Consider the following 144,179-nt stretch of genomic DNA (forward strand, 5'->3'; position numbering starts at 1 on the left):
AACTTTTCCTTTCATTGATGTAGCCAGTACTTATATACAAAAATATTTAGAAGTTTACTCACCTGCAGTACCAATGCTGGAATATGAAATCTGCCGCTGTAATAAAGCTTTATTTGACACTAAAAAAAGCAGACGTGGTAATTGACAATTTGTATAGTCGCGTTAAAAAAATACATAGTCGGTTTAAAAACACCATACGACGATGTTCTTTCTACATAAATTATGTTGATATGAACAATATGTATAGTGCTTTCAAACTTGACAATCTCTATCCAACTATATGTTTATTCATGGCAACATTATTATATGCTGAAGAAGAACTTTCTCACATGGTAGTCATAACTATATCACTTCTCAACTTTATGGTGACCGAAAGCTCAATTTCATCTTACTTGTAATTGTCATTGGGACTTTTTCGTTCTTATTTTAATGATTGTCAGAATCACCACGCCAGAAAAGTAATAAAGACAAATAGTATAGTTACTATACGGATGGTGAATAATCTGATATCATGGTCTTTACTATTATTTGAGTGCATAGTTCAAATGACCATGAGGAACAGTTTGCGGTTACTGTAATATTTTTCTGAGTGTAGTGAACGTGTTCCAAAGAGTGTATCGATTACACAAAATCAGCCATCTGATCAGCGTTGTTAGGTCATTTTTCCAAAAATCTGTATTTGGCGCAAAAATCTATCGGTACCATATCGGTATCAAAATCTCTTTTACATAAGTACCAGGAAAATGTCACCAAGGCTCATTCAAGTGAGCAAAAACAAAAAGGGCCCTCGAGACAACCTTTTTTCATGTCTATCATCCAAAATCGGTATTTATCTGTATGATCCGTGAATTATTGGTATTTTCGAGTACATATCTGTATTGCGGTATAGAGGACAAAAATCTGTATAAATAAGAATAAGAAATCGCTATACCCGGTATACCTATACGTTGCACCTGACACCGGTATGTTATTGTGGTTTTAAGCGAGGCATAGAATGCGACGGACTCGGCGCAGAATAGCGAAATAACCCACATTATCAGATGCGAATGAATTCCGAATCAGCGAGAAATTTTCATTCGGAATTCCATGTGGAAATCATAATGAATTCCGAATAAATTCCAACTCCAGTGCAACAACCGATTCCGAATGAATTTCGCCTACAACCGGTTGACTCGAAAATCTGTCGGAATTGAGTGAGAAGATGCGGACAGAATTGTCAATTCGTTTTCTTCGTATTCTTTCCCGATTTTGCACGTTTTCATGATCATTTTCAGTATATATTTAAATAAAAAAATTAAGTTGAATCTTCATTTTTTTTCGGATATAGATAATTAGTAAATAACCAGTTCTTCTTAGAATTCCAGTATAAACTGTTGAAATTCGCTGGAAATTACCGAAAAGTCCTACCCTAGTCTGCATCATCCATTCCTTTGGCTGTAGTGTAGTGGAATCAAATACAAATAATAATACCCCTAAGTCCCATACAAACGAACCGCCAATGTTTGGTTCACAGCCTGAACAAGTAAGCCTAGCAAATTACTCCCTTTCATTGCGATAGTTTGAAAATGTGGAAGGAGATTGTTTCTGGCAACGCTTTATGGTAGTTGCAACGGTGCAAAACAAACTTGTTTGTTTATGTTTATCGTTGCTGTATTAAACTGCAACAATCAGTCTAAATATCACCGGCACTAGCACAAAAGTTGAAAAATGAACACAAACACCCACGAATCTACAAATATCAATACAGCTAGTAGTATATTCATGGTGGCTTAACCATTCTAGATTATTGTTTAACTTAAATTTCGCTTGTGATCTTGATTATCAGATAAAAACTGTTTGTTTATTTATTTTTCACTATAATAAACAGTAACTACGGTGAACTAGCTCTTACCCTTCAGTGTTGCTAGTTTTATAGAAAACTCGTTAAAGTACATTGTCACTCTGACAGTGTATCATGACAGTGTACCGCACGATGCAAAATGTGTCCTTGAAAATTTGTCGAAGTATTCCGTATTATAATTTGTATTTGGTGGAATCGCTTAAGTTGCCTTACCTTTACACTATCACATTCATGAAATGAGCGAATATCCAATGACATTTATAATGTCACTGTGAATACGACTTATTTTACTATCGGGCGCCTTTTCACAATTCATCCTGTACAAGAATGGACAGAACTTTTTCGCGAATATCTCTTGATGTACTTAACCCAATAACATATTTTTTTCTACAAGCTATCGGAACTATGATAAGGAATTTGTGATAAAACTTTCAACAATGTGAGATAACCATAAATATTTGAAAAATAACGTTTTCTAAAACTTTTGGAAATATTGAGGAAAATTCATCACGCTTGCTTGCCTTTTTCGAACCCGGACGACGGTTTTGAGGTAGTCACGCACTAATCAATTCCGATTATCTACTGGACGTGTATAAAAGGTAAATTTTGATTGAAAATCGTTCATTTCTTCTATTTTGCTTCAGACGGAACTGTGTTCGTAACGAATTAAAACTCCCGAGCTTCGACGCGAAGCGAAAGAATTGATGAACACACACTGCAGTACCACTTTTGATTACCATCTCCTTCGTAGACAAAAGCCGTTTGAAATGGTCCGCAGAAAAAATTGGATTTAGATTTCTTACGTAGGACTACGTATTTCTTTACTATGCTCACCTGGGTGCATTTTCAAAATTTCATAACACGGAAGTGTAACAAAATTACTCCAGATTTGTTTTCCCAATAACTTTTTCCCTGTTTGAGTATTTTTTCTAATTCTTTCACGAAACGAATGGAAAAAGATGTAAGAATGTTGTTAATAATACGTTTATAACGAAAACATTATTTAAATAGTGAAAAATAGGTCCAAACCTGAAACATCAAAATTAATCGAATCTATAAATAGACTCTGTTGTACGTTTGCTATTTCAATCCATGAACGGAGACACATCGAGTGCACAGGTCTCCATCTACGTCAAGATAATGGAGCTCGACCCTACATTATTTAACTGGTGCTTCAGTGACGAATATGAGATTCCGTTCCTCAAGCCTAAACACAGAAAAACAATAACTAGTTCTTCTATGAGCTTAGCTGCTGTTGGACATTCGCAGTGTGAGTTTCGCTACGAACAAAAGTGATTGCATCATCCAGCTTCTGATCGTTTGCATTAGAAGGAAAGGAAACGAAAAGTAAACAAAAATAGAGAACATTATACAAAAACTGCCGTTCTAATCGCTTTAAATGTTACCTAAAGAACTATTAAAGTTTTTTTCTTTGGAAATCAAAGATAAAAATCATCAGTTTAGTGCAAATCTAGAATAATTTGATAGGTTGTGTACTTTTCGCTGTGCGAAACTAATGCAAACAAAACCAGCATACGGTTTATCAATATCGTAGAAAATATCACCTTCTGAAAGCCTGAAATGAATTCCGCGATAACAACATTCAGCTGCTGGTCGTTTGCGTGCGAGTAACAGAAAAAATACGTTTAATCGGCCCGAAAAATGATAATCTGAAATGAAGTAGTGAACCTTTTAAATTCTAACAGGTGGCAACTAAAATTTTGGAATTCCTTTCTGAAGTTGTCAAAAAAAGACAAACATACTTGGAGAAGATCTGATTTATTGAAATTAAAGATACATTGTTCATTGTTGAAAAAAAAATTGTGAATATTTGAAAACGGTCCGTATTCGGATGTTCGGCGAAGCTTCCGTTTGATGTCGGAACAGGAGCGTTGTACGGCCTTCATGTCAACTTTGTAAATGCATCTCTTGATTCTACCAATCAACTGTTAGCAGATCGTGGCTCTCCAGTTATTTTTGTACACCAAGGAACTCAAAACCCCGAAGAAATTTTCGATTAGGCGACACTGAGGTAGATTTATCGGGTTGTGGTTTTTGGGTAAAAATGGGATCGAATGGGTATTCAGGAACGATTGTTTTTTTTGGCGCAATGCGATGACGCTTTATCCGGCCAAAACACGTATTGTCCATCAGCATGATGTTTTTGAAAAAACGGGATCAAAACTTTCTACAAACATTCGTTCTGGTACACATCTTGATTGATTGCCAACCCAGATGGCTTGAACCACGGCTTAGAAATGCCTTTCTCGGAAATGACAATGTACAGCATCACTTTCTGTTCAAACTTATGTTTAAACTAATATTTTATGTTCGGATGTACAGTAAAACTATCCGTTGAATAGTATCGATCGTTTGCGGGAATCTGCGTCGTCGAAAGAGGGAAGTAGCTTTCGTCGTCCAAAACAAAACTTTTTCCGGAAAAATTTTTAATCAACCAGCGGCATTGGGTTGAGGATTCAGCGTTGAGATCTGTGCGTCAGTATATCCCGGGGCTCGTGTCTTCTTTCGGTACTTTATTCCGAGTCTTTTCAATGTTTTGCAGATGTACTGGTGAGAACAGTTGAACAGTTGCGGCATCCCTTTGACTCAGTGAATCCTTGTTGTTGAAGGTACGAGAAAGAGAATGAAGTCAAGTCTGCTCGTAATCAAGTCTGCTCGTAAGGAAGGTAGTGGAAGACCAGCCAAAATTATGGACGCAATAATTTTGGCTGGTCTTCCACTACCTTCCTTACGAGCAGTTGTTGGGCATCTTAGGATATTGTAAACTGTCGAAGCCGCAGCATTTTTGCTTTAAAAAACTTTTTACCGTAATTTGCGAGATTTCTGTGCAGTTCGTAAAACTGCGCTTGCGAAATACTTCTTGTTTCGACGGCATTTTGAGCAAAACTGAGCAAGCATGAACAGAACAGAAAATACTAGCAGAAAGAGGAAAAAGAGAGCTAACACATACACACTCTTAGATCTTTCTGAGCTCGTTTGTTGTTGAGCATACAGGCCTCGAAAAAATTCCAAAATTTTAGTTGGCACCCGTTCATTTATTGTTCGTTCCATTCGCAGTAAGGCTTTCGCTTCAAACAAGTGCGGAAAATTCAGCAAAGTATGAACACAATGGAGAGAATACATATACAAATCGACAGGACCATAAAGGATAATGTAAAAAATCGCAATTACGGTCAAATCATTTAGTTCAAAACGATTTTCATTGTCTCTACATAGAATCAAGCAAAGAGTTATTTGGGTTTTCTCATATACATGAATTTGATTTTATAAAATGGATTTTCAATCAGAATAAGTGTCGTCACTACGACGTCCAATTTCATGGGTGCCACGACTCGGTGCGGAATGTTAGCGCTGTAGGGAAGGGCACACAAGCATGTGGTAGATTTACTTTACGCGCCGTTTGCCAAACGAGAGGCAACCGATTTGTTCGGAATTTTGCTCGTGAAAATAATTGACAACTGTGCTGAAAGTTGAAGAAATGGTAACCTTCGGTTCTTTTCAGAATCCAGAGCATTTTAAAAAGATCTAATGAGATTTTACTTGAAATGGATAATTTATTAGTAGAACAATGTATCAAAATCAATGTTCATTTTTAAAGTAAAGCCCCTTGTCGACAGCAGTTCTACTTCAATCTCGCGGTTATGTCCCCAACATTACCTACTACAAGTTTTTAGGTATGCAACAGCATTGGACTGAGTCTAATAAAAAAAAATAATTCAGTGTGTTGAAAAACTTTTGTTTCAACATACACTCACCTGAAAATCTCTTCATTCAACAACGATTTCCGAACTTTTCAAAAATAAACGGTGATTTCCATAGGTGCGCTACCAGCTCTCTGCTATGACGTCATGTAACTGTGGCCAGCATCATTCTGCAAAAACCAAAACAATGAAGAAGAATGGCTAACAAAAAAAATGGATATTACAAATTACTTGTTTATTCAGTACCCTTTACCGCACTTCCCCATTGCACTAATTATCGATCAGAATATCATCGCTACAATAAGGAAAATAAGATTCTACTCGATTTGAAATGCTCGAATGTTTGTTTACCATACTCTGAGCGCTCTGATTGCCCACCAAATACCCCAGATGTTGGCTACCATTGCACTTGCTTGAGCGCCCTATCCTTGCCGTGCGCTACTCGCAAACCCATTTCACGGCATTCAAAATGTTCATCGTTTGGCATCAAAACAATAGCGGCCCTTACACGAGTCATTAAAAATGTCATTACTAAAAAATAATATCATTTTAATGAACGTGTATGGTGCAGTAATAACGAGTTTTCTATCAAATACAAATACATCATTACTAAGTCATCAATAAAAATTACAAAAATAATTCTCGTGTAAGGGCCGCTCAACCCATACACAACCGGACAGCAGAGATGGCATTTCACCAGAGTGATAAACGCTAGAGTCAGATTTCTGCCACACCGAGGATGAAAAAAACGAAGCACCGCACAAAGAGGAAAGCGCACTTCTTCTCAGTGTCGAATAGACAGCATTTGAGTGTGTGCTTGTGGTTAAAGCAGCTGGCGCGAGTGAAACACATTCTCTTCGCATGAATCGCTCACACGCGCTCTCGTCTAAATAGACCCAAGTGACCACTGGCGCGTGATTGTGAGCGAACACTCTGTGAACTTCAATTAATAGAGAGTAGATCTGGCCTTGCTATGAAAAATTTGCAAGGAAAACCGAAAATTTTACGATAAATTGTTTTATTTTGCTGATTTTGCGTGTCCACGCTTCATCTACGAAAACCATACAGCAGAGTGCTCACCGGCGTGTACACCTCTGTGAAAGTATCTGCATCCACCTCAGAGAACTTATTAGCTAATGCTCTAGCACTTTGGTGCGATTCAGTGGAAGAGGTAAAAGGAAATAAACAAACGCACTCATGATGCGTGCACACTTACACAACAGTGGTGTATAAATGTGAAAGAGAAGAGCTCTCGTTGAAGTTGTCAGTGCGAGGGGAGAAATTTTGCTTGCTCTTCGTCACACAGAGGAGATAGACATCTCTGCCTGACAGAAATGAGCATGTTTCATATGTGCTCCACTGAATTCAGTACGGCGCTAGTGTACCTAAACAATACGAGTGCAATGAATTACGAAACAAAAACATTACAAGAGAAACCAGTACTTCATTGCGTTATTTACGGTCACTGTGTATGCGTCCAGCAATATATTTAAAAGGAACGTAATTTTCATATTGTGACTCAAGCAAAAACTCCTGAATGAAATGAAAATATAGAGATTTTTTCTAACAGCGCTGCATAGCAATAAACTCATCAATAACACACGTCAAATATCTCCAAATATGCAAATTTTGTAATCTTTCTTACTTTTAATTAACTTTGACCAACGTCTTCTCTTTGTTAGGAAAAGATAACTATTTATAGTAATTGATAGAGTTAGAAATGAAGTGTTTTTTGAAATGTGGTGTGTGACTAAAGAGTACCTAACGTATTTAGTCGTATCAATGAAAACGCAAGGAATTATTAGCCATTGGTAGGAGTATCTGTTATCATTGGATGATCTTCTAACGACTCGGATAAAGATAAGGGAACGGTAGATTTAATCTGTGTTTGCAAATTACTAGTATTGCTCTTCAAGATTCATTGTTCATTGAAATGTGATGAACACCTAAACCATAGTAACTTATCATCATAATTATTTTATTATTGTCAAGAAATGATAGCAAAACTTATTTTCCTTATTTAAATATAAAAATTTAAGCCGCAGATTGTATAAAAACAGATACGTTATTTTCAAATGTTATTCCATTTACGACGCCATTGTGGAACCAGAGAACCAAGACTTTTAAGTAGCCCTTACACGTGACAATATTATTGTCAATCCAAAGTATTGTCAATACCGTCAATCCAATTGGCTTGGTTACTTGAATCCGCGTTTTTCGAAAAAATCAAGCGTTTGGAGCTTCAAATATTGCAACTAAACATTGAAACATTGAGAGAAAAGGTCATTGTACATATTTAACTGTTTTCTCTCTGGAGAGAAAGTATTGTAGGATTGATGAGCAGTTTCCAATGAAGTTTCCACTACACGATCAAAAGTATTGTCAATACCCCTTGTATTGACAATAATATTGTCTCGTGTAAGGACAGCTTTACTTAAATTCTCGATGTATACCCGCTAGCGAGGAATTCTGGCAACCGTCAGAAAGCTGGCTGCATTCCGGCTGCTGTCAAAATTCTCCAGGCGAAATTGCGTCATTATCTCGCCGTACGTGTTTTGTTTATTTCCCTCCTCTTTTTTTTCTTTTTTTTATTCGACTTCATTTGATATTCGTCAATTTAGCATGTACGTACAAAAAACGAATCTTGAGACGAGGTAAATGAGATTGAAATATGGGTATGTTTGGTAGTTAGAAAGCAATGTTATTGGCGATAACATTTTCCATGATTAGTATATATGAAGGGCAATAGCTTATTGCCTTTCATATGTATCTTTTATTGAAAAAATAGAACCAAAACGCTTAAAATGTAGAACCGATTAAAAACGGTTCTGCCAATCTTGTATGGCAAGCATCCGACAGAAACAAAACCGTTATTAACGGCTAGGCGAAATTCTCTGTCGGAAACGGTTGTTGCAATATTGCCAGACTTTTGCCGGAATTCTGCCAGAATGGCTGGCAGACATAGCCAGCTGTCTGAGGGGAGATCTGTCCGCCGCGTACAAGTGGGTTAAAGAGCCAAACGAACCGTCAAATTCTCATGCTCCAACATAGGAGCTTGACGGTTCGTCTGGCTACCAAAGAAGTATTCGCCGGTCTGTTACTATCAGAGTCTGTACCTGGCAACGGTGGGGTAGCCGGAAACCAGAATGGCAGCCAGCCACCATTAGACAGCCGTTTACTCGGATGTCTGTTCTCTGTGACATTAGTTTCTCGCGTTTTATTAACTTAACAGTAAACGGACAGGTGGCGAGATTTTTGTATGTGTGAGTGCGGATGTCATTTTTTTTAAACACGAAGATATGGGGAAGAAAAGTGTAAACATCGAGCATTTCAGGATCATCCATTGAATCACGTCCTGTTGCTACAATCGAGAAAATAGTTTTATTTCAAATTTACCGAGACGAGAATTTTTTTTCTTTCTAGAGAAGGGAAAAGCCCACTGCAATACTTGATAACTTGGAGAAACTAAGATCCATACCCGGAGAAACTAATCTCCATACACCACATATTAGCACTTAAATAGAATTTGTTTTGTTCCGATGTTTGCTTGCGTGGATCTATTTATTTATTTATTGGCTTTATTTATTTAATTTCGTGAGAAAATTATAAACATATCTCGCCCAATCTCGCCTCCAGTGTTAATTCTCCGTCGTTACCCTCTCAGCAGGTCGTTCTATTTTGTTGAATTTTGAGCGCTTGTTGAACAACATATTGCACGAAATATTCATTCAATTTGCTGGAACGGTTTGTTGTTGTTTTTTCTCTTGCAAAAATAGTGTGAAAATTAAGTTACCTTTACATAGAAAGAAAATTTGTTGTTATTCTACGAGAAGTAGAAGTATTGTGCTGTGATAGTTTAAAAAAATAAATGGAAAAAACTTCAGAAATTCTGCAGTAAAACTAGTTCAACGGGGTTCCAACTCCTCATGTAAAAAATGGCTCAACAATGGACCTCTGTCTGCCGGGTTTGTTGAACGAAAAACATTGCATTCGGTTCAACGGTCTGTTTCAAAATCGGCAAACGAAGGTCCCGTGTTGGCCTCCCGTTGAACGATTAGCGGCCCTTACACGAGCATTAAAAGTGTCATTACTAAAAAGTAATGTCATTTTTAATGAACGTGTAAGGGCAATAATGATAAATTCTCCATACAAATTTGAAATATTACTTTAGTATTTAATAAAAATGACATTAATAATTCTCGTGTAAGGGCCGCTATTGATTGGACTTTCATTGGACCAATGATCCAACGTATTGGACCAATGAAGGACAACCGTTGAACTTTTTTTCTAAGAGGGAATGTATTGTTGTTAAAATCAACTAAACGGTGCAACGTTGAAAGGTGTCGCGGATAGTTCCCCGTGGAGCTTTTCATTGTACCTTTTTGCAATGTCAGTTAACGCTTTCAACTGTTTCTTCTTTTCCTTTTCCAACTCAATTGAATCCAGAGTTGCCATGTTTTTTTTTTCAATTATCTGTCTCTGATTCAAAAATTTATCTGGATTTGTCTGGGTCTACTATATACAAGAAAATTTTCACCAGAGGCCAAAAAAAGGTCGTATAGCCATAATCCGTAAAGATCTCGTTAGATTTAACAAAATTTGTGAAATCTGGTAAAATTTGTAAAATCTGGCTATAGATCTGCTTTATCAGTGGCCCTTACATGAGCATTAAAAATGTCATTTTAAATGATGACTAAGTAATGATGTATTTCAAATTTGTTAGAAATCTCGTCATTAGTGCACCATTACACGTTCATTAAAATTATATTATTTTTAAGTAATGACATTTTTAATGACTCGTGTAAGGGCCGCTATCTGGTTAGTTAGAGTGTCTGGCGAAGCGAGAAAGATCTGGCATTTGCCAGATAAATCTGGCAACCTGGCAATGCTGATTGCATCTGTCATTCGTAAGCTTATTTTCAACGGTGATGGACGTATAGTTTTTTCGCAGTTCGGTTTGCATGGAGGAAGAATAATATACTGTTCGCAATTATTTTTTTTTGTTTTACCCTCCGCGTCGTCACTATTTCTCCGTCAGAAAGCATTCCTTGTTACGTGAAAATGGTTGCGTGAAAATGCGATGCTCTTCGGAGGTGAAATTTGATGGTATCGAAAAGTAAAAATGTTCCTGTGCATAGTTGACAAACTGTGATCAATAAATTGTCTGCCCTTGTCGCAGATTTTTACGCGATACTCACTTGAGTAGTGTTTTTTTTTATTGTATGCCGTTCGTGACAAATCGATGTTGAAGTTTTTGTATGTTTACCTGGAGCGATGATCAGTTTTCCTTTGATCAATCAGTAGCTACATAATGCATCTTTGAAAATAGCTGTGGATGGTCACCGAATTGTTATACCTGTCGCATAAGGAGAGTGTGAAGCCTATATAAAGAAGAGAGTGTAGTGTAGTTTTGTTCAAGAATTTAACCCAATGGATACCTCATCGAAAGATGCGGAAATGAACGAAAATCAAGATTTGGATCCGAGAATCCAGGTAAGCTTTTGTTTAAATTTGTGCTGTGAATTTCAAATACTCGTTGAAAGTTCAAATATGCTGAATGCTAAATTGCGGAGAATAAGCAATTAGTGCGTCAATTCGATTAGTATTTCGAGTAATGAGCACAATTTCTGAGTTTCTGCTTTTCTTTATGAATTATATTAGTTTTGTAGATCTCGTTTTGCAGTGTTCATCTACATCGACGATAACCTATCACGAAGTTTTGACGCTACACTGTGAATTGCGATGATCAGCAAAATTGAAACAATTCGACGTGAACATTTTAAAAGGGCACGCAGAGAAATGGAGCATGTTTAAAACAACAAAACAGTTAGTAGTGTTTTTAAAATGATTTATGTTCATTTCAAGCTAGAATATGGCTGTTTTGAACCAATTTCTCCCTTGAATATTAAAAAAAACTCACTGCTTGATTTGAATCTAAACTTTGGTTCACCTAAACGAAAAATTTATTTGCTCCCGATGATTTTTTTTTGTTGAAATAAACTAACTATTTATTACATGTGAACCAAAGTTGAATTGACGTTATCGAAATATATTTGTTGACTTAATCCTGCTGTATCTTTATTTCAAGAAAGAAATAGGTTCAATTTATCTATGATCTTATGTGTGTACTGGTATAACCAAGTTTACTGTTCCAATGAACCAAAACAGTTTATTTCTAATAAACAAGAGCATTTTTTCTCGCGAGAATACTCCAGGGCATTTTTTTTTATCTCCCGCGGATAAAGTTTCACACGTCCCGGGTTGGCGGTTCAATGCATAGGGCGCTGGTCTTACAAACCAGTTGTCGTATGTTCGAGCCCCGACCTGGAAGGATTCGTAGTGTCAGTAGAATCGTAGCACTAGCCATGCACACTCTGAATCGGCTGCGAAGTCTGTTGAAACAGAAGGTCAAATTTAACTACAGGAATGTAATACCAAGGCTTTGCTTGGATAAAGTTTCATAAGTAACGTTTACATAATTGAATTGAATTTGAAAACAAATAAAAATAGTATCAAATATTACTTTGTAAATTAGTTTGAAAGAAATCATTTTATTCCTAAAATAAAAAAAATGTATATTTTCAACAATCAAAAGCGTTAGTTGAAATAACTAATTTCCTTGAAATTTATTTCAACTAAAAGGTTCTGTGAACTTAAAGCGTTACAATTATTGACTTTAACTAGAGTTCGTTTCAATTAAAACTATTTTTTAAATTGAATTAACTGTGAAATTGTTTGTCAAGAGATTGACAGGAACGCACTAGTAAACTATTTGTTATTCTTATCATACTATTGATTGAAACAAACTAATCCACCGAAAAATATAAACGATCATGTTTTGTAGTTTCAAGTAGCAATATCAAACCAGATTTTCTTTTGTCACTATTTCAACAAAAATATTCGTTTGGTGAAACCCAAATTTGGTTATTTTTACAATTTTTTTCTCTGCGTGGGTCTTAAAACAATTGACAGATTCTCTTTGTTTACTTTCTCTTTCGATTATATCTGCGTTATTACGCAATTGTTCGTTACATGTATGATACTATTACAAAGCTGGAAATATTTCCTTTCATTCTATATACAAATTTTGTAAGTGAACGTCAAAATTTAGGTGTTAATAACAGAAGAGAAAGTAAACAAAGAGAATCTCTCATTGGTTTATGTACCCTTATGAAATGTTCACGTCGAATTATGCTGTGATTTTATTACGTGCAAAAAACAGGTATACTGTTTTGAAATAAGTATAACGTAGAATTAAAGCCAGCAATGTGCGCGGATGTATTTTTTTATTCTTATGGTGTCATCTGCTTGGAATGGCTCTAATCGTTCACAAATTTACAAATCGTTTGTTGGGATATCATCATCCAGTACGACTTAATCTTAAATGTCTAGTCTGGTGTTCGTTTTTTAGATCGACTATTTGTTATTGAATCAACCAGAATTAGCTTATTGCACACATTCCTGCTAAATAACATTTGATGGAACAGCAATTTAGATTAGCTGTTGTATCTTCTCGTTCTGAACCGTTATGCCTCGTAACACCCCCTTGAACCCCTTCCGGCCGAATGGATCAACTAAAGCATAAAAAGATACACAGGCGGCTCGTCAACATCGTACTATTCTATAACATTGTTATTTTTCATTAAGTTTATCCATCATCGTTTCATTCTGCTGGAATGTGTTGTACCGAAACATCGAAACCGGTTTCAACAGCACATAAAAAAAAAGATTCACCCTAACATGGCTTAGTTCGAGAATGTGTACGACCATAGGATGTTTGCTTATTTATGTTGTTTCACGCAGCACAAATTATCTGTCGGATAGGAATATTACAGTATCTAGGGCAGATTAACTGTTGGCTCGTAAACTATCGTGGAACTATCTTTACATTATAATACAGGAATACATAAAAGACAATACAGGAAAGCAAGGTCCAAACCGATGCGGATACAATTCGAAACTGAAAACACAGAAGCAGTTGGTAGGATGACAAGATATCGATGCAATACAGATGGTCGACCCAATGATTGACTGGTTACCGAGTGAAGCACATGTTCTGTCCAATTGACGAATTCTCTGGCGTAACTTGCAATATTGGTTCCGTAAAAGAATCTGTCGCTTTGGGTTACATGCTGGAAGGCTTCCTCCTTCGTTACTAGTGTTCATGATTTATGTGTTTGTCGTTTGATTGATTGATTCGTATTGTGAGTTCTTTTTCGATGTATTCTTTGAAAGCTCAATTTTCACACGCACGGAAAGATTTCTTGTTCTAGTAGTTTTATTACAAAGCATTTTTTCTATTATTTCTTCCTGTGACACAGTTCTTAAACTGTTAATCATTAAATCGACATTTTCATGGATTTTACATATACATACATTGTGTATTCCTGTACGATCAAGCAGAGTGCAATGTTTTGGTCGCAACTGTGTAACTACAGTGAAACTAATATTAATAGTTTTGTACCTATCTACATAAATCATATACGCCTCTTTGAGCGACAACATTACAAGGCGTTTTTGAACTTGTTCGTTGCTGCCTCGGAGACAAAATCATTTGTAGGTCATAGGTCGGTTGATATCATTATCATCTTAGAATTCCCTAATCGATTGTTTTATACTGTCGTCGATATCACGCCCCCTTTTTTGTTGGTGCTGCAAAGGATACACCTGTCTCACCATGTACATTGGTGCGTTGAGTTCTACGATTTTATTCACTGACCAACACTTAGAGAGTACCGATAATATTTTTTATCTTTTCACTTATGTCAGCTGTAGGAGAATTGTACTTTTCCTTCAACTGCATAATTATTTCATCATATGCCGCCTTTTTGCGAATGTCCGTTGAATCTATTCCAAATATATTTTTTCGTGCTGTTTGCGTAATTTGCAATGATTTTTTATGCGATAAGCTATGCTTCTCGTGTTTCCTGATGAGATTGGTGATACGTTCAATATTTTAGCAATACTATTAAATTTTCGACGTTATGCAGGACCAATGGCTTGTTGAAGGAATTGACTCCAATGATGGAATTGATGGAACCCTATCCGTGAGACAAGAAAAAGTTAAATGTGAGAAAAAATGCTATAAAATAAATGTGATATGGAAGTAGTTGCAGTGGGAGGTTGAAAATAACATTAGAATAACTATTCTTACCTAGCTCACGGATTGATGACAACTCGTTGATGGTTCTGGATCATCATGATGCGGTCGTCCACTTATTGATGGTTGCATTGTATCGTCGTTTCTATCCGATCGGCGTTTTTTCATTTGCGGTCTTCTGTTGTGAGATTCTACACCACAGCATGATGCACAAATACATTTTTTGTAAAATTTGTTTGTCATTTTTAGGCTATAGCCATTTAAAAAAAAAGGTGAAAAAAGTTTGACCCTTTTCCAAAGACAGTCTAGATGATTTTTGGAAAAACAAAGTATGCAAAAAGGTTTTTTGTTGCAAAATCTTCATGTACAGAAAGTTTTATGAAAATCTGAGAGGGTGCTGCCAACTCTGAATATAATTCTTAGGCGAAATTCATCTAATAATATCCGTAGATCTCTATCGAATCCTAGCTCATTCTTTCATTTATCTTTGTCAATGGAGAGTAACTGAAATTCTATTCAAAGTTCAAGACCAGTATGTCGTAAACATTTTTACGTTCGGGATTTCATCTGTAAAGACACTGTGTTTCTGTACAAGCTAAAGTGTAGAGATAACTTTACATCTGCTTGGCGGTCTATGTTGAATTATTGAGTTGTGTTGTAATTTAACATGAACTGCTTTGCACTTATGAGTCGAAGACGAAACTTAAAATCAATTACAAACAGTAATGTGAGCTTAGTGCAAATCAGTTACTTGTAACCAAAACTTGGAGCAGGTAATGTCAGAGACAAAACCGCGAGTTTGACGTAGGACTGCATTCGAAATTTGTATAGATATTAACTGATTCGATACCATTTGAACGTTTAAGATTTTGTAGTCCTGAAAAGGACCATTCGGGTTCGAAAGATTGCGTTTGTCTTCTAGGAATTAAAACGGTAGTTTTCGATGTTGAACTAGCCGTATAGAAATTGAGAAAAAACATCCATGCAGTGAAGAACTGATTGTGCGTGATAATACCGTCACAAGCGGAAAATGACAATTTCTGGCAGCTTTTCTTGTGCCGTTTCGGACAGTAAATGGTAAAAGACCTTCATCATTACTTTCCGACATATCATAGACTCAGGTGACTCGCATTGATCAGATGCCTATGCCGACTCCTCTGGTAGAAGGTAAAAGTTAAGTTACTATAAGATTTCTGCTTGCCTAATTGACCATATGTCACGTCTTTCCTTTCCGTTCTAGATATTACTTGCTCTCCCTTGAGTACTATCATTCTCTAATTTTCATTTGTTTATTCTATAATTTTCATTTGCTTATTCAAAATGGTCTCTGGTTAGGTGAATATCGCAATAAGTAAAAAGAAATATTGACTACTACACTTATGTTGTTTTCGCTTGAGAAAACTGAAACTGACTCAGGGTAGTTTCAACAAACAAACACTTTTCACGAAACTGTGTTGGGTTCGCACTTTGCAACGGGGGTTTGAGCAAACCTGATATAAAAACCAGGTTCAAAACTTCAGTTCAACGACGTTGAAACTAGGTTTGAAACTAGCTTCAAACCAACGATTTTACAGCAGTGTGTGGTGGGGGGTTAGGTTAGTTTTGGCATCAAGCGAAAACGACATTAGTCATTAAAAAGACAGAAAAGAAGTTTTTCAATAAGTTCTTGACGTTACTTTTGATATCCTAAAAAGGACCGTTAGTGGCTTTGGAGTGCTGGAAAGGACTATTTTGTTACGGATGATCACGTTCGTATTCCTGGAAGAAGGGCGCCAGTCAAAGTCATTTGTAAGTTTGAGCCTTGACCTAGAAGAAATCATTACATAAATATAATCGTAACACAAGTCGTACCATCGATTATATATGTATTTCAATATTTCATACATCTACATTCCATCAAAATGTTGTACAGGATTAATTTCCGACTTTCAGAAGTCGTTCGCACCGCACGCGAATAGCTCTTGGCTCCTGGAATTTTTTTCTGGCTACCTAAAGTTTCATTGATTCAAGGCTTCACTCTTTTTCAAGGCTACCTGAATCACTAACTGTCTTTTTGAAGACTAACAAGTAGTCAGCCTTCCTTTCTCAAGGCTATACAAAGAGTGATATTCTAATATAATCAGTCTTTTTCAATAGTAAGAAATTGATCAGCCTTTTTTAAAGGCTAACCATTTAAAGAATTACTCTTCGAACTAATCAGTCTTTATCAAAACTTATCCAAACTAGGAGTCTAATCGAAGACTAATTTAGCCTAGTTAATTTATATTTTTCAAATATGCCTGCATCCTACCGGAAAGGTAACAAGCCTAAGGCAAAAAATAATTCAATGCGGAAGAAATCTCAATCCGTTATTCTAAATTTTTCTAATAACATTGACGATCTTATAGAATCTGAATGTAAAAATAAAAGACAACGGACGGACTTCCCTTCCGTTGATCCTATGCCTTCTAACAATATTTACTATACTCTTCCTGAATCTGATTGTAGCGACATAGAAGAAAATTCTTCGAAAATTCCCAAAATTGACGCTTGTCGTTCTGGGAAGAAACAACAATCTATATGCCCTCAGTGACGGTGATGATCTCCGACTTCAAAGCATTCCGTACTGAGCTTTCTACTTCTCTCCCGGAAGTAAAAGTCTCATTTCAAATCGGACGAAGAGGAAAATGTCGAGTCTTGGTTGGTGGATTGGAAGATTACAAACGTCTTATCCGATATTTGTCCGAGAAACTTCATGAATTTTATTCATATGATATAAAATCAGACAAACCCTGGCTGTCTTGTAAAGTAATTCTTCTAAGGCACTTATTTCTTCGAAAGTAGAACAAAAAACAGGTACGTCTTCTAACGAAAACAACTTATTGGCAGGTAGATCGACCACGTCATCATCTTCTTCTAATTACAATTACGCTTTGGTAACAGGTAAACAACTACTACTTAATTCTTCTAATGTAAACAAACAAAAAACAGGAACGCCTTCTAGTTCGTTTTCTAACGAAAACAATTTATTAATAGATACATCGGCCATGTCATCTTTTCTAGTAGCAGTTACACTAGCGTAACAGGTAGACATCTACCTACCAATATTCCTTCAAAGCCATTCGCTTCTTTAAACGAAAAAAAGTCGAGTTAGGCGATATAACTGAAAATAAATCATTTTATTTTCTACCTACAAGATCAACTTTTTCAAATGATCATCCGAATAAATTCGACTTTTTCAAGCATTTCATTTTCAAGGCAATTAGCAAATAATATTATAATGAATTTAAAATTTAACAGTGATGTTAAATAATTATTTGAATATTTTAAATTTGAATGCTCGATCTTTAAAATCGAGTGAAGATAATTTCATAATTTTCTCAAAGTTCACAAAATTCAGATTGCCATTGTGACAGAAACATTTCTTAAACCGAATGGTTTGGAATACAGATTGGAATGGAATACAGATTGGTTGGTTGATGGTTGGAATACAGATCTCACATTGAAAATCATGTGAATCATGAAAATATTTTAGAAAATTCTGCAGACATCGACACAACAATAGATAATTTGAATTATTACACTATTGAAGCAAGAAATTTTTCAGTTCCCAAAGTTCAAACTAAATTAAATTCTCCTATCATCGATGACAATCTTCAACTGCTCATTCGGTTAAAGAATGTTCGTCGACGACAATATCAATGTTCTTGTTTCAAAAAGAAATTAAACATAGATTTACTCTAAAGAAGTTGAACAAATTAAACCATATTTTAAACCTTTCTGGAAGCTTTTAAGGTTCTTAAGAAATCAAATACTTCTTATAAATGGCGAAATAGCTCAAAAACTTGCTCAGCAGTTCGAGAGTGTCCACAATTTTAATTTGAACGTTTGGGATTCCTATTGAAATTGAAGTTTCACTGAAATATGATCATATTTCAACTCAAGTGTTATTACCAAATGACATTATTGAGACGAATTTTGATGAAATTAAGTCTATTATAAGGAAACTTAAAAACATGAAGGCTGATGGAATTTTTAATATTCCTATTAAAAATCTTTACGATGTTGCCTTGAGACTCTTGGTTAAAATTTTCAACAAGTGTTTTTCATTAGCTTACTTCACAAAAAGATGGAAAAACGCCAAAGTAATTCCACCAGGAAGAAAATGCTTCGAAGGATTTAAAATAATATTCTGAAAATGATTTTGGAGTGTCCTCCCTTGTTTAGTACAAATGAGTTACACAGACTCACAAATATAGAACCATTGGATGTAATGTCACATAATATTATAAGCAAATTCCGACAAAAATCTATGCAATCTTTAATTGAATCGATTCGTTCTCTGTGTAAGTTAGTAAGTTAGTATATAAGTTCCTTTTCACCATTACACAATACAAGTAGGTTTACAATTTTCCCTACACAAAAATCACAGAATTGCGGAAGCAAATGATGTCTTCATGGTAATAACCAAATCATGTATATAATAGGGCTGAAAAGTCATAACTTTTGGCTGAACACACAATTTAAATCTTAATAATTTAATTTTAACTCTTTATCCAATAAATAGTTTAAAAAAATACACAAGATCCTAGATATGTTGAACAAATTTCATCATTAAATCAACATAAACATTGCCGATGACATCAGCTCAACTTTTGTTGACGTGTAATAAATAGTTAGTTTACTTCCACAATAAGGTCAGCCGAAACATTTTTTTCATTTGACATGACCAAAATTTTGATTCAAATTAAACAGAGAAAATTGTTGATGTTGAAGGATGAAATTATTTCAAAGCAATCATCTACTATAGTACGGGTAAAGCGTGATGGGTTAGTCGATGCCTTCCACGCAGCCCACCTGGGTTTGATCCCCAACCCCGCACATAGGGTCAGAAGGCGTTTCTGGATTGAAGAGGCGAATAACTTAAGGTCAAAGCTTCTGTAATTAATAAAAAATATCATATTCTAGCTAGAAATCAACAAAAATCAAATTTAAAAAACTACTAACAGTTTTGTTATTTTATTACATGCTCCATTTCTCGGTGTGTAGGAATGTCACGAAACATATTGCAAATGTAAAACATGGTAAACATGTAAAATATTCTGAATTTTATTGAGTTAATGGAACTGTTCAACGAATACCCCTCCAAAGTCAAAAATTATTTCTCTGTTATCGGTTAAATTTGACAGTCATGCATAATCTGGTCGAATGTTCATCAATAAGTTGTATATTTGTATATGTTCGATGAGATTCCCACTTGCACTGGAACATTTTGTAAGCGTTAATTTAGCTAATCCACAATAAATCATAGCTTAGTAGATAAACCAATCTTCCTCACGTATGAAAACGTTATACATTCTCTTTGAAAGCAACCGTTTTATAGGGCATAGCCCAACTGGATTCGATTACGTATAAATGTTATTATCCCTATTGTTTTTCGGTTATGGGAGTTTAATCATTTAACAATCTTTTTATGAAACCAATAATAAATTTAATGAAAAAATCACCTAAATGAATTACAAATCGATAAAGTTAGCGTATCTAGTTCTAAATCGGTTAATAGACGCCATGCTTTTCGGTTCAGAAGCCATGTTTTTCGGTATTTAGAAAACCATGAGAAATTGTGAAATGGAAACAACATTAATATCATAAAAAATCATCTTTCGACTAGAGTATTGAACTCATGAATGAAGTGTACCGCTAATTTCGTAAAGCGATAGTGCTCAAAAGTTCAAGCATCTCAAAAATAGTCCCTATGCCGCTCTACGAAATTGGGGATGTCCCCGAAATATTGGCACCCTAATGAACATGTTCTCCAGAATAGTACAGAGACGGTTTGTCGAGATACAGGTCGTCGGTCTGAACCACATGGAAAGTTCCCATGCTCAGCGGACGCACCTTCAAGCTTGAGCCAAATGTCTTGAAGGATCATCGGGGCTCGTTTGGCTCCGGAAATGAAAAGAAATAGTGGATCGTTCTGTAGTGAATGAGATTGAATCGAATGCTGAACGCGGTGACCTACGAATTATGAATTCCGACCACAGTGCACGATGAAAGTTTTAGAATGCAGTGGTGGAAATATCACGGTATGGGAATACTTTTCGTAGTACGGCCTATAGATATGCAATTTGCTCATCATCTAAATGGTCTCTTATTTGCGTATTCTCATTACGAACGGATACGAATTCTATCGTTGTTTTTAATAAACACACAAATAATTCCCTAGAGCAGGTTGACGATTTATCTTATCAATGTTTTTTTTCCGTGACAAGCTTGAGTCCAAGCTAAATCGTTGAATGTAGAGTTATGACTCACATGCAGGTATCACCACGGTGGCCCCTATTTCCAACAAACAACTTTAGCTGCTCAGTGATAATAGATTTTACGCTGTCCCACCATATCACACAGTTTGAGCTGGGAGACAGGCTGATACCCTACAATTTCGCTGGTGTTGTGTGCTGTTGACGTTCGTTGGCGTTTCGAGGAAGTACAAAGAAGCTTTGTTTGCTCGCAGTCCCCGTTACATCTGGAAAAGTGTAAAACAAAACTATATTCTGTCAGTTTAGTAATGGTATCATCAACAATGTCGTCATCGGTAGAGATTCGATTGATTAGACAATTCAGTTCAGTTTGTCAGCAGTGGTATACATTGAATTCGGGCTCTGTAAAAGTTTGGAATAATGCGTTTCCTCGCGCTCCTTATATAAACTATAGAATGTTGCTGTTGACATGGAAGAAAGATTGTCTATTGGAAAAATATCGCACGATAGGAGGAAACTCACACCTGGTTAGTACGAGTGCCGCCCATTCTGATTCTAAATTGCGTGACAGGAAGGATTAATTTCCTTATAATTGTATTGCGTTCAAGGTTCAGCGGTGAAAGTTACGATTGTGTCGGCGATGTATTGCATTGGATATTAAATCTTCAAGATTACATCAGAACTGACGGTTAATGCATTTTTGAGACATCTGGCATCAACAAAAAATGTTCGAATTCGGAAATTACTCGTACTCTCGACTTTAGTGATTGTTCGTGATTGAAATGCTTCAAAATTTGTCCGCAAAGTGGCAGCCCCTAGCCACATCCCAGTTAGCTCCAATTTTTCATACGGACATTTTTAGGGATGTTCAATCCTTTAGTAACTATCGCTATACTTTCGATGGCCACACAATTCCCATACAACTCATTGGTAATATTTATTCGCGATAAAATCATTAGGGTCTGTGCAAACTTCTCTGCAGCTCATTGAACCAAATATCAGGATTAAATCATCATCAACCGATGACATCAACTCAACTTTGGTTGACGTGTAATAAATAGTTAGTTTACTTCCACAATAAGGTCAGCCGAAACATTTTTTTTTCGTTTGACATGACCAAAATTTTGATTCAAATTAAACAGAGAAAATGGTTGATGTTGAAGGTAGAAATTAGTTAAAAGCATTCATATTCTACTATAGTACGGGTATGGCGCGATGGGTTAGTCGATGCCTTCCACGCAGCCCACCTGGGTTTTATCACCAACCCCGCACATAGGGTCAGAAGGCGTTTCTGGCTTGAAGAGGCGAATTACTTAAGGTTAAAGCTTTTGTAATTAATAAAAACTATCATATTCTAGCTAGAAATCAACAAAAATCAGATTTAAAAAAATACTAACAGTTTGGTTATTTTATTACATGCTCCATTTCTCGGTGTGTAGAAATGTCACGAAACATATTGAGAATGTAAAACATGGTAAACATGTAAAACATTTTGAAATGTATTGAGTTAATGGAACTGTTCAACGAACACCCCTCCAAAGTCAAAAACTATTACTCTGTTATCTGTTAAATTTGACAGTCATGCATCATCTGGTCGAATGTTCATCAATTAGTTGTATATTTGTATATGTTCGATGAGATTCCCACTTGAACTGGAACATTTTGACAGCGTTAATTTAGCTAATCCACAATAAATCATAGTTTAGTAGATAAACCAATCTTTCTCACGTATGAAAACGTTATACATTCTCTTTGAAAGCAACCGTTTCATACGGGCATAGCCCAACTGGATTCGATTACGTATAAATATTATCCCTATTGTCTTTCGGTTATGGGAGTTTAATCATTTATCAATGTTTTTATGAAACCAATAATAAAATTTAAGGTAGCGCTTCGCCGTGGTCACGGGAGTTCGCTGCCTATCCCGGGGTTTCACGCACTTTACCCAAAATTGTTAGAAAACGGGCAAGAAAACGGAAATTCCAAGAACATACGATTCTAGATAATTAATTTTTCTATCGATTCGTATATAAATTGTGCCTGATAAACATTTTTATCGAAAGATTTCGTGCGAGTTATAAAAATAAATGAGTTTTTCCTTATTCTTTCGCACGCACACAATGTCAACACATGCATTGGGGTGTGCAAAATGGTACATGCGGTAGACGCTAACAATATTTCTTTTGTTTTCGTTGTCCGTTCTCTCTGCGTAAACGTTTAATATAGATGAGTAGAAAACGTAAGTAAGTGTTACTACTTTGTAAAATAATTTCTATTCATGTTTCAGTAGAACCAGAAATCAGTAATGATTTTCATCGCTACTAGCTTTGACGCTTTGTTGAAAACGTAGCACATCCCTACAAACAAACCGATAAAATCTAATAAATAGTTCTAAATCGGTTAATAGACGCCATGCTTTTCGGTTCAGAAGCCATGTTTTATTTAGAAAACCATGAGAAATTGTGAAATGGAAACAATTTTAAACCAGCTTCCAAATTTGGGTGTTAAAAATCCTAACTTCCATATTGTTGATGACGCAAGAAATAGGGAGGAAATCATCAATATCGATATCAACATTATTCCGATTTGTTAGTCTAGTTAGTTGGTGATCAAAGTAATTTACGTATTGATAAGTATGATAAGCCTAAAAATGCCCAGATGGGTCAAGCTGATATTTTCTAAATTTTCTTCAGGGGCACTGCGTGTCCTCGCGTGCTTCCACAAAAAGCCCTGTATGTATGTATGTATGTGTGGATGTATCTCTCTATGGATATGTGTATGTATGTATGTATATATGTAGGTATGTACAATATACATATTAAAAAAAAAAACAAACAAATACATGATGATGACGAAAACTGCAACTAAATTCATAAGACACAAACATGAACACACTTATCAACAATTTTATAAAATCTGTTTGAATCAGCACAAGAAAAACAGTGACCAAGTGGGCACCATAGCCTAAGAATGGCTGTGTGTTGATTTAAAATAGAAGCTCATAAAGACTGTCCCAGAAAGTATGGACGTAACCAAAAACCGCTGCCATTTCGCAAGGTTCAGAATCTGTCAATTTTTATGGCTGCGTCCTGTTGTTTACACTCTTCTCTAACCACTTGTGCAGTTGTTTATTTGTTTTCATTAGTTTGTTTCGAAATGCGTGGACCTTCAGCAGGACAACGTCGAAAAATTGTGTACAAATGGTGCACAGAACGCGGACTTTCACTGAGAAAGATAGCAAAAATGGAAGGAGTAAGTGAAAAAGCCGTGCGAAATGCAATCAGGAAGTTCGGTGAGGATAACACCTTTGAGGATAAACCGAAAACGGTTCGAAAAAAAGGTCCTGCTAACCCTCAGTTAGATAAACGTATAATGAAGGCGTTCGAGCAAAAGAAGGAGGTTTCAGTTGGGGATGTGGCAAAAAAGTGGGCATTTCGAAGTCAAAAGTTCTTCGTGCTAAAGAACGTTTGAATCTTCGAACCTATAAGAAGCAGAAACAACCAAAACGTAGTCCGAAACAAGAAGTATCGATCAGGCCGAGGGTTCGAAAGCTGTACAATACGATTCTTGCTGGAAATTTGAACTGTTTAATCATGGACGACGAAACCTACGTGAAACTCGATTAAAAATCCTTGCCTGGACCACAATATTATACGGTGCGAGAAGGGCAAGTGTTAAACCAGTCCGAGACATCGATTGAAGTCGAAAAAATTTGGTAAGAAAGCTAGGGTCTGGCAAGCAATTTGTAGCTGCGGTAAGATTTCGAAACCCTTCATCACCACTGCTTCAATGAACAGCGAAATATACATCAAGCAAAACGATTTCTACCATTGATTCGAAGCCACAAGCATCCTGTTGTCTTCTGGCCAGATCTTGCTTCTTGTCACTACTCGAAATCAACGATAGAATGGTATACTACCAAAAAGGTCACTTTCGTCCCAAAAGACATGAATCCACCAAATTGCCCACAACTTCGACCAATTGAGGAATTTTGGGCATTAACGAAGGCACATCTTAGGACACATGTCTCGGCAGCCGAAACCATTCAACAGTTCGAAAAAGATTGGAAAAAAGTGTCAAAACTTGACGCCAAGAAGTCTGTACGGAATTTAATGAGGAACGTTCGCAAGAAGGTGCGCCAGCTAGTCTACAATGGCTAAGTAGCAAATGTTGAGAATAATATTCTGTTGTAGTCTAATATTATCAGTATATCGAATAAAATTCAAATATCTAATACTTGTGAATTATTTACAGCGAAATCAAAGTGCGTCCATACTTTCTGGTACAGTCTTTAGAAGCAAATCTTATCAAGGGTCCAGTGTAGAACTGAACCAAGGGACTGCTGCCACTGTGACTACTTACAAAAAAAGTAATAATACCGCTCGCTAGGTTGCAGCTTCGGGCTGTTAACATATGTGGATTTCATTCGTTTTATACCATTCCAAAATATTTTTGGCGTAGTGACAAGATGCCAAAAAGACCAGAATAACGAGATAGCATCATGGTAGCGTAGGAATAGTACAATCGCTTCTTTAGGCATTTTTCACGAATTGAAAGCTGGATAATGAAAATTGGTGTTGATTAATGTTAGAACCTGCGTTAAATTAGGGCGGTGATTTTTTAATTTACAATGTATTACTTTAAACTATCAAATAAAATTTATCAGATTCGCGTATCTTTTCTCTATAGTCAATGATATTGCTGTTCTGAGCCAGTTAATTTTTGACATTTCGATGGGTATTATAACTGTAATCAGCTTACGTTAACAATAATAATCTTCAATTCGTTGAACCGCTGTTTCAGTTGTGCTATCTTGGAGGTGTGACGGCCCACACGGAACTGATATTTTTTAATACTGAATGTCTACGGTACTATGAATAATATATCATGAATGATATATCGAAAATATCCGCAGACCACTAATGAATAATTTGGTCAATTAATGTATGTAGGTTTTAAAAGCTCGATTACGTTACAACAACTGTGCACAGTGTACATGTCCAGTACTTGAATAAATCGTTTTATAAATCTTTTGTTATCTATTTAACATTTGACAAAAGTTAATGATATCAACTGAAAATTACGATTAACTTTTCCGTCGTGTGATACATTGCTTCCTACGCAGCCATGACGCTTCCTCGCTGTTCTGGGCTGATTTGGTATCTTTTCACTACGCCAAAAATGTTTTGGAATGATATGAAGCGAATGGAGTCCATGTTGTATCGTAAGAAGTGAACTCACCTAACTTCCCGGAGTTGAGACTTATCGAGCGGTATTGGGTTCCATGGAGAGATAACTCTCTCAATATAAACAACAAGCTACAACTATAGAAACATTTTGAAATCTTGGATAAAAGCAACTGAATCGATTGCAAAGAAATCTACACAGACCTAATTGGCCAGAGTAAACCCAAATTTTCGTAGTTTCTTCATGCAACCTAATTAAGACTGTAATGAATTTTAAGATGACTAATAATGCACAATTGAATTAATGAACAATGCATCTTGGATTGAGCTACCAATAAAATTTTCGATCTCGCGAAATCAAAATTTGATCGATTGTAACATAATTGATATGCTGAAGCTAAACATTGAAACTAACTGAAAATGATATTAAGGAAGATGCGTTGAAGTTGTTTCATTTAAGAGGAGTTGCGACGAAATCGATAAAGTGTTACAATAGTTCTAAACACTGTTGGCTTTTCTCAAAAACGAAAGGTGAAAACTACGAAAACCGGCTTTCGAACCGAAGTCCGGAGGCCGAGTATTATACACCATTCGAATCAGTTCGTTGAACACACAGGTCTTGTAGTCCCATTCAAAATTTCTAAATATTTTTGAATATGACTCCCGGTTCCGGATATACAGATTGATAGGGGAAAAATGTTCACTAACGTTTCTCGGAGACGGCCGAGCCGATTTTCACAAATTAACATTCAAATGAAAAGTCTTAAGACACCATAGGAATTTTATGTGGATCCGACAGCCGGTTCCCGGCGGAGTGTCGCTCACTGCACTTTTATTTATAATACGTTTATGAATAATCAGTCGTACGTTGTAACTGAGTTTAAACAACATTTCTAATAAATGGAGGGGCTTCTCCACGACCTGTAATGGATTCGTCGTGACATAATAACGACAATTTTACTTGTTTACCGCGCCGTCCAGCTGGAAGTTGGCTTCGTCGCTGCTAGTCACTATGTCGCTTAGAGGAATGTCATCACTGTCTAGCATCTGAAGCATCTTGTTCGCGAACGATAAACGAGCTTCATTCTCTGCCGGTTTCAACTGCTGGGTGATGACGATATTACCTGGATGAAACGACAAAATTTCCTTGTCCGTTCGATGGAAGGAACGACGAGAAATTTGAAGAGCAGCTTAGATTCTTCAAAAACGAGTTATAAATAAAAACGCGGTGAGCGACACTCTAGTGTTCCATGATAGAAAACTACTAGACGAGAATAAATCTTCATTCTTCTAATTTGTTTTACGTTTCGTCTTTGACTCATCTGTGCGTAGCAGTTCATGTTGGACAGCTAGCGCGACCTGGCGGCTCAACATGAACCGCTAGGCAGACGTAAAGTTAATGCTATTTGCAAAACACTTTTTGCTTTTACACCGAAGTGTAATGTCTAACCTGACGTCTCGGACGAAACGCATTAATTTAGGGGTGAAAAGTGAGCTTTTTCCCCTTAGAAATGTTCGTTCTTCTACTTTCCGATGCCGTGTTCGGTTTTTATCTCCCTTGTTTGGTTCCAGTGTAACCGAAGAACATAATGTGTCAGGTTTCTTTGCGCATCCTTGTACCTGCAATAGTGAAACTTACTGGCCTGATCTGAGAACTGGTTTATTTTGCTAAATTATAATTCCAATCCTACCAACTATAATAGTTAGAGTAATTAATCAAAAGTTTTTTTTTGTTATTTACAGGTTGAACTGGAAAATCTCAACACGGCTACAGATGAAATCAACAAACTGGAAATAGAACTAGAGGTAATTAGATACTTGTTTAAAAATTGTCCTATGACAGCTGTCTTACGAGTATATTCGAGTAAAATTTTAGTCTTTTTACCTTTCTTCTATAGAAAGGTTATGCAATCACTGTGAAAACTACCTTTTTAACCGAAGCCCGGATGATCGAATGTCATATACCATTCGATTTAGCTCGATGAACTGAGCAAATGTCTTTCTGTGCGTGTGGGTGTATCTGTGTATGTATGTAACAAAAATATGCACTCACTTTTCTCGGAAATTTCTGGGCCAATTTTCACAAACTTAGATGCGAATGGAACGTCTCATAGACCCATAACCCGCTATTGAATTTAGTTTGGACCCGACGTCCGGTTCCAGAGTTACAAGGTAATATGTGAAAATTAAAGAAAAAATGTACACTCAATTTTCTCGTAATTTTAACCGGTTTTCACAAAATAAGATTCAAATGAAGGGCTTATAGTTCTTTCCCTCCCGTGGTTGATAGGCTTGACGGTATTGCAAACATCATCAGATACAATCAATTTGCGTTACAATTTGATAAAGATATGTGTTACAGTTTTTAGCTTCATTATTGAATTAAATGAATTACTTGAATAAGATGTTGATTGCATTACGCTCCAACATCCGGGGTTGGAGAGGCCGTCAGGGCTTAACTGAGCTCTGTTTTATGTTTCATTTTCATACTACCGGCCCTTATTACCATTGTGAAGTTAAAATTAAGTGGAATGAACGTATCCCAATTGGGTTTCACACGATGGCAGCAGATGAACGGTAAATCAAGTTCATCTTTGATGTTTATAGGTGGTTTGTGTACCATAGAATACAGTGGGATGAGATGTAATATTGTAAAATAGAATAAAATAATATAGACTGAACATGTGAGCAAACCACTGATAGCTGTCAAACGATGTTCATCTAGTTTATTTTGTGAGGATGTCTGATGGGTGAGTTGATGTGTGAGTGCAATGTAAGAGGAAGTGCATGCAAGAACGGTAATAAAGGCCACCGATTCAGCTCAGCACTAACAATCGACCAATAGTAGAGATAAAAGTAGGGTAACGGTACCCTCTTTATCTCACCTCCATTAGTCATCTCATATACGAAAACCATTAGTTAGAGTGAGATCTGTTGTTTCTGTTTGATAGATTGACTTCTAGAGTGAGATAAAATTAGGAGCATTCCCTTCGAGTTTTCGCGTCGCTATAATACCAGAATTGAAAAATTTTCGAACTACTTTTTCTGCGGTATAACTTTACAAAACCGAAGCAAAGATATTGTATTAGATTTTATAATAATTCATTGATTGAAAGTCGAGAAATCGGTAAAATAACATAGTGGCTCTATTAATTAGATGACTATTGGTACATTAACCCTAGTTAAAATCTATTAGAATAGAAATAGTAACTCAATGTTATGATGTTTATACGTGTGTATGTATGCATGTGTGTATGTATGTTGTATGTATGTATTTATATATGTATGTTTGTATGTATGTATGTATGCATGCAGGGCTTTTTTCGTTTTTCTTTAAGGGACACGCTAATGAACATATTTTGTATCTCCTCCACTATTTTAAAGAGAAAATATTGAAGTCATTCATACCTTAAAAACATATTATTTTAGTAAAATAGAATAGCAGAATTTTTAACCCGTTTTTATTATTATAATATGTAACTTTTGTTTACAACATACGTATCAAATTTTAAAGCAGCTTCCAAATTTGGATGTTAAAAATCCCAACTTCCGTATGGTTGATGACGCAAAAACAGGGGGGAAATCATCAAAATTTATATCAACATTATTCCGATTTGTTGGTCTGGCTAGTTAATGATCAAAGTAATTTACAAATTGATAAGTATGATAAGCTTAAAAATGCCCAGTTGATATTTTCGAAATTTTCTTTAGGGGCACTGCGTGTCCTCGCTTGCTTCCACAGAAACGCTGTATGTATGTATGTATCTATCTATGCATAAGTGTATATATGTGTGTGTATGTGTATATGTACAATATACATATTAAAAATATAAAACAAACAAATATAGGATGATGACGAAAACTGAAACTAAATTCATAAGCCACAAACATGAACACACTTATCAATAATTTTGTGAAATTTGTTTGAATCAGCACAAAAAAACAGTGACCAAGTGAGCACCATAGCCTAGGAACGTATGTGTGTTGATTTAAAATAGAAGCTCATAGAAGCAAATCTTATCAAGGGTCCAGTGTAGAACTGAAGGACTGCTGCCACTGTGACTACTTACAAAAAAAATGAAGGGCTTATTGTTTTTTCAAAATTTTCGGAACATTTCATCCGGACTTCCAGTTTCGGAACTAAAGCGCGATAAGTGGAAAAGTTTAATTTCAGGGATATTTGTTCACATGCGATAGAAAAAACAGACACAATCCCATAAAACTGACCGATAAATTCCTGTTGTTTGCAGAACTTGTTAGTTTGTGGGTAGATCAACTTAATTTGGTACTACTTGTCCCCCATTTACTGTTCCAGAAGCACCTAAAGTAGTGAAGAAAAACTCCAAAGATAGAACTCACTTCGATTTTTTAGCTATGCTTGAACCGATTCTCACAAATCTTGATTTAAATAAAAGCTCACATTGTCTCGAAAGCTATTATGAAATTTCACCTGGATCCGACTTCCGATTTCGCAATTACAGGGTGATGAGTGTCAAAGCTTCAAACCGTCATATAAAATAACGATGCAAAACCGGCACGCACTGGTACGTGCTGGCACGGAAGAAGGATACACAACACACCTGTACGAACGATGCATGCTTCGTGCTTTGTACAACTTCGTACACGCTATTAAGAAAACGAAACGGTTACGAATGCAACATAACACCACAAGGTGGATTGAAACAGTTCTTTCCAATAAGCGATACTCGAAGAGACGCATCACAATAAAGTAATCGTATTCATCCGCTCGATGAATTCATCATCATAAAGAGAATGACTTCTGCATTCTTTTATTATTTCCTACTATGGCGATAAGCTTAACGTCGTGTTGTGTTGGACAATGTAGTTGAACGTGAATATACCAAGAAAAACCCATCTTAATCCACCTATTGGTGTGATAATGCCTTTCTTTTCCGAAATCGAAAACAAATTGATGCCCAAAGTCTTAGAGTTGCATGAAACGAGATTTAGTGTAATCTCGAACAATTTTTTTTTAAATCGTCTATGGGACTGGGACAAAAATCCCAGAGACGATTTTTTCAAAAAATAATTTTTTTTGAGAATTTTTCAATTTTGGAAATTTTATGTACTCCCCGCTATGGTGATTTTTCAAGATCGACAATTTTCAAACCTTAACCGCTGGGCAGCAGCCCTTACCCATATCCGATTTAGCTCAAATTTTGCATGGGGACTTTTTTCGAGGTACCATAATATATCCGAAAATAGAAGTCGCAGTCATTTGATCTTCGAACTTGATCAATGGCCTACAAATAGCTTTCAAACAAGCCTAATCTTGTTAAAATCGGTTTAGTCATCTCCGAGAAAATTGAGCGGTAAAAATACAACGCGTTTTGTCGGTTACGTTACTTATATAATTATATCTCCGGAAGCAAAAGTCACAGCCATTGGATCTTCGGACTTGATCAATGGCCTAATAATAGCTTTAAAACGGGCCTAGACTTGTTAAAATCGGTTCAGCTATATCCGAGAAACTTGCGCGGTAAAAAACAACACGTTTTGTTGGTTACATCATTTATACCATCATATCTCGGGAACCAAAAGGCACGACCATTTGGTCTTCGAACTTGATCAATGGTCCGATAGTAGCTTTCAAACGAGCATAAGTTTGTTAAAAATCGGTTCAGCCATCTCTGATAAAATTGAGCGCGTAAAAATACAACGCGTTTTGTCGGTTACGTCACTTATACAATCATATCTCCGAAACCAAATGTCACAACCATTTGATCTTTGAACCTGATCAATGGCTCGACAGTAGCTTTAAAACGAGCATAAGTTTGTTGAAATTGGTTCAGCCGTCTCTGAGAAAATTGAGCGCGTAAAAATACAACGCGTCTTGTCGGTTATGTCACCTATACAATCATATCTCCGGAACCAAAAGTCACAGCCATTTGATCTTTGAACTTGGTCAATGGCTCAACAGTAGCTTTCAAACGAGCATGAGTTTGTTAAAATCGGTTCAACCATCGCTTAGAAAATTGAGCACGTATAAATATCTTCAAAAAGTACACACACACACATTTTCATATCTCGTCGAACTGAGTCGAATGGTATATAACACTATGGGTCTACGAGGCTCCGTTCGAAATTCGGGTTTTCCAGCAATTCTAATACCTTTCTATAGAGAAAGGCAAAAAGCACATTCGCACATCGGTGACTGCCTCGAACACAACGTACCGTACGATGATGAACTTGATTTATCAAATGAAGAAAAAAAAGCAATTATCCATTCTCAGATTTTACCCAACAATCCCCAGCAAAATACATAGCAAAATGAACACATACCACCACTACGGAACTAGCGAAAAGTAAGTTAGTTTCAATTTTGTTTATACTGCAGTTTTCTTCCTGTGTACCACACGGCGCCGACTGTGGATACTTGGCCAGCAGTGGTGATTCAGGAAGTTATGCAACACGTCTTTTACCTTTTACCACCATGCACCCATTCGGGTTGGGTGTTTCAATGGTTCGGAATCTTTACGTAGAATGGTTCGAGGAAAGAAATGGTCGATATATTTTGATTTAGGCCTGTTCAGATTAGAGTGATTGGATGTAAAAATGTTTATAATGCGGGAGTTGGTTCCACACTATATGTAAATCTTCCATGTAACAAACCCGAGCTTGAAGGGATCGATATAGTGATGCAACCTTCACTCGGCAGCAATTTTATTTAGGTAAAAAAGTTGCTGCGTTTAAAGAGAGTTACTTCTTTCAACTTTCCTTGTTATGCCGCAAATATCTTAAAATCGTTGTAATGTTAAAGCTGATGTTGGAGACAAGCTTCGGTGTTGATTACATTATATTTTTCGTACTATGCTAGCTATTTAGCTAGGAATCTAACTACGGGAAGATCTACGATGCGACGGAGATACGTATAAAGCTTGCTTCATTTAGAATTGGAACAAACTTTGGCTCATATTGTGGCGCTCCTGGTGGACGGATTTGGAAGCTCTTGGCGCCCACGTGTCGGGAATTTTGTCAGCTTCACGTATGATTTTTGACATTCCGAAAATCGACTGTACTTTGTAAACAATCAACATGGAAGCCGAAAAAATTGTGCACAGTTATTTGGAAAATCCATTGTGGTCTGCATCTAGGCTAGCTAAACAGCTGAAATTGCCCAGAAATACCGTATGGCGCGTTATCAAACGGTATAAGAAAACATTGACGACGATTCGGAAGCCTCAAGCCGATCGTCGGAGTCGAACTGACGACCGGAAATTGCGTGGTAAGATTTTGAAGACGATTAAGAGGAATCCTAATCTGTCGGACCGTGATTTGGTCAGAAAATTCGGTGCTGCCCATAGTACCGTGAGGAGAACTCGACTCCGGGAAGGAATCAAGTCGTATCGAGCTAGCAAACAGCCAAATCGGACCATGAAACAGAATAGTGTGGTCGAAATTCGTGCTCGGAAACTATATGACCAGGTGCTGACCAAGTTCAACGGGTGTCTTCTGATGGGCGATGAAACCTGTGTCAAGGCTGACTTCGGTCAAATCCCAGGTCAAAAATTTTACTTGGCAACGGCTCGGGCGAATGTTCCAGCCAAATTTAAATTTGTTTTTGCCAACAAATTTGCAAAAAAATTATGATTTGGCCGGGCGTTTGCAGCTGCGGCAAAAAAACGAAAGTTTTCGCTACAAATAAGACAAATGACATCGGAACTATACCAAAAAGAGTGTCTCCAAAAACGAATTTTGGCGTTCATTCGATCCCACGACCATCATGTAATGTTTTGGCCAGATTTGGCAAGCTGTCATTACAGCAAAGCCGTTTAAGAATTATATGCAGAGAAAGTGGTCCAGTTTGTTCCGAAAAACCTTAACCCACTCAACTGCCCCCAGTTCCGCCCTATTGAGAAATACTGGGCAATCATGAAGAGGAGACTCAAGGCAAAGGGAAACGTTGTCAAAGACATCAATCAGATGACGACCTGGTGGAATAAGATAGCTAAAACGATGGACGAAGAAGGTGTGCGCCACCTATTGAGCCGTGTTACAGGAAAAATTCGAGAATTCCTTCAAAACCGTGACGAATAATTTTATCCGTATTTTTTCTTAAAAGTATGAAGAAAACGCTACATTTGTATAAAAAAAGATCTTGAATACAATAATAAATAACTGAAATACAGGCAATTGTCTTTGTTCCAATTCTATTTGAAGCAAGCTTTAGTTTTGTCTAATTTGATAGTTCGCAAAGACATTTAGCTCTCGAATTGTGTGATCTCATTTCTCATCAGATCGGAAGTTTTTACTACTTATTGTTACATTGCTGAATATTTCAATCCAGTTGAGGAAAAAAACTATAACCTGTTGTCAAACATAAAATTATGTTAAAACTATATAGATGAACTTTTCTTGAATGAATTTTGATTGGAAGTTTTTTTTCAGAATGAATCGTCATTAAATCTTCACTAAATGCTAAAACTTTGTTGAATATGCTATATTCATCGTCTCATTTTTAGAAGCGTGTTACTGTAGTAAAGTGTTAATTTTGTTTTTCATAGGGTCACTCCAAAATGTAATCGCAATTCAATAATATTTTCTACCTCATAATATTTCAGTATTGGAATCCCATTGTGGTTGCCATGTTTGTCACTTGGAACAAATCTTTCGCTTTTTTAATTAATGTTTGCCTGATGTTAAAAAGCTAACGAGAAACATCAAATTCACAGTACCAATATATGCTAGGACAGAAAGATAGACGAAATAATTATTGTTGTTAGCAAGAAATATTTTAGTTTTAGGAAATTTATATGGGGACAAATATATTATATATCAATATGGATCACTCTTCCGATTCACGAGGGACATCACAGTAACATTGTGGTGGTAAAAAAGGTTACTAATACACACGGAACGACCGAAATAAGCTCTGCACCTAATTCGTATTACTGTTTTTGAATTAATTAATTCAACAACAAAATTTCCAAAATAACTATGAAATTAGTTTAAATTGAGAATTTACTTTGCTGAAAAAAACTCTTATTTTTACAAAATGTGTTTAGTTGGCGAATATCCTGGACACAAACCAGCAATATTTCAATCCAACACGAAATTTTCATTGTTATTTAAATCAGAAAATTTGTTTCTAGTTATCAATCACCATCATTGCTGAAGGACAGCACAAAGAAAACAGAAATGAGATTGGGTTTTTAGCCAAAAACTCATGAGAAGTGTCAAAGCAAAACAATCCATTAGAAAGCTAAAATGGATAGTCTTGTTGAAACTGCTTGCAAATTGTTTTGATGTGTTTCGCATGTGTTACGATATATAAATTTCTAAACCGATTGTAAAAATGACGTAAACTCTTTGTGGAAAGTGTATTTATTCAGAATTTGTGCGCATTGGAAGCGATTGTGCGTAATAATGTTTTACGCGGAACAGTGAAATGAGTTTCGAATGTTGCACTCTAATTGTATATGTTAAATGATGTTTTTGTATCTTCCAACCTTCCGGCTTACACCGTCCGGTGTACTACTTGTATTCGGTTTTTGTTTCCCGAGTGCTCAAAGTTTTCAGTGAGAGAGTCGATTTCGCGAAGTCGAATGAAGAAAACAGCGATTTAGAAGAAAATTTTTCAAAAAGTAGTTTATGTTTCGTTTATGTATTTTTCTCCAATACAACATCGTATTTATACCTGCCAATATAGAAAAGTCAACCGCGACTGAATATTTTTCGGTAGTAGTGTGCTTAATGTTTTTTCGGTGACAGTGCGCCATATAGCTGCAAATTGCAGAAGCCAATTCAACCATGTATGTTGGGTGAAAACAACGTTTTATTTCTGTAATTCAACTACAAATTTAGTTGAATGGAAATGAGGTGTGCCTTAGGTAAGAAATGACAGCACGTTTAATTGGTGAATTCAACTAGAAAAATGGCCTTTTCAACAAATATTTTATTATTATTAAGGAAATGAGAATTGAGAACTCTAAATTAGCAAAAGTAAGATTTTTTCAGTTGTCTCAAAAATAACTAACTAAGATCAGAAAATCAACCAATTTTTTCGTCAAATTGCTGATTTCGGTCTTTTCGTACAAGTATTGATTTTTCCACTCTGAAACTTTGCCAAGATTGAGTTAAACCCCTAAGGCTTCCTAAAAAAAACTGTTTTAATCCACCTAGTGATGTAATGATGCCTTTTTCATATAAATCATACTATCATATATAATACTGTGGTATTCTTCAAAATAATTTTCTTCGATTCTTAAAAGAATAACCGAAATCGTTTTGTTTGACCGTCTACTGATAAAAACTATCAATTGGAAAACATTTCAGGTTGATTTAGAAAAAAAATTAAGGTTTTTCCCCATTTTCAGTGATGGTATACAATTTTTAACCCACTTTACCCTATATTTCCGGATCCGGAAGTCGGATCCGCATGAAATTCAGGAATTACGTATGGGACCACAGGACCTTTCATTTGAACCTAAGTTTGTGAAAATCGGTCGCGCCATCTATGAGAAAAGTTAGAACATATATTTTTTTTTTGCACATTTTACCCCATAACTCCCGAACCGGAAGTTGGATCCAAATAATATTCAGGAATTTTGTATGGGACCTCAAGAGCTTTCATTTGAATCTAAGTTTTTGAAAATCGGTTCAGTCATCTCTGAGAAAAGTTAGTGCACTTCTTTTCACAATTTTTTGCACATTTTACCCCATAATTCCGGAACCGGAAATCGGATCCAAATGATATTCAGGAATTTTGTATGGGAATATACCACAAGACCTTTCATTTGTATCTAAGTTTGTGAAAATCGGATTAGCCATCTCCGAGAAATGTATATATACTCGGCCCTCCGGGCCTCGGTTCAAAAGTCGGTTTTCACAGTGATTGCATAACCTTTCTATCTGACACGAATGCCACAAAGATGGTAAAGTGTCATTAATAAATTAAAAAAATAAATAAATAACCTTTCTATATGAGAAAGGCAAAAAAAATAGGCCCAAGTTGGATTTTTTTTATTTGTTTATTAATTATTAACTTTTTTCCAGTTGTTTGGAAAAAGTTTGCAAGATTTTTTCGTTTCGTTTTTCGTAATCTTCTCCTAATATTCAGCGATTCCCAATCTGTCATACGTTTGAAAAAAACTTTTGTTAGTCCGGTTGCCAGTTTCTTCTAGACCCGAAACTGTTGGGCGAGGCAGGTGCAGATGGTAATGCTAGATCGATATCATTTTAGTGAACATTCAATAATTTGTTACTAGCTGATATATCCTACAGCGGTATCAGCCACGCTACAGATGATTGATGAATCACGGACGGTAAAGCGTGGGAATGCAAAACGCTGAGTCGCAGCTAATTTAGTATTTTACTTCTACACAGAATACACCAAACGTCACGTTCCGAGGTTGTTCGGCTTACGATTTCTCACTGGCGAAGTTAAGACATTTCTCATAAAGGCTCGCCTTTCTTAGTAGAATGATGCATACATAAAAAAATGGTTCGCTTCAGTAACCTCTTTGAAAAAGGTTACAAAAACACCGGCTGACTGAAACTGCCGGCATTGGAGATTTAGTAGCCTATTAAATTTGAAGAGTAGTAGGGAGCCGTGAACAGCAAGTTATGTTGCTCAGTGAGGCCTAATACTATTAGGTATGTTAATTGTATTCTTTTGTGCGAAATTGCGTAAATCATTTAAATACATTTGAGTATTGAATGAACTGCAATAACCTCCATTATGAATCGTAAAGTGAAAACAATGTTTGTATATTCTCAGCTTCAGATTTTTAGCACTACAAATTTCACATAATTGATTGCATTCCTGCTATTCCCATATATACCGGATACAAATGTGTTCACGCAGTGATGAATCGAATTTCAACTAAAACAAAAGCACCCACGAAACCACGGGAATTTGATTTCAACTTACAGCTTGCCGGTGAAGACACCCGTCGCCATTGCATTGTGGAATGTTGATGATGAACATAAAACACGGAACCTAATTCTCATAGTTTTTCTTCTCAGCAGCATAATTGCACTTTTCGCAGTCGTCATCGTTTCGATTTCAGTTTATTTTTTGTCTGTGGCGGCTGCTGTCTGTGAACCTACATAGCCAGCGGAGAAGTCTCCGATTGATGAAAATAAGGTGCGCCAATCAAGAGCCTCCATGACTGAGGTAATGTTAATGGTGAGAATAAGCCTACAATGTTCGATTTCCAGTTTTAAATGGCGTTGTCGGTTCAATCATGCCGCAAGGAAAAAATGTTCGAGCAAACTATGAATAACGAAGATTCATTTGCTATGCCTGACTTCAGGTACCGTTGGAGATGGCCTTTGGCAGCAAGGGAAATATTTCAAATATACTTATGTGTGACATAGTTATCGAAGGTTAGCAATGAACGAATTGTGCACTGGTTACTGAAAGACTGAAATCAGAATTTTTACGAAAAAATTAGTTTAATTTTCTGATTTTAGTTAGACAATTAAAAATATCTTACTTTTGCTAATTTAGAATTTTTAATTCTCATTCCCTTAATAATAATAATAATAATAATAATAATAATAATAAAATATTAGTTGAAATGGCTATTTTTTTAGTTGAATTCATCAATTAAACGTGCTGTCATTTCTTAGCCAAGGCACACTCTATTTCCATTCAACTAATTTTTTAGTTGAATTAGAAATATGAAATGTTGTTTTTATCCGACATGAATGGTTGAATTGGCTTCTGCAATCTGCAGTTATATGGCGCAATGTCACCGAAAAAACTTTAACACCGTAATGACTATTAGCCACTAGTTGGCACACTACTACCGAAAAGAATTTTTCAGTAGCGGTTTTCTTTTCTATATTGGCAGGTGTAGATACGATGTTGTATTGGAGGAAAAGACACAAACGAAACATAAACTTCTTTTAAAAATTTTTTCTTCTAAATCGCTGTTTTCTTCATTCGACTCCGCGAAATCGACTCTCTCACTGAAAACTTAGAGCAATCGGAAACACGGCGTAGTCCGGAAGGTGGGAAGAAACATATTCGTTTTACATATACAAATAAAGTGCAACATTAGAAACTCACTTCACCTTTCCACGTAAAAACATTATTACGTACAATCGCATCAAATGCACACAAATTCTGAAGGAATACACTTTCCACTAAGAGTTTACGACATTTTTATATAGATAAATAGAGTCTAATTTTCGGATTTCAATCACGAAATTAGTTGTCAATGAGAATTTCGTGTTGAATTGAAATATTGCTGGTTTGTGTCCAGGATTTTCGCCAACTAAACACATTCTCTAAAAACAAGAGTTTTTTTCAGCGAAGTAACTTCTGAACTTCAACTAATTTTATTTTTTGTTGTCAACTAATTCAAAAACAGTAATGCGAATTAGGCGCAGAGCTAATTTCAGTAATACGAATTAGGCGCAGAACTAATTTTGGAAGCACCGTGTGCTATTTTTCAAATAAAATTAGTTTCATACAAAAAGTAATGAATGGCAACGCCCACAAACATGCTTTATAAACATAAAATCACTATTACTGTTGTAACTAAAGATACGCAGCATTATAGGCCATCAAACATTGTACATAAGCTAGAGTAATGTCAGTGGTTGTTATTATAACCCGCAAGTGATGGCGAACCTTTAATAGAACTTTTTCTTACTCTGCGCACCGATTACAATCCTGATATGAAAACTACTTCCTAGAATTTCTCCTTCAAAGTATTCTTGTTTGATTACTTTCGCCGCTAGCAGTCGCGGTAAATATAACGTCACACAATTTATAGTCGGGACAACTAGAATAGTGGATATCGCAATATAACGCTTGAAAAAATGTTTAGGATAATCAAGTTGTGTGTAGTATGATATGTTCTTTGTTCCTAACCGTCTTAGCATATATTGACAAAACAGGGTTTTGTATGAAAATTGAGGTCAAACAAAGAAAACAAAAAAACTCTTCCTAATCTACTTAGTGGTGTGATAATGCCTTTCTCTTATCGTTTAAATAACTTCATTATAATTTATGTGATCATCAAGCCATAACAAGTTTATAACAAAAAGCTGTATTCGTAACTAGTGCTGATATAAGTATGGTCTTGTATTGTTTGTAGCATGTTTTGACAGGAACGTGATCCATACGTAGCATTTACTAACGAAATTCAAGCATGCTACGTTTTATTCATACGGCCCTATATGTTTGACAATAATATTGTGTGCTGATCAAATAATTTAAGTTTACACCTAAATTCAACCTAAATATCATAGCTATGAAATACGTCTAAGGTTGCTGTCAGAGTGAAAGCGTCACGCGAAGCGTTTCACAGTGGTTCGAATCAATAAAAACGTGGACATTAATCAGTAGCTGCCAAACCGTTCTTTAATGCATATAGTTGCTTTTAAGAAATTAGTTACAAAAATATACCGCGTAATTTGATTCTATCCCTAATTGTTCATGGCTTACTTTGACAAAAAATATACCCATCACTTGTTTTTCTGAAGAGATATAATTTTTTTTCTTCTGCAAAGTTTTAGAACTATTGAAAATAATTTACTTTGTCAAATATACCAAAAGTCTAGGTCGCACCGTTTTGGATATACAAAGCGTTTTTATGGCAACCCCCTTAAATCAGTTTTTTATTCATAATTTGTTTCGAGATGTTTTGTTATCCATACTTTTTTTTGAAAAATTGTAGAAAATAAGAAATCCGATATTTTTGTTGAAGGTAGTGCATAGGTTTGTTCTTTCCTGGCAAGTTACAACATTTTACCTTTTTTACCTTTGATAAAACTTTGCACCGAAGCGAAATATGCAACTTTATGCAGCTGATTTTTACAATATTAATAAGAAAAGATATGCCCAATACTAAAAAAAAAACATCTAAGTGGAACTCGATGGAACTTTTTCTATGCCTTTTCAAAGTTAGTTTTAGTTATTGAATTATAGCAACCCACTTAAAACTAGTTTTCTAATCAATACTTGTTTCGAGTTATTTTTTATGCATACTTTGTTTGGAATAATTGTAGAAAATATACAATCCCATAATTTTGTAGAAGGTAATACATAGGTTTAGTCTTTTCTGGAAAAATATTACATCATTTCACCTTTTTTTACCTAGCAAACCTTGTGCCAAAGCGAAATGCAACTTATGGTAGCAAACTTTTACAATACTTATAGGAAAATATAGTCCTAATCCAATTTATTTTCCACTGAGAATATCTTGAGTACTATTCGTGTGACTCATTTTTACTATGGCCATGCTGGAACCATGAATGGTTAAGAAACAGAGGGCGTCACGCGTCTGCTATTTCTGTAACTCAGTGAGCGTCGCACGATAAACATCTCGTATTAAAAATCGTGTTGCCTCACGAGAACTCAATTTATTTACACGTTTAAACATAGAATCTCTTTGTAAAGGTTTGTACTTTTACAATACTTTATCATATTTCGTTTAGAAAACATTTTTCCATCTTTTAAATGTGTGTTGAACTTTAGCTAATTTTTTCGATGTTCAATAATTAAAACTAACCTTGGAAAGGCCCAAAAAAATTGCATCGAGTTTCACTTCGATTTTTTTCTAATATTGTTAATTGTTGAATTTTGGACATTAACATCTTAGGAAACATGTCTCGGCAGCCGAAACCATTCAACAGTTCGAAAAAGATTGGAAAAAAGTGTCAAAACTTGTCGCCAAGAAGTCTGTACGGAATTTAATGAGGAACGTGCGCAAGAAGGTGCGCCAGCTAGTCTACAATGGCTAAATAGCAAATGTTGAGAATAATATTCTGTTGTTTTAGTCTAATATTATCAGTATATCGAATAAAATTTAAATATCTAACACTTGTGAATTATTTGCAGCGAAATCAAAGTGCGTCCATACTTCCTGGGACAATCTTTATATCTCCGGAACCAGAAGTGACAACCATTTTATCCTTGAACTTCATCAATGATTCAAAATCGGTTTCCGAGAAAATTGAGCAGAATGAAAAATTGTGCGTTCTATCGGTTACGTCACTTATACCATTATATCTCTAAAATCGGAAGCGACAGCCACTTGAACTTGATCCACAATTCAATAGTTGCTTTCAAATGAGCCTAAGCTTGTTGAAATTGGTTCAGTCGTCTACAAGAAAATTAGGCGGTAATAGAAAAACGCGTTCTGTCGTTTATACCATTACATCTCCGGAACCAGAAGTGATAGCCATGAACCTAAGCTTGTTGAAAGCGATTCAGACATCTCCGAGAAAATTGAGCGGCAAGAAAACAATCCGTTTCGTCGGTTCAAAGATCAAATGAATTTAGGGGAGAGTCGGTAGCCTTGGGCCATTATTCACTTGAAATTTTTTTAAAACTGTAAATTAAAGGTATTTAAATATTCCACACTCTGGCATTTCAGTATACAACCAATTGATAAAACTTCGAATAATACTGATCATTGTAAAGAGAAAAATGATTAAGGTGGTATTTGCTCACAAGTTCATATTTTTACTAGAAATAATATTTTTATGTACAATATAGTGCAAGTAAAAATTATTCATATGTAGTGAAATTGGTTTCTACACTTGACGCAATACATTCACTTAGCGTTTTTATTGATTTTATAGGTGTTGAGGACTTCTTATGTTTTGTCTCGAAACGGTCTTTTTTAATGGCTGCTACTAATTTTGTCGTGAATAGGACTTCTTCTACTATGGGGCGCCTTTTCAAAATTTACCCTCTGAGAGAGTGATAAGTTTTTGATCGTGAATATCTCTTGCTGTATCTAACGAATCAACATAATGTTTGCTACATGCCATCGGAAATATGATCACAATTCTATGATAAAATTTTCAGTTGTGTGATATAATCTAAAACAATTCAAAATTAAACTTTTCTGAAATGTTTGGTATAAACGAGTATCAAAGAGGATAATTGATGAGGCGCATTTGCCTTTCTCGTATTTTGAAAGCTCATAGCTCAGTGATCTGTAAAAGGGTTTATATAATCTAACTACCAATAGAATCAAATTTTTTCAACTTATATGTGTATAGCAACAACATTGAAGTATTTCAATAGTACACTGAAGTCTTTTTTATGCGGGTTTACGTACCACAACTTACGAACTTCGCATAAAAAAAAACGCATAACTCTGAAACTTCGCATAAAAAAAGACCTCAGTGTACACTATTAAAAAGCCTATTTCATTTGACCCATGTCAACACTAGCCATTCAGAACGCGTCCTGAGGAAGAGAACAAAACATCTGCTGCTGTACAACAAATCGTTCGAGAAAAATGTTCCGAACAGTGCTTAATATCGTAAAGAGTTCCACAATTTGATCCTTTTGAAAGGCAGGAATGAATCCCGTACAGCATCCTGATAGTTTCTTTCAATGAAATGCAAATCTAAAATGAAATAATCGACATTAAAATTCTGTATGCGGCTATTTTTATAGCCGCTAGGACCGCTCATTAGTGAAAAAGCTACAGACGAAATCACGCAAAAAGAAACCTTTTAACAAAAATTGGATCACTTTAGATTCTATCGCCACTGCGAGCAGATATATTGTGTGTCGTTTGCAAAGCTAGTTTCGCTTCCGACAAGAGCGATTACGTCATAGCTGCCAGTTGTTTGCATTGGTGAAAAAACAACGAAAAGAGGTGAAAAAACAACGGTGGGGAGCATCACACAAAATCAGCCGATCTAATGGCTCTAAAAGTTTCCTAAAGAACTATTAGGATTTTACCTTCGCAAATCGAAGGTAAAAAACCTAAGTTTAGTGCAAATCTAGAACTGTTTGATTAGATTTGTGCACTTTCCGCTGGGTGAAATTCACAGTAATCGAGATCAAGTGAAGCCTTCTTTGTTTTTGAGGAAAATATGAAAAATGGAATGCTTGCATAATTCATACAATTGATCAACTAATTGATAATGTCAGTTGTTTTCGTATTCACGACCTCCAGTTATGTCTCTAACATTACCCACCCGTCTTTTTTCTCTGTTCATAAGCAGTGGCTCAAGGCCGCCTTATGCTCTGTAGCCCCAGGCAACATTCGAATCCATACAATCATATTCTCTGATATCTAATTTCATTATTCTCTGAAAAACTGTAGAAAAAACTTACTCTCTGTTAATTTAATGATGAAAAATCGTGAGCCCAAGATTTTACATGGTCGTCTTAAACATGAGTTTTTTTTTCTTCTGCAGTAATCAATTTTAATGAAATTTGAATGGAGGTCACTAAAATTTCTCAGTTTACTTACAATAAAAAATTCAAATAAATTCCTTCAATAATTTTCGATAAAACACGAGTGGCCCAAGGCATACGCCGGTCCAAGACTGCCTACTTTCCCCTATTATTAGCTCATTGATCGAGTTTGAAGTTCAAATGGATGTCACTTCTGGTGCTGGAGATATAAGGTATAAGTGACGTATCCGAAAAAACGCATTTTTTCCGCTCACTCTCTTTGAGATGGCTGGGTCGATTTCAAACTTTTGTTGGATTTTTTGTCAAGTTCAAAAACCAAACTGCGAACACTTCTGGCTCCGGAGACATAATGGTATTAGTGACGTAATCGACAAAACGCGTTTCTTTTCGCAACTACTGGTTCATTAAATATGTTTGAAATTCAAATGGCTGTCACGGTTCCTGTGATATAATGATATAAGAGAAGTAAACGGCAAAATTCATTACCTACTTGTAGCTACCGCCGCTACCGAAGAATACATTTTTTGTTGACTTCAGGCAGTGCAATATTCGACCTTCGATATGAGAACTTTAAAGGCTTGCTTAAGGAGCAAATGCATCTTGATATCGAACGTGTGCATTTACTTCCATGCAACAAGACAAATAATGATGTTTGCATCCAGTTTTATAAAGAGTAGAATGCAATTCAATTCGCTAAAGACAATAACAATGCGCACTATGTGGAGCATGAAAACATCAACATACCAGTGTATATGGAAGATGTGCAATAGAAGTGCAATAGAAGTGCGTGTACATGATCTACCCTCAAGCGTCATCGATCCTTATATTCGCAAAACTATATCCCAGTACGGAGAGATTCTTTCCATCGAAAAATAAAAGCGGAAGAACATTTTTCCAGGTATTACAAAAGGCATATGTTTGTTACGCATGTGCTTGAAGAAGGCTATACCTTCTCACGTGAATTTCGGCCAAGATACGATAATTCCGTGCAAATCACTTGTTACCTATGACAATCAGATGGCCACATGTCAATATTGCCAGAAAGCCGTTCACTATGGTAAGCTATGTGAAAAACTGAACACGAGCATCTGTAACAAAGGACAACAGCGCCCCCTCCACACCAACCCCAAAAAACTCCTGCACATCGGAGACAGCCATCAACAACAATAAAGCTTGCTCCTCAACGAAACCAGTTGTACCCTATGTAGGACAAGGTACCTCAACTACAACTAACAACGCACCCAACGCTTGGACAAATGTAAGCAATAACGACGATTCCGCCAACAACAGTGACACCAAACCAATGGACGGGAGCGTGAATAGAGAAACACTGGTCCCCCTTTCATTCGCTGGATAGCCATGAAAACGCCTCTCCGCCCAGAAAGAAAATGACAACAAGATCCAGAAATAAACAAATTTTTTTTTTTCATTTTTACGTTTCGCATTCAGCTCATAAACCGCTGAGCAGACGTAAAGTATTTGCTACTTACAAATCACTTCACTGCTCAGCGGTTTATGTTGAACCGTTAGGTGGCGTTAGCAGTTCAACATAAACTGCTGACGCACTGATGAGCTGAATGCGAAACGTAAAAATGAAAACTAGTCATGTGCACTTTAGCACAAAACGGTACACATGAGGAACCAAACCCCTAAATGACTAAAATTGTTTTTGTTAAACGGCCACGTCAAGTCGAAAAGCGAATGAATAAGAATAAAAACAATTTTATGAATAAAAAAAACACGACTTAGGGTTTCGATTACTTCCTCTTTTACCGTATTAGCTCCATCGGATTAATTTTTGTTTTCCACATCACATCAATACAAAAACTGCTCATTCGTTAAGATCATTGACGCCTCGATTAAAAAAATTCGGGTGGAAAATTGGAAAATCACTGGTGTATCGAACAAAATATTTGTTTTATTCTCAAGAATGTTACTTTTCACCCAACCGAGTAGTATCTGCGTATAGTACTCAGCAACTCCCTGAGTCGCTAATTACTGTATATATGGTTCTCTCACCCTTGTAACCTGTGACGATTTTCTGCTCATGTTCATACTATCGGATTGGAGCATGATTTAAGACTATCTTGAAGTCAGTTTTCCTTGCTGGGTGTTATTACAACAAGTTTTCATTTTGTAGTGTATATCAGTAACTCCACAAGTATGAAATATGGTCGTTTATTAAGTTAGAAACATTTTTACTTATGACGAGACTGTACTTCCATTTATTTTCAATAATCAAGTAACCGTTACCGTTTTGCTTTTTCTACCGTTTAGATAATCTTTATTTTTATTGTTTATTCATAGTTACATAAGAGTGCACGACATCGTAAGATAGATATTATTAACTAGAAAATGTTCGTCTTCATATCAGAACCGTTGATCAAGTTCTCGTTTATTTATAACTGAGCTACTGTGTGTGGTATCCAATTCTACTGGGAATCACAATCTTAGTAATGCATCTCTCAAGAGTGCGAACAATGTTACTTTTGTATTTTTCAATACAAGTGAATGAAAGCATGATCATACCTGCACAGGAAAAAAGAACATTTGAAAATAGATTACATACCCGTCTCAATGTAACAGATCTAAACAGTATTTCCTTTCCCCTTTTCCAGGAGGCGAAATCCACTTTTCGGATATTGATGAACGAATCTACCCGGCGGCTCAAATTGTCTTCCAAGAAACTCGGCAGCTGCATCGACAAAGCGCGACCGTACTACGAGGCACTGGAAAAGGCCAAAGCTGCCCAGTTGCAATGTCAGGCAGCTGCTATCAAGTACCAGCGGGCGAACGAGATTCACGCAGCGGCCAAAGAAACGGTCGCCCTAGCGGAGCAGCGCTTTCTCAGTAACTCACAGGAATGGCAGTTTGATAATGCCTGGCAGGAGATGTTGAATCATGCCACCATAAAGGTACGTTAGGAAAGTTTCAGGAGTCGTAAGTTTTGATTTGTTCGTGTTTGAAAAACAAACCGATTGACCGTGTGTTGAATGAAATCACACCCGCATTATAGTAAGAGACAAAACTTAAAGTTTTTGGTGTGGGTTCAATTTACACCAATTGACTTAAGTTGACAGCATTCTATCGTTGTTACGGGTTAGTTGTATGTTAATTAGTCCTTTTCCGTTGTACTGATAATTATCAATGAATATAAATGTTGCATGATGCAATGGGAAATAAACGTGTGCGGTTGTATTTGCCATTACTTCGCTTGAGCTACATCGAAATTAATCGGATTAAAGTGCAGAATAAATCATTCAGTAATAGCCGTTCAACCGAGAAGGTTGTGTATAGAAGCGTACAGTTTAATAACGCTGGTTGGTTTACACGCGTTAAATACGACAACGGTTGAACTACAGGTAGAGACCTGTTGGCAGCAGCCGTTAAAACGTATAGTCGTGCTGCATAAGAGAGCCCTAGTGCTGGGCCAAGCTGGTGAAGGAAACAACAAAGGGCGTTTCCCAAACTCTACCCAGGCCGCAATATACAGCCACAAGTGCTGAGCAGGAGAGTGCAAAGGCACATCGAAGAGGAAGAGTGCAAAGGCACATCGAAGAGGAAGAGTGCAAAGGCACATAGAAGCAGGAGAGTGCAAAGGCACACCGGTGCGAAGGCACTTCGGTGCAGAAGCATATCGGTGCGGAGCACTAGGAAGAAGGAGACAAGACAACTCGGGCTTTCCACTGCCATACAACACGCAGGTATACACCGGTGACCTGCGCTGGTTACAGCTGGCGAAGACGAAAGTAAATCGGAATTCGAGTGGTGCTGGATGTCAGGTAGCAGTAGCATCACATCGTATTCTATCGCTACAGTGAGCTTCAGCATTGTATCAACGTCCAGATACATCCAACAAGAACATCTAGAGCAACGAGGATCTACACGGCAGTGCAACGGAGATAGACAACAATTTCAAGGTAGAAGTTTTTTCTTTTCCTTTTGATTGAGTACTGTGTAGTGTTGGTTTCAAATTTTATTTTAAAGCTTGGTTAAAAATTTTTATGTAATGGATGAATCCATGGACGTAAATCCTAGCATGAATCCGATACCCCCACGAACGAAAAAATATCAGGAGAGCTCTTCTGGGCCTTGGATAGTCTTTTTTAGACGTATATCAAAGCCATTAAACATTTTACAAATTAATAAAGGTTTGACATCACGATACTCTTCAATCAAAGAGATCATAAAAGTAAATAACGATAAAATTCGTGTTGTGGTAAATAATTTGAAACACGCGAATGATATTGTCTCTTCGGAACATTTCATTAAAGAGTATAAAGTTTACATACCCTCCAAAGATGTCGAAATTGACGGTGTTGTTACCGAAGCGAGTCTTTCGGTAGATGATTTACTCAAGCATGGTGTTGGTCGTTTCAAGAACTCTATGCTTGAGGGTGTGAAAATACTGGAGTGCAAACAACTGTACTCAGTAGTTCATGAAGAGGGAAAGAAAGTTTATCGCCCATCAGACTCGTTTCGAGTGACATTTGCCGGGTCTGCGTTGCCGTCCCATGTCTATGTCGATAAAATTCGCCTCCCTGTTCGGCTTTTTGTTCCAAATGTAATGAATTGTACGAACTGCAAAAAATTCGGCCACACAGCTACTTACTGTAGTTATAAACCAAAATGTATTAAGTGTGAAGGGCCTCATAAAGATAATGATTGCAACAAGGAAATTGAAAAATGTATTTATTGTGGGAATAGTCCTCATGATGATATTTCAGTATGCACTGCATTTAAAGTGCACAAAGACAAAATTAAGCTTTCTTTAAAAGCACGGTCTAAGCGCACATATGCAGAAATGCTTAAAACGGTCATTGATGTCCCCCCTTTGGAAACCGAAAACGGGTTTTCAAATCTAGAGGAACCAGAGGACTCTGACTCTGACGAAAATAGTGAAGGTAATTCGTTTATCACTACCCAAGGGTCAGTTAAGAGAAAGAAGTCTTCCTCCAAATTACCAAAAAAGACACCTAAAATTTCATCTTCAAAAAAAGATCCCCGTGTTAAACAAAAAAAGTCAAAACCAAAGACTGTGCCTCCTGGTTTGTCAAATTCACAAACCAATCCAGGATCTAGTACAGAAAAAGATAATAATCCAGTGGGCTCCATTTCACAGCCACCAACAGGATTACTGAAGTTTTCGGAAATTGTTGAATGGATTTTCTCAGCATTCAATATATCTGAACCCATAAAGACCCTCATAATGGCATTCCTTCCAATAGCTAGAACCTTTTTGAAGCAGTTATCAGCTCAATGGCCAATTGTCTCAGGTTTTGTATCTTTTGATGGATAATTTATCACCCGTCGCAAATGATACAATCACTGTCCTTCAGTGGAATTGTCGAAGCATCATGCCAAAACTTGATTCATTTAAAATATTATTGCATAGTCAAAAATGTGATGTATTTGCTTTATGCGAAACATGGCTTACTTCAAACATAGCTTTAAATTTTAATGATTTTAACATTATACGTCTCTCCGTATGGTGGAGTGCTTTTGGGAATTAAGAAATGCTATTCCTTTTATAGATTAAACATCCCTTCAACTTCTAGTATAGAAGTTGTTGCTTGCCAAATAAACATTAAAGGCAAAGATATTTGCATAGCTTCGGTTTATATTCCTCCAAAAGCACAAGTTGGACAGCAACAGCTTAATGAAATGGTTGAAGCCCTTCCTGCTCCACGATTGATTCTGGGGGATTTAAATTCGCACGGTATTATGTGGGGTTCCGTTTACAATGATAGCAGATCATCTTTAATACAAAACGTTTGTGACAATTTTAGCATGACGGTATTAAATATGGGTAGCATGACACGGATCCCAAGACCTCCTGCACGCCCAAGTGCATTAGATCTATCTCTTTGCTCAACATCAATTCGACTAGATTGCACCTGGAAAATATTCCCTGATTTACACGGTAGCGATCATTTACCAATCATCATCTCAATTAGCTGTAACAAATGTATTGCTAATTCAGCTAGTATTCCATATGATTTGACAAAAAATATCGACTGGATTAAATACCAAAGTAGAATCTCTAGTATTTTGAATTCAACGGAAGAGCTCCCTCCACTTGAAGAATATGACTTCCTCGTTTGTTCGATTCTGGAGGCAGCAGAACAATCCCAAACTAAACGCTTTCCTGGGCCAACGACTAACAGAAGGCCTCCCAACCCCTGGTGGGACAAAGAGTGCTCAGAGGCTAAACTCGCAAAACAAAATGCTTGCAAGACGTTTCTAAAACGGGGAGGAGGAACTCCTCAGAATTTTGAAAAACTGATGGTTTTAGAAACCAAGTACAAGAGCATACTTCGAGCCAAAAAATGTAGCTATTGGAGACATTTTGTCGAAGGTTTGTCAAGAGATACCTCAATGAGCACTCTTTGGAACACGGCCAGACGAATGAGGAATCGTAACGTGGGCAATGAGAGTGATGAATACTCGAACCGATGGATATTTGACTTTGCTAGGAAAGTTTGCCCAGATTCTGTTCCTACGCAGAGCATTATACGGGAATCTCCTCCAAATAATGGTTTTATTAATAACCCATTTTCAATGATGGAATTTTCTATAGCACTCTTGTCTTGTAACAATAACGCTCCAGGGTTGGACAGAATTAAATTCAACTTGGTGAAGAATCTGCCCAACCTCGCAAAAAGACGTTTGTTGGAATTGTTCAACAAGTTTCTTGAGCAAAATATTGTTCCACCTGACTGGAGACAAGTGAAAGTTATCGCCATTCAAAAACCGGGGAAACCAGCTTCCAATCACAACTCATATAGACCCATTGCGATGTTGTCCTGTATCAGAAAATTGTTCGAAAAAATTATTCTACGACGTCTCGACACTTGGGTCGAGACGAACGGTTTGTTGTCAGATACTCAGTTTGGCTTCCGTAGAAATAAAGGGACGAATGATTGCCTTGCATTACTTTCGTCTGACATCCAAATTGCCTTCGCTCAAAAGCAACAAATGGCATCTGTATTTTTAGACATTAAAGGAGCATTTGATTCAGTTTCCATTGATGTTCTTTCAGACAAGCTCCACCAAAATGGACTCCCAGTGGTTATAAATAATTATTTGCACAACCTTTTGTCAGAGAAACGCATGCATTTTTCACATGGCGATTTGGCAACACTCAGAAATAGTTACATGGGTCTCCCGCAAGGCTCATGCCTCAGTCCGCTCCTCTATAATTTTTACGTAAATGACATTGACAGCTGTCTAGTAACCCCATGTACACTAAGACAATTGGCAGATGATGGCGTGGTTTCAATTACTGGACCCAAAGCTATTGATCTGCATAAACCATTGCAAGATACCTTAGATAACTTGTCCGATTGGGCTGTTCATCTTGGTATCGAATTCTCTGCGGAGAAAACAGAGTTAGTCGTCTTTTCAAGAAAGCATGATCCCGCGCAGCTTCAGCTCCATATGATGGGGAGAATGATCCAACAGGTTTTAACTTTTAAATACCTCGGGGTGTGGTTCGATTCCAAATGCACGTGGGGAGGACACATTAGGTATCTGATAACGAAATGCCAACAAAGAGTAAATTTTCTTCGAACAATAACAGGATCTTGGTGGGGTGCTCATCCGCAAGATCTAATAAAATTGTATCAAACAACGATACTTTCAGTGATGGAATATGGATGCGTTTGTTTTCGTTCCGCTGCAAACTCTCATATTATCAAACTTGAGCGAATTCAGTACCGTTGTTTGCGAATTGCCTTAGGCTGCATGCATTCGACACATACAATGAGTCTTGAAGTTCTGGCGGGAGTTCTTCCATTAAAAGATCGATTTTGGGAGCTTTCATCACGCCTGCTAATAAGATGTGAGGTGCTGAATCCCATGGTAATTAATAATTTCGAACGACTAGTCGAGCTTCGATCTCAAACAAAATTCATGACAGTATATTTTAACCATATGTCACAGGAAATCAACCCTTCAAGATATATTCCTATCCGTGTCAGCCTCCTAAATGTCCCTGACTCAACCTTATTTTTTGATACATCCATGCAGCGCGAAGTGCGTGGAATCCCGGATCATCTACGTTCGACGGAAATTCCAAAAATATTTTCAAGTAAGTTCAGGCATATTGACTCTGAGAAAATGTTTTACACGGACGGATCGCGAATTGAAGAAGCGACAGGGTTTGGTATGTACAACAATAATGTTTCGGCCTCATTTAGGCTTCAAGAACCTGCATCTGTTTATATAGCAGAGCTAGCAGCAGTTCATTATAGTTTGAGTGTAATCGTCACATTAATTCCAAACCATTATTTCCTCTTCACAGATAGTCTGAGTGCAATTGAAGCCATTCGCTCAAACATGACTGGCAAGACTGAACCGTTTTTCCTGGGCAAAATAAAACAGTGCCTGAACGACATATTGAACAATAATTATCTAATCACTATAGTCTGGGTCCCGGCTCATTGCTCCATTCCTGGCAATGAAAGAGCCGATATTTTAGCCAAACGTGGTGCTATTGAGGGTGAAATTTATGAGAGACCAATTGCTTTCAACGAATTCTATAGCTCGTCTCGCCAAAGAACACTTGCCAGCTGGCAAGCTTCTTGGGATAAAGATGATCTGGGTCGGTGGATGCACTCAATTATTCCGAAAATATCGACAAAGGCATGGTTCAGGGGACTGGATGTGAGTAGAGATTTCATTCGTGTGATGTCCAGACTCATGTCCAATCACTACACGTTAGATGCACATCTCCTTCGAATTGGGCTCTCCGAGACTAATCATTGTGCTTGCGGAGAAGGTTATCGGGATATTGATCATGTCGTTTGGACATGCGTGGAGTATCGTGATGTCAGATCTCAACTAATAAATTCTTTGCGTACCCAAGGTAGACTATCCAATATCCCAGTTCGAGACATTCTTGCTTGTCGTGACCTTTCATACATGAAACTTATTTATCATTTCATAAAGAAAACTGGAGTTTCAATTTAATAAAGGCCCCTTTCAAGACTTAGTTCTGATCCCAGCTGCGTCCATGAGTTCAACCAATAGCTAAATTAGAATAAAAATAATGTAATGATACAAACAAACTCGAAACAGTTTATGAAATTATTAACAAAATGTCTGAAAATAACAGCTTATTTTATAATTTATAGAAGTTAATCGTTTGGTTCAAATAATATTTCCGAGTAGATTTCATAATTAATGACGAGTTACCTAAGATGATATTTAAGTAATAAGAGAATATGTTTTAATAAATTCAAAACGTTGTGACTATGTTAGAATTAAATTAGGATAAGAATATTATGTAAAAGTGATGCTACGGCGAAGAAAAACTTATGTAAACTGCCTTAAGAAATAAACGTATTTATGAAAAAAAGTGCAGAATAAAAGTCAGTAATTGCACCATCCTAATTTAAAAATACTTCCATTTTTTCAATCAAATGCTGTGACCTTACGTTAACGGTTTTGTGGTCCCATACAAGATTCATGAATTTTATTCGAATCCAACCTCGGGTTCCAGAATTGATGAGTAATATGTGCAAAAAATGAAAACATGTTCACCAAACTTTATCAGAAATGGCAGAACCGATTTTCACAGACTTAGTTCTAAATTAAATGATTCGACTCCCGGTTCCGGTATTGTAAGATGATTAGAATGTAAAAAATTTCAACTTTTCTTAAAACTAATCCTTTTGACGAAACGTTCTAACTTTTGGCCATTACAATTGGCTTCTGTATACCGGTTTCGGAGGTACCGGAAATAATGGTCACATACTTACGGAACTCATTAACTTTTCTAAGAGATGATTGAACCTATTTTCGCAACCTAAAACTTAGATAAAATTTTTTATGATCCCATAAATCGTTATTGAATTTCATTCGGTTTCGGACCTACAGGGTGAAATGTGTTAAAAATTTCAAACTGTCATTTAGATTCGATCAATTTCGAGCCGGTTTTATCAGTTCCCGGATCCGGACGTTGCGTGAGCTTGATTTGTTAGTATAAATTTCAGTAATGGTAGTATTCGCACACGATTTAGTATGTTCCGGTTTCAAGATGCTCGGATCACAGACTTCCCGAGTCCCGGAAAGTCTTGATTCACATTTCTTATTCGTGGAAACTGATTCATTGTAGTGACATATTCTATAAATTATATCAAATCATTTTAAATCACCGAACAAAGGTTATTTCACGCACGTGTTGATTGTTAATTATTTCCACGAAAAATAATTCATTTGTTTTTGTGTTGAGGCTGCCGAGAAAAAAATATTAATTTGTCAAACAAACAAGTATCTATGTTATCTCTGTTATTAACATTGTAATATTAACGGATCTTCGCAATAGTTGATTTTTATAATCATGAAAGACAAGCAATAACATTGAAGAAAAACCCTTCTTAATCCACCGAGTGGTGTGATAATGCCTTTCTCTTCTTTCATAACAGTCTCATGAAAATATGTTTCATACTTTTATTAAATAATTTTGGATACTAATTTTGACACCAATTGATTCAGATTGATTCGAGTAGTTCACAAAAGCATGTTTCAGTGTATATGTCACACAGTCAGCATCATTTTTCCAAACTAGTGCTTGACATTTGCGTTGCCTATTTGTATGAGAACAGTGATGCTAATCTAAAAAACCCTTCTCAATCCACCTAGTGGTGTGATAATGCCTTTCTCTTCTTTCATAACAATCTCATGAAAATATGTTTCATACTTTTATTAAATAATTTTGGATAGTAATTTTGACACCAATTGATTCAGATTGATTCGAGTAGTTCACAAAAGCATGCTTCAGTGTTTATGTCACACAGTCAGCATCATTTTTCCGAACTAGTGCTTGACATTTGCGTTGCCTATTTGTATGAGAACAGTGATGCTAATCTAAGAAAAGCCTTCATAGTCCACTTAGTGGAATTTTCATATATCTTGAAAAATCGCCATAGGGGGGAGTACATGAAATTTTCGAAATCGAAAAAAATTTTTGATGTCAAAAGCAAGGATGGCTTTTATCGTATCATAAAACGCTCGCTCGCAACTCTTCCACAATTGAATCAGTGCCATCAAAAAGAGTTGGAAATCATCGCAACAACAAAATCCCGGCATGGCTCATTTAACATAGAATCGACACCAGTGCGAGAGCGAATTTCTCTCGATGACATTTCTGAGAATCAAAGGTTAGCACGCCGCTGTGGGGATCTTCTATGAAGCAACAAACGGTCGCTTATTCTCGTTTCGCTATCCGATTCTATACAGGCAGTGGATAATTGCGATAGAATCATTTCACTATTGCCGCTTATTCTAACTATATGCATATAATCTTTGTATAAGTTGTGTCTATGAAAATGTATGTGAATGTTCCACACAAGGGTTTTGAAATATTGCAACCTAATATGAGAACCATCAAGTTGAATCATCGACTCGATTTTCTGCGATAATTGTCAACTTGCGATTCTCTCTTGGGAAATTCCACACAGCAACGATCATTATCAGACTGTATTTTTTTTAAGGGCCGTGAAATACTCAGAGTATGAAGTGGAGCGAAGGAATGTAGAAAAATTCTCTCGCGGTTCATGCATTGAGAGACTCGAGTTCTTGTAGCATCTTCTATCGAAAATGTTGTATACAATATAGATAGCAATATAGCAGCTTCTGTGAAATTTTCGGCAATCACCAACACTGGTCAAAAGGCTTAGAATTGCATGAAACGTCGAGATTAGAATTTTTTTTCAGATGACACTAAATTTCGATGTTTCATGCAGTTTTAAGAGTTTCGGCATCAAAAGAAATTTTCGATTTTGGAAATTTCATGTACTCCCCCCTATGGTGCTTTTTCAAGATCGAAAATTGTCAAACCTTTACCACCTGGCAGCACCCCTTAAGCATGTCCGATTTAGGTCAAATTTTGCATGAAGGCTTTTTTCGAGGTGCTTAAACTATTGAGTACTAGAATTTAACGAAAATAGAGGTGATCCCAAAATTTTGGCACCCTTATATATATATAAGAGTGGTAAAAATCAACGTGTTTTGTCGGTTACGTCACTTTTACCATCATATATCTGGAACCAAAAGTCACAACCATTTGATTTTTGAACTTGATCAATGGCCCGACAGTAGCTTTCAAACGAGCCCAAGTTTGTTAAAATCGGATCAGCCATCTCTGAGAAAATTGAGCGCGTTCAAATACAACGCTTTTTGTAGGTTACGTCACTTATACAATCATATCTCCGGAACCAAAAGTCACAGCCATTTGATCTTCGAACTTGATCAATGGCCCGACAGTAGCTTTCAAACGAGCCAAAGTTTGTTCAAATCGGTTCAGTCATCTCTGAGAAAATTGAGCGCGTTCAAATATCTTCGAAAAGTGCACACACATACACACACACACACACACATACATACACAGACATTTTCCTACCTCGACGAACTGAGTCGAATGGTATATAACACTATGGGTCTCCGAGGCTCCGTTCGAAAGTCGGTTTCTCCAGCAATTCTAATACCTTTCTATAGAGAAAGGCAAAAATACCAAATAAATCTCACCAGAAATTACTAAGTTTAATGAAGAAATAATATAGTAGAATAGATTAATCAGATTTCAGATCAGATAATTTCGTTTTCTCAGATATGGTTGAACCGATTCTCACTAACTTAGGATCAAATGAAAAGTCTTATGTTCTCATAGAATGATATTGAATTTCATTCGGATCTTGCTTATGGTTTCGAAATTGCAGGCTAAAGTGTGTTAAAAATTTCAAGCCTTTAGTGTGCTGAAAAATTGCAAGCTATTAGACTCAAACCGGTATACATTGGTAGGTTATGTTAGTTGCTGGCCAAAACACCGATCTCGCAAATAGTGGTCAGAGCTACAAAAACAAAATGTTCGTTTCATTCCTCCGAAAACTCACAAGAGAAACCGTATATCAAAAATAAATTTTTCTCTGTTACATGGCTTAAAAATTAATAAGGTGTCAGGTTTTCTACTTTTTTCAAATTTTTGTTGAGATTTCCGAAATTGAATTATTTTTTTGAATACCAGATGCCTTAGAAATCGCTGAAACGTCGAGGTCATGTGTAACCTCGAAAAAATAATTTCCTTTTTGGAGATAATACCAGATCTTGGTGTTTAGTGCATTTATAAGACAAGATAAGACGCATAACTTCGAAAACTTACAGAAAAGTAGCACAATTTCGAAAATTCGCATAACTTTGAAAATTTGCTCTAAAAACCGCCTAACTTTGAAACTTCACATGAAAAAGTAGTATTAAAAAGACTTGAGTGCATCGACTCGTGAATTTTGCACGTTTCGCGCATCTTTCAGGCAACTTATGAATACCATCCATTCACAAAAAAATACATGCGACCATCGGTATATTTATTTGAATTTGATTTTGTGAAAATCTGATATAATCAATTTATTATTGACTATCATGATATATAAACAAGAAATTTTTTTTAGCCCATTGGAAGAATGCGCTACTCATCACGTAGTTACTTATGAAAAGAACTCTTGAAGTTGACATCATTACTCTAAGCACCCTTTATGTCTGGAATCGGAGGTGGATCTGAATAAGAATCGAGATTTTCTTATGACATCTTAAGATCTTTCAATTGAATCTCAGATGGGGTAAATCGGTTAGGTCAACTTCGAGAAAAGTGAGGAAAATCTGTACAGTATCGTTTGAGAAATGTTAGTGACATTGTTTTCTTATTTTTGGTACATCACTCTGTATTTCGAGAACCGGAAGTTGGATCCAAATTAAATTCAGGAGGCTAAGATATTTTATTAGAATTTAAGTTGGTGAAAATCGATTCAGCTATCTCCGAGAAAATTGATTAACAATATTTGTGAAACATTTGCTGATTTCGACGAATTGATCCAAATGGTATGTGATATTCAGCCATTCGTGCCTCGGTTCAAAAGTGGATTTTCACGATGATAGCATAGCCTTTCTTTATGAGAAAGGCGGAAAGGTAAATTCTCATGATCATGATAGGAAATGGTTACCTGGATTTCAAATGAGGAAATGTAAATTTCAAAACTACTTTTTTCGAGGAGTTATTTAGTAGCATACTGCATTCTCCAATTATTTTACAATATTTATGTATTTATGTATATATTTAAACCAACACTTAACGTTAATGCGATTAGTACTTTTAAAAACGAAAAAGTTACAGCTAAAACAATTTACAAGTATTAGCTTTTTGATGAAAAATAGTAATTTTAAAACTGAAAAATGATTCTTCTAATTAAAAACTAAATAATCAGAATCCTAGAAGTAGCCGTTCTCGCGATATTCATGCACAAACATTTTCTGATTTACGATCCCGGTTGTGACGTAAATGTCACTCTTCAAGTCACAGAAATAAATGGCCTATCACACCGAATATTTTTTCGAACGTCGACATCCTAAGTAATTTGAATATCTTTGACACCTTTTCTTTGCCGTATAATTTCGCCGCTTCTCGCCAACTTGGCGTGCGAATAGGTCGATTTTTCGTGGTGCTCGAGCAAAATTTTCAAAATTGAACAGAAGACATGATGCCAGACACACATCTTTGAATTGATGGGTGGACAGGTTTGTCTAATGCAAAAAAAGGCATCAAACTGAAGTATGCCAATTTTTCATCGTAACACCCATCACCATCCCCAATGCATTGATCATAGCCTCTCTGGAGTTCAATTCTAATCTACTTGAGTACTCAAAATGAGATTTATAACAATTCATATGAATTTTCATCAACTTATTTTCTTATTTTCAGGTCACGGACGCAGAAAAGCAGAAGACAGAAAGTGGAACCGAACATCAGAAGAAAGCAAAAATTTTTCAGGAAGCAGAACTAAAAGTAAGTTTCTAATTTTGTTCCACGCTGGTTGTTCATACGTAGTTAACTTTTGAAAACATATGTAGTACATTTAAAATGTCATTCGACGGGATTAAGCTTGACTCTTTACGACTTTCACACCACTAATGTTAATTAATCGACAGTTCTTATTTCAAACCAAATTTGCTTTATGCAACTTTTTAAAAAAATCACCAAATCAATTCTCGCCTGCCCCTCTTCGCATATAATAACTTAAAGAGCGTGAAGGGGCAACTCAGCCATTTTCACGTACACAATGTTTGTTTTTCTAAATTATGCTGTTTGAAATTGTTTCAAAAAATTTGTTTTATGCAAAGTACGAAACAAACGAGAAACCGAAGAAATTTCAATGAAGTCGGCTACGGACTAGAAAATGAAAGTAAAAATGTGGTGGATCATGTTATTGCGTGAATGAGTCTTGCTTTTTGCTGCGCCTGGAGGACGGTATATGCATTTGAGCTGCTAGTATAGTTGCATGATTGATTCAAATACCAAACACCTAGTGGCAGATGTCAAATTAAGTGTTTACGGAAAGCTAGTCCTGTTTATTTTCATTGTTACTTGCATTCAACTTTATCCGGAGATTACAAACATTTTTCGCCTTTTATTATACATCAATCTATTCATGCGAAACGCTCAGAGTCAATCATTTATTTTTAATAACATTTTTGGCGTAAATCCTTATTTACTTTGTACAAAATAATCGCCTGCATTGACGCAATTGGGTGTTAGATGTGTAACAAAACAACGGTCCAAATCTTTGTTTGCTATCAACTTTACGCCCGGAATAGACAATAGAGGTTAGATAGAAACCTATTATAGATTATGTAGTTTATTTTTCAACAATTTCCACACCAATCACGCATAGCGCAAAATTTACTTTCACCCTGAAGTATTTTTTATGTCGGTGTTATTTGAGAAAAGTTCAGTGCTTACTTGCAAGACATGAGCAGGAATACTCCAATACACGCAATTGAGACAACTGCCAATCATTTATGCAATTAGCTGTGAAATTTTGTACCATGTACTTTCGGTGCTGTGTTTGCTACTACGACCCTACCGCGACGGCCCGGCTGCATAATCGTACCGGCATATCTACAGTAGGTACAGGTCTCCAGATGCTTGGTCAGCTGCTTGCTCACGTGCATCGAACTGTAACCGTATGAACCTGATATGTATTATTTTTTTCTTAGGCACGTTTTGCTGTTGTTCGATAATTCCAAAAAAGGATGTGCTTTCGCATTGCTAAGGTTTGTGGCGGTGAATACCATTAGTTTCTCACGGTATATTGCGTGATAATTCCACGGGTGATGCTTGCAAATAACGACAGCTGATATTTGTATACTTTATTGTAACTTTACACCAGATTCATTCTGCATTAGATTATATCCGAACATGACATGACTTCACAAAATGGGAAGAATGAACGCCATTTATCAGCAACCGGGGGTTTGTTAACGCATGTTCATCCCGATTCAAATGATTGTGATGGAGTATGCAACAAACCACTGATAGGAAATTCGGGTTTCTTTTCGCAAATACCAGGTAGACTGGTATGAAGTGAGCGTTAAGATACAAATATATCGATAATGATAAAATTTGGTGGGAACGAGTCTTATTCTTTTGTTTAGTTGATATGACATCTGTCAAACATATTCAATATACATTAAGTCATTGAACAAACAATATCATATTATTCATCGTGTTCAAAATGTTGGATTTTGTATCAGAAAGTGATGAAGAAAAGTGCTACAGAGTCGCATCGAATGCTTGTTGAGGCATATGGTGATCTTGCTCTAACAGAAGCAACATGCAAAAGATGGTTCAAATGCTTTTGATGTGAGAAGTGAGGAATGTGGAAGACCATTAAAAAGTTTGAAGACACTGAATTGAAGATAATACTTCTAGTCAAAAGTGAATGAAAAACAAGTGAACAACAAACAATTTCTGGTCCTTTAAAGAATATCAGAAAGTCCAAAAGTGTGGAAAATTACTGCCACATGAATTGAATAAAAGACGGATGGAAAACCTTGTGAAAGAGATTCAAAGACACGAAAGAAAATCAGTTTTGCATCGAGTTGTTACTGACGATCAGTGCAGTAAAACTTTATTCAATTCAATTGAAATCGAATGTGAAATACACTGACGATCTCTCTACAGCAGTAAACTTCACACTCTGACACACACAACGTTCGCTGACGTACCGAACCAGCAGCATTCAGTTCTTCAATCGATTCTCTTCAAATCAAAGCTCAGGTTAACCACAGTCAGTTGATCTTTTGAAGTAACAAAATATATCTTTCAATTGTGTAGGAGCGATCTTTAAATGAGGTTTATGTAAACATTCGGATTGGTTCAAGATTGGTAACCAGGTAGCTGAAATATCAATTACAGAATACACTTAAATTAATAGTTTCCTTATTTAGTTTTCATTTTCAATACTTTACTCTATTCATAATTCTATTCATTGGAACTTGTTCACTACCAAGAGCGAAGACAATGAAGTAGCTAGGTTACTTGGCACTTGAAACTGAGCAAGCAAAACTTCAAATTACTAGGTACGATTATTCGATGAATTCTGGGAGCTTCACTTGAAAATGTCAGCAAAAGTCATTTGAATTTATATCGATATGCTGACGGTCAGTGGCCATAAATTTCATTTTCATCTGATATTCGATTGAAAATGAAATTTTATCGCAATGCTGACGATGAAAAATGGATTTATTTCAAAACTCCTAAACTCAACTAAATCAACTGAAAAAAAGGTTTTTTCAATAACAACGTCGGTTGTTTCACCTGAAATATTCGTTGAAATTGAAAGGTATGCAACCTAACTAAATGACAGCAAATCGAAATACAACAATGACTGTTTGGAAACAACAACAATCGATTAGGTGTACAAAATTTGAACCAATCGGATTCAGAAAAAAACAACTAATATTCTGGATGAATTGGGGTAGCGGGTGATTCGGTGCTGTTAAAGAAAAATCATTCTTCCTCGAATACTTGTGGATTTTAGATAATTTAGATTTAGATTTTAGATCTGATACCCGTCCAAAAAACCTACTCGGCGGACCTGATACTCTTATGAGTTGCCGTCCTTCTGTAAAGTGGATGAAGCATCCACATATCCTCTCTTCCTTTTCATTTATCCTTCCTAATGAGATTGATCAATTTTCCGGGACTTTGAAAATATTTTGAAATGTTCAATGAGATGAGAAATAAAATATTTCATACCAAATGTGAAACACGGGTCGAGATAATTTGATTCATTTAAATACTATTGTGACTGTTCTGCATTTTCATTACATTCAGCTGTAACTTCAATCCAGTCTTATCTTAATTTGAAAAAATGTGTGTGTGTTCGTCCGAATTTATTCGTTTTCCATTCAAGAAATTAAAAATACTACTGTTATCGAAATTGAATTCTAGCTTTAACATCACATTTCCCCTAAAGAAAATGCTAACTTGAACGGTATCGCAACTAATACGAACTTAATTTGAAAACATGAAGCAATGTCATTGAATGAAATTAACATATCTGTGAACACGGTGGTTATTGTCACTCGTTTCACGCTCCAATTACGCTCGTGTGATTAACAGCTCAGAACCACTTACTGTGAACTATTTGCATTGATTTATTCTATCATGTAACGTGTCATATCATTTCTACAATTATTCGTCCTCTGTCTTACTATACAATTCAATCGCGACATTGGTTTAGCAGATGTAAAATTTCCATATGCAAAGAGCGTTCCAGCTATTGTATTTCAATTGTTTAGAAGACAGCGGAAAAATGAGTTAACATGAGCTGAGCTAGCATCGATTAGAAAAATTCTGCGAAAGTCTGTTTCGGTTTTTGGTAGCAATACAGAATGTCGACACCTATCCAGATTGCATGATTGAGTAGGTCATTTTTCTACATAATCCGAGCAACATAACTCTTATAATTATAACAAAAGAAAATTGAGTCACTCACAGACGTGCAACCACATGTTTTCATTACCGTCGTTAGATCATTATTCAATTTTGCTTTGCAAAGTTTATGGTACCGCATAGTCCAAAAAACTACGTGTTGAGATACATTTCTCACGTGATTTTCTGGTAAAAACTGCATCGGAATGCTCGGTATGATGTTAATGAGTACATGCAGTTCAATCTCAAAAGCCAAAGAAATCGAAAGAGATGCCCGTCCGGCGTGGCTTTGCTTCGCAACTACCACCACCCCATCATCATCGTTGATACTGCAAAAAAAAAAGGCATCTATAATTAGGTGCGATTGATGTAGAAACACATCATCGGCAGTTACTGGTATGCAGTAGTCGTGCCCGAGGAAAAGACCTGCCACAATAACGCAAAGCATCAGGTGCCCCTCACGATGTTACGTCCGGTTTGCAATTAGAGGCTAATTTGTAGGTCAGTCGGAATACATAATTCAGACTCTGATGTAGAACTTTTCGGTCAATTTTATGATTTTTTTTTTCTTTCATCAGTAGTAATAGTAATAGTAGTAGTAGTAGTAGTAGTAGTAGTAGTAGTAGTCGTAGTAGTAGTAGTAGTAATAATAATAGTAGTAGTAGTAGTACGCGGGGACATGAGTTGATTAATTGAGATTGTTCTTTGTTTTAGGTACAACAACTGGAAGAGCGCAGTCGGCGCAGCATCCAAAAGTCACGGCCATATTTCGATGAGAAACAACTGTGTCAAGAGCAATTGGAAGCCCAGAAAGGACGCATTCAGCAGTTGGAGGATCAAATTTCTGCCGCTAAATCCGCTTACGGGGCTGCGCTTCGCAATCTAGAACAAATCAGTGAAGAAATTCATAAACAGCGTGGCGATCTCAGCATGGTGGCTCCATCGGGACCCAGAGAACCGGGAGTGGGTGCCGAGTTGTCCAATTTACCTCCATCAGCCTCATCTGTGAAATTGACTTCACCTAGTGCCAGTAGTAGCAAATACATCACTTTCAGCAGTAATATGCCCGACATATCGACTGAGCTGGATAAGTGTGAGATCCATTCGGTAGAAAGCACATCGCTAGCCACTAGTTCAGCTGTTAGCGAAAAGGACCCTAACGATGACTATATGAACGATGCGGATCTGAATCTGGAGCTACTGCGGCAAAAGGTTAAAACACTGGCCGTTCGTCCGGTTGAGGGAGGTGATGGTCAACAGCAAGAGCAAGAGGTTTGGGAACACGAACTAAATGCCACCGTGGACAAGCTGGATCATTTGATGATGTTGAGAGAGTACTCTAGTCGTGGTTCTAGCATCATGTCTCCCAGCGAAAATGGTCAATCTCTCTATACCAGTTTGCCAACGACGCCCAAGCACCAGCAAATGTCACCGGTGCTAGCGGAAAAGCAGAAAATAAAAATGTTCAAGAAACTCGATCCTCTGCCACTCGCGAATGTCTCAATGTATGCGCTTCCAACCTATCTTGGTTGTAGTGGACTGACTATGCCAGTTTCTGCCGGACAGCCCGACATGATCACACCTTGTAACGAACCCGCCCCTCCAGTGGCTGGGTACAAGAGCAAACGAAAGATGTCCATGTAAAATTTGGTGCCAGTAAATGCGAACAAAACGGTTGTGTGAGTACAGCGAGAGTAGAATGTTTTCTGAGCCATGCTTCCAAGTCCTTTCAGGATCTGGGGTGAACAATTTCAGATCGTGTGTATTCAAAAGTATTTTCGCCATTATTTGTGTTTTTCGTGTTTATTTTCTACGTTTTACTAGAAATAACTAAAAGCCAACCACAAAACTGAAATAGTAGATAGAATGTAACAGAACAAAAAATCAGACTCGTTTGAAAATGTTGAAAGATGCAATTCGTACTTTTGTACGTTAATATTTTCTTGCATTTTACATTGGGGTTCAAATAACACTCAATTTATCTTATAGCGATTGCTAACTTATTCTTTAATTTTTTTATCTATTTGTGATTCATTATAAGATGGCTTTAAATATGTTTTTTCCTTATTGCATTTTAAATTCCAACACGAATACTATTTATCTATCACAAAAACTACGGAGAGAATGATCTAATTTAAACGTATATTTTCTGTGAATTTTTTCATTAAAAGAAAAGTTATCAGATTGAGAATCAGATTAACACAAAATATATTTTCATATTTATAATGTTGAAGATTCGAGAATATATAAATTGACTGTGCAAAGAGCTTTGTGTTTGATCGAAAACGAAGGGAAAACAAAAAGTTTAATTGACTTTACAAACAGATTTCGAATCAGTTATAGTTGGAACCAATATGCACATCACACTATGTTAAGTACAAAACTAAAAGTGTATACTTAACTCATAAACAAGTGTTTATAATTACTACCAAACTCGATTATGTAGTCAATGTTCAATTCTATAATGATGTGTTTTCGAAAAGGTTGAGGAATGCTATTTGAGTTGTTCAACAGCTACGAAATTATGATTACCGTGCAATGGTAAAACGTGAGACAGTTCAGAATAAAATTGATCTGGAAGAACATTTCTAGCAAACGTAGTTAGAAAGGCTTAAGCTACGGACATATGATGTGGTTTTATTGTACATAATGGTAGAAAACGATGACCAGAAGGTGTGGTCATTATAAATAGCATTATTTTAAGCAGGAGGAAACAACCGTAATTTAATTTAGCTCGAAAACATCCTGATAGATCTAGAAGCATCAGCTAAATATAGTTGATAATTGTTCTCTAAAATTTGAGTACGTTTTCCGAATCAAGAAAGGCGTGTACGTAGCGTGCTGACAAGTTTAAATAATAATAAATATTTAAAATAGAATAAATCGGGCAACTGTAATTGAAAAATTGAGAAATCACTTGATTTAGAGACTACACTCAACTGGTTGAAGCAGTACACCATTGCAATTTTTAAATAATCACAAAAGCCAAATACTTTCTAAAAGCCTTGTTTTAATTCACCTAGTGGTGTAATTATGCCTTTCTCATATTGCTCATACCTTCATATATATTACTGTAGATTTTTATAGAATGACGCTTCCAACGCGTATGTCATTAGTCGATCTGTCAATAATTCTGTCAAAAGTTGTTGGGTTGCCCGAAGCTTCCACTTTAAATGGTCCACTCTGTATGTGACACTCGGTCCTCCAGGCCTCGGTTTTCACAATGATAGCATAACTTTTCATTATGAGAAAGGAAACATTCCAACATAATCGAAAAGAGAAATTGAATTTTCATCAAGTTTTTGGAACACTGGTTTTTGAAATAAGATCTATGTATAAGAGAAAAATTCAAGTTAATCTCAACACCCAACACGACTTATCTGTGAAAATTACAATGCTTTATCTGTAACGCATCTTTTGATTACGATTGTAACAATCTGAATCAATCTATTATTAACATATATCAATTTTTGGACCGATTTCTATATCTATTAAAAGTATTATAAAAAGTTGCAACTAAAGTCTGTTGAAAAAAGTGGAACCGCTTAATTTGGCTGACCATGTCTCAGCTGTTAGAAGTCCGATTTTGTAAATTTGGTTATCATTAGACAGATACGTCTATCACAACATAAAGTGAACAGACAATTTTTCAATTAGACTTCGTTTATGAAAGTTATTAACAAAAACGTAACCAAAGGTCCAAGCATAAACTATCGAAAACTTCGTATTTTCGACATATATTTAACTTCAAAGCGACGACATATTCATTTTTATATACCAATGCAACCTATCATCAGCTATATGTTCTAGAAGAAATCAATTTCAACTTTACTGAAAATGTCTCAAAAAATTCGATATTTTCACAGAAATTTTAGAATGTTAGAAGTATTCGAAGAATGCTAAATGCAGCTAAGCATTTTTGTACACCAATCGATTGAATTTGATACCAGCTATAATGTACGGGAAAAAAGTTTCAAATTTACTAAAGAAAATCCAAATTAAAATAAAATTAAATCTGTTTGATACTGCATGAAATTCATATCGATCATTTAGGCATTGTTGATCACCAATCGATTGAATATTGTTTCAATTAAAAATTTTTATTCTATTTATTCTATCATATTTACTAAAATTCTCAAGAAATTTTGTTTTCACAGAAACTTGAATTTTAGAGTTGCACGCATGTTGTTCGCAAGAATGTTCGTGTACCAACCGACTAAATTTACTTTCAGCTAAAATCTTAAAAATTTTATATTTACCAAAAATCGATATTTTCACAGAAGTTTTTAAAATTGAAGAAGTTGTATGTACTTACGTGAATTTGACATAAGTGACGTCTAAGAAATTTTGCTTACCAATTTGATGAATCTAGCAACGTGTAAAATTTTAGGAGTAAAATCTTATATTTACATCAAAATCTCAAAAAATCTACTTTTTCGTGGAAGTTTTCGAATTTAATATATTGGAAAAAGTAAAACAAACATCTATGATCTTTTATGAAGATTGAATTTTGTATTAGCTAAAATTTGTAGACAAAAATAATTCTATATATACTAAAAATCTAATAAAAATTCGATAAAAATTTAATTTTTGGATTTGAAAATTTGAGAAATACAATGTTATAATGTAAGTAAATGTAAGAATTACTTCTGTATAGTCGCTGAATATAGACACATTGTGATCATTGTCATCAGTCTCAGAGGAATCAGAATCTGTGATCATTATTGCATCAGCAGAATTTTCCCTCACGGCTGAATAGTGAAAATTGCATCATTTTCGCAAGTTTTCCAAAATTCTATGTCATCATTATTTTAATACTCACGTAAATCCTTTGTTCCAATTTTATTCACTTTCTGCCTACAAGGTGCACACAAAACATAATTTGCCAGCAAAAAATCGAATTTCTCAAGAAGAGGAGAAGAAACCCGACGCAACGAATGTTTTTGATTTTTGCTAACTTGAGTCTCAAAATTAAATATATTGCAGCAACGATTTTTGAATTTTGAATTCATTTTTACACCGCGATCTTAACTGAAAAGTTGCTAACAATAAACTGACAAAATTAGGATTCGATCTGTGGCGCGACATGTGTAGACAAGTTGAAGGCGCATTAGGCCGATCCGACCGATCCGAGTTCTCCAGCAGAAAAAAGTCAACGCCGGAGAGCTCGGTTCGGTCGGGTCGGCATAATGCGGATAGCCTGTTAAGCCCGTATCCGAGCGAATTGCGCTGCGGTACGTCGTAATTAAAAAGATCACTGCTCCGAATGTATTGATCTTTCCATTCTGAAACTTTGCCAAGATTGAGTTAAATCCCTAAGGCTTCTTTTTTCAGCAAAAAAAAAAAAGAAAAAAAAATAGGCCCATTTTATTTGTTTATTAATTTTTAACTTTTTTCATTATATTAACTTTAAAGATTGTTTTATGGAATCGCTCATTTGAAAGCTAAGGAAAAGACACACATTTCATGTCTTGGACGAATTTTTGTATCATTATTAGATTTTACATATAGGCTGTTGAAAAAAGGCTCTTTTTTGAAAACGCGAAATTTCAAAAAATTATATCTCGAAAATTCCGCGTACCATATTGAAATAAAAAAATACGTGTCGAATATTTTCGAGTTCTTTACCGAAAAACCTGTTTTAATCCACCCAGTGGTGTAATGATGTCTTTCTCATATCTCACATATTCTCATATATAAATGTGTGGTATTCTTGGAAATAATTTTCTTTGAGTCTAAAAAACAACAAGGTTTGTCCATAAATTAGTATAGCCTACAGAGTGATACAGTACTCAGGTCGGTTAGGCCATCTCTGAGGAACGAAAAGAGGTACTTCCGAAAATGGGAACCGGTATAATCGAAGTTTTATTTCGAGAAAAGTGGAATCCATTTTTAAATCTATGGCTACAATCTTCGGTCATTCATCAAAAACCCAAGAGCAAACAAAAATGCCAAATTAATGTTTGGCCATTTACTGACAATGACTACCGATTGGAATAGTTTTGAGGCAAGTTTAGAAATTATTTTACTTTTTATATCTAGTGCTTCCGGAATCAGAAACCGAGAACAAGCATAGCCGAAATCGGGTTGTTTGGTTGTCTATTGACAATGGCTACCGATTGGAATAGTTTCTAGGCAAGTTAGGATTTTTTTTACGTGTTTTGTTTCGCCGCTTTAAGTGACGGTATCCAATTTATAACACACTTCACCATATAATTTCGGAACCGGAAGTCGGATACGGATGAAATTTATCAGTTCTGAATGAGACTATGATACCTTTAATTTGAATCTAAGTTTGTTGAAATCGGTCGCGCCATCTCTGAGGAAAGTGAGGAAGTAAGTTTGAATAAGATTTTTTCACTATTTATCCTGTAACTCCGGAACCGGAAGACGGATCAAAATAAATTTCAGGAACTTTGTATAGGACAATTGTACCTTTCATTTGAATCTAAGAATTGGAAGTCGGATTCGAATGAGATTCAGGAATTTTATGTGGGGTTACAAGAGCTTTCATTTAAATCTAAATTAATGAAAATCGGTTCATCCATCTCCGAGAAAATTGAGTGCAAAAAATGTTACATACATACATACACACATACAGACATTTAGCGTACTCGACGAACTGAGTCAAATGGTATAAGTCACTTTTTTCTGCAAGCACAATACAATTCATGATTTCCCTTGGCAAAGACGTTGTGTTAAGTTCGCTAAACTGCCAATTGTAGGTAGAACATAAAACGTAATAAAACCTTTTGTGGAATTTGACTATTCTGATTCAACAGACTTCGCAGCCGATTCTTAGCGTAAAGAAGTAGTACTACGATCCTACTGACACTATGAATCCTTCCAGGTTGGGGCTCGACAACTGGCTTGTAAGACCAGCGCCGTATGCATTGAACCGCCAACCCGGATCAACGTAAAACGTAATTAATATTTTCAAATTGATTACTCCACTTCGATTAAAGTTTATTGACTAAGTTCCTGGAAGATTTTTTTTTCAAAAGTATTACTTAGGAGAGGCAAAACTAAGCAATTCCTTTAAATCATTGTTGGTTTCATGGGTACTTTGATCATTTGATGAATCTTTTAGGACAACTTTTAACGGTGCTTTGGATTTTACCTCGCTGCATACCGACTCCGATACCGTTGTTGTTTCGTAAATGTCGTTAACATTCATTGTTTTGACGGAAGGGGAGGTCTTCCGAAATTCTTTTATTTTGAACATTAGTTATACTGCCGTTTTTTTGGAGGGCCCAAGCATTTGTTGAACGCCAACTACAATCGCGAATGATTGTTTGATTTCATAAAATAATGTCAAACGATACCACTCAAATCATTCCGTATATGAGAAATCAAACATTCCGTATATGAGAAATCGAATATGCCATTTAGAACATAATAACATTTGGATTTTAGTCATCAAAAGAATATTTTCTGCCAGTCAGCAAAAGTTGCCTAAAATATTTATTGTACAAAATTTTGAAAAGTATTCGAAAAGTACCATCTACCTTAGGCCAGACATGATTGCTTAACTACTATTTATATTCGGATGTAGAAGAAACCTACACTTACGCACTATATCACATCTAGTGTTGCACTGGTAAAAGCTATTAGATAAGAAAAAATCACGAAATAGATTATTGTATAGCTTAGAACACAAAATGCTGAACAAAGCGTATTATATTAAGCCACATAAATCTTGAACTCGAGCACCGTTTGGTTTCTTGTCGAATACAGTCCGATTCAGTGGACTATTTTTCCCTAATGTTTTCGCACTACCATTGTAGATTCCTGGCGAGAAAATGTTCTATCGAATCACGAAATTGCTCCAGAAGACCTCCAATCACCATGCGATAAATGTTCAATGTTTCCTGTGATGCATGAGGTTGTAGGGTAGCTCGCACTTTGGTGAAATATTCTGTGATCTCCTGCGGACGTTCTGACCACCGGTAGTTCAGCTTAACGGGAGGTACCTCCGGTCGAAAACGATATCCATACCGATGTATCATGGTCCAAGCAATCCCCAGGTAGTCTCGACTAATGCGAATTTGATTATGGTCCAATCGTCGAAACAATTCTGATACGTCAATAGTCTCGGTGTTGAAAAGTTTCAAGGCGCTGCATATTTCATTTTGACGGCGTTTGAAGAATTCGTCGATCTCTTGTCGAACGTGCACTTGAAAAGATGTGCCATCAACATCATGTGGTCGCTTCGTTGGAGGGTGGGGTTTAGAAATTAAGATATTATGTAGCTTGTTAGGTTGGTGAACCCTAGAGATAGTCGGATGATGTCTAATTGAAACTAATTTGGGTCGAAGGGCAGAAGATGGTGGTTTTGGCGGATCTGGAATAGGCATTGAGCGAAGGATGAAGTGACCATAGCGATGTTGATCCTGCGGTGATCGTTTCAACATTGCTTCTAACTGACTCAGTGGGGAGTTTTTCGATAAGTCCAAAGGTTGTGTGGCATCGTACAGATTGCTCAACATGGACGAACCGAACCCGAACTGTGGCGGGAGACAACTTGATGTTCCAACATGTGCTTTACCTTCCGATACGCTTCGGGATTGATAAGTCGAGTTTGGTTTCCTCCAACCGTTGGAAAACTTTGCGTAACGTCCGACAGGTGTAAACGATTGTCTTTGAGGTATCACTATGGATTGTTGTTTCTGGGGCGACGCTATTAGCCTCGTGTTTGTGCCTATGTTAGGTCTCAGAATCCTGTTTGGTCCGATGGCAGCCTTCAAATGAGCCATTTGCGGTATGAGCTGAGAAGCTTGAAGTGCTGATGATCTGGAAAAAGAATAAAGAAAACTATCATTATTGTTGTTATTTTTCATATTATTATTATTATTATTATTATTATTATTATTATTATTATTATTATTATTATTATTATTATTATTATTATTATTATTATTATTATTATTATTATTATTATTATTATTATTATTATTATTATTATTATTATCATTATTATTATTATTATTATTATTATTATTATTAATAATAATATATTTGCGGTTTTAACATTTTTAAAGTCATTCGCCGGATTTTACGCCGGATAAAATCAATGAAAAAAATTTTTCTTCGATGCTGGATTTCGTCATCTTCTTCCTTGGAGTAGAGGTGTTTTCATGATTATCCAGCAAATGCAGGGGGAACAGTGGTTCGCTATTCACGCTACCGTCCATTGGTTCAGTATAATTGTTATTGGTGAAATAATCATTATTGCTTATATTTGGGCGTTGGGCGCGTTGTTAGCTGTAACTGGCGTACCTTTCCTACATAGAATACAACTGGTTTCATTGAGGATGTTTCATTGTTGTTGATGGTTGTTACAGGTGTAGGTTGGTTGGTGTGATGGATGCACCTTTATCCTTTGGTGTAGTTGGGTTTTGTCAAAGACATCATATTAACAAGATATCCAGCTCTCACATTTCCCGAACAAATCATTGGCAACATCCTTTTTTGCGAGCATGTCGCCCTCAGGTGAGTCCGCATCGAAACTCATACATAGAAGTAGGGGAGAGAAATGTCAAATTCGTGCGCGCCAAAATAGCAGGGCTGTGCACCCATACAATTGACATGACATGTTGAATGAGACGCCGTGCGATGGCGTTGCTGAACTGAAGATTGAGATCGCTCCAAGCTGACAGGGTCTGGTTTTGTCCAGTTTATCGTTTTGACGTACTGTAGTGAACAGCTTCTTGGCAGTATTGGCATGCAACCATCTGTTTGTCATAGGTAATTAGTGATTTACACGAAATCCTCGTATCCTGGCCAAAAATCACATAAGAAGATATAGCCTTCTTGAAGCACATGCGTACCCAATGCAAAAAAAGTTCTTCCACCCTTTTTTTTCGATGGAAATAACCTCTCCGTGATGTTTTTATGCTCCACTTAGTGCACATTGTTGTTTGTTTTCAGCGAATTGAATTGCTTCCAACTCTATATATAACTGGAAACAACATTATTTGTCTTATTGCTTTGAAGCAAATGCACTTGTTTAAGATGAAGATGCATTTGCTTCTTAAGCAAACCGAAGGTCGAAATTTGCACTGCCAGAAGTCAATAATAATTGTGTTTTTTTGTAGTAGCGGCGGTAGCTTTTGTTCGCCTGGTTCACTCATTTCCAAATCGGTCGTACATTGTTTCTGCCTTCCCGAATGAAAGCGGTTTTGTTTTATCGATTGACTTGGATGAGATGTGAAAGCGAACTGGAACGTATGTATTATGTTCAAGATACAATAGCAATTACCACAAGCCCTTGCTGGTCTAGTATGAAACGTAATTAAAAATGGAATTTTCGTGGTGAAGTTTGGCGAACGATCAACGGATAATTTGAATAGAAAACACCGAAAGCATTTTGCGATGAACGAGAGATTTTTGAGCCAGTTTTTGAGGCGATGGTAACAAATCAAAAAAATATCTCTAAAATATCTTCTCTGTAAGAGCTCTAGAGAAATCGAGGCTTATCGAACTACAGCTCATGTTCCTCATAAGCCGTATAACAGACACGTTACTGTGTCGAGTAAGAGAAGCGTTCTGAAAACGAAATTCTTAGTCGCCAAACCTTGGTATTACATAGCTCATATGGAAATTGACCTTCTATTTCAATTGACTTTTCAGCCAATTCTTTGTGTAAAAATTTATTTTAATCCTGCTAGTGGTGTAATGATTTCTTTCTCATATAACATGTTTCCATAAATATCACTAAAGGTACTTCAAAAAGCCTTTTTGCTCGATACTGAATAAGAACAAAAAAGTTTGTACAAGCATACACTAGCATAGCCTTTTCAATTTATGAAAAGTTTTGAGCCAACTTTATTGGAATTCTTCATTTTCGCTCTACATGACGGCATAAATTTTAAACACACTTCACCCTGTTGTAGAGATGGTCGGGTATAGAGATTCTTATACCCGAATCCGACCCGTACCCGAGTGATCAGCCAAAAATTTACCCGTACCCGATTAAAAATTAAAAAAATTACCCGTACCCGATCAATAATAAAAAAAAATTACCCGTACCCAATTAAAAATTACTTGTACCCGTACCCGACCCGAATGAGTAGTAAAAATTTTACCATAATTCAGGATGGAAAACATAAAGTTTTTTAGATAGCGAGCCGTATCAGGCTCTAGTTGGTAAGTAAAATACATTAAAATGCTTGTTTACATTTAAACATATAAATACACTGTGAAGCAGGAATAGATTTCCAATGTCTTGGGTACTTTATACTCATTTACAAATGTCAACAAAAGGGAGTAATATCAACTCAAATTTTTCAAGAAGCATATTTACCCAAAATGTCGTAATACCCGTTGTATTCAATTTTGGGTATGTATGGTTTTTACGAAACAGTACTACTTTTGATTCTATTCTTTAGAACTACAAGTAAGCGTGCTCATTATCTTGACACACAAATAGAAATTCACATTCGAATCACTTGATAAATCACGTAAATAGGTTCCAAATGTTATGCGAACATCCCCTAAAATGAATAGAGTATCATCAGTTTGTTTACGTGAATTGACCAAACACCAAATAATGTACGTGTATTCCCGGTGTGAAAAATTCAATTTTGAAAATGGTGAACAGTGAGGCCTTCAAGTGTAGGTAGTTTGAACATTCCTGAGAATTTTTTTTTGGTTACAATTTTGTACTACAAAGCAAAATGAATTATGATTTTGATTTAAATTAATCTATTAACTATGCCCGTTTTGTAAGCCTCACAAACTCACACCCACTGCACGTTGTCACGCATCGAGATTTCACTTGTAGTCCAGTGGAAAGAAACGAAAATTAACTGGAAATATAGCCCAACTTGCTGTGCCATCAATTGGTGTCATTTCAAGTGAGGTGACACCACCCAGAAGTGAAGAATACGAAGAACTTCTATGCAGGTTTTCTGAAATAAATGTTCATGTTTTTATGGTTAGAATCCTAATGATTTATATAAAAATTTTTAAAATCTCAAACCAATATTTAAAATAACAGTTTTCTGGTATCTGAATGTGATATGAGTACTACACTTCATTTTAAATATGAATCAAATAATTTTTACTAGATTGTGCATTAAACAGATTTGAAATGACAGTCCATTAAAACCTACGTGAAAAGTAGGGTCTCACCGCAACATCTTAGAGCTAAGGCAGTGTCTTATTAAATATGTTACAAAAAAGTAGGCTGGAAAATATTCACATAACTTTTCACGTAACTATGATTGATCGGTATTTTTTAAATGAAGAAAGGAAATGTTTTTTTCTGGAAAAAGATGCCAGTTGTCAGGTCTGGTCCTAGGCGCTAATGTCAAAACCTCTTGAATCAAATTGTTTATTTTTCGGAAGAACTGTTTTGCAATAAAAAATTCTCGTCAACGTGTAAACATATTTATGTGAAGTACAAATGGTCGGGTAATCGATCGGAAAAAAAGATTACCCGTACCCGACCCGTACCCGAGTTAACAGTAAATTTTTTTACCCGTACCCGAGTGAGCAGTAAATTTTTTTACCCGTACCCGACCCATACCCAATTGAAAATAAAAATTTTCGGGTACGGGTACGGGTCGGGTTTCGGTAAAAATACCCGAGACCCGACCATCTCTACCCTGTTGTTTCGGAACCGGATTCGGATTTCGTAGGTTTTCGTTTTTAAGATTTTGGTGACTGTTTCCGGGACTTCTGGAATCAGAAATTAAGAACCGGTATAGATGAAATCGGTTCGTTTGACCAGCAACTAACAAATTGAAACAATTTTAAGCCTAATTTAGAAGAATTCTTCCGTTTTTGAATTATCGCTCCAAATGACGAAATAGGAAGTCGGATTCTGATAAAATTTTACACTTTTTTATGTGAACAAAATACCTTTTATTTGAATCTAAGTTTGTGAAAATCGGTCCAGCCGTTTCTGATAAATTGGAGTGATTTCCGGTTTGGAGTACACGATCACTTTTTTCGGTACTTCCGCAACCAGGAACGAAGATCCAAAGCAAAGCCTTGGTATTACATTCATGTAGCGGAATTTGACCTTCTGTTTCAACAGACTTCGCAGCCGATTCAGAGTGTACAGAACCATTGCATGGCTGGTGCTACGATTCTACTGACACTACGAATCCTTCCAGGTCGGGGCTCGAACATACGACAACTGGTTTGTAAGACCAGTGCCTTATGCATTGAACCACCAACCCGAAACAGAAGATCCAGTGTACCCAAAATCAAAGTATTTGATCATCAACTGACCAAACCTGCTCAGGTGAAGAATTATACCGCTAGTTGAAAGTATTTTGCTCGATTTTTCAGTGTCGTGAATCAAAACACGTACATGAAAATGATATTTTTATATTTATCAGTCTAAAATTTCGGAACCGGAAGTTGTATCCGGAAAAATTGGATAGGGTTATATAGGATTGTAAGACATTTCATTTGAACATAAGCTTGTGAAAATTGGTTGAACGATCGTTGAGAAAATCGAGTGCACTTTTTTATGTTTTTATACGTTTCACCCCGTTACTTCGGAACCGGAAGTCGGATCAGGATGAAATTTAATAGCAGACTATAGGATTATGACTTTCCAATACTAAAGAAGTAATCCCATCAGGATGTCTTTAGAAGATAATTAAAGTTTAGAACATACTTTATCAATCGTAGCAGTCGTCAATCGGGGAACGGAGAGGACCATTGATGATAGCTTTGAAGATGTGATCATTCGATATAGTTTCATCAGAAATGTGATTTAAATTTCACTGCTGAAATGTGATTTAAATTTGCAACCTATTTGTATCACATTTCAGCAGCGTATTCTCTGATTAAACCTTATCGAATGATCAGATCTCCAAACGACTGCTATCATTAATAAAGCAGTTTCTAAAATGAAATTACCTTCTAAATTGAAACAATGGATGATTCTTACTCCACTGTCGATGGTGTTTAATACCTCTCTCAATCAAGAAACTTTTCCGGATATGTACAAAACATCGTATATTTTTTCTGTTTTCAAGAATATAAATAAATATAACTTCTCGGAAACACAATATGAGTTTATGCCAAAATAATCATCTATAACGAAACTTATTACCCTACACATCTTTGAAAATTTGATGTCTACAAGCACGTCTTTTGCGCGGTCTAAACGGATTTCTCCGTAGCCTTCGACAACATAAATCATCAAATAGCAGTTGACAAACTCGACAAACTTGGATTCAGTGGATTTTTACTCAACTGGTTTCAGTCATATCTAATTGGTAAGTGGAAATCGGAGATTGCACTTCAACACCGTTCGTCGTAGGCTCTGGAGTCCATCAAGGCAGTCACATCTGAGATCTTCCCGGATTCTTGGAAGTTTTCATACATGTTTCCAGCTCACAAAAAAGGAGACAACAATGACATCGACAACCACCGTGGAATTACTTCGCTTAGTGCTATTCAAATGCTTTTAGAAATTGTGGTACTGAAATCTATATTCAACTATTGCAAGTGGTTTATTGCAGAAACTGAACATGGTTTTATGCCCACGGAGAACCCTTCGATCATAAAATTGCGATATCGCAGTTTTTGATTTTTGCGATAGTTGATTAAACTAATTTATTTTTTATTCAACCAATATGGTTTTTGATTTGCATATATTCAAGTAGTTGAAAAATATGTTGTTTTGAATGCTGTCAAATGCCGGAGACAGTTGAAAGCAAAACAATAATTGCAATGCAAAATCAACAACTTTTTTAGTTGAAATCGCGTCGCTTCAAAATGTCAATGAAAACAACATCGACGGTTAAAGCGTTTGGTGAAATTGTGTTCATTCGATTTGAGAAATTCATGATAACAAGTGTTTATCTAACAGCGGTGTTGTGATAAAGATGAAAAAGATTAGGTGACAAATTAGAAAATGGTAATGAATGAACATCTCGTAATCTTTCAGGTATGCGCAAAAATGTTATGCTTCAAATTCGATCATTGATTTACTTCCAGCAGACTGTTTTACTTCCAGCTGTTTGATACTGATGATGATGTTCATGCATTGGCAATAAAACGCTTTTTGACATGAATTTAATTTATGAAAGTAACAGGAGCGAAGGGTTTCAAACACACAGAACGCGCTGCGATTGAATGGCGCGTTTAATTGCCGTCGCAAAATTCCAATTCCCAGCGGTTGATGCACCCAAGCTCATATAAATTGACTAAATTTTTCGCAAATCAATAACATAATTGATTCAACTATTTGCAATGTCTAAAACAAATAAAACCGATTTATTTTTCAACTAACAGAATTTTGTTTCAATAACAACACCAGTTATTTCAACTAAAATATTTGTTGAAATTGAAAGGTATGTGTCCTCACTAATTGACAGCATTTTTTTTCAAACAGTTAAATTAGTTGTTTCAACCTTCGTTTCTGCTAATCGAAAAACAAAAATGACAGTTTAGTTAAAGCAACATTCGATTAGTTGTACTAAATTTTAACCAATCGAATTCAGAAAATCAACTAATATTCTGGTTGAAATGGGATCGCGGGTGGTTCCGTGCCGAAATGGCCTACGACTCTTGCTTCACAACGCTGGTGACGGATGATCTCAAGCTATTCCAAATAGTTCGAAGCAACGAGAATGCCGTCTTCCTCCAACACCAACTTGAAATTTTTCCTGTTCAAACAAAAAATAGTTCCTATAAGGTACAAACTGTCTTGGTGAAGCAGTCAACAGAACACATGTGTTAAGGGTTTTAGACGAGCAATTGTCTTTCAAGCAGCATACCAACTTTATTGTAGCAAAGGCAAACATTTACTGCTGAAAGTCTTTATATTGCTTACTAATACGTAAAACGCTCGAGTACTGCTCTATGATGTCCACTGAATAGAATCAGTACAGTGCAGATTCGTTTGATTTGATCTTCGACAGTTGCCTTGGAATAACCATGACGAGCTGCCTAGCTACGAAAGCCGTGGACTCTTAAGTTAAATTTCTTTATATTTAGGTACGCAGTTGAGCTCTTCGAAATAACGTTTTTCTGCGATTACCTTTTAGTTATACCAATTATGGTACTATTATTGGTCTACAATGAACTTTCAGTAGAGACTACACATGGTCTGTTGATTACATTAAAAATTAAAGAAAATTTCCGTAATATTTTTAATAAGGAAGATATGCGAATCAATCGAGTTAGCAGCGAAAAAAGACATATTATACAAAAAGCACACTTTTAAAACCAGTTCTTGAGTTTGTAAGTTAACTGATTATTCTGTAATTCAAATACTTTTTGCAGAGACTCGATAAATAATATCCTGATATCTCTCCATCTTTTTCCGAAACTTGTCACAATAATTTGCAGTAATAAGAATCATATCGAATGTGAGTTAGTTTTTATCGAAGTTCCACATTGTCTTGTTTTCGTGAAAATGATTAAGAACATATCAATAATTCGCGAAAAGTATATTGAAATTATTAAAGCACTACTCTTCACAATCCTGGATTATGTATCCATTAATACAATAATAAAACCAAACCCCTTCAAGCTCAGTCGAGAACTGATGATTGTTTTATTCCGGGGAACTTTTACCGAACTAACAAAAATTTTTGATGCTGGAAATTACGACAATAATTGACAGTTTCCTAATTTCGAATAGCCGAGACACTTATTTTCGGTTTTACAGTTTGGTAATATTTTTACACATAAATTTCATCAATTTGGCCTTAAGCATGATTAGCTACTGTAACTGAGTTGTTTAATGAACATATACCGAACATTGAGTTATTATCTACCAAAAAATTATCATTTCGAAAAATTGTGACAGAAGTTGAGCTGACAATCAGTAATTTAACAAAGTTTAGCGAATATTCGTAAAAGAGTCCTCCGAATCAAACAACAAACATATTGGTATTCAATTTTTTGCTGAAAAAAGAGCATACTGTCTCCTTGTACAGTACAACTAAATTTGCCAGCTCGAAAAAACTGCAGTTTTACTGAACTAAATAAATAAATTACTGAACTGATTGCGAGGCGTTCAGTTGTGTCAAAATTGGTAAAAAAAATGCTGATTTTTGTAAAGAAAGCTGTGTACATTTGGCTGAGACGAACCACATTACCAGTTCGGCATGAATTCCGGATCAAATCCGAGTGGGTGAAAAATTTCCATTCAGAATTCCATGTGGAATTCAGTATGACATCCGAATCTATTCGGATTCCAGTGCAACAACCGATTCCGAATGAATTTCGCCTCCAACCGATTGGTTCGGAAATTAGTGAACTGAATTGTCAATTCGTTTTCTTCTTCTTCTTAACCGATTTTGCACGTTTTCGTGCTGATTTTTAATGAAACTCGGAATAAAAGTTTTTTCAACTGTATAAATAAATTGAAATCTTCAAGCTTTTCGAATATAATGAATTAGTAAACGACCAGTTCTTCTAAAAAATTTCAACAAATAGGCGTACATTTGTCAGTATCGTCCATTCCTCTGGCTGAAATGTAAAAATATGGCGCAAGTCACCTGATTTACACATTCATAAAGTGAGAACATTCAAATATCAATCGGGTTGATCGAGCACTCAGAATCGAGCAGTCGAGTAAGAATTCATTACTCAGTCCGTTTTTGAAACAATGTGGGGATTACCGAGTAGTCGGTGGTGCTAATCTCAGTTATTTTTTCATCGAGAATCAACAATAAAATTCAAGTGTTTACGCACATCATTCACTCAATATGGCGACTGATATGTAAGTGTGGCCAAAATAAATTATGAATAACTTTTCGACACATATTAAACAAACAAAATAGATTCCGGAAACGATCGAAATAACTAACCTGGATTTGTTACTGATGGACACAAAGGTTGGTACATTTGTTTGCGAATGATATTTGGCGGTTGTTGTTCTTAGATGTTTCGTATGATTACCCGATGTATTCACATGATGATATGGCACGGAGTTTTTAACACTCACATCGGATTGATGTAATCTAATGTCCTCCTGATTGCTCGTTTGTGATGGTGTATGTTTGTCTTGAATCACAGCCGGTATTCTTGCTGAAGATTTATTCGGTGCCACTACTTCTACCTGGATGTTTCCTTGTGCTATACTCGATGCTCCTAATTTAATGGGTATGTTTGCATGTATAACGTCTGATACTCCAGGTTTTTCTACTTCAGTTCCACTAGCATAGGGCAGTTTACGTATAATTGTCGATTCATTATAGATCAACTTCTTATCCACTAGGGTAAAGTTCAGAACAATTTCTGATTCCGTTAGCGTTGAATGTTTGCCTTTACTGTCATGAGAGATTCCATTTTCAGTCTTGTTTTCACCGACATCTCCGTTGACTTTACAGTCAATGACCAGATCATCCTTTTCATCTTCGTCCTCTAGCTCATCCCGGTCGAAAAAACCTCCGTCGCTATATTCCTTCTCTAAGTTGTCATAGTATATCTTCGACGTGGGTTGCATGAGGTAGGAGGGATCGTTCGATTGAAAATGGTCGATTGATTCCGGTTTCGATGGTTGATCCCCAGTTATGTCAATAATTTCCCCGACATCAGCATATACCCTATTCGATCTGCCGTAGTGTCTAAAGCTGTTCAGCTCGAATCGCCTAGTGTCCAACGATTGTTCAAACTCTCTAAGCATTTTGTAATTGTAATCTGAAATATTTAGAAGAAAACATAATATTTGCTTTAATTTTACGACCCTTTAAAGCACACATTGCTAACAAGACCTATTTTAATGCTAATCCAAAGAAGCACCATCCTGCTGGGTACGCGCCAGTCAAGCTAGTGATCGCTTGCCTCGGATTTGGGGTGCTTTATAAACCAGGGCCTGGGCTTATCGCATCAAAACTTAGGCAAACATATCCCCAATCTTTACTGTCAGTGATAAGAAACTCGCCGACGAAAGCCAGCACCCCAAAAGAAGGGATTGACAGTAAATCGATGAGCACACCAACATGCACATACACTCTTCCACGCATCCATCCGCCTGTCTGAGATAACTAATGAAAATATGATGATGATAAGATAACCGTAGGTCTCTGTTACTTTTTGCTGTTCCTTCGAGATACAGGAGCACGAGATAATTTGGATCTGATTTATGGTTTACAAATAATGAAACAGTGCAAGTGGGATACTATATTCAAGCAACACCAAACATGGTGTCGTGCGTGAAAGTGTTGTACCAGAATTGTTTTATATGTTTCACGGCTAGCGATTAACCTGAGGACTAAATGCATTATGGTACAAGTCACATGGCGTAAAAACGCTTAATGTCATTTTTAATAATGGCATAAAATTCCATGCGTTTAGAGCTAACAGAGTTGGTCGATCGAAGATTCCATTTTTGATTTGAAGATGAAGGCAAAACAATCAAATGTACATAAGTAATTTTTGGCTAGGTAACAGTACAATTCAATAGAAATATCTTTTAAGTGCATAATCGTGTTTAGGTTATCTGAATCAAATACAAATTATAAAAAGGTCTGTTTGCATCATCTACGTCTTCTTACATCTCACGACTAAACCATTTCAATGCGGTCTGAAATACGTGAACTCAGCTTTATAGTAAAACCAATCAAGCTTAAATCACTCTATTTTTGATTATAGAAAACTCAAAAAACAACCATTAATGCTTATCAACATTTATGAAGTTACGTGCTCAAAGTTTAACAATTCGATTTCTATCCGGTCAAGTTCCAACTAGTCGTATTGCAATGATTGTTGATTTGCAATCTAATTGTAATGCAATTAGCATTACACTTCATTTCGGCGGGTTTTGATTTCGATTCGAATTTTTTCCTTATTCACTTGCCTTATTTACTAGCTTTACTTTTGAAAAGGTCCGATTGATTTGGTGCACTCAGTAACGGGTAGATGTAAATAGCAAACAAAGACCAAAGTAACATCAAATTTAACCATGATGTTAGGAATTGTTATTTCTAGGTTGTCATTGCAATACTTGATATTTCATTAAAAGATTTAAGAAATAGTATAATAACTGCTTAACATCAATATTAGTTATTGCAACTCATTCTGTTATTGATAAAATATATCAATTGTATTAGGTACAGTTCCATCTTCGAAAAAAAAAAAAGAAATTATATAAACAACTTGAGAATTAGATAAGAGAAAAGTGTATAATATTTATTTAAAAAACCTGTTTTAATCCACCTAGCGGTGTAATGATGCCTATTTCATATCAATCATACTATCATATATAATACTGTGGTATTCTTTATTTCGTCTAATGATAAAAACTATCATAGAAGATTTGAGGTCGCATTAGAATTTTTTTTTGCGATTTTTCGTCCTTTTCAGTGATGGAAAAAATTTGTTAACACGTTTTACCCTTTATATCCGGATCCGGAAGTCGGCTTCAAATAGAATTTAAGAATTCCGTATGGGACCACAGGACCTTTCATTTGAACCTAAGTTTGTGAAAATCGATCGCGTCATCTATGAGAAAAGCTAGAAAACATATTTTCATTTTTATGCACATTTTCCCCCATAACTCCAGAACCGGAAGTCAAATCAAAATGAAATTCATGAATTTAGTATGGGACTTAAAGAGCTTTCATTTGAATCTAAGTTTGTTAAAATCGATTCAGCCATCTCTGAGAAAAGTTAGTGCACTTATTTTCACAATTTGTTGCACATTTTACCCCATAATTCCGGAACCGGAAGTCGGATCCAAATAATATTCAGGAATTTTGTATAGGACCACAAGACCTTTCATTTGAATCTAAGTTTGTGAAAATCGGTTCAGTCATCTCCGAGAAAAGTTAGTGCAAAAAAAAAACGTTACATACACACTTACGCACACACACATACACAAACATTTTGCGTACTCGACGAACTGAGTCGAATGGTTTATGACACTCAATTCTCGATTCAAAAGTCGGTTTTCACAGTGATTGCATAACCTATGCTTAGCAGATCATCAGACTCGACCTTCTCCGATTTGGATGAAACTTTGCACATGGCTTCAGTATGGCAACCCATAAGTTTTGAACCGATGGAGAGGTCAATCCGACTCACGACTGATTTTTAAAAAGGGCGTATGTATTTTTGCATTTCACAAAAATTGCCTTTTTCAAATCGTTGTAACTCGGAAACCGTTAATTAAACAAAAATGGCGTTCAGGCAGAAGTTGTGGGGAATCGATTGGGCACTCTAGAAGAAATATACACTGAAAAAAATTTTCGATTGTTTTTTCTCAATAATTACAAAATAATCCGAAAAAATGAAATAAAAAAAATCAGGGTTTTAATGGTTTTTGATAATTTTTATTTAAAGCTGTTATTAAAACCTACAGATTGATAGCTATCCAATCCTGCCTTTAACCTGTAGAATAATATTCTACTAATCATTTTCTTTCAACGAGAACGTGAATTTTGAATATACCTGTAAATTGTTATAACTGCAACTTCTTTATTTTTCAAAAGGCACGGATGGGCTAGCCATCGATCTGTAAGTTTTAATAAAAGCTTTAAATTAAAAATTATCAAAAACCATTAAAACCCTGATTTTTTTATTTAACTTTTTCGGATTATTTTGTAATTATTGAGAAAAAAAATCCAAATTTTTTTTCAGCGTATATTTTCTTTAGAGTGCCCAATCGATTCCCTACAACTTCTTTCTGAACGCCATTTTTGTACAATTGACGGTTTCCGAGTTACAACGATTTGATAAAGGCAATTTTTGTGAAATGCAAAAATGCATACGCCCTTTTAAAAATCAGTCGTGAGTCGGAGCGACCTCTTCATCGGTTCGAAGTGAAAGCGTATTCGGAAACGATGACTTACCACCACTCACATACACACAAATAACAGATCGGCTGAAAAGTTCGTATCGTTTCTATGAGAGAGCGCCACTAGAATTAAATCCATACTATTTTCAGTTAGTACCAACCTAAATTTGACAGCTGTCTGATTATTAGTTTGTGAGATATTGCATTTTGAGTGAAGCTACTTTTGTTATTGTGAAAAAAATGAAAAAAAAGGAATTTCGTGTGTTGATGAAACACTACTTTTTGATGAAAAAAAGTGCCGCCGATGCCAAAAAATGGCTTGATGAGTGTTATCCAGACTCTGCACCGGGCGAAGCAACAGTTCGTAAGTGGTTTGCAAAATTTCGTACTGGTCATATGAGCACCGAAGACGATGAACGCAGTGGACGTCCAAAAGAGGCTGTTACCGATGAAAACGTGAAAAAAATCCTCAAAATGATTTTCAATGACCGTAAAGTGAAGTTGATCGAGATAGCTGACACCCTAAAGATATCAAAGGAACGTGTTGGACATATTATTCACGAATATTTGGATATGAGAAAGCTTTGTGCAAAATGGGTGCCGCGTGAGCTCACAATCACAATGTCACAAGTCGATGAAAACCATGCTGAAATTGAACGAATTGGGCTTCGAATTGCTCCCTCATCCACCGTATTCTCCAGATTTGGCCCCCAGAGACTTTTTCCTGTTCTCAGACCTCGAGAGAATGCTCGCTGGTAAAAAATTTAGAAGCAATGAAGAGGTAATCGCTGAAACTGAGGCCTATTTTGAGGCAAAGGACAAATCGTACTACAAAAATGGTATCGAAAAGTTGGAAGATCGCTATAATCGCTGTATCGCCTCTGATGGCAATTATGTTGAATAATAAAAACGAATTTTGGCAAAAAAATGTGTGTTTCTATTAAACGATACGAACTTTTCAGCCGAACTGTTATTGTATGTGTGGAATGAGAGGGCCAATAAATTTTATGTTATGCAACTAACTGTTAAATCATTCTATGAGTCAAATTGGGTCACAACCGTGAAGATAGGTGTACCACATTCGTTAATACGAAATGAAGAGGTCTGCGGGGGAGAGGAATGAACGTTCATATATATTAGTGAGAGTCTCAAAATTTTCTGACGCATACTGTATTCTGACGCATACTGTATGTATACTAGATAGAGCTTTTCTTTTTGTCATGTACTATGTATTATTGAAGTAAACGTTCAACAGCTTTGTTAGCAGTGTTGCTAATAGAGCGAGATCACAGTGCACGCAGCACATTTTCGAGCGATGGCGAAACATATTCTGTCTTACTCGCACTCCTTCGCGTACGCTTATGAGTGACTCACAACAAGGTACATTTTGAACACGAGTGGTGTTTTCTTTTGGGTGCGATGAGTGAGAGTCAGCAGGAGTAAACACTTACTGTGAGTGGGTTACTACTGCGAGTCAGCCCACAATCTTTCACATTATGTTAGGAATCACTCCAAGAGCTAGTCTACACACATGGAGTGTGAGCACTCATCTACAAACATGGAGTGTGAGCACTATTCCAGTGTACTGGCAGTGTGCTGCGCACGGTAGTTTTTTTTTGGCAAATCGAAGCTTATGCGAGCACCATGATAGTCACTGGAGTGTGCTACAACTTGACCCCAGTAATTATTTGTGCTTACAGTATTAACTGATTAACGCTGCTGATGTATTTTACAGCTCCTCGAAGAAATAAAAAGGACCGATACGATTTTCACTAGCAGATGATAATATTCACCTGTCGAAAGTCCAATACCCAATAGCAGCATGCAATGCTAATACAGTAAAAGAACATTCTGAATATTGATTACCGAGAAAAAAATCTTCGTTTTAATTCCGGGATTGTTTTACTCTCATGGTCTAATTGTATTAAACCCATTTAAACGCTATTTACTATGAATTTTATTTATAGAAGTAACAGGAGTTCAGGGTTTTGCACAGTGTTTGAAACAGACCTCCGGTAATTCTCTGTACGAAATTCAAGTGAATAGCGGTAATTGGTTGAACCTGCTACTTGAAACATGCTTTGTGAGTAGATTTTTATTATTGTCGTTATAATAACGATAACGAATGGAACCTCAACGCAGCAATGTCAATAGAACTTCGAGTTCGAGCGGGAATAAGAGTTCGAGTGGGAACGGAAGTGCGAGTGGGAGAAAAAGAGTGAGTGGGAGCGAAAGGGCAAGTAGAAGTTTTTTATGTGTGTAATAATCAAAGAGTAAGCAACAGCAAGAGTGCGAGAGTGGAAGAGTAACGGGTGCAGTAGGAGTGTGCATGCTTGTCTGTACGCGAGTGAGTGAGTGAGAGCCAAAATGAGCACGACTGAGGTGGAGAATGTTTGATCGTCACTAACCAGTTAAGAATGCTGTAGAGCAATTATGCGAAAAAAAATGTGTGTGGAGCACGCTCACAGGAGAGTCTAATACCGTTTTCGTTTTAGAACCTACACGCGGACAACTCTGAATCCGAATAAAACGAACACGTGTTACGCGCCCTAGACAACAACTCATATAAAAAAGAAAAAATAAACAAACTCGCATGGATGCGTGGTACAACCCGAGAAAATTTTCAGAGCGAAACTACGCGATTGGAGTCCGATCTAGAGCGACACCAGGTTGCTAAAACAAACTCATCAAAAGTTGTTTTGGCGACTCTGGGTCAGCTCTCGGGCTGCTCTGATCAATAAACGAAAACGGTATTAGATGTTTAGGTGGCACATGAGAGAGCAGAATGTGTGCAATTTGAATGAGCTTAGCAAAACTGTTTGTTAGTGTTATTTTTTAGAGGTCCTAATCGATTGACAACTTCTTCTTGGACACAAATTCTGTAGAACTAACATTTTACGAGTCACAGCGATTAGGAAAAAGTTTATACAAAGTGTATTTTCCTTTTCTAAAAATTAGTCTCGAGGCAAATCGGTTTTCATACATTCAACATTAATGGTTTGCCATACTGAAGACGTGTACAAAATTTCATTCAAATTGGAAAAAGTCGATTCTGATTTTGCACCTTTTCTACTTTTAATATCTGGAATTGCTTATTGAAAGCCACCTGAGTGATTATTCAAAGTTAATTCTAAATTTTTCGCGACATTGGAAGAAAATCATTGTATAAAATATTGAATGTTATAACATTTTAATTTTTCATTTTTCTTATGAATATTGTTAAACTTAATATGTGGACATTTGAAAACATACATTCGAATGCTCACCAAAAAAAAATATTCACCCTCAAAAATATTCAATTCATTAATATAACACTTGAAAAGGAATGATATAGAGGATAATTGCTGAGAATCGGTAAAAATTTAATCGAACGACTGATTCGTGATATCACACTGACGCACCAAGCTCTGCATAACTTCTAATCGTATGTAAGCAACAATGGTACATTTCATTCGTTCAAATGTTCGTATGGTTCTGGAACGTAAACTAGCATACATTCAGAAGAATTGCATACGGGTTATCACACAAATTCTAGTATTTTCTTTAACGCCTAGCATCTACTCAAAAATTTATCAATTTATAAATATTTTTAGCAGATAAACATATTGGAGTGTAAACAAGAATTAACACTAATATCATGTTTTATCAACTGTTTACCTATTGCATGTGGAAAGTGTATGTTTGGTTCCATTGTATTTCCGCTGGTACCTCATGTTTCGAGTACAATTGAGTACACTTTTGATACTTATTATTGGGTCAATCCATTGCACATATCACGCACTTATTACAATATAATCCAGTTCAAATCAAACGTTAATGAGGCATTTATCAGTTCAAGTAACACAAATCGTGCAGGAAAAAAGACTAAAAAAACCCGTGGCACGCGACCGCATGTTACCAATGTTGAACGACATTCGATTGCTTGCACCGAACTGATAACTCGGACCGAAGGCTTGATGGTGCTTCCGGTCACTGTGAGTTCAATAGTTGACGCGCGCGCACGCTAGCAGGCCGAGACCAGTGCTAACGCTCTGTATTCCGTATTGGACAGAGCTCTCACCTCAAGAACATTTTTCACAGACGTGTCCACGTTGGCTCGGTATCCTTTTGAAGCAAACGAGTAAACGCCTCTTGAGAAGCACCACGTCAGTTCACTTTTACACAAAGTGGTGGTAGCGAGGGAATATTGAAACATATGACTCGTGTGGTTTGGGAACACGTACGTCCTATTAATGACGTGTATTGAACAGACATTATTAAAATGATGGTTATTTGAGGAGGGATAATTGAGTATTAGTTTTACCTTACTTCGAACAAAGTATATATAACTAATTGTGGATCTTATTACCGGAAGATCAACGATGCGTGGAATATGTGCACTTTTTTGCCGAAGTGAGCTGATTCTTTGGTTAACAACAATGTTTCAGTCAATGACTGTTTCGTGGTCTAATGCAGAGCTGCAAATTGTCAGTCATGTCAAATGACCTTGACAGACTGACTAAAATCATCGTCAACTGTAATCGGTACGGTCGAAGTGTCTGTCAAATGAGATACTCGATAGTTCTATGACTAAGTAGAAAAATACTTAGTCAAAGACAGACGACTTTTTTGTTTTCTCTCTCATTCTCCTATTCCCTGTTGAAGTAAAGAAATTCCATGAGAATACTAACATAAACATAAATTGATAAAGTTAATTGTTCTTTGCAAAAAGTTACCGGACTTCGGAGTTTATTGGTGTAAATGAATTTAATTAAATGTTTATGCCGCTTGATTAATATTTAGTCACATCGTAATCAAGCAGTGACAGGATAAATGAAGATAATATCAATCGCATCGACAATCAATGAGCGTCCTGGTGAGTGTAATATCAAGAGAATTTAAGACAGATCGGCTCTCAGACGCTCAATATATGATGATTGGTAGATCCTGGTTGGCAGCAGTCCAGTGACACAAGCTTTCCAATCTTCGTCGTGCAAAGTTGCTAGTTGATAGTGACATTTAGTAGCTCTGGTCTTGTGGCTCTCGAATGGTGGGATCTAATTTTCCATTAAAATGAAAATGGATTAAATTTTATTCAAACCATCTTGCTTGCAAGTCTTCCACCGTGAATCAGCATGAAATCTTAAAAAGTGTTTGTAAAGCATCGTCTCTGGTTTGATTAAATGTAACCAAATTGATAATTTATTTTTGATTAAGCTACTCTCAAAGTGTTTTCGTCATTTAACTTCTTTTATTTGCACAATCAAATTTAAGTAATGGTTCTCGTTATGGTTGTTATATTTCAAAGCCCGTTGGCGTTTAACTACAACAAAAATATGGAGTTAATTTTATGCCACTCGGTAACGTTTTTATTTCTATAGCTCTTTCATTTTTATGCTTGACAAAATTATGAAATCTCATAAACGATAGTTAACGGAAATTATTTCATGATTTATTTCCTAAAATTCTTCAGCTGCAAGATCCTGGGCATAATTCATTACTGACTTATACCAACAACACATAATATGGACAAGACATGAATCCACGACGAATTGACGGTACATACACGAAATAACCATATGCAAGTAAACTACTTCGACTATGCAATTTTAAATGTATGATGCTTTGTTTAATCGAGTACCTTTGAGATGTGTTTATTCACATCCCAAGAAAGTTAATGTGGAAGAAAAATTCCAGGCACTGAAGAAATTGAGCAAGTTCGAATCATATCTCCGACAAAAATATATTGATTTTTCGAAAACCAAAAAACAAAATTTATCATCCAGCTTTTGACAATCTTTCTCCCGTTGGGCATTGATGAGCAGGTAAGCAAAGTTAACGATAACTTTACACCATAACGTCTGAAACAATATGAATTTTTTAAAGTCGTCAGTCGTGCTGCGGTCCGGTAGATGTTTTGAAAGCCCGACAGCCTGATAGCTATTTCTGGCGAGTTCCAGAGTTTTTTACCCTAATTTTCATGTGCCGAAAACTGACATAACCGTGTAAGTTTATTTTTCAAGCAACTAACATGATTGAAAAAAATGAAATAAATTTGAGACTAGTTTTCAAGTTTTCGTACCTTTATTTTCGGGGTCACTTATAGGACGGAACAGGAAGCTGGATCTACCGTATGCGTGATAATGTTTGTATCATTAGGCAATCTTAAAACTTGTAAAAAATTCTTCAAAATTTCGGATTCGATTTTTTTTATTTATTCAAATAGGGGATGTTTCTCCGACTCTTGAACTATGTAAATCATCTAACTAGTTTCCACTTGTGCATCCTAATAATGTTTTTTTTTTTTTTTCAATTATATAATTTATTAAGGCACACTGCTTAAGCTCTAAGATGCCAAGGGCTTTTTCTAATTTTAATTAACAAATAACTTAAAACTAGGATAGTATATTAAGATAATGTAATGACTTTGGCAGATCCCGCCTTCAGCTGGCAATCGGCACCGGCCGGCGTACTGAATGTAACACGTTGGTAAGTATCTTGGTATTAGCCGCTTTTTTCTGTCCGTGTGGGTTCGCGGGGAACACCCCCAGGCTACGAATACCAGGCGGGTGGCCCATATTCATCTCATAGACTACAGCGGCCGTCCGTGGGCAATGATGATGATGTTACGGAGGAAAATGAAAAAAAAGAAATATATACAGAGAAGTAAATATTACGGAGAACAGAGTAAAAAGGGGATATGGGAACAAAATGACTAAGAACGACAAAGATCTAATTAGTTGACATCGAGATGGTGAAAAAACGTGGGAGGGGGAAGCAGAAAATTTAGTGACAGCAGGAAGATCTTGTTAGTTCCAATGAAGATGGTGGACAGACGAGGGATGGGGAGATTCGGGCGGATGTTAGTGTCGAACCTGTGGGTGGAGTTTCTTCTTAGCATCAGTCGAGGAACAGGGGTAACTAACGCAGATTACACTTGTATATTAATGTGTTTAAGGAATTTATATATGAGCAACATATATGAAATATCCCGACTCGCCAACACATCTCGAACCGGAACATCAGGTGGTCTACCTCGGGCCCTGAGGGAGTCCTTTAAAACAGACCTGGCGTCACAATACCCCACACATGACCATACGACATGCTCGATGTCCTGATAACCGTTGCCACAGGTGCAGAGACCGCTCTCCATGACCCCAATACGCCGAAGATGTGCGTTGAATGTGTAGTGATTAGACATGAGCCGAGACATAACACGAATGAAATCGCGACTCACGTTCATCCTCCTGAACCAAGGTTTCGTCGATACCCTAGGGATAATGGAATGTAGCCATCGTCCCAGTTCGTCATTACTCCATGTAGTTTGCCAACTTTCAAGTGCTCTTCGACGAGAAATACTGAAAAATTCATTGAAGCAGATTGGTCTTTCATAAATATCACCTTCTAATGCGCCCACTTTAGCCAATGAGTCTGCCTTTTCATTTCCCGGAATGGAACAATGTGAAGGGACCCAGACTAACGATATTGAATAAGACCGTTCAGATAAAGTTCGCAAGTGTTCCCGTATTTTCCCCAGGAAATATGGGGGATACTTTCCTGGCTTCATTGCCCGGAGAGCTTCTATTGAGCTTAGACTGTCCGTGACAATGAAGTAATGGTCTTTGGGCAACGTTTCAATGATCTCGAGGGTGTACTGAATAGCAGCTAATTCTGCGACGTAAACTGAAGCCGGATCACTGAGTTTGTACGAAGCGGTGATGTTCTGATTGAAGATGCCGAAGCCTGTGGACTCGTTGATGTTTGATCCGTCAGTGTAAAACATCTTTTCACAGTTGACTGTTCTAAATTTATTATAAAAAATATTTGGGGCCACTTGAGGGCGCACGTGTTCCGGAATTCCACGAATCTCTTCTCTCATGGATGTGTCGAAAAACACAGTAGAATCAGAAGTATCCAAGAAATGAGCACGGTTGGAAACAAACGAAGAAGGATTAATATTCTGAGCCATGTAATCAAAATACAAGGACATAAAACGGGTCTGAGAATTGAGCTCGACAAGCCTTTCGAAGTTTTCAATCACCATCGGATTTAAGATATCGCATCGGATTAGCAATCGATATGAGAGATCCCAGAATCGATTTTTCAACGGTAAGACGCCCGCAAGCACTTCGAGACTCATCGTATGAGTCGACTGCATGCAACCTAAGGCAATACGCAAACAACGATACTGAATTCTTTCCAGTTTAATGAAATGGGTGTTCGCGGCGGATCGGAAGCAGAAGCATCCATATTCCATTACGGACAATATCGTTGTTTGGTACAGCCTGATCAGGTCTCCTGGGTGGGCACCCCACCATGATCCGGTTATTGTACGAAGAAAGTTAATTCTCTGTTGGCATTTTTGTTTCAGATACCTAATATGACATCCCCAGGTGCCTTTGAAGTCGAACCAGACCCCGAGATATTTGAATGTGAAGACCTGAGCTATGGTTTCACCCCTTAGTTGAAGCTGTAGTTGTGCTGGTTCTCGCTTCCTTGAAAATACAACCAGCTCAGTTTTCTCCGTAGAGAAGTCGATACCAAGTTGAAGAGCCCACGTGGACAAGTTGTGGAGTGTATCTTGTAATGGTCCTTGCAGATCGGCAGTTTTGGATCCTATAATGGACACAACGCTGTCGTCGGCAAGTTGTCTTAGCGTGCAAGATGTGTTGATATATTCATCGATATCTTTTACGTAAAAATTGTATAAAAGGGGGCTTAAGCATGAGCCCTGAGGAAGACCCATGTAGCTAAATCGTATTGTCGACAAATCACCATGTGCGAAATACATGTGTTTCTCGGACAATAGATTATATAAAAAGGTGTTCAAAACCGGCGAAAGACCATGCTGGTGCAGCTTCTTAGATAGGATATTTATAGAAACTGAATCAAAAGCCCCCTTGATGTCTAGAAATACTGATGCCATTTGTTCTTTACGAGCAAATGCCATTTGAATTTCTGTTGAGAGCAACGCAAGACAATCGTTCGTTCCTTTACCCCTGCGGAAACCAAATTGTGTATCTGAAAGAAAGCCATTAGTTTCGACCCAATTGTCTAGACGGAAGAGAATCATTTTTTCGAACAACTTCCGGATACAGGAAAGCATAGCAATCGGCCGATACGAATTGTGATCGGAGGCTGGTTTCCCAGGTTTTTGAATGGCGATAACTCTCACTTGTCTCCAGTCGTGTGGGACAATATTACCCTCGAGGAACTTGTTGAATAAATTCAGCAAGCGTCTTTTGGCGGTGTCAGGCAGATTCTTCAACAAGTTGAATTTGATTCTGTCTAACCCCGGGGCCTTATTGTTACATGACAAGAGCGCAAGTGAGAACTCTACCATCGAAAACGGTGTTTCGTTTGTATTTGATGTCGCGGCGCGGGAGATCTTCTGTTCCGGAACAGAGTCTGGACATACTTTTTTAGCGAAATCGAATATCCAACGGTTGGAATATTCGTCGCTTTCGTTCGTGGTGTTTTGGTTTCGCATTCGTCGGGCTGTGTTCCAAAGAGTGCTCATCGATGTTTCTTTTGTTAATCCGTCAACAAACCGTCGCCAGTAACCTAGTTTCTTTGCTTTAACTAAGTTCTTCATTTGCTTATCTAGCGCTGCGTAATTTCTATAATTATCAGGTGTTCCATATTTTCTGAACTTTTTGAATGCTAAAGATCTTTCCGCGTTCAGTGATGAGCACTCTTTGTCCCACCACGGATTGGGGGGAAGGATGTTAGTTTTCGCGCCGGGTACACGTTTCGTCTGAGCTTGAATCGCGGAGTCGAGAATCAAGCCAGCAAAAAGCGTGTACTCTTCCTCCGGAGGAAGTTCTTGTGTTGTTTCCAGTTTCTCAGACATCGAATTTGCGTAATATTTCCAATCAATATTTCGTGTGAGGTCATACGAAACATTGATTGTCTCCGATGGTCTTAATCCGTTGGCGATTGAAATTACGATAGGTAGATGATCGCTACCGTGGGGATCGGGGATTACCTTCCACTTGCAATCCAACCGTAGCGATGTCGAGCAAAGGGATAAGTCTAGCGCACTTGGTCTTGCTGGTGGTGCAGGAATCCGTGTCATTTCTCCCGTATTCAATATTGTCATATTGAAGTTGTCACAAATATCATGGATCATAGCTGATCTGTTATCGTCATGAAGACAACCCCATCCCGTACCGTGTGAGTTAAAGTCTCCTAAAACCAACGTTGGTGCGGGAAGGAGTTCTATGATATCACTGAGCCGCTGATGCCCAACCGAGGCTCTAGGGGGAATGTAGATGGAAGCAATACAAAGGTCCTTACCTTTGATTGTAACATGACATGCGACAACTTCAATACCTGGTATCGAGAGGAGGTTAATTCGATAAAAGGAATAGCACTTTTTGATTCCCAAAAGTACTCCTCCATAGGGGGTTTCTCGATCCAAACGAATAATATTAAAATTGTGGAAGTTGAGAGATATTTCAGAAGTTAACCAAGTTTCGCACAATGCAAATGCATCGCAATTCGTGGTATATAATAAATGTTTGAAGGAATCAATTTTTGGGATGATACTTCTGCAATTCCATTGTAAAACAGTGATCAAATCCTTGACCTCATTGAATAAATTAGCCATCGAAGGATACAATCGCTGAAAGAAGGGGCCATTTTACAGTCAACTGTTTCAAAAACGTCTCAGCTACGGGTACAAAGGTCATCAAAATACCTTTCAAGGGGTCAGAGATATTGAAAGTTTTAAAAATCCAGTCCACTATATCAGAGAATTTAATAAATCCAGCATTTGGTTGATTCTTTGACTGGTCTTTAGGGGCAATTGAGTTTTTGTTTGTCTTAGGAAGTGTTGGAAACTCCTTATCAGATCTCAGTTTTTCTAGATCAGGAGCTATTCTTTGCTTCGGTGTTTTACTAACACTACCATTAGCTGTTACTTTTGGAGGCCCCTCAAGGGCAACCTTCGAACCCTTACTAGGTAGCTTATGAGAGGAAATATTTCTCCTTTTCCTGTTGCTACGAGGGATGGCCGAAGATGTGCCTTCGAGAGGGTCGTCTGAATCGCACTCGTCTGTTGACAAGCAAGCATAGGGATTTGCAGATGGGCTTGGTGGTGTAGCACTCTTTAGCATTTCTGCAAATGTGCGCTTGGAGCGTTCCCTCAAAGAGTGCTTTAGCTTATCTCCACGCAATTTGTAGGTGGGACATGCTGAGAGATCATGCGGACCCTCACTGCAGTAGAGACACTTTTCAATGTCTCTTCCGCAAGAGCCATCCGCATGACGCTCTCCACACTTCGAACAACGAGGCCGATTCGCACAATGGGAGGCTGTGTGTCCTAATTGCTGGCAATTAGTACAGTTCATAACCCGCGGCACGAAGAGACGTACGGGTAGACGAACCCTGTCCAGAAGGACATAATTTGGCAAAGCCGAACCAGCGAAGGTCACACGATACGAGTTCGATTGAGGATAAGATTTTGACCCATCCTCGGCGATCGATACTGAATGCAAGCGTTTGCAATCCAGTATCTTCAGATTCTTGAGTAAGGGGTTTTTGAAACCGCCAACCCCGTGCTCAAGAATATCTGCGCAAGTCAAACCTGCATCTGTGACCACGCCGTCTATTTCGACTTCGCGGGCTGGTACATATACGCGATAATCCCGCGTAAAGAGCTCATTTCGAACGATCTCATTAGCCTGCTTTAAGCTGGTCAACGAGACCCTGAGTTTGTCGGAGCGCATTTTTACTATTTGTGTGATAGTCGGGTAATGTGACGTCAGGTTCTTATTTAATGTCAATAAATTCAATGTTTTATCTTTAGATTTGGTCCGGAAGTACACCACATATGGACCGGTCGATAGCGAGGGTTCATCGGAATATTCCTTAATCCGGGGGGTTTTATTACTGTCAACAACAGGCGGATTAGGATCTGTCTTCATTTCTTCGTCTGGAGGGGGAGGACTCATTGTGCTTACTGTAGCACGAGGTTATATTTAGGCAAGTGGTAAATTATAAGAGGGATGCAACAATAAACTGTAATAAGGGCAGAATAAAGAAAAAAAGCAATACTTAGCTTGTTGTACAGTTGCAAGGAACGGTCGCCAAAAAACCTCTACGAGGAAAAGCACAAAGCACCAGCTAACGGTTCGGTGCGAAGGTGCAAAAAACCTCACCGAGGAAAAGGCACAAATAAACTGTTTATAGTTTGTATGGACTAACGGTATCACTTCACTTCAATGTTCGATCACAATCGACACAGGGAACAATGGCCGCTTGTTTATAATCCGCACACTTGGCCTTGATCGGCGGAACAATAACCGGCTAACGGTACCGTTTCGATCGACCGCTCACAATAAGGCACTGTTCTATTATATAATGCGAAAAAAAACCTCTCAGAGGAAAAAGCACTATTGTCTATCACACAATATCGTCCGACCACTTTATCACACACACACAACTGGTTTTCAATGCTTTCGCAGTAAATCCAAATCACGTCTGTTCGCTCGGAAGGTTGAAACGGCAATGTCCTAATAATGTTGTTTGAATTCATTGCTATTCTGTTAGCGGCCTTCTGGTACTGATCCAACCAAATTTCTGAGGTTCGCTGTACTCGGATGACTTTGGAACACTCACGCTCCCTCTGACGGGTTTGTCGCGTGAGCCTTACCCTATGGTCGCAACCTTAGATTCGTTTAACACCAGTACTAGAACCACTTGCAGTTTGTATAAATTGTTACCACAATATTCAATCAACAGGTTGGGAAATGTAATTGAACTTTTCCGTCTGAGAAAATCAGAATGCAAAAAAGTAACGTGACGGTGGATAGGGTATCATCAAATAAGAATTAATAATTGATGTCATATCAGTCAATGCACTGGATTCCAGCGGAACGCTGTTGCTTCAGCTGACGTGGCGTTTCCAACCTAATTGATTGTTACCAATGTTTATGAATAATGAAAGTGATTGGGTGCATTAGTATCTATCGCTTTTACCAGCTCGAGAAGGTTTATTAGCTCTGTCAGTGGAAATCTTCACCTGTTTGTATTCCTTGAGCAAAGCTATTTATATAGCAATCAGGAGTATCGAATTAAAATGGATTTATTCTGATTATCTACCAGAATGCTGATCGAGGTTGCACAATTTTTCTATTGTTCACAGTACCATCATCTATATACACTAGTATTCTATGAATGAGCAACATGAATCATGAGTTGAGGAAAAGAGTGAGTTTTCATGCTATAACAATCAGGAGTATCAAATTATGATTATGATTGATGTTTATCGGATCATGAACCATTTTTGACTAATTTCTCTGGAATTTAAGCGTAACGCACCTTACACTGATGGATATATCTTCGGGCATGCTTCTGCTACGATGGTGACCTTTTCACCATTCATGCGTTTGTTTTGAAGGTCTCCAAACAACGTATAAGCCCTGTATATGATTTTTGCACGTCGCATGCCATGTCAAAATTCGAGTACAATGCTTTTGAACCATAATCCGGACTCATCGGAATTTTTCTTGATTGGTTCTATGATTTCAGTGCAGTTTTACAAAATTTCCCATAAAAACATTTATTCGGTTTTGTGACCGGTTCCAGGACTCTAGAGAAAAGTTTGGCAGAAGATAAGTTTGTTTAGTTTTTTTTGTTTAGATTATAGAGGTTTTAACCTTAAGGTCATTCGTCTTATTGGGACAGAATAACTTGTCTGACCATATGTGCGGTGTTGGGAATCGAACCCATTGAGGCTGCGTGAAAGGCATCGACTTATCTATCACGCTATACTCGTCCTCTTATTTAGTTTTATGAGTTTTATGAGAACAGACGGATCCCTACGCGATCTGGAATAACTTTGGTGTTTTTGAACCACTTTGATTCCCGATGGGTCACTATAGACTAGAAGAAACCCGGAAGAAACACTGGACTCATCAAAATCGATCAACTGTATTATCAAGAGTTTTGAATTTTTCGAAGAAAAATTCGATTAAAATGCGTTCAGGTGTTAAGCAAAATTTTAGGCTCTTACATAGAAGTTTGAAAATTCGAAAGCGATTATATTTCGAAAAGCGATTATATTTCTTCGCGGTAACCCCACTACCGGTGTATTTTGTTAGTTTGCTCATTTCGTGAGAGTAATGCGAATGTATACCTTTTAAATAGAATAATTAAAATTTTCTCAAGGTAAGTTTTACTACTAACAATCGATTATTTGATGTAATCTTGCTCCTCAAACATGCACTGTTTAGAACGACTTATATCTTTGGAATAGTATATATTTTTCTGATTGATACCAAGTGTTCTGATGCCTGAAAGGATAATACACTAGATCGGAACATCGCCGTTTTCGTAACGCTTTTGTGATCATATTTTTGAGAACAGAGAAAATTGCCATCTTTCGAAAATGACAACGTATTTCGGTTGACAGTTACCAGACTCAGATTCGAAATAGTTGCACCTTTTTTGTTCTTCATCCACTAATAGACGTACACACAAATATGAAATTTATGAAAAGCAAGCCGAATACAAATGCGAAGCACCATCAATATTCCAACATAATCTTTCAAATGAGCCTAAGATTGCTAGAATCGGTTTACCCAAACGTATAAAAACCTGTTTTAATCCGCCTAGTGGTGTAATGATGCCTTTCGGATATCTATCTTTTTCTCGTATATAATAGCTGCCAGCACTGCTGAGGTTCAAGGAAAAGGTAATTAATAAATATATATTACATATTACTTTCTGTACTCCAATTTAAATTCATTACAAATTAAATATATTAGCTAGTCAAGCAATTTTTGTCTGTTGGCTATAAGCTTACTTACTCTTACCCTTTCAGTCGTATACCACGCGGGTCTCTGCTGTATACAGGAGGCGTCTCCATTCAACTCAATTCATGGCTTTTCGCCACCAGCCTCGGTAGCTGCGAAGGGTCCGCAAGTCGTCCTCAACTTGATCAATCCATCTTGCCCGCTGCGCGCCTCTTCTTTTTATACCGGTCGGATCATTATCAAGGATCATTTTAACCGGGTTGTTCTCCGACATTCCAACAACATGCCCGGCCCATCGCAACCGTCCCACCTTGGCCGTTTGGACGAGGGTTTGTCCTCCCAGCAACTGGTGCAGTTCATGCTTAATTCGCCTTCTCCACGTACCGTCTTCCATCCACACTCCGCCGAAGATGGTTCGCAACACCTTCCGTTCAAAAACACGTTAATAATCGCCGTTGCACACGACTTTGCATGCATGAATGTCTGTTGGATATCTGTTCTCGGTGATATAACATAATATAAAATGATATTATATGATAAAATATAATATTATATAACATAATGTAATATAATACAATATATTCTAACGATGTACTATAATATAATACAATATAATATGATATAATGCAATGCAGTAAAATACCATACAACATAATATAACGTAACAAAATATAATATATAAAATAATATGCTATGATACAATATATAACAGTTGATGTCGCAGTGTATGTTATGCTCTTCTTTCGTCGCAGTACTGCAAGGAATATAATATTTTTTTTTTTATAACACAACAAATAATGCAACAAACAACAGAACCACATGTTGCACATGTTGTTTTCTGCGAAAGTAGTAGACGAAATACGTATTTGTGCAGAGAAGGATGAATAATACAACTAAATGGAAGGATTTTTGACTAAGCATTCGATCAAACAAAGAAATTATACTTAAATTAGTGATTTTTGTTCGCCATTATCATTCCTGCTAATACAATAATCATATAAGATTAGCAAATATCAGAAATGTGCACACGTCACCTTATACTGTGAATATAATGTTGGTATATGATTAATAAAAGTGAACAAAAAATAACAAGTAAAAGATATGATTCCCATATCCATAAAAATAATTGTACACTATGAAATAAATCTTCAAGTGCGAGATTAGATTTCGATTGAAGAAGACATTTCATACTAGAATGCAAACAGAGGAACGATGCATTACCCCACTATCTTTACGCATTTATGAATATGTATACAAAATAGATGACTGAATTGAAAACATTGTATGGGGTCGCCACTATCAGTTGAAATTGATAAAATGTCACAAACACCGTTGTCAATATTTATGCGATATACGTAGAAAAGTTCTGCTCACATGATAACAGATACGACGACATACTATAAAAATTTTTCCCTCTTTACTATCCAGAAGTCACTAGTCGTTCGGAAAAATCTAGAATACCGGCTTGTTATTAATTGTGCAGAACTCGTCGAATATTCTTAGTTTTAAAAATATACCGTTGAACGGTATATTTAAGACTGTAATCAAATGAAATATGTTCGCTTTTGTATGAGGACTAATTCTGCGCATAATGTAACGTTTGACCCGGAATCTCACTTTGACTCGGTTGACGTTAGATTTTCCATTGTAAGCTGGGGCAGCTATTAAAAAATCGCATGTTATTAAACACGTGTCAAGGAATGAGTTTGGTCATCGCTCGTGAAACGATACTTCGATTAGATGTAAAGTTTCAAATTCTTACGGTTTTCGATAGAATTGGCTTTGCGTTCCGTGATGGAGATGCATAAAGACAATGCCACAGTGAGTGCGTAACGCGAAGCGATGCTATGTACTGTTATCGGTCCGCGGTCACTTCGACAGCTTTGGTGTGATCAAATGTAACAAACTCGCACGCGCGTCTTGACGCTGGCACTCTGACAGCAAACATAACATTGAATCGCTTTGTTTCGCTCCGCGTTTAGCGCTTAGGATGCTGTCGGAGTGACAGCGTCATGCGAAGCGTCGAGGCGCGTGTGCGAGCTAGTTGCATTTGATCAAAAACGACCTGTCAAATACAACGAAGCTGCCAACATTTCGGATTAAATGTTTGGAATTGTGACCAACATTACGAATGAGAACATTACGTCACTCTGGTTTTAGGCACTCTAGTAAGGTTGCTGTCACAGTGCAAGCGTCACGCTTAGCACCAAGACGCGCGTGTAAGCTAGTTACATTTGATCAAAACTAACCTGGCAAAGTGAATGTGATGCGCTAGTAGAACATCGCATTGAATTACTTCGCGTTCCGCGCTCGTTCTGACTTCGTCATAACAAACAAATTAATAGATCGATTAAGCTATGATTCCAATAAATAATGGTATCGCTCTTAGTAATGATTAAAACATATTTGTAAGTTTGCATTTTCAAGAGATCTTCATGCAGTGATATTATTTTCGAAACTTTACGATTTAGCTTCCGAACTATTTTGATGGCTGGGCTATTTCATCCAGGTGACATCCCCAGAAAAATGCAAACATGAACATGAAATGTGAAACTGAACTTTGTAGACATTTCAAGTACATTTTAGTACTGGATTGATTTTATTATAAAACTTTTACAAAACAAAAACTACGATCAAAACAAAATAGGAACTTTTCAAATCAGTGTACGCTTCTGATGATTCATATTAAGCGGTTCTTAGCCTAATTCCGGCATACGCAGACCTTTTGCGAGTTGCAATAACCACCACGATTGCCTCGTGCAACACAATGCAACGCACAGGCACTATCATTGACACCGAAGCCGCTCAGTAGGTCGCATGTGGCACGTTTCAGACGATAGTTCTCCGCCGTAGCCTGGTACGATTCCTCCGGAAGTTCATCAACTGTCAAAATGTCGAATTAAATTGAATTAGATCCAAGCTATGCGCAAAAAAAAACTTGAATAACTTACATAAAGTGTAGGCGTAGGACTGAACATCATCTGCTAAATGCTGAGGATAACCATAACCGATCGATACTGTGGCGACGAGGCAAAGACAGGATAGAGAGATTGCACTAATAAAACGCATCTTGTAGAGGATTTGAGAGTCTGCGAGAGTTGTTGGATTACCGAACAGGAGATGTTGACTGATGATGAGACTAAAGAATGTTTGCGTATTTATATTCGCAGCTACCCACAAGGGGTTGGGTTTGGTGTAAATCACCGCCTGGAGTGGTCATCGATAGGATCGTTTGTTTCTTTTTCTATTTTGATCGGTGGTTCACACCAACTGTAGATCCTTTCTAAGTCGGGGGAATCACAGCTACAATCGTTAGTAGCTGATATGGACATCATGGTAGGTTGTCTTTTAATAATTGGAAATAGTTTCTTTCTCATAGGTTATGTAAAATTTCTTCACTATGCTTGTTTGCAGTACACGGAAAAGCCAGCGATCGCAAAACAACTAAAATATTTGTTGTTTTTCTGATTTTGATTGATTAAAATTTGGTACAACTAATCGACTGTTGTTTTAACTAATCTGTCATTTTTTATTTATCGTGCTGGCAGCTTAGCAACGACACCCAACAAGTAACAAACAAGTAATGAAACGTTTCAGTTGAGCAATGCCAAACACCCTGAGCGAACAAAGAAACGTTTCAATGAGATGTCACTCGTGCAATTGAGCAAAGACACAATCCCAGCAAAGTTACTTGTATGCATGAAAGCAGACCCTGTCAGCTTGGAGCGATCTCAATCTTCAGTTCAGTAACGCCATCGTACGGCGTCTCATTAAACATGTCATGTCAATTGTATGGGTGCGCAGTGCTGCTATTTTGGCGCGTACGAATTTGACATTTCTCTCCCCTACTTCTATGTACGTGATTCGATGCGGACTCGCCTGAGGGCGCCATGGTCGCAAAAAAGGATGTTGCCAAAGATTTGTTCGGGAAATGTGAGAGCTGGATATCTTGTTAATATGATGTCTTTGATGAAAGCAAAAAAATGTCTCACTTGTTTCAACCAATTATTCAGTTATTTGAACTTAAGACGCCAATTGCAATAAATATTTTTTACTGTTAACTTACTCTGGGGTCAGCTAATCGTTCACTGTTTGAACAACGAAATTTTACCTAATTAACTGTTTATATTTTTATCACTAAACTCACAAAGGATATAGAAATGCACCAAAAGATTACAATTCTCAAAAGGGAACACACCAGAAAAAAGAAATTTGGAAATTTTTCCTTCACTTACAGAATGGCTCGCTGGTAAACCTAATGCTACAGATACAGTTTCAAGAAAATACAAATAGTACCACTTCACTTTAGCAGCAAATTTTTAAGCGTTAAGCGGTTTTAATAACATTGACATGAACTGTCCTAGAATACATTACTCTCAGATGAAATTAAATCATTTATACTGTAGGAATATCTATTTAACACATGGAAAACTTGTTTTACAATTAACTGGTATATTCTTCTGCATACTTTCACTTACATAAAACAAACACTAAGTAACTAACATAAATGACGTTCATTTACCTTTAAAAATTTCAATATGAAACGCTTCTGGTGAAATGAAGAGGTATTTTGTTCTGCGTTTTGCTGTCTTCGTTCTCCGCCAAGTGACAGCATTTGAATACAACAATTTCGGTTACCTGAATGGTTATGTCAAAATCAACAGATATGTTAGTTAATTCAACAACATTTTAGTTGAAACAACCAGGGCGTGAAACAACAATTGCAATATTGTAATTTTGTGATCTGCGGGTTCTCCGTGTAGATACAGAAAACTGTTCCCTAAATGTTCAGTTTAAACCAAAAATGATGTATACCAAATGAATGACACAATAACAATGGTCTTATAACTACATAATTTGTATTATCTCTAAATTGTGGAATAATAACAATACAAGCTATTATACCAAATTAAAGTATTATTTTGCCATTTCAATAATAAAATGATGTCTTAATAAGCAATGATAGCCAAATTAATCATAACTTTGATATAAGTTTGCTAACGCTTTTATAGGGTAGTGATGTTTTGAATAATTGATTGTCTGGAAATCTATAATTTTTCGGTGGTAGAAGTTTGGTTACAATTCATCATAATTTAAAAACGTTAAGGCAAATGGAAGACCCATAAAAAGGAAATAATTTACAACGTGGTTAAGTAAAAAATTGAGAAATTCATGCTATAAATTAAAGTTTAATTGTTTACACACATTCTTATTTCGCCAATTTTTGATTGCATCACCCTGTACTTAGAATTAAAGTTGAGAATTGTTATGAATTTTTCAAATTAAACGGCTTGAATTATTTTGCGCGTTAACAACGATTTGTAAAACCCAGGACAAATACAGTTCATGTCCAGTATTTGTAGACCCTTACTGGAAAATCACCGTTTTTGATCATTTTAACACATCGTATTCATTAATAGACAGTGTTAATAAAATTAAAATAAAGTAATAATAAAACGAACAATATTTCATTAAATTCAGAATTTTGTATGGCCACATTTCTCAATATTTTGCCTTATCTCTTCGTTATTTTTAAGGTTTCATTGTGTACACGAATCAGATCCTGCTTGGTTGTAGGAGCATGGTTAGGAACTTCACATTTCACAATGTCCCAAACATTGTCTATAGGATTCACATGATGACATGGTGCAACACGATTTTGAAGCCATTTTTGCATCGTGGGAAGTAACAACATTAATTCATGAAAATATTAATTTTCCAGCATGGGTCTAGATATACGGCCAGGGACTGTAGATGAGTTGGATTGACCCGGCTTGCTTTAGATGAGTTGGATTTGTTTTGATAAAATCTATCCTGTTGCGATGGTACCATTGAAGTGAATCTGAACTGTCGTAGTAGGTAGTCTCATATTCTTGAAACTTTATAGATTTTTTCTGTGCATTGATTAGTGGAATATAATGTGTCCTTTCAGGTTGAGATTTAAGTTTACGATTTTAGGAGATTTTAATGGAAACTTAAGCTTTTTATCCGCAACTATAAAACGTTAATCAAATCAAAAGTTTTCTAGCAAAATAATCAGTAAAAACGACTTTAAATTCATTAGAGATATCTACTCAAGCCATGGGCTTTTCTTTTTGTGAAGTTACTCTCAATTAGTCAGTATGCATTCTTAGTACGTCGTGAATAATTTCACTATAAAACATCCGGAGCGTGTTTTTGACCATTCAGTTTTGTTCCATATTTTCATTTGAATGGAATGTAAAAACCGAATAAGCGCAACGTGGTTTGTAGAAAAAAAAACTACAAACAAATGTATTTAGCCGCTGCGAACGAAGCATGGTTTGCTTTTTTGTTACGGGCGGCCAGTTCCATGCTGCGATTTATAGCGACAGACGGCAGAAAACTTTGAAAACAAGAACCGAATAAAAACATTTGTTTCGAAAGAACCAGTTATGTTTTGCTTCTATGCAAAGATTAAACGATTGTTTCATTGCAAAATCTGTGTCCGACTATATGTCTTTATTCTGTATAACTGCGTATTGATTTTTCGATCAAATGTGATGCAATTGAATTCAATTTCCTTCATTTCTTTTGTCTTTTTGCTAGCAATATAGCGATTACGAATGAAATTCGTTCGAAAATAGTATGCCATTATTATGAATAAGGGCGATCCATGTCACTATACAAGACTTGCAAAAAACTGTCACCCTTCGTTTTTATGTTTCCGTAGCTCCAGGCGTTCAAATTCAACGTCTATTCAGTTTTCCAAGAGTTCGAACACTTTTATCACGTTGATGACAGTTGAAATGGCATCATTCAACAATTTTGTCAACTTGATGAGCGACTAGCTATGATTTTCACGATGCGTGAGCTAAAATCATGCCTCAATTTCCGTGAGGCGACTAGGATTAGAACATGCTGGATGTACGCTGCGCCTACTCGGTGCTGTTGTAGAACTGAGTCTACCATACCTTAGGGCGGTGGAAATGATGAACGCGTATGCACGAAATTCATAAAAACAGTTTGAGAAAACTGTTCAACGAATAGACTTATTTTGTTTCAGACAAAGGGTACTGGTTCTGTCCTTAATACGGATGTGTGTCAATACGTGTATAGGGTGCCAATATTTAGGGATCATCTCTAATTTCGTAAAGCGGTAGTGTTCAAAAATTTAAGCACCTCAAAAAAGTCCCTATACAAAATTTGATCTAATGCGGATATGGGTAAGTGATTTCGCTCAGATAACATCGATCCCCATGTTTCATGCAATTCTAGGAGATTTGGAATCAGTTCGTGCTCGCATCTCATCCGACACAGTCGAAAATTGCTTACGGTCGAGACGATAGAAACAAAGATAATACAGTGCAGTGAACAATAGAGTGTACGATAAGGGCAAATACGATTTAACAAAGCCTGAAACTTGGCCTACAAGATCAAATTCAATTTGTATTGATTTCAAGCGCTACAATTTAGACCAGCAGCAACCGAAATTGAAATCTTGCTTAAGGAACGAAAGCATCTAAACGTTAATGATGTAAATGAGATTCAATTCAACAAGGCGCCTAACTTTATGTACATTATGTTCAAACGTGAAAGAGATGCAATTGCATTTGCTTCGGTTAATAACGAGGTACACAGTGTTGATCATGATAATGTTAAATATAAAATCCCTGTGTACTTGGTGGACAATGCCATAGAAGTACGCGTGCATGACCTTCCCCTACAGACCAGCGATCAGTTTGTTCGGGAGAGTATGTCGCAGTACGGTGAAGTTCTTTCCATCGAAAGGGAAGTATGGCGGAATTTATTTCCAGGTATCCGGAATGGCGTGCGAGTGGTACGTATGCAACTACGTAAAGCAATTCCATCTTACATCATTTGTGATCAAGACGGGATACATCCGTGTAAAACGCTGATAAAAAAAAACTATAAAAAAAAATAAGAATCAAATCAAATTTGGAATCAAAAAACAATTTCATTTGTGAAAAACGATTTTTCAAGATCGAACATATACAAACATTGGCCGCCGGGCGACACAAATTACCTGCATTCGATTGGGTTCAAATTTTGCATAGGGACTATGCTTAAACCTTTGAGATGAACCTCAAATACTGGTACTTTCGTGCATAGTAATGTAGTTCACAAAAGTTCTGTTTCGATGTTAGGTAATAATTTTACCGACATACGTAAATATGATGTGGTGTGTAGAGAGGGAAAACACGAGGTTATTAATTGAATTGATCTGGTTTAAAGCCTAAAACCTTCCGCATCTGAAAATCCAACTCATATAGGATATAGCAAAGCATAAAGTTTCAAGATATCCTCAAAATGATCTAGATATTCAAGTTTTAGGCTAGTGCACATTGAAAGTACACAGAAAAAAATTAGTAGTTCTACAAACGATACAATTCATAACTACTTAACGTGTCAAATAACGCAATATTCCATTCGAACAGAATTTTACTGTCTCCGAGTGTAATTTGCGCGCGGCTACCAATTGCCGCTGTATGGACTCATATGTATCAATTATCCAAGATATTTTCGAACTGTGCACTGTTTCCAGCAACCACTGCAAAAAAGTATAGTAACAAAGTTTTTCAAAACATGGTCAAGAAATCTGCTCAGTTTAGCAGTTACATATTCAAATTATGCTGTACATCTCAACCACAAGTAATTGTAACTGTTGTTCCTCCGACTTAGAAAAGACCTACAGTTGGTGTGAATCACCGATAGAAGCAGAAAAAGAAACAAACGATCCTATCGATGACCATTCCTGACGGTGATTTACACCAAACCCAACTCCTTGTGGGTAGCAACGAACATAAATACGCCAACATTCGTTATTCTCATCATCAGTCATCACCTCCTGCTCGATAATCCAACAACTCGCAGTACTCAAATCCTCTACAAGATGCGTTTTATAATAGCAATTTCTCTATCCTGTCTTTGCCTCGTCGCCACAGTATCGATCGTTTATGGTTATCCTCAGCATTTAGCAGATGATGTTCAGTCCTACGCCAACACTTTATGTAAGTTATTCAAGTTTTTTGCGCATAGCTTGGATCTAATTCAATTTAATTCGACATTTTTACAGTTGATGAACTTCCAGAGGAATCGTACCAGGCTACGGCGGAGAACTATCGTCTGAAACGTGCCACATGCGACCTACTGAGCGGCTTCGGTGTCAATGATAGTGCCTGTGCGTTGCATTGTGTTGCACGAGGTAATCGTGGCGGTTATTGCAACTCGCGAAAGGTTTGCGTATGCCGAAATTAAGGTAGGGTCTAAATGATAGCAGGGTGCCTTTAAATATGTTATTATTGAATCAAAAAAGGGTTTAAACGATGGAAAAAATCATCGTTTCTTCGATTATTTTTCAGTACTATCGTTCAACAAAATAAATTCAAATGTTTTGTATGATAAAAAGCATCATTCGACATTTTGTAATTTTTTTGTAGAAAAATATTGAGAAATAAGTCGGTGGAGAGGTATTTTTGAGGACGCTTCATTAAAATCATGATATGCGGTGTCCACTGTATCTCAGCGCAGAATAATCAGAAGTGAACAAATCAAAGCAACATAGTTAAAGTAGAAGTCTTTCTAGACCCCAACGTTTCTGCTTGATTTTTTCTAATTTTTTTGAATTTTTGGTGTTGGTTCAAAGTGAAAATTACGATTTTTCACAAAAAAATCCGCCATTTTGTAGCTTTAAAACCAAAGTAACAAAAAACGAAAAGGAAAACGTGGGGGTCTGGTATTTTACATGTAGAAATTGTGTGCAAAATTTGAAAAAAATTGCTGCAGTTTTTTTTGAATGACGATGGACATGGACTTTCAAAACCTGCTTTCGAGAAAAACGCGTTGTAAGTTTTTTGTCTATAAAATCAATGGAAACAATTTATTACTCAAAAGAGCCCGTAGGGTCCAACATTTTCAAAAAAGAATATTTTTTCTATTATAATTTGTTATAATGAAACATTTCAAGAATGTTTTGTCAAGTTTTTAAGTGAATCGAAGTAGGAATCTTGGGCCTGTGCACCGAGCTCTCACTTCTTCGCAGTATGAGATAAGCAAAGATAAAGGCCGATAACTTGCTGAGTTTTGTTCCGATCGGCTTGAAAATTTCACAGAAAATTCTTGAAATATTTTACTATCGAATGCGCATGCCCGAACTCAAATACATTTCGACTGGCGCACGAAAAAATATGCCTAATGCGACTTCGCTGCATTGTTTTGATGTTGCGTGCAAATGGTAACTCTATATTCACAGAATTTTCTGTAAAACCACAGATTTTTTGCCTATTGTTCCACGCAGATTCTGTGTCACAGAACACAGATTTTATCAAAATTTACAGATTTTTACAGATTTTTATGAATATTTCATGAAAATGACAAATTTTTAAAACGTTTTTCACAGATTTTCACAGATTATGATCGAAAATATGCAACACAGATTTTTCAAGTTGAAACACAGATTTTAAAATGGCAACTCTGGTTGCGTGTGCTTCTCAACGTCGCTGTAGCTCGTTCGGACCTAACTAAGGTAAATGTACCTAGTTGTGGGTAGAACGGGTAAACGAGTCAGTTACCGAATTGGTAATTTGTAAAGGCGACTTTTGCACGGATAACTTATCAATCATAAAATTGCAATATGGTGATAGTTGATTGTTGCCTTGCCTGTATCAACTAAAAAGTTATTGATCCTAACACTTCTGTTGATTTGTTTCATAATTAGTTACTTGAAATATTAGTTGTTTTCTCATGCTGTCAATTCAAGATCACATTCCAAAAGATCCTTTCTAACAATTCACAAAAAGCAAGATAACTTTGCGCAAGTGGAAGTTGTGGGGAAGGAGAGCAAAGTAGTAGTGAGTGATCTTGAATCGACGCTGGGGTGTTGACGTAGACCTTATCTTTGACATGGCCCAAAAGAAGACACAAGGTGTTAAATCAGAATATCTCAGTGGCCAATTGTGATCACCTATTCGAGTGATAACACGGTCCGGAAACTTTTCCCGTGAAATATCGATGGTTTCGTTGCTTGTGTGGCACTTAGTGCCGTCTATATTTCTGGTATCCAGAAAAAAATATGAATGTGTGGTTTAGGTTTTCACTTCTTTAAGTTTTAACTAGATTTGGTAGAATTGGTAGATTTGGTATCACACGAGCAAGTATGATACTTTAGGTAATGTATACTCAAGATGTCAAGACTCAAACCTGAGTATTGTCGGCAGTGTTGGTGATTGCTGAAAATTTGACAGAAGCTGTTCGATTTTTATCTATATTGTATACAACATTTTCAATCCGGTAAAAGATGCTACAAGAATTCGAGTTTCTCAATGCATGAACCTCGAGAGAATTTTTCTACATTTCTTCGCTCCACTTCATACTCTGAGTATTTCATGGCCCTTAAAAAAATTTCAGTCTGATAATGATCGCCGCTGTGTGGAATTTACCAAGAGAGAATCGCAAGTTGACAATTATCGCAGAAAATCGAATCGATGATTCGACATGATGATTCTCATACTAGGTTGCAATATTTAAAAACCCTTGTGTGGAGCGTTCATATACATTTTCATAGACACAAATTATACAAAGGTTATATGCACATAGTTAGAATAAGCGGCAATAGTAAAATGATTCTATCGCAATTATCCACTGCCCATACAGAATCGGATCGCGAAACGAGAATAAGCGACCGTTTGTTGCTTCAGAGAGAATCCCCACAGCAGCGTGTTAGCCGTTGATTCTCAGACGGTTCACCGAGAGAAAATCGCTCTCGCACTAGTGTCTATTCTATGTTAAATGTAACATGCCGGTTTTTTTTGTTGTTGCGATGATTTCCGTTTCTCTTTGATGGCACTGATTCAATCGTGGAAGAGTTGCGAGTGAGTGTTCTTTGATACGATAAAAGCCATCATTGATTGTCGGAATTTGCATTGAGCATGAGTGACCATGGATGGTTAATACTCTGCTACTTATCGGGATCAGTTGGAATTGCACACAACATTTATAGATCTGGGAATGGCAAATTAGCCTTCAATGCAAAACTTCGGCCTCATCGTCGACAACATCGTTGGCTTCGTATTAGTCCATCACCGGTTACACAATGGCACGATGCCATTTCCGCCAGAGTGTTTACTTCGCGGGCAGAGCTTGAAATTGTCAGGCATTCTCAATGAAAGAAACCATTCCAACAGTCTCATTTTCAATGTTCTATTGTCTCATTCGTAAATGACCGACATCAGAACAAACGAAGATAGACGAAGTATTTTCGTTTCTCATCGAAAAAATAAGAGAGTATAATTGCCAACGCCACTCTTTTCTCTATGACAAGACGAAACCAAACTAACGTCTGCAGGGAGCATCAGCAGAATTTCAAATCTCACTCTTTCAATGATGTATTGAAAATTTGCGACGCTTGGCTATACATAGTGTCTAAAATATGATAAACAGAAGTAATTACATCCCAGAACCACTTTGGACTACACTACACACACTACACACACTACACACACACTACACATGGACTACACATCCCAGAACCACTTTGGAGACCACTACAAATTCGAGCACCAACAGGTAAAAGTCATTGTGAAACCTTTTTCTGACATTTTAGATTCTCAAAGCTTCGGTTGAATACCGACACTGCATATTTTCGAATTTCACCGAAAATCGCCAACGACTGAAAGGGATAATGAAAGAAAGGACACAATTTTGAAACTACGGTTCCGCTTATGTCATTGTCTGGACATGGATCTGGTTCTCATAGTTCGCAAGTGAAGCTGAGAGTGACATTAGTTTCTCGTCATTTTTGTCTATTTTGAGTCAATAAAAATGACTTTTATTAGCTCTGTTCGTGGGACCAGAGAAAGGACAACAGGCACTTTTGGAGTAATTTTTCTTCATCTATTTTTGCAGTTGATGGTACTTCCTGGCCCTTCTTCTTCCGAAACTTCGCTGGAACACTCAGACAGGACAATCCTTATCTTGCTTATACATCTTGTTGTTGGGCAAGATTAAGAAATTGTGTCAGCTCTCGATTGAGATTATAATGCGATAAATATGTGTACGGAATCATAGTTCACCCATTTAACCATTCCAATCTTTCAGGGAATCAAATCGAACATATTTGTTTTATTCATTTTTAATACCAATGCATGAACCTTTCTTTTAACACTACTCATAGGGTCTTGTACAACGTTTGGACCAACATTTTTTTTGCGCGGAAGGGCATTTTTTATTCATATCTTCTTTAGATTTTACTTCCTTAGGATAATTACGAAGTGTCTGTTTCATGATGACCCAGTACTTCTCAAATGGGCGTAGTTCCGATGCGTTCGAAAAGTTGAAGTCATTCGGTATGAAGTTGATCTCATCAGCAACATCTTTCGAGCAATGGTACGAGGCAAAATTCTACCAGACAATCGACGCTTTTGGAGGCATTTCTTTATGTAAACCAGTTAATTGTCTCGGTTGTCCACATGATCAAATTTATTGCAAAATTATGTATTATTTAGCAAACTTTGACATCTTTTGTTTTCTAAGGTCTTCTGGGACATGAAACTAAGCTGTGAAAAATGAGAGTCCCGGACGCTGCCGAAAGTTTGCTTTCATCTATAACGAGACAATACTGTTTTGTCAACATCTGTGTGTAAAGCTTATACTCGATAGCCGTTGGCAGGTTGAGAGACACCTGCATTTTCAATTTTGTATACCATTCTTTATAGACTGTTTTTTGACATCGTGGTCAGATTGTTTTGTACAAAAACCGAATCATGTTGCCAGCCGAATCTCATACCAAATCAAATATTCTGTTCTAGGGCATGTTTGAAAAGAGACGGTAACAAAAAAAACTATGTTTTAAATAATTGGCCAGCAATTAGTATAGGAAATAGAGGTACTATACTATCATCGAATAACTAACGATATCATCAAAGTCCATTTATTTCAAACACCACTGGTTCAATAACTTCCTGGTATTGAGCTTACAATGTTCGATGACAATGCAAGAGTAAATTAACCACAATTCATTGTGTATAGAAAACGGTGACGGCTTCATCAATTGAAACATTTTCTTTTCTTAACATCTAGATTCCTAATCCGTCTTTCGGGTATCGGGTATCGATAAATAGTTAATAGACATTTCCCGGAGTCATCGGTCGTACTGCGGCCCGGCAGAGTCTTCGTGAGGGAAACTTCTGGCAACTTCTTCTAGGCCCGTGCAGCTGGCAATTCTAGTGGCCTTTTCATTTATGATTCAAACATATGGGCATAAAATTCTTCACAATTATATATTAAATCAAGTTTAATTGCTCAACGAAAATTAGTGTGATTCTTTTTGCAATAAGACAAGGGGAGTCACCGTCATTCCAAAGCAGTCTCGAAGAAGCAATAATAACAATCAATTTCGTCGGTACTTCACCATGGTTCTGTTTGTAGGGGAAGATGAAGTAAGATGCATCTCTGAGGCAAAATACTAAAACTCTTTGACGAAATTGTCATCAAACTGAGTGTCTACGTTGGCAATATATAGTGGGGAAAATTTAGTAGTTATAAATGAAGATAAAACAATTACAGTACAATTTTAGCTTAATGTAAATTTTTGTGATATTAATGGGCGTAAGTTTGTGGGGCAGAATTCTTCATTGTTAACTATCAAAATGAATGGTAATTTTTTATTGAGTTTCAAACATTGTAATCATTCACGTCTCGTGAGGACCTTCCAATCCCATCTTCGGGTTGAGAATAGAACTCAGGTAAGCTGCGTTTAAAGTAATTCATATTCTAAAATTTGGCCACATCGATACAGTGCAGTATTGCACTGTAGTGAATGCACTTAGATCCGTTTTCAGGAAAATTGTTCCTTTATTTAGAGATGTATTTGAAACCGTGGGACTAATTGCTTCGCGCATATTTCATTGTCAAAATTTTAAGGAAAAAATTTAAGGTAAAAAATAAATGTATGATATGCTTTAATCCCTTCTTTCCCTACAACATTGTTACGATAAGCAGAATCAAACAACCAGATGTCTGTTGCTTTCTCTGCGGCACGTACTAACAGTGTTGAAAAGAAAGGTTGTTTTTTCCTTGCGGGGAATGATGAGGTGTAGCTCGCACGGGGATTTTTCGCTTCTGTTTCCATTCATTTATTTGAAACACAACCAGCGCCTATATAAAAAAGTGTTCCAACGGTTCAATCTATATCAGTATTAGACCGTTCATCATTCAAGTGTCACAAAAGCTATTTGCATAGTCTATCTAACCAATCAATAACCAACAGATCAATCAAAATATGCATTCCTCGGTGATATTTGGCTTTGTCATTGCCTGTTTTGTCGGTGTTCTGTCTAGCGGAAGTGCGTTACCCCTGAATGGTGCCCTCACTGAAAAAAGTACTCAATACCTGAAAAGTTTTGGTGAGACTGCAATAGGTATCTACTGTGAATTTCTCCTTATTTTAAAACTTATTCTGGTTTTTTCTTTGGCTGATTCAGATGATGATGAAACATATTTTGTTGATATGCCGGTTGAACATCGTCGGCAGAAACGTGCGACCTGTGACCTGTTGAGTGGATTTGGAGTAGCTGATAGTGCTTGTGCTGCTCATTGTATACTACGGGGGAATCGGGGAGGATACTGTAACAGTAGACGCGTATGTGTGTGTCATAACTGAACGTCTAAAACATGTTGAAAATCACATGAGAAATGGTACAGAAAAGTTCCTAAATTTTTTTTTCGATTTTCGCAAATAAACATATTATTTTAAATTGTGTCCTACATATTCGAAATTATGATTTAGAGCTAAAGTTTTTTTTTGCGATGGATAAGCACTGCATAGAAAAATCGTTTAGAAAAAACGCATAATTTCGAGAATTCACATAAAAAACTGCTTAACTTCAAAAATTTGCTTAAAAACCGCATAACTTTGAAAATTCGTACAAAAAACCGCACAAAAGTAACCAAACCGTGGGAACAGTAACGGAATTTTAGAAATTGATTTCAAGTGTTGAATTCGCAGCTCTTTAACTCGCGGCTTTTTGTATACCGTCCGTCCTAAAAGCAAAGATACGAGAACTTTTTCGTTTGGTATTTGACAATCGCGAGTGCCACGTCGTTGTCGTTGTGTTATTTTCCTCAACAAAGACGTGAGTTGAAAGGGCATCTCCGTTGTTTGGCATCATTATTTCCTTGAAAACTCCAATTTTTATGGCTAAATCTTATTAACGTCTTCAAGTGTTCACGGTAGTATAGATTTTGATTGAACAGCTCTAAACAACACAAACTACGGTAAAATCAACGTTGGTATAACGCTGTATTTTTTTCTCAAGTCAAGACCTCTCATTTTTTCAACGTTTTTTCACTGAAATTTTAATGAAACTGAAAGTCCGCCATAACAACAGATTACTATAAAGATTTGGTAGCGATGATTCAATCATATCTGGAAAACTTTAAAAAAATCCAATTATGTCTCTGTTATAAGTAATTTTTGATGTTCGTTCCTAGTAATTTTCTAGGATGATGAAGACGATTTCAATTTTGTAACCAGTGAACTTCCTTGCCAATCGTTCGGGTTTTTAAAATTAGTTTTTAATACAGATGATGTATTTGCAATTTTATAGGAAAATCGTCAAATTTATCGTCTCATACTTTTGGGGGTAAAACGACCCAAATTGTGTGAGGCAAAATGCTCAAGAATTCTCTACATTCCCATCCCCATCTACCCCTACATAGTTTTTCGTTAGCCAGTCGAGATTGGATCTCCACTTTTCCGTCTTCTTTTGATTACTTCAATTGAAATAGTAATTTAAGTCCTTTTTGGACCAAAAACACAAAAAAATGGTAAAGAATTAAAAAAAAAATGTAGTTACTGTGAAAACCGACTTTAAAACCGAGACCCGAGGGGCCGAGGGTTATATATTATTCGAATCAGTTCGTCGAAATAAAATACCTAACCCCAACGTTTTCCTTTTCGTTTATTGTTACTTTGTAACTTCTACAAAATGGTAGATTTTTTCATGAAAATACGCAGTTAAGTACAATAACCAAAAAATTAAGAAAAAATCAAACATAAACGTTGGAGTCTAGAAAACATCTACTACATCTATGTTGTGTTGATTTTTTGACTTTTGTTCATTCTAAGCTGAGATTATAGTGGACACCGCAAACCATGATTTCTAAAATGCGTCCTCGAGAATACTTCTTCACCGACTCATTTATCAATATTTTTGCATGAAAAAATTACAAAATGTTGTTCGAATGATGCTTTTTCATTAAGATTGTTTTAATTCGGCTCATATGCACTTAAGCTTGACTTGGCCGTTTAATATTGGTAAAAAAATTTTTTTTTCTTAGGGCTGGATCTAGTTATCATGTTATTCCCAGGAGGAGAGGCGTTTTCGGGGCAGCAGTGGATCGAGCTTTTCGCTCCCATCTATTGGTTCGGTGTCACTGTTGTTGGTGGAATCATTAGTGGTGTTACTTTTATTTGTCCAGGTGTTGGGTGCGTTGTTAGCTGCTGCTGGTGTACCTTGTTCTGACTGTGTTGCGTCCATAGGTTTCGTTGAGAAAGATGCTTCATTGTTATTGATGGCTGTTTCCGATGTTTAAAACTGGATGTAAACAACATTATTTGTCTTATTGTATTGAAGTAACACATGGATCAATAAGTCCCGAACTAACAATGGAAACAACATTTTTCTTGCAAAATTTTTTTTATTCATCAACATAATCACCTTTTAGGGTGATACAATGGTTCCAACGTTTTTCCAATTTTTCAATACCATGTTTATAAAAAAATTTATCTTTCGCTTCAAAATAAGCTTCAGTTTCAGCGATGACCTCCTCATTTGAGCCAAATCTTTTTCCCTGGAGCATTTTTTTAAGATCAGCAAAGAGCCAGTAGTCACTGGGGGCTAAATCTGGCGAGTATGGGGGGGTGGGGAAGCAGATCAAAGCCCAGTTCGTTCAATTTCGCCATTGTTTTTAACGACTTATGGCAGGGTGACTCGTTGCTGTTTTTGATCCATCGAAAGCAATCGCGGCACCCACTTGGAAAAAAATTTATAATCGAATACAATTTAATTCGACATTTTAGTATGTATTCGAAGAAATCGAAGGAATGATTGGATTTGGGACGAGGTCAAAAAGGTCAATTCATCGACAGGGTCTTATCGAGCCTATACAGAAAATTATGATCGAATCCCACGCCAGGAAGCTAGTGGTAATTGGTGAAGCCGAAATGTATGGTCATGAACAACGAAACGTACATTAAAGCGGATTACAAGTAAATATCCGGTGTGCAGATTTTCGTCGGCAAGCCCCTGGTCGTCTCGATGAATCGAAAGAAGAAGGTCGACAAATTTGCCAAGAAGTACTTCGAGTGACAGGCGATTTGCGAGGGTGGAAAACACAACAAGCCGAAAACATAACGACCGTCATCACCAATACGTAAAGAGGAATTCCTCCATAAGCACTTGTTTCCCTTCCTTCGGTCCCACGTAGGTGAAACTCTGGTTTGATCGAAACTGGCCATTATACCAGACCGGTGATGGAGTTGTACGAAGCGTCTTGTACCGAAGGAGGAAATATGCCAAATTCGACAGAGCTTTGCCAGGAAGGAAAATTCTAGGTGATAATAAAGAGAGAGCTTGGCAGAACATGGAAGGTATTCAAATACGACAAGGATTTGAAGAAACAGTGGATGAAAGTGTGCAAGAAAGATGGCGCAGGTGTTTAAATTTGATCGGAAATGTTAAGTCCAAGGTAAAAGCATTTACCATTGGAGAGGAGGTTTAATAAACTTTCTTTACGAAAACATAGCTAATATGTGTTTATTTATTCCCTAAGTGTTCAAAAAATATCCGAATTAAAACAGACTTTTGTCATTTGCATTTTGTTCGAGCACAATCCTTATTTCATAATCTAATTCCTATTTACAGTTTCCGATTTATAACGATTTGAAGAAAATTTCATGGAAACTTACATACTTTTAAAAGAATAAGTTTTGAGTCGGAGTGGTACATTACAAATGGTCATCTAGGGGTTAACCTATTTTTTGCATAGGGCACATAACCGTTTTTTTATACTTTATGTTTCGTCTTCGGCTCGTCAGTACATAACAGTTTATGTTGACTTGTTATGTTACCAAGCAGTTCAACATAATATAAGCTTGGTAACATAACAGTTAAACATAAACTGTTATGTACTGACGAGTCGAAGCCAAAACATAAAGCATTACAAATGGTTTGTCAAACAGAAGTCGTATGCAAAGTATCATCGAAATCGTAGCAAGTCCATTCTGATTTTGCCTCCTTCTCTGTTGTTAATTGCTAAAATTACTCTATACAGTTCTGATAAGTTTTCAAGAGAGTTGAATGCATTGGACGTTGATCATGAAAGCCAGTTGTCTGAAGTTCGAGCCCCGGCTTGATCACATGCTTAGTGTCAAAAGAATCTTATTATAACTTTGCAATGTTTCTGTGCACTGAGAATAGGCAGCGAAGTCAGTCGAAACTGAAACGTCAAAGTCCACCAAAGGAATATGAGAATACCACAAAATTGCTGTTTAACGATTTTGTGATACTGGATACGCTTTGTTAAAGAGTATTCAACGGAATCAAGACTAAATATAGCAATTTTCTTGGCAAGTCCATAAATCGTTTCACCACTTGTCATACTGATCATTAAATTCTCGCTGCTAATAGTGTACGCTTTTATCGCGACATCAGATGGGAATTACCTCGTTGAATAACGAACTTTGGAGCATGCATGATAAAGTCCTGTTACCAGTTACTTACCTTCGTATATGCATGGGTTGATATGTTGAGTGATTCAGCAAAAATTTGAGCAGGTGCAAAGATAGCAGAGGCCGGTAAGTCATCATCAGTTCAGTTATTGCACTTGCCGAATGAATGTCCAATTCGGTCAACGTCTTCCTTAATCAGGTTATAGTAGTAGTCGGTGATGATTGATTTGTTCTTAATGTTCACGTGTTTTCTTCATCTAGTGTTAAACATGCTCAGTTTTTGCTAAGTTGACACATTTTGTTTTGCTTTACACGCCTATATAAAGAATGCTGTTTTAGTACAACGAGTTTAACTGATAATACAAAGCAAATATTGATAGCTAAACCCATTCCAACTCATCAACTGAGCAATGATAAGATGACAAATGCTTTCCGTTTCACCAGATAATGTATCGTCTCATTTTCGTCTTCGCACGAGTTCCACTAATTGCTTAGGAATTTCACTATCGCGGAAATATTTTTGTTATACATTTCACTTCTGGATTTAGAATCCGCTTACCCTGGTACTGAGTTGGATGCTTACTTGTTGAATTTAAATTAGTAACATGACACCGTGGCCGCAGTAAAGTCTACTGACTAAACACTTCACTCCTACCATGACATGATAACGCAACGGCTCTGTGTACAGATGCTTAAAGGAGCCCAGCAAACGATGAAACAGAGTGGGTTATTTCGTCGTTTACTCAACCAGTCATCGGTCGACTATTCAACGGCTTTGAACTATTAGTGCCTCGTTGGAACCACTTGAGATTTTGTTTTTTGATGATACGACGACTTAAATTTAAACTACACGGAACCACCCGCGATCCCATTTCAACCAGAATATTAGTTGATTTTCTGAATTCGATTGGTTAAAATTTGGTACAACTAATCGATTGTTGTTTTAACCAAACTGTCATTTTTGTTTTTCGATCAGCAGAAACGATAGTTGAAACAACTAATTTAACTGTTTGAAAAAAAATGCTGTCAATTTCAACAAATATTTTAGTTGAAATAACTGGTGTTGTTATTGAAACAAAATTCTGTTAGTTGAAAAAAAAATCGGTTTTATTTGTTTTAGACATTGCAATTACATTGTGGAAAGTGCATTGATTCCTACATGCTGATCAATACCAACGACGGTCACGCCCGAAAGCGGATTTACTTGTGAAAATGGTATTGTTAGTTCGATGTATGTTGCTTCTATCAACCGTATCTAAGGATATTATCATGTTTATTGCTCTGGGTAGCCGGCTACCGAGAATGCGTTGAAATTTCATCGTGTTTTGTGTCAATATGTATTATTTGAAACTATTATTTTTCGAATTTCGTAAAACTCCGGACAGCTGACTTCCGGGAGTACCGTAATCTTTTTTTACATTTAATCTTCCGCGTTCTGTATTTTTAATAGACAACTTACGTCCTAGTAGAACACGGTCTCATACATTATCCAGATAATCAACGGTGTTTGGTATATTATGATTTCTTTTTACTTTTACTTCACAGTAACAATGAAGAAAAATATGGCATATATTTAAAGAAACAATATCACCAGTATCCTGTATTTTCGACTCGCAGTTCGTCCGACAACGCTGTAATCATTGTAAAAAAACAACGAACGATCGTAGAGCTATACTTATCTAACGAAAAATATTCGATTCGCTTGTCCCAGTGAACCACTCATGTGTTGTGTGGTACTAACACGTATTTAACAACCCCAGATGTTCATTATCCTAGGTACCCCACTAACACTAATCCTCCAGCGCCCTACGCATTAAAACCGCTATTATACATGGCTTGACAGATCAAATACTTCTTTGGGAAATTGATCGACAACGGCGTTCCTTTACAATTGAAATCTGCTTGGACGAAAATTTAGTAGGAGGTCAGGGCAACACTTGGTAAACGACTGGACAATGCGCAATTCAGGCCCCAGTGTGGTTCTTAGCCTCTTGTCCAGTAGCTCCTATCCCTACCTCCCCGCAGTGCCGGCTGGGGTACGAGCAACCATGGAAAAGATCGGGTAACCAACCCCGGTGGGACCTTGGTCGTATGCTGACCGGGAAGGGGGTCCTCTTTAGAGGATGTCGGAGCGTCTGTACTCCATGTTAGGAGCGGCTTCAAACAGCGTCTGTTCTGGTATCCAGCGGCTGAGTATGAAATGCTGCATCTCGTCCAGCTAAATCCAAGGCAACCCCACCAACGGGATCGTCCTAGTGCTAGTTGGGACGTTGAACAGAGCAAGCACGATGATCCTCCGGCGAGACAGGGGGTTGGCGGCTACCTTCTACCAAAGCTGTGGCACAACGAACGAGCTGGGAACTGGCTTTATAGTGCTGGGCAAGGTGCGTCAGCGAGTGGTTGGGTGGCAGCCGATCAACGCTAGGATGTGTAAGTTGAGAATTAAAGGCCGTTTTTTTAATTACAGCATCATCAACGTGCACTGCCCACATGAAGGGAGACCCGATGATGAGAAAGAAGCGTTCTACGTGCAGCTGGAACAAGCCTATGACGGCTGCCCACGCAGAGACGTAAAAATGGTCATCGGTGACAAATCGGGCCGAACAGCCTGCATGCCGCATCGAATAACAACGGCCAACGGTGTGTCAACTTTGCGGCCTCCCGAGGAACGGTAGTCAGAAGATCACCTGACCAACAGACCGAAAACCAAATCGACCACGTTTTGATCGACGGAAAATTTTTCTCGGACATCAACAATGTTCGCACCTACCGCAGTGCGAATATAGATTCGGATGGTAGCACTGCATCAGCAACGCTAGGTACGGCGGCTCCGAACGTAAGGAACGACTGGTTCGACGACGAATGTGAACAGTTAGTGGCTGAGAAGAATGTAGCTTGGGCGAGTAAGCTGCAACACCGGACGAGAGCAAACGAGGAGCGATACAGACAGGCGCGGAACAGACTAAACTCAGTATCCCGTAGAAAAAAGCGCCAACAGGAAGACCGAGATCGCGAAGCGATGGAACAGCTGTTCCGTGCTAATGACACAAGGAAGTTCTACGAGAAGGTGAACCGTTCGCGCAGAGACCATGTGCCACAGGCCGATATGTGCAAGGACACCAACGGGGATCTTCTCACGAACGACTGTGAGGTGATCGAGAGGTGGCGGCAGTATTTCGACGAGCACCTCAATGGCGATGCGGCGGAATACGAAAGTGGCGGCGCGATAACGAACTTGGGAACGCGTGCGGAGGACGATAGACTGCCGGTCCCAGACCTCCAAGAAGTGGAGGAGGTGGTAAGCCGGTTGAAAAATAATAAGGCCGCTGGCGTTGACCAACTACCAAGCGAGCTACTAAAACACGGTGGTAATGCATTAGTGAAAGCACTGCACTGGGTCGTTACCAAGATCTGGGAGGACGAGATTTTACCGGAGGAATGGATGGAAGGAATCGTGTGTCCCATCTACAAAAAGGGCGATAAGCTGGATTGCTGCAATTACCGCGCGATAACTCTGCTGAACGCCGCCTACAAGGTACTCTCCCAAATCTTAAGCCAATATCAGGCAGGATTTATGGACGAACGCGCTACCACGGACCAAGTGTTCGCAATCCGCCAGGTGTTGCAAAAGTGCCGCGAATACAATGTGCCCACACATCACTTATTCATCGATTTCAAATCAACCTACGACACAATCAATCGAGAACAGCTATGGAAAATCATGCACGACTACGGATTCCCGGACAAACTGATACGATTGGTCAAGGCTACGATGGATCGAGTGATGTGCGTTGTTCGAGTATCGGGGATATACTCGAGTCCCTTCGAAACTCGCAGAGGGCTACGGCAAGGTGATGGCCTTTCGTGTCCGCTATTCAACATTGCTTTGGAGGGTGTGATAAGAAGAGCGAGGATAGACACGAGTGGCACGATTTTCAGAAAGTCCGTCCAGCTACTTGGTTCCGCTGATGATATTGATATTATAGCACGCAACTTTGAGAAGATGGAAGATACGTACATCGGACTAAAAGCTGAGGCCAAGCGGATCGGACTAGACATCAATGTGTCAAAGACAAAGTACATGAAAGGCAGGGGCTCGAAAGAAGATAACGTCAGCCACCCATTACGAGTTCTGATTGGTGGTGATGAAATCGAAATGGTCGACGAGTTCGTGTACTTGGGCTCACTGGTGACTGCCGATAATGACACCAGCAGAGAAATTCAGAGACGCATATTGTCAGCAAATCGTGCTTACTTTGGACTGCGCCAGACGCTTCGATCGAGCAAAATTCGCCGTCGTACGAAGTTAACTATCTACAAAACGCTGATTAGACCGGTTATCCTCTACGGGCATGAGTCCTGGACAATTCTTGCGGAGGATCAACGCGCACTAGGTGTTTTTGAATGGAAGGTGTTGAGAATCATCTTTGGCGGAGTGCGGTGGAAGATGGTACGTGGAGAAGGCGAATGAACCATGAGCTGTAAATTTTCGCTCGGAGATAATCATATTGATGTTCATTCTCGAAGACCACTTGACTAGACCGACAGTTTTTCGTACTAACAATAAATAAATACATGAATATACACAGAAAAAAATTACGAAAAAAATAAACGTAATTTCAACGATTTTTGCTGTGTGCGATGCGTGATAGCAAAGTGAAACACGATTTTTAATACTGTTGTATGCAATTGTTTCTTAGCACCAAATATATTGTGTACAGCACCTTTTTCATATTTTGCCTCGTTTCGGTTTTAACACTGTTCGTTTTTGGCAAAATAATGTTTAGAATATGACATATGTATAAGAAAAAAGACAGTGTGACAAATAATTTCACTCAATTTTCTCGGAGATGGCTTAAGTAATTCATACAAATTTTTATTCATATGCTCTTATACAAGGTTCTTTTATTACATTTGGAACCGACTTCTGATTCCGAAACTACATGATGATATGTGTAACGAAATTAAAATAATTCTACTTCTTTCTCTCGCAGATGGCTGAACCAATTTCTTTCATTTAAGATTCAAATGAAAGATCTTAAGATCCCATAAAATTTTTCTGGTTATTTTATCAGATCCGACTTCCGGCTCCAAAAGTATCGGAGAAAGTATGTTTCACATTAAATTACTTATGATCCTATACAAAATAGGTGAATTTATCCGTTTCCAACTTCTAATTCTGGAATTACAATGTGTTGTATTTTTAAAATTCTAACCGTCATAGAAGATGACGATAAAAAAAATCTTCAAAGTTGGGTTGAAAAATATTCAAATTTATTCGTCATATCAATTTATGACCATACGAACCGATTTGGGTTATGCTGGTCCTTGAATGGTTCCGGAAGTACCATAAATAATGTATGTATGTGAATGTGTATGAATGTGTGAAGCCACCATCAGTTAGTCATTACCAGTGTATGCGGGTAGACTTACAGTAGATACGAATTTTATTATCAGATAGCTTTCATATAACTGCTGTTAAGGCCAAAATGGGTTTTGAAAACCCGGCACCTTCCAGTAAGAACATTCGGCTATATAATAAATAATTTCGCCATACCAGCTTAAACCCGCCTGATGCACTCGCTGCCCCTCCCCGTTGTCGATATAACTGAGCATAATACAATATAATATGAATTATTATAATATAATACAATACAATATTATGATATAATACAATATAATATAATATAATATAATATAATATAATATAATATAATATAATATAATATAATATAATATAATATAATATAATATAATGTAACATAAAATAATTTAATACGATAATATATGAAATAATATGCTATGATACAATATAACAGTAAATGTCGCAGTGCAGTACTACAGAAAATATTTTACCTTAAATATTAATTATAATAATAATAATTTTTATTATTATATATGTAATATAATGTAATATAATTCAATTCAATATATAATAAATGATATAATAAACAACAGAATTCTATGTTTTAATATACTATGATAAACATAGCACTTTAGGATGGGCTTTAACTTAGAAGCCATTTTGCATCCTCTCATTCTGCTACTAACGCAGAAGGCGATAGCACCCAGTCGACGCCGTTCTATTGACCAAATGTCATCGTAGAAACACGGGGAGGCGTAAGATAGGAACTTGTGAGGACTTAGTTATCTCACCATTTGACGACCATTCCGGAAGTATCATAAATAATGACCAAAAACTTTAAAGTGGAACTCACTTCGATATCTCATGAAATGCATAGTCAGTTGTCACAGGTTTAGATTCAAAGAATTGATTTTATGGTTTAAAGCTGTCATTAAAGGGATTAAAATAATCTCATGAAAACTAAAACCACCGAAGAATATTCATGCTAAAACACTATCGCCTCACTACAAGGTGGATTAAGGACGTTTTTTTAAACAACCCACATTTGTTTGAAACAACTATATTCTAGTTTAGAGCAAGCATGTTTTGTTTGAATCTATGATATTTCGGTTTTAAACAATTATTTTTTATTTTTTTGTTTTGTTGTTTTAAACAACCGGGATGTATCAGCGTGTAGTTCGATTCGATAACAAAATACATCATATCCAAAGGAGAAACACATCCTAGACTGAGTGAAAAAGAAACTAAACATGCATCTTAGGGCATGTTCAGGAGTGTTCTAGTTCTAGATGCATAATTTATGTTAGCTTTAAAATTTAAATCAAATTCTAGATGAATAAAATAAACTGGCAGTCCCAGCAGCGTTTTATCTGTGTTTCAAATATAGAAATAATAGAACGGCACCGTATACCAGTTTTAAATTTGACAGTAGAACTGTTCGATTAAATAAATCTAAAACGGCTTACTGGGGATACGTTTGTTTTGGTTTTAGACCACCCATATGAATCTTACAGCTGCTGAATTTGCTCTTAGTGAATTTGCACATGAAATCTAAAAACCAATCGATTTATTTTTGGGATTGAAATTAAAAAGCATATTAAATTGAAGTGCTATTTACATTTACATTTACATATATATATATATATATATATATATATATATATATATATATATATATATATATATATATATATATATATATATATATATATATATATATATATATATATATATATATATATATATATATATATATATATATATATATATATATATATATATATATATATATATATATATATATATATATATATATATATATATATATATATATATATATATATATATATATATATATATATATATTTATATATGTCCTGCCTATTTTTACCAGTGCAGTGTAATTTTTCTGGCTTCTATCCATCGTCACCTTAACGTTGACTGCCCAAGTAACATTTTTAATATTAATAAATACTTGTAGCTGTCTTCAATGCTACATAATAAATCTTGCAATAAAACTTTAAACTCCACGAAAGCCTACTGAGAACCTATATAAGAGCATGTTCCTGCCAAGTGGGCCATTCTTCATAAGGTTTATAAATCAAAATGAAGAATCAGCATAAACCTGCTTTAAAACTCCAAATTCAAGAAAATTTTGAAACCAGATTTACAATCATCATTAAATTTATTTGGATGGAATGAATTCCGCTATGAATAAACTGACGTTTTGATCATATTTTTCTTGTCTATGTGTGTGTCATGTCTACTTTGAATGCAATCAGTAAGAATATATTAGATTTTTTTACGAGTTTGAGGCTGTTTCCGAACGTAAAAACTTCATGCGCTTTTATTTTTATCGTATATGTAAGGATAAAAATAAGAATTATAACTAATCGCCTTGAAATAAATGCGGTTTTTGCGAAAGTCTTCATGATTTATGAAAATTATTTTTCGTGATTCATCGTCATTTTTGTATAAAACTATTTCGTGGCGTTAAAACTTGTGCATACATTCTGAAAACGAATCATGAAAGTCCTCGTTTTAGCATTTCGAAGTTTATTTGATGTCAATGCTACGGTATAGAACATCATAATGTCGGCCATGAAATTCCCTTTAATGCAAATTACACTTAACCTAAGAAGCAATAAATCAAATAGCCTACTACTAATGTGTCATAAATGTACTTTAGAACCCTCAAATTTGCTCTGAGTGAAATTGTCATCCAATGAACACGCACACACACAAAACTAGATTTATGAAAGAATCTATCTGACAATAATGTTTTAAAGAAAATGTTTGAAAGCAATATTAAGAGTGTTTGCATGGTTTTATCCTAGTACAAATTGTTTTGTTTTTAGTTCTGTTGTTAGTGTAGGCAAAGGGTTTTATAAAAGCTTTGAAAACCATGATATTACTGGTTAAAAGAGACACTTATTATAGTTGTCATAAAACAGGTAGTGATTGAAAAATCAATTACAAAACTCATATAAACTATAATCAAACCATAAGGCACTCGAATTGTTACTTGGAATAACTGGATGTCGTGAATACGAATAAAACTGACACTATTTCTTTATACTTCCGAATATCAATTAGTTGATCGATTGTGTGAATTGTGCAAGCTTTGCCCTTTTACACTAATTCCGATGGATACCGCTTGACTAATTCCGATGGATACCATTGACTCCGATGGATACCGCTGACTTCCGTCATCTATTTCCAGGATGACCTGTTGTCCGTGAATACGATCCTTATATGTGTTCTGTTGGAGTCTCCTACTTCTTCCGCCTTCTGTAACAAGCTTTGTATTTCGTTTGGAGATTCCTCGCCAAATTCGAAATGAATGGCTTCTGGGTCGGTGCTATGCATTTTATAAAGCAAATCTGCAGAAAGTTTACTACAAACTACAACTGGTTGAAAAATGGGCCGTATACAGTATAGTGAAGTAAAATTTCGCATAATTCTTTGGGTATAAAATTATGGTTCTAAATGGCACATTAGAGAATCTTGATGTCGATTATTTCATTTCAAATTTCAATATTTTAGTAAAAGATACTATCAAAATACTGTATGAGATTAATTTCTTGCATCCAAGAAGAACCAAAGTGTATAATTTTCTAAGATATTGAACACTGATTAGATATAAACGTTTTTAAACACTGATTAGATATAAACGATTAGATATAAACACACGCAAAGCCTTGGTGTTACATTCCTGTAGTGGAATTTGACCTTCCGTTTGAACAGACTTCGCAGCCGATTCAGAGTGTACAGAACCAGTGCATGGCTGGTGCTACGATTATACTGACACTACGAATCCTTCCAGGTCGTGGCTTAAACATACGACAACTAGTTTGTAAGACCAGCGCTCTATGCATTGAACCGCCAACCCGGAACAAAATTGCGAAAAACTGAACAAATTATCTTAGATTTGCACTACACTGCTAATTTTAATTTTAATTTTCGATTTACAAAGAAGCAATCTTTATAGTTCTTTAGGTAACATTTAGAGCCATTAGAAAGGCTCATTTTGCATAATGTTCCACATTGTCCATTTTCCGTTGTATTTTGCTCCAATGCAAACGACCACCAACAGGATGATGTAATCGATCTTTTTCGAAGGGAAACTGGCTCTGCGACCTGAGCGTTTGAGGCTTTATACCACGCAAAAGATCTGCTCTCATTATTGACGACTGCTCCACCTGACGACTGAAGTCCAAATGAATGCATTGCCGACTGCTCCACCTGACGATTGAAGTCCAAATGAAAGCACGACCTGAGCGTTTGAGGCTTTTTACCACGCAAAAGGTCTCCGAAGCTGCTGGTTGATTAATTCATTCCCACGACGTCTGCTTCCATCGAACGCACAGAAAGAAATGATCGATTTTCACATTTTTTTTGCATAAATATCTGTTTATGAATCTTATTTTTGTGTATTACATCAACGTTTCACAGTACATGTGTTTTGACCCTTTGGCCTTCCATCTTTGTTATTCATAGGATTCGTTATTAATAATTGGTGTTTTAGTTACTCTTGTTTTACATACTAATGTTTAATCATAATATTTATTTTGATTATTAATAAAATACCTACATTATTTCTGTCAAATCGGGAGTTTAATCTCCATGAGCACTAGTTCCATGTAATCACCAATTTAACACATAGAAGATCGGTTATGATTAAAAGACTTCATGGGCCCGTCTATATGAATACAACATAAGTTGCGTAATTCGAATCACACGTCTCCACACGAAACATAAACTAAAACTCGTGTCTACTTAGCATAGGCTTACATTTTCTATTAAAATGAGAAAAAGGTAATTTTCCAAACATTTTGACGGAAGCGAAAATTTTTCACGTCCGACGTAAAAGGAGTAAAAACGCACATAGCAGCTCATGCAATTTATGTGTTCTTAACATTTATATTCTACCATTGAACTGAAGTTAAGATAGAGCAATTGACGTAATAATGAATCATCCTGGATTATTGTTAAAATATCTATATCACGTGGGTATTGTATCCAGACTATATGTGGGAAAATACTGTCCTGGTACGTATGGATTATAGTGACGAAATAGGAACAGAATTTCGTTACAATTACAGTAGCAAAACCAGTAATTAATTTATTTTTAGTTGAATAAAGTATACTTACATTGCTGTTTGTTTCTGCGTTCAACACGTTGAGTCAACTGCATTTGCGCCATGTAGCACGAGTTTGATTCTGGTACCGACCAAATGAATAATATCCGTTTTATTTTGATTTAGCACTAGACTCGCGTGTTTGTGAAACTTTCGAATTTCGAAATAAGTTCTGACGAATATTTAAAACTTCTATGGAGCACTTTTTAAATTTTTATTTACAGTTCATTGTATATTGGCAAAAGTTCAACAATACGTCATTACTAAGAAATAGGGAAACATTGTTCTTCTAAGCACAAATTCAATGTGTAATTCGAAGCATAGTTTGGAGAATCCTTTCCGGAAGTACGATTCTTCATCTCCCACGAACATAACTGTGTTCAGTAAGGCACAGCCATCGAACTGAAAGATGTTCATTGTTGGCAGCAAGTAGGTGTTGTTGGAGAACACGTTGGATTCCGTGCTCCAATTCTAACGCTGCGTGTGATAACGAAGCTGTCCAGCAGACGCCAAAATTTGATGTTGATTTGAACAGTTGGTGCGTGCAATCTTGTAGTATCACGAGTACTGGGGCGCGTGCAAACAACTTGGATCTCTTTTATAGATGATGGTAATAGGGACGGTTACCTAATTTGGAGAGGTTGAAAGTGAATGGAACCTACATAAATTAATCATAAAAACGGAAAACCATATCTTTTATCGGAAAATTAGCGAAGCGTCGCAATATTTTTTCCCGTGTATTTGCACGGAAAACTTGAAAATAATAAAATTATTCTCTTGTCCAGGGTTGAACTATTTCAAATCAATTCCTAACTGTTTTTGGCTTGACTTGTGCAGAATTACTTATTGTATCAACAGGTGAAAAACAATAAACAGTTTTATTGGAAATATCGAACATTGAACAATATCGACTGTACATATTTGCACAACCTTGGGGTTAACAACACGTAAAAAATACGAATCCAAAATTCTCATGAAGAGATGTACAAAATTGTCATAATGGATTGAGTATTACGCATGATATGTACACTATCATTGTGCAAACATTCGGAAACACGAAATAATGATGACATAATTGACAACCACCAAATTATGAGTTATGAATGAATGGCAGTAGTTTGTTCTGTTCTCGGAAATTAACAGTGACAAGCTTCCCATGAATTGTGTTCCTTCTTAACCAACTGTTTAAACTATTTCCAGACGGTCGTCATACCCGATCTTGACTGGGTGAAATTCTGTGTTGAGTGTGCATTCATAAAAACGCAGACATGGTTCAAATTTCAACAGTTTGTATTTATTTGCATTACATCGACGTATTATAAAACTTCGATCCGACACTGATAAGCCGGAGGAATAATGTGTTTTACTACTCGGCTGTCTAACGGAGATTAGAAAGTTCCACATACTATAAGTATAAAACACGATTCTGTTGAACGACACACAGTTAGAAAACTTGTGACTGCCGTAGGATGCGCATGGTAGAAGGAACAAATTAAATATATACTTTTTTGATGATGCGATGCTCCACATATTGTTCTAATCGTTTATCAATTCGATACATCCATTCAGGAGTGCTGACCTACTATGAAAGTGAGCAGTGAAGTATAATTACCAATATCATCGAACACATTATCACTTGATTTGAGTTTTTTTTATTATCATAGAGTGAAAATATCAAGTTTAGTGTGTATCTATTTCCACTCAGCTCCGCACAGTTGACCACTCATGAGATTCGCGAGATTGATAAAACGAAAACAGTTGGAAATTACATATTGAACCAAATACAAAGTTCTCGAGAGTAGAAGGTTATGCTCAACGTCCAATCTAAAATGGCTTTGAACAGGAAATGATCAATAACTTGGTCGTGCAGGTCACTGCACGAGGGGACGAAATGTCCATCGTCATTCAAAAAAACTGCACCATTTTTTTCAAATTTTGCACACACTTTCTACATATGAAAAACCAGACCTCAAAGTTTTCCTTTTCGTTGTTTGTTACTTTGGGGAGGTTTTACAGCTACAAATTGGCGGTTTTATTTTCGTGAAAAATCGTAATTTTCACATTGAACAACCACCAAAAATTCAAAAAATTAAACAAAAAAGAAACAGAAACGTAGGGGTCTAGAAAAACTTTTATTTTAACTATTCTGCTTTGATTTGTTCACCTCTGAATAGTCTGCGCTGAGATACAGTGGACACCGCAAATCATGACTTAGAAGAAGCGCGATGTATGGAAGCAGATTCAATTGGTTTTAATGTGGAACACATTTTTGTTTTCTATATAGGGGTGCAAATTAGAAACTCAAGAAAAATACACGTAGAAATGTGGTCAGGTTTTGAACAATTACAGCTTAGTCAATTTTGTATCAATTATTAATATTATGTCACCATTTGATTGGAAATATTTCTACGTATTGATTTGAATATTCATAGCCATGTATTTTTAATTGTATATCATTGAAATGGTGAATAATAGCTAGCAGTGTCCTATTTTGTCTGCAAAAAATCTCCGGCAAACCGGATTTCCCTGCCATAGTCGACGGTTTTGAAGGAGTAAGCGATATATCAAAGGGAAAGCATCACTCTGATTGGTAAATCGATGCAAAAGCGAAGCTGCTGGAAGCATGCGAATTTATAAATATAAGAAAAATTATAGCTAACGTTTCAGTCTTACGAGTAGCTAGTAGGTAGTAGAAGTAGGTTGTTGCTAGACAGCAAGACAAAAAGTGCCATAAAACGATTTTAAGCTTTAATAGGTTCCATGTTATGTCGTTTCGCCTGAGAAATTGACAACTATCCCAGGGTAAATTTGGAGTCCATAAGATTAATTTCTAATTTTTATAAGATGAACTCGATTGATAATGAGAAAAAGTTTATCGCTTCAACCGAAATCGCAGAATGGTAGTAAGGACAGAGAAACGCTATAAAAATAACTGCTTGCATACAAAACTTGAACACAAGCTTGGCGAAGAGAAGCTTAAATATTTAAATTTAATATTTAATTACAAATTAAAATTATTTTTTATTTTGCTGTTCTCAAAATGAGCGCTCAAATATCTTTGTTAATTGATTTGCTTCCATTGAATCTCGTTTTCATCGAATCCTTATAATATGAAAAGCAGAAATACATTTTTTTTATTATTGAATGTATGTTTTACGTACAACTTACATATTACAAATTTTGTAGAAGGAACTTGGCGTATACTAAGCACACTGTCCAAAGACGAAACCAATATGTTACTACTATAATAACCCATTAGATTTATCATGTACTCAATTCACATTCTCGAGAAGTTTGTCTACTGGATTATTATTTTTTGTCCTTTTAGAGGAACACGAAGTAAACTGCGAAACATATATCCGCCTTGAGATAGAAGTAGTTGCAAAAAAAGGTACTTTAACCCGGTGAACGACCATAATTAGGTTAAAACCGGGCATAAATAAACGATAAAAAAGGTAAAAGGCATACTACAGTCATGTTATATAAGCAGTGGAGGGAAAAATAAAAATTTCAAAAATCGCCACACCAGAACCAAAATTCTAAGCCAGGATTCAGGAACTAAAACAGAATATAAGAAATAAATTCGAAACATGGAACAGGCTCAGAATTCAGATGCAAAATTGTCATGGAACATTGTCATTTTCAGAATCCATGAGTTCTAGACCTGAATTAACCATCAGGAACTGAATTAAGTTTCAAAATCTACTTACAGAATCCAAGTTCCGAATTTAGCTCGAGCATGAAGGAAATTCAATTTTGGAAATAAATTCTGATGCTGACTTTTGCAATTAAATTCAGGAATTATTTTCTGGTTTAGAAGTCAGTTCTAAAATTCAAGTTTGTATCTCAGATCTCATATTCATTTCCAGAATCCAGATCTAAAATTCATACTCTGAATTTTGTTTCAGAATTCTGAAGTTGAATTCTAAATAAAAATTCTGGATTCAAATTCTGCGGACTGTCACTGAGAAAGATAGCAAAAATGGAAGGAGTAAGTAAAAAAGCAGGTGAGGTGAGGATAACACCTTGGAGGATGAACCGAAAGCGGGTGGAAAAAAAGGTCCTGCTAACCCTCAGTTTGATACACGTATACTGAAGGCGTTCGAGCAAAAGAAGTAGGTTTCAGTTCGGGATGTGGCAAAAAAGTGGGCACTTCGAAGTCGAATGTTCTTCGTGCTAAAGAATGTTTGAATCTTCGAACCTATAAGAAGCAGAAACAACCAAAATGTAGTCCGAACCAGAAGCATCGATCAGGCCGAGGGTTCGAAAGCTGTACAATACGATTCTTGCTGGAAATTTGAACTGCATAATCATGGACGACGAAATCTACGTGAAACTCGATTACAAATCCTTGCCGGGACCACAATATTATACGGTGCGAGAAGCGCAAGTGTTAAACCAGTCCGAGATATCGATCGAAGTCGAAAAATTTGGTAAGAAAGTTATGGTCTGGCAAGCAATTTGTAGCTGCGGTAAGATTTCGAAACCCTTCATCATCACTGCTTCAATGAACAGCGAAATATACATCAAGGAATGTTTACAAAAACGACTTCTACCCATGATTCGAAGCCACAAGGATCCTGTTGTCTTCTGGCCTCTATCATTATATCGAATAAAATTTGAATATCTAACACTTGTGAATTATGTACAGCGAAATCAAAGTGCGTCCATACTTTCTGGGACAGTCTTTATTATTCGAACTTTTGGTCTAGTATATCCAGGGAGTCCATCTCATGTACTTCACTAGTCCTTGTCCAAGGAGGCAGATTTAGAAACATCTTAAAGATCTTAGTTTGAATGCGCTGAAGCCTAAGTTTGTGCGTTCGTGCCAAACAGTCCCGCCTAACAGGGACTGGGTATCCAATTGCGGGGTAGATGATTTGTTTATAGACAGCCATCTGATTCTTCAGGCATAGTTTAGATGTTCTACAAATCAGCGACCTGATGAGTATGCTGCATTTTGGAACGATTTTGTCAACATGTGACCTGAATATCAGATGTCTGTTAAAGGTGAGTCCTAGATAGATAACTTCGTCGGACCATTGGATGATCGAATAATAATAATCGAATCGTATTCGGCATTCGTCTGATAGAATAATTTTAGAGATCTTGAAAGTGGAAACAAGATGACCTGAGTTTTTGCTGCATTGATCACAAATTTTCAGCTTGTAAAATATTCAATTAGAGCGTCCAGACCTGTCTATAATTTATTCTTCATAGCATTAATGACACGTATCATCAGCAAATTGTGACAGAACACCACCACCCGAAGAGTTAAAAATGTTGTATAGCATGGGGCCTAATGCTGATGAATGTATTCTAAATGGAATGAACTCCCCATCTGGAAAGTCACGTTGGTTGATCCGGGTGTTGTACTGTCCCGCTTCGTAGTCTTCTTCAAGCACGAATCCGTTTCAATTCTGTCTTCTGTTTCCCCACAGCTCATGCGGTGCGTTCAGGTCCCCAGCAATAATGAATTTGTTCTGTCGTCGAGTGAGCATAGCATTCAGTTAAAATAGCAATATCGGCATTCTTCTCTTGAAGAAAATCGGACAATTCAGTAGTTTTGCTCCTGAGTGAGCAAGCATTCCAATTTACTACAACCAACTCATTATAATGCATATTCGATGATGAATTTGCCTAAAGGGTTCATTTGATCTAACAGCGTTCTGGAGTTTCGTAGTTCTGTTGTCATTGTTTAAAAAATGACGATCAGTTGATCAGCAGAGAATAAGTCACAAGAGTCATCCTTTGCTTTCGGTTGATTATTGCCCCATTCAAAAGGGATTTTGGAGGAAGAATCTTTTTGTGATCCAGCGGCTGGATCTTTTGGATTGCTGTGAGGAAGTGGCGGCATTTGGAATATTCCTCTTCGGTGGGAGCCGTGGGAAGTTAGTTTCATCCTTATGTGGAACATTCTTGCGCGTTGATTGTTTATGGGACGCCTGTTGTCGAATTTCTGTGAACTCAGCACGTTTGGGACACGATTTGCTAGTAGATGGATGGAGATCACAGTTCACACATTTTACTGTGATGTTATCTAGTAGGCAACCGTTGGTATTGTGGGATTCGGCACATTTCCCGCACCGACTTTTCCTCGTTCCATGGCCGTAGTTCAAACAGTTCGTGTACTGTGTGACATCCCGATGTACCGGTTTATACTTTTGCCAATCTATGATTATATGAAACAACGATTTGATCGTTTTCAGTTGACTCATGGTGATGGAGCCCTTCTCCAGATTAATCGAGTATAGTTGATCTCGATACGTTCGATTGTGCGTGTTGTGTCGTTTCATTTTAAACACCATCACAGGCTTTAGTATAGCCTCCGATAGTGCCTGCTTTAGTTCGGATTTCATCATGTCGGGTAGTATAACCTTCATAGGTTTGTTGGCGGTAATATGGTGTGTGACGCATTCCGCTTTTGTCTGCTTCAGGTAACATTCCACTGCTTTGTAGTGGTTCAAAGCCGGAACAGTTATTTGTAGCCTTCAGTACATGAACGGATTGTTGCCTGTAATCCTTTGCTGATCAGCGTGTTGAAATCCGGTGGGAAGCCCTTCAGGTAGAAAGGCGGCATTTTTTCCTTCTTCTGCAGTTCCTCTTCGACATCAACTGGAAGATCAGCCTGTACATCATTTGGCTTTAGACGCTTAGCATCCTTTAGATCCTTCTCGGATATATGGCGCGTTTTACCCATAGCATGGGTAGGTAGGCAGCTGGGAATAAAAGATAAACAAAATCGAAATTAGTCATAGTATGTTATTCGTCTATCCACATCGAGTGTTAGATGACGATTGAGAGCGCGACCTGAGTGTTTGAGGCTTCATACCACACAAACCGTCGTCGCGGGTACGAGAAAGGAAAGTAAACGTGTAGAGTTTTCCTCATTGTTTCCAAAAGTTTGAGAAACCTTCATTTTTGAGTTTTTATGGTTATATCAAACTGATGAAAATTGAATCATTAATTGCTCATTAATTAATCATATTTCTGATAGCATGGACGAAGAATGTTGTTGTTGTGTTTAGTACAACTCGAGATATTCATGATTAAGTTCTACCCATTCTCCCAAAAAGTGAATGTTGAAAAGGCGTTCCTTAGACGTCAAAAATCATCGATCGGAAGACTCAGTGCAGAAAAGTTCAGTACTGATTTTTTTTGTATTCGAAATTAATTCAGCAATACCATGGTAGTAGAGTAATATCATTAATAAAAGTAGCAAATTCTGCGACAAAGCATGAATGAAAATCTCGGAAGTTATTTTTTCAGTCACTGATTTTTTCACTGAACTGAGTGATAATTAAATTAATGTTTACTTATCAATGATTTTCTTAACACTGATTATAAGTTATATATAGTAAGCATATCGGAGTCTAAAACAAGATTTACATGTATCATGCATAGAAGCTACTAGGTGTGGTTGTTAGATGATGCAGTCCACGTGAATCGTAACGCTTCAGAGACACATGTCTCGCCTTTTCAGCCAATTGGCGAAAACTTTGCCAATATTAGTAAGAAAATGAGGTTCATTCAAAACCCCCGATCCAAGAGTGTATTTACACCTGTCCGATTTAGTTCCGATACTAGAGGGTGCCGGACAAGTATGTACAAATTCACCGCAATGTGCAGAATATTAGCGCCGGCACCGCACAGATCGGAAAAGTTTGAAGATTCCTTTGCGGTTCATAGGATATCAATTTACCCTTATTCCTGATAATTATAAGCTTCCTATTAGTACTAAATTCACCAGTTTAGGACGAGTGTGATATAATCATATTCTTCCAAACCGTATCAAGTTAATTCGAACTGGTTATCAATTCCAGGCATAAGGCGAGCTTAAACCACCCCATGACCAATAGTCCATTTAAAACTCTCCCATTCGAATCTAATCCGCAATAGGTCCAGAGAGCATTAGAATTTCCCGTCATCAACAAAGGATCGATTCCGGTATGATTTGACAGAGTCCAACTTCTTTCCTCCCACTTGACTCCCACTCCCATCCGACAATTTAGGATACGCGCCTTTATGCTAATCATCCGAAGTCCAGGGACCGAAGACGTTCATTATTCTGAAACAGAATTGAGGCTATCTAGGTGAATGTATGAATACGGTGTTCATAAATGATAATTATTTCAATATGACTAGAAGATTTCGTGACCAATTATGTTAACTGTCTGTTAACTTAACTGTCAAAAAAGCCTTGGTATTACATTACTGTAGTGGAATTTGACCTTCTGTTTCAACGGACTTCGCAGCCGATTCAGAGTGTACAGAACCATTGAATGGCTGGTGCTACGATTCCACTGATACTACGAATCCCTCCATGTCGGGGCTCGAACATACGACAACTGGGAAGATAAGGTACTCAGTAAGACCAGTGCCCTACGCATTGAACCGCCGACTTAATTTAACTGTCACTTTGTTTTAATCAGTGTACCATACAAATAAGGGTTCATACTCCCCCTGCTGAAGCCTGCTCTAGAGATAAACTAAATTAAAGCATGAGTTAAATGTTCTTTATCTTACGTGGCCCTCGACCCACTTCATGGAACTTTATAAGTTAACGCTGTCTTCTATAAGAAATAGAACAAATCATTTCTGTTGTCTAGGAACATTTTTAAAGCCGACAATTCTTCAAACTAGGTGGGGTGCTCATCCGGAAGATCTAATAAAATTGATTCAGACAACGATACTTTCAGTGATGGAATATGGATGCGTTTGCTTTTGTTCCGCTGCAAATTCTCATATTATCAAACTGGAGCGGATTCAGTATCGTTGTTTGCGAATTGCTTTAGACTGCATGCATTCGTCACATACAATGAGTCTTGAAGTTCTGGCGGAAGTTATGGAAGAACCATTGAAAGATCGTTTTTGGGAGCTTTTATCACGACTGCTAATAAGATGTAAGGTACTGAATCCCCTGGTTATTAATAACTTCGAAAGGCTTGTTGAGCTTCAATCTTAAACAAGATTCATGATAGTCTATTTTAACCATATGTCACAGGAAATCGACCCTTCAAGATATATTCCTATCCGTGACAGCCTCCTAAATGGAAATCCCAAAAATATTTACAAGTAAGTTCAGGCATATTGACTCTGAGAAAATATTTTACACGGACGGATCACGAATTGAAGTGGCTACTGGGTTTGGTATATTCAACAATAATGTTTCGGTTTCATTTAGACTTCAAGAACCTGCATCTGTTTATATAGCAGAGTTAGCAGCAGTTCATTATAGTTTGAGTGTAATCGTCACATTATCTCCAAACCATTATTTTCTTTTGCCAAACGTGGTGCTATTGAGTGTGAAATTTATGAGAGACCGATTGCTTTCAACGAATTCTATAGGGCGTCTCGCCAAAGAACACTTGCCAGCTGGCAAGCTTCTTGGGATAAAGATGATCAGGGTCGGTGGATGCACTCAATTATTCCTAGAATATCGACAAAGGCATGGTTCAGGGTACTGGATGTGAGTAGGGACTTCATTCGTGTGATGTCCAGACTCATGTTCAATCACTACACGTTAGATGCACATCTCCTTCGAATTGGACTTTCCGAGACTAATCATTGTGCTTGTGGCGAAGGTTATCGCGATATTGATCATGTCGTTTGGACATGCGTGGAGTATCGTGATGTCAGATCTCAACTAACAAATTCCTTGCGTACTCAAGGTAGACTATCCAATGTCCCAGTTCGCGACATTCTTGCTTGTCGTGACCTTCCTTTCATGAAACTTCTTTATCATTTCGTTAAGTCCATTGGAGTTCCAATTTACATTTTATTTTATGTTAGACAGTTTTCTCTTCCATGAGTTCAACCAATAGCCAGCTATCTTATATTGAATAAAAGTGATTAACTGATACAAACAAACCTGAAATAGTTATAAGATCATGAACAAAATAAATGTATTTCATTAAATGTAATTTATAATAGCAACTCGGTTTATAATAACAGTGTTTAGATTAACTAATGAATACCAACATACTAATATGATATTTGAAATGTATTAGGTTTGAAGTACTATGTATTGTGGATGCCACGGCGAAGAAAAACTTATGTATATTGCCTATGAAATAAACGTATTTATGGAAAAAAAATTCTTCAAACTAGGTACGTTACATGTAGATTTCGAAGAACAGAATTGCGGTTGGAATTATTATGTTATTTTTTTTTATTATTGTTTTACGAAGATTTTGGTTGTTTTTATAGTGTTTCTCTAACATATGCAGTTTTTCCCTCCAATAATAATATGATTCATGTGTTATATTATTTTTTCAACTTTACATTTTTTTGTTTTGTGTAGTCATGATTTTAATTATTCGCCTTATTATTTTTTTAATAAAAGTTCTGCGGATGAGGATCGCTATTATTTGACATGACAGTTAAATTTCATTTCCGGACAATTCGATGTCAACCTTTCTTAAGGTCACACAAACCAATGAGAGTTTCTCTTTGTTTACTTTCTCTTTTGTTAATCTTCTTAATTCCACGTGTACTTACAAAATTTTCATGTATGTATAATAACGCAGATATAGTGGGAAGAGAAAGTAAACAAAGAGAAACTTACAATTGTTTTAGGCCCTTTTGAAATGTTGACGTCGTATTATGTATCCTCGCATTCCACTTTCGGATAAAATTGCACTGCTCACTCTACAGTAATGATCAGTTTATTTAAATGAAACTTAGTTTTGTGAAATCCTCTATTAGTTCATAAATACCTTTGCTTAACGTGTATATTCAATTTAGTAATTTTTGTGTCTCATTTTTCCCTAAATAGAGAGTATATAGGCTCTCCATGTAGAGAATAAACATTTAGTTCATAGTTCTAAAAGTTTTCATTTTACTGTCTAGAGATGTATGCTTAGTTGTTTTGTACTTAGGTACTACGCTTTTATCATCAAGGTTACTCTGCCTCGTGGTACCGGTAAAAAAAGAAATGGAGGTCAGACGGTTTGTTCAAATTTGCAGATGCCATGTGCTTATTTTCCACAATCTCTATCATTGTTTCGATACTGGCAAACATTCGAGATGGAATTACCACAGACTACGCATCTATTTGGAAATTAGTTTATTCAGATGGTTGATGGTGGAGTAAAAAATAAAAAAAAACAATAATTCATTCGAATGGTAGTCTATAGTTGAACGGATTACCGCTACTGCTACATAAAAGGTATCACGCGCAGCGGTTGTAACTTGCAGATTAGCATTTTTCCGAGATGGTAGGGTTCATGCTGGTGTTCATTTAACGGTTGAGTATGAATATTACAGGAAAACACAATCAGCATGACAACACCGTTGGTTGATTACGGAAGCATCTTTCTATATTTTATTGACATAATGTTTTTGAGTAAATTAAGGATTGTTCAAAAATAGTATCTGCTGTACTTATAAATATGTTCTACTTTATTGTATTGTGATAGAACACGCCTTTTCTATCACTAATTAAGTGTTTTATTACGGTTCTGAATGATGATCTGCTAACAATTTTCTTCTAGTTTTAACAATTTTGATTAATTCAAGCACAAACATCTTAAGCTGCGAATTGTACAAAAGCTCTGTGTATGAATACTACTTTCCAGCATTAGAAACTGATCACTGTGTATTTACAATTGATGGTGACAATTTGTCATATATGTACACTAAAGGTATATATTTTGCGAGCAAGCTTCAGAAGAGTTGTAATTCTACTTTAGGAAGCGTTCAATGATCTCTTAGGCAAAGCTTTTACCATGATTACGTTCATCTGGTTATTTACACCGGTTTTTTACCTATTCGCGATCGCTTTCAACCTCACCAACGATGCATCATGTGTAACAGAAAATTGAATAAATAATTTCATGGAATAAATCTCACGGAATATGCAACTAAACACCTAAGCAGTCAAATAATCACACTCATTCGCTTTCATTGCTCGATCCATTTGTTTCGCGAATTATCTGTTCGAGTGGATCCTGTGCACTGTTCAACTTATCTAAAGCTGTCACAGGACCAGTCAGTCAGAAGATCTTTGCCAGACGTCTTCTGAGCGTCTGCAAAGCGCTGGTTCATGACAAATCGTCAGTTGTATAGATTAGGCCCTGCTGCTGTAGAATATAAAGCCGCTTCTCTACTGCATCTTTATCTGCAAAGCAAAATAATAATAATATGCATGTATTAGATTATGCTCACTTGGATTGAACTGCGTACACACTATAACTTTCGGCTATCTTGGTGACATTTCTTTGTCGGTAATTAATATATGTTTTAACATAACAACTACCGATAAGGAAAATGTGATCAAGATAGCCGCAAAACACGTGTTGAGGTCATAGTGTGAACTTGATGTTATACTACGTGCATACTATGGCCGTGGTTGTTTGGCAAAATGATCACCAAGTAGCAATTTACCTTAAGGCGCTTTTAGCAACCCAGCCATCGCTTTTGGGATCTTGCCTTCGAGGTTGCATACAATGTTAATTCATGCATGCAAAACATAACGGTTATTTTTTACGAATTTTCACTTGTAATCTTTATACCGCCTTTTTCAAATAGTTTGGATGTCTGTTCTCGGTGGAATTTACTCTCAGATTACTAACAAATTTGAGCCGTACTTACATTTTGATAACAACATTTTGTCCTGTGGATGACTGCACTTTTGGGCCAATGAATGGAGAAGAATCTGTGCTGATTGGTAACGGGTGAAGCAATCCTCCGGGTTGCCGAACAGTTCGTCTAGAGCAGCCGATTGACACTAGAACGAAGAATATTTGTAGGAGGTGAAAAATGGAATTTAAAGTTGTCCATTGTCACTTTTTTATTGGTGAAAACTGCGCTCATTTATTGGCATTGAACGGAAAGTGGGCTGTGTGTGAGAGAGTGTCAATTAAAAATTCAGTACTAGCCACACTGAAATTTTCTGTCATAATTTGAACATTTACAACACAGCGTTTCGTAGATGCATTTACATTAATTAAATATAATTCGATTTGAAAACATAAACATATATTAAATAATATTAATAGTAATAATCTTGCTAGAGAGTTACCCTAGATATTGAAGGTGTCTTCGATAACGTGCCTTTGAATTCAATTCTGGAAGCATCCCGTGGTCGTGTCATATCTACAAATTACTTCCAATTATCACAATCCTTAGCAATCGACGTCTTTGCTCATCGCTACGGCAAGTGTCTGTGGGTGTCCTCAAGGTTGTGTACTATCACCACTTTTTTGAAACTTATGCCGTTTTCAATTGAAAAACACTGGTGGCATGGATTGCTCTGGTTTTGCACTTTCGAGCAGAAATGTAATATTCGGACGGTGTTTCATTGTCATTTCTGCTCGAAAGTGCAAAACCAGAGCAATCCACGCCACGAGTGCTTTTCAAGGAAAAACGCCATTAGTTGCTGGTGGTTGAGGAAACTTATTGACCTTGGATTCCCGACTTATGATTTCATATATTGATGACCGATATCAGTGGCGTACCGAGGAAATTTGGCACCCGGGGCAAAATAAGAGTTTTGCCGCCCCCATCGTTGGATTAGTGAGCAAAAAACAAAAATCCGGAAATCCGCAAAGATTTTCGAAGAGCAAAAAAAAGGTGAACCAAAAACCGGAAATCTGCAAAGGTCTTAGACGAGCAATAAAAAGGTCCCAAAGATGACTTTGATTGTCAACGTTTTGTCGTTGTACCAATATGCCACCAAAACCAGCTGCAGACGCATCGGTGTGTGACGCAATTCTCCGCTGTGAGTGAGTATATGCATAGTACGCGCTTCGAGATTATTGCTTCCTTCAATCGATTGAATGCTTCAACGTGTGTCGCTGTGAAGCTGTAATTGTTTCCTTCTTTCATCAGTTCGTACAAAGGCAATGCAATTTTGTTAAACTGATATAACATATAAACTTTCGAAAATAACTGACTAGGCCTACGAATCATTGCAGATTCCGTCTTGAAGTCGGAATTGGAATTATTTTAACTGTTTCCACGTGCCGTTCGGACGGATGAATTTGATTATGGGTAACTTCGTACCCCAAATAATCAATCCTAGTTTTCAGAAATTTGCACTTCTCGAAATTTAGTTCAACATGATTATTGGGTAGAGTACAAAACAGTTTGCAAAGCGTTTCTAAATGCTCATCGACGGATTCGGATGCGACCAGAATATCATCGATGAATAGGATTAATATACCGGATTTGATCATTTTTTGCAAGCACTTTTGTTATATACTTCACGAAAATCGATGGCGAATTAGCGTAACCAAACGGTAATCGATTGAATTCATATTTACCTTCAGAGGTTACGAACGCGGTGTACCTTTGCGATTTATCCTCAATTTCCACGTGATAAAACCCATTCTTGAAGTTATGAAGTAAATTAATAATTTTGAATAGACTTACTGCACTTGCAGAATCTACTAAAACCCTGTACTCCTTAAGAACATCTCCTAGGATAATCTGAACACTCATCATCATTGAATCCGAATCGGTATGGATGATTCGCTCTTTCAATTGATTGTCGCT

The 144,179-nt window shown here is 36.8% G+C and overlaps 5 protein-coding genes across 5 annotated transcripts in view; 2 read left to right on the top strand and 3 right to left on the bottom strand.

Moving 5' to 3' along the window:
• The first annotated feature begins 10,480 nt into the window (after positions 1 to 10,480).
• On the top strand, positions 10,481 to 65,887 carry LOC131435043 (SH3 domain-binding protein 5 homolog). Its single transcript, XM_058602515.1, has 5 exons — positions 10,481 to 11,055; positions 27,831 to 27,893; positions 46,854 to 47,150; positions 58,988 to 59,071; positions 63,719 to 65,887. Exons 1-5 carry the CDS (start codon positions 10,993 to 10,995, stop codon positions 64,646 to 64,648), a joined length of 1,437 nt encoding a protein of 478 aa, XP_058458498.1. The 5' UTR covers positions 10,481 to 10,992; the 3' UTR covers positions 64,649 to 65,887.
• Positions 65,888 to 70,450: 4,563 nt separating this feature from the next.
• On the bottom strand, positions 70,451 to 81,744 carry LOC131436033 (uncharacterized). The gene is made up of 3 exons (XM_058604463.1): positions 81,703 to 81,744; positions 80,797 to 81,628; positions 70,451 to 71,797 (listed from the first exon to the last, which is right to left on the bottom strand). Exons 1-3 carry the CDS (start codon positions 81,731 to 81,733, stop codon positions 70,780 to 70,782), a joined length of 1,881 nt encoding a protein of 626 aa, XP_058460446.1. The 5' UTR covers positions 81,734 to 81,744; the 3' UTR covers positions 70,451 to 70,779.
• A 20,298-nt stretch (positions 81,745 to 102,042) lies between these two features.
• LOC131436034 (defensin-C-like) lies at positions 102,043 to 102,584 on the bottom strand. Its single transcript, XM_058604465.1, has 2 exons — positions 102,418 to 102,584; positions 102,043 to 102,349 (listed from the first exon to the last, which is right to left on the bottom strand). Exons 1-2 carry the CDS (start codon positions 102,533 to 102,535, stop codon positions 102,168 to 102,170), a joined length of 300 nt encoding a protein of 99 aa, XP_058460448.1. The 5' UTR covers positions 102,536 to 102,584; the 3' UTR covers positions 102,043 to 102,167.
• Positions 102,585 to 108,293: 5,709 nt separating this feature from the next.
• Positions 108,294 to 108,864, top strand: LOC131436035 (defensin-A-like). Its single transcript, XM_058604466.1, has 2 exons — positions 108,294 to 108,456; positions 108,522 to 108,864. Exons 1-2 carry the CDS (start codon positions 108,339 to 108,341, stop codon positions 108,701 to 108,703), a joined length of 300 nt encoding a protein of 99 aa, XP_058460449.1. The 5' UTR covers positions 108,294 to 108,338; the 3' UTR covers positions 108,704 to 108,864.
• Positions 108,865 to 139,833: 30,969 nt separating this feature from the next.
• LOC131439038 (serine/threonine-protein kinase ULK2) overlaps positions 139,834 to 144,179 on the bottom strand; it is a 92,164-nt gene continuing 87,818 nt past the window's right edge. The window contains exons 14-15 of the mRNA XM_058609555.1: positions 142,275 to 142,410; positions 139,834 to 141,801 (exon numbers count right to left, since the gene is read on the bottom strand). Coding sequence (XP_058465538.1) covers positions 141,725 to 141,801; positions 142,275 to 142,410 — 213 coding nt within the window. The 3' untranslated portion in view covers positions 139,834 to 141,724. The remainder of the gene's footprint in view (positions 141,802 to 142,274; positions 142,411 to 144,179) is intronic.

This window comes from Malaya genurostris, chromosome 3, assembly GCF_030247185.1.
Source record: "Malaya genurostris strain Urasoe2022 chromosome 3, Malgen_1.1, whole genome shotgun sequence".
Classification (NCBI taxonomy): Eukaryota; Metazoa; Arthropoda; class Insecta; order Diptera; family Culicidae; genus Malaya; species Malaya genurostris.

Coding starts and splice junctions, on each gene's coding strand:
- LOC131435043 (XM_058602515.1), top strand. CDS start 10,993: ATGGATACCTCATCGAAAGATGCGGAAATGAACGAAAATCAAGATTTG. Junction 47,151..58,987: donor TGAATCATGCCACCATAAAG/GTACGTTAGGAA, acceptor TCTTATTTTCAG/GTCACGGACGCAGAAAAGCA. Junction 59,072..63,718: donor TTCAGGAAGCAGAACTAAAA/GTAAGTTTCTAA, acceptor TCTTTGTTTTAG/GTACAACAACTGGAAGAGCG.
- LOC131436033 (XM_058604463.1), bottom strand. CDS start 81,733: ATGGTGCTTCTTTGGATTAGCATTAAAATAG. Junction 81,629..81,702: donor TTGGATTAGCATTAAAATAG/GTCTTGTTAGCA, acceptor TAAATATTTCAG/ATTACAATTACAAAATGCTT. Junction 71,798..80,796: donor TCCATCAGTAACAAATCCAG/GTTAGTTATTTC, acceptor TTCTTTTTCCAG/ATCATCAGCACTTCAAGCTT.
- LOC131436034 (XM_058604465.1), bottom strand. CDS start 102,535: ATGCGTTTTATTAGTGCAATCTCTCTATCCTGTCTTTGCCTCGTCGCC. Junction 102,350..102,417: donor GTCCTACGCCTACACTTTAT/GTAAGTTATTCA, acceptor ACATTTTGACAG/TTGATGAACTTCCGGAGGAA.
- LOC131436035 (XM_058604466.1), top strand. CDS start 108,339: ATGCGTTTTATAATAGCAATTTCTCTATCCTGTCTTTGCCTCGTCGCC. Junction 108,457..108,521: donor GTCCTACGCCAACACTTTAT/GTAAGTTATTCA, acceptor ACATTTTTACAG/TTGATGAACTTCCAGAGGAA.